The following is a 118061-nucleotide window of genomic DNA, read 5'->3' as shown; positions in this document are numbered from 1 at the left end:
CCAGGCCTCTGGAAGCGGGAGCCATTCCCTGTTTGCTGTCTGTCCAGCAGGAATGTTGGAATGGCATCCCAGGACACAAACAGCAGCGGGAAAAGGGAATCCGGGAGCTTGGGAAGGGAAGGGATGAGCAGGGAAATCCCGACGGATCCAAGGAATGCCTGGGAAATTGAAGGAAGGGCTGCGGAATCATTCCGGATCGGCTTTTCCGGACTTTCATCCCAAAGTTTTCCTGGGATTCTGCGGGATTTCCTCATTCTCCAAGGAGCTTAATCCCCGTTTTTTATGGGAAACCACCTCCCATTCCCAAGTTCTCCTCAAATTCCACAGGATTTGCTCATCCTGAAGAATCCAATCCCTGGTTTTTACAGCAATTTCCCTCCATTCCCAAGTTTTCCTTGGATTCCGTGGGATTTGCTCGCCCTGAGGAATTCCAGCAGCTCTTCCCGCGGCAGGAGCCTCTGGAAAACCCCACGGAAGCAGCTCCTGCTCCAGGAAATCCCATGGGATTTGTCCCTGGAAAAGGGCAGGAATGGGCAAACATTCCCAAAAGGAACAACCTGGAGTGAAAACTCTTGGAAAAACAGGAAACCAACCTCTGGATTCATCACAACACGCTGGGTTTGGAGCAGAATTCCCAAATTTTCTGTTTCCTTGGAATCCTGCCGGTATTTTTGGGAACAGCTCCATCAATCCTGCAAAGTTTCCTCAAGGAAATCCCTTGAACACCTGGAATTCCACCATTCCCATTCCCAGTTTTCCCATTTTCTTTTTGTATCTTTCCATTTCCTGCAAGTTTTTATCCCCAAAAATCCCCCTTTCCCCCCTTTTTTCCCAAAGAATTTTCTCAGGAATTTTCCAAGCATCCCTGAGGGGTTTTTTTCCCACTTTTTTCTCATCCCCCTCATGGATTTCTGACAGCAAAAATCCCCCAAAAATTCAGGATTTCCCAACTTTTCCCACATCAAGAAGCGCTTTGATTTTAACTCCTGAGTCATTCCAGCTTTTCCATGCTTTACACCCATTTTTCCCTAAATTCTAAAGATTTATCCCAGAATTTGTTGGATTTTTCATTATTCCTGAATTTTTTTGGCGGGGGCGGGGAGGGGATTTGACTGAGTTCTCCCATCGCTCCAGGCCAAGGGAAGCAGGAAAATCTTGGAATATTCCACTAGAAAATTGGGAATATCCCAATTGTCCACCAGGAATTTTTACCAGGAAAAAAGAAAATAGAATTTAAAACAAAAAAAAAAAAGGGGAATAACGTTTTCCACTCAATTTTAGGGAATTTTGGGGGGGATTTGGAGCCATCCCGGGATTTTTTCCCCTCATTTTTTAACTTCAAGTCAGCTTTTCCTCGTTCTTTTTATGCGATTTTCCCCATTTTTTCCCTGGAATGCTGCAAAAATTCCATTTTTAAGGAGCTGAACCACAAACTGGGGTGGTCAGGAAATTCCTATGGAATCCCAAGGCTCTTTTCCATAGGAATTCCTGGATGCCAGGGATTGATTTAATCCCAAACTCCCCTCAGGGAGCTCTGCTGGGAATGCTGAGGGTGGGAAAAGTGGGAATCTTTTCCTGTTGGCATTCCCAGCTCTGCAGGCAGAGCAGGGAGCTGCTCCCAGGGAAAAGAAGGAATTCTTTGTGTGGGAAAACAAAGGGACATTCTCTGGGATAAACAAACAACTCCCAGGGATTTTCCAAGGGGAATTCAGCGGGGTGGGAATGTGGGGCAGCAGGAGGATTCCCATGGAAGCTGGAGGGGGCCGAATCCTGGGAAAACAAAGGGAAAAACCTGAAATTCCCATGGAAAACAAACAAGGAAAAATGCCACAAATTCCTGGTGAAAATAAACTGGGAAAATCCCACAAATTCCTGATAAAAACAAACAAGGAAAACTCTCAAATTCCTGTTAAAAATAAACAGGGGGAAAAAAACCCCCAGAAATTAAAAATTCCTGATTAAGAAAAAAAATGGAAAACCCTCAAATTCCTGGCAAAAACTAATCCCACAAATTCCTAATTCCTGTTAAAAAGAAACTGGGAAGATCCCATAAATTTCAAATTCCTGGTGAAAACAAACCAGGAAAACCCCTCAAATTCCTGTAAAAAAAAACATCCCAGAAATTCCAAATTCCTGATAAAAATAAACCAGGAAAAATCCCACAAATTCAATTCAGAATTCCTGTTCAAAACAATCCCCATGAATTCCAAAGTCCTGATAGAAAGAAACCAGGAAAAACCCTCAAATTCCTGGTAAACACCAATCCCACAAATTCCTAATTCCAGAAAAAAATAAACTGGAAAATTCCACAAATTTAATTTAAAATTCCTGTTCAAAACAAACTCCAGAAATTCCAAGTTCCTGATAAAAACAAACACGGAAAACTCTCGAATTCCTGTTAAAAATAAACAAGGAAAAAAAAACCCCAAATTAAAAACTCCTGATAAAAATAAACAAGGGAAAGCCTCAAATTCCTGGTAAAAAGCCAATCCTGCAAATTCCAAATTCCTGGTGAAAACAAACCAGGAAAAACCCTCAAATTCCTGGTAAAAAACCAATCCCCCAAATTAAAAATCCCTGATAAAAATGAACAAGGGAAAGCCTCAAATTCCTGGTAAAAGTAAACAGGGGGAAAAAAACCCCAGAAAGTAAAAAATCCTGATTTAAAAAAAAAAAAAAAAAAGGGAAAACCCCTCCAATTCCTGTAAAAAACCAATCCCACAAATTCCAAATTCCTCTAAAACCAACCAGGAAAAATCCCACAAATTCAATTCAAAATTCCTGTTCAGAACAATCCCCATGAATTCCAAATTTCTGATAAGAAACAAACAAGGAAAAAAAAAAACAAACAGAAATTAAAAATTCCTGACAGAAACAAACCAGGAAAAACCCTTAAATTCCTGGTAAAGAACCTATCCCACAAATTCCTAATTCTGGGTGAAAATAAACCAAGGTAAACCCTCAAATTCCTGGTAAAAAAACAATCCCACAAATTCCTAATTCTGGGTGAAAACAAACCAGGAAAACCCCTCAAATTCCTGTAAAAAACCAATCCCACAAATTCCAAATTCCTCTGAAACAAACCAGGAAAAACCAATCCCACGAATGGAAAATCGCAGAAGGAAAAGCAAAAAAAAAATTCTTTAAAATTTATTCCCAATTTATCATTCCTTTTCCTTTTTCATTCCCAAACTCCTGGAATACGAACCATGGAAGGAGCAGCTTTAAACATGGAATTTGGGCTTTGAACTCGGAAGAAATTGCCTCAGTCATTAAAAAAAACAGGAATTTTCTGCACCTTTCAATACTCGAAACACAGATTTTCCTCAGGAGAAAACAAAGGAAAAAGCAGCTCTGGATTCCCAGAAATTCCTTTTCAATCCCATCTTATCCCAGCAAATTCTCTTCCAGGAGAAAAGTCCTTTTCCAAAGGTCTCCTCCCAGGCCAGAAGCACAAATTCCATCAAAAATTCCTGAAGGTTCAGCCCAGGAGCCACCTCTGGTCGCACCTGGGAAGGAGAAGTTCAAAGAGAGCTGAAAGAAAATTCCACTTCGTTCCCAAATCCCAAGCGATTATAAAAGTTTGGAATATTAATCACTAATCAAGGATTTATCAGCCAACCCCAAAATTCCATCATAAACTCCTAAAACATCCCAAAAAGATGAACTTTTTGCAGAATATCACTTTTATTTTGCTTTAATCAGAATTTTTACCTGGAGCTGGATGCAGCTTTTCCTGTCCCATTCCCAACACAATTCCTGCTGTCATCATCCACATTCCTGGGATTTATCCATGCTCACAGGTGAGACTTCACCTCCATCCCGCGCTGCAAAATATTTGGATAGAATAAAAGTTTCCCAAGGGTTTTCAGCATTCTCTCGATACTTTCCAACAGCTCTTAGGGATTTTCTAGCCCTGTGTTTTCCAGGGAAAGCTGGACAAGCCCAGCCACATTCCAGGAACAGCAGGAAGGGACAAAGTGGAATTTTGGAAGGCAAAAAAAAGCACTTCTTACCTGTGTTCTGCTCCAGCTGATAGAAATGGTGCCCGGGGTTCAGAAACCTCAAATCCCTGGAGAGGAGCAGCTGTGGGCTTGGATCCTGCATCCAATAGCTGCCACCTCAGCCAACAGCGCCTGGAAAAGGAGCCAGCAGCAGGGAATGCTTTGGGATGGAAAGGAGCTTAAAGCCTATCCCATTCCATGGGCAGGGATAACTTCCACTGTCCCAGCGTGCTCCAAGCTGGCCTTGGACATTCCAGGGGCAGCCACAGCTTCTCCGGGAATTCCAGCCCCTCCCCACCCTCCCAGGAAGAAAATCCTTCCCAAAATCCCACCTAACCGTGCTCTCTTCTAGCCTGAATCCATCCCCCTTACCCTGGCATTCCAAGGAAAAAAAAAATCCCTCCCAGTCTTTCCTGGCGGCTCCCACCGGGAACCGAAGGACTCCCGTCCTTGGCCCTGCTCAGGACCTTTCCCGGGGGGATCCTCCCGAACCTCCCGCCCCGCCCTTCCCTTCTCGAGGGGATCCTCCCGAGCCTCCCACCCTGCCCTTCCCTTCTCGGGGGCATCCTCCCGCCCTGCCCTGCCCTGCCCTTCCCAGGGATCCCGGACCCCGCCGTTCCGCCCCGGAGCCGCTCCCAGCCCGGTGAGGCGGCCCCAGCCGCGGGGACCCCGCTGAGGGCGGCCCGCCCGCTCCCCTCCCCTCAGCACCGCCCCCGCCCCGCCGGGGCCTTTCACGGGGGGACCCTCCCGGCACTCCCGGGCACGGGCAGCGCCTCCCGCCCTTCCCTTCGCCTCGGGAACGGCTCCCCAGCCCCGTGAGGCGGCCCCGGCCGCGGGGACCCCGCTGAGGGCGGCCCGGGCGCTCCCCCTCCCCTCAGCGCCGCCGCCCCTCCCTCCTTCCCTCCCCGGCCGCGCTCCGCCCGCCGCTCACGCTCCGCCCGCCCCCCGCCGCCGGGGCCCGCGCCATTACCCGCGCCATTCCCGTACCCCGTTCCGCACCTTTCCCTCCCTCCTGGCTGCGCGCCCCGGGCCGGCCGGCTCCGACTCGGCCACCGCTCCCCGCCCCGGCGCCTCCCCCAGGCTCGGGCGGGCGGAGAGGGCAGCGAGCGCCGTGCCCGGCGCGGCAAAGCCGCGGCCGCTCCGTCCCCATCAGGCGGCAGCGCGGAATGAGCCTGGGCTCGGCGCCGGGCTGTCCCCCTGCCCGGCCGAGCCGCTCCCCCATTGGCTTCCGCCGCGCCTCGCGCTGCCGGTTGGCTGAGGCGCGGCGGCGGCGCGCTCTGATTGGCCGGCGGCGCTGTCAATCTCGGCGGAGCCCCCGGAGCGCCCGCCCCCGCGGTTATCAGGTTAGTGCGCGCCGCGGTGCTGCGCTCGGGCTTCCGAGCGGCGCTGGGCGAGCCCGAGTCCCTCCGCGCCCCGCGATCGGGGGGCTCTGCACAGGGGTCACTGCGCCAGCCGAGCCGGGCACCCTCCGCGCCTCCCGCCAGCCACGGACATGGACATGAAGAAAAGGATCCACTTAGAGCTGCGGAACAGGACGCCCTCAGATGTAAGCAATGCAATGCCAAAAAAAAAAAAAAAAAAAAAAAATTAATGATAATAATGCTAATGATGAGAATAATAAAAAGGCATCCCACGGTTATTTTTTTTTTTTTTTTGGCGGGGTGGAGCGTGCCAGGTGTTGGCGGGGCCGCTGCTGCCCTTGAGGTGCCTACCTGTGTGTGGGGGGAGCCGTGCCCCCCGCTTTGGGGGGCGCGGGGCGCTCGCGGTGAGGTTTGGGGGGGTCCCCGGGGCTGCTCCTGCCCGTGCCGGGCTGCGATGCCTCGGAGAGGGCTCGCCGTGCATTAAATAAAAATAAGTTGCTCGCTCCTCTCTCTCTCGGCGTGTTTAGTTCGCAAATATTTGTGCAGGGTGCTGGGCAGGGAGAGGCAGACAGGGACTGCGAGTGAGTTGCGAATGGTTTAGTTTAAAGTGCGTCTTCATTTCTTTGCAGTGATCAGGCAAGAGAGACTGGGGAGCCATATTTGTAACTTTGTAGTCCTCATGAACGCGCCCTTTCTCTCTCTCTCTCTCTCCCTCTCTCCAGATGCTGAGAAGATAAAAGGAAAGAATTTTGAAACCAATGCTTAGCGTTGGTTGGGTTTGCTTTGGGCTTTTTTTTTTTTTTTTTTTTTTTCCTTTTTTTTTTTTTAATTTTGCGGGCGATGGGGCATCGCCGCCGGTAGCGCGAGCGTTGAATAATAAGAATAATAATCATAAGAATAATAAAAAAAAAAAAAATGGAAAGAAATCAACGCACTCTCCACCCCCTCCATCCCCACACACGCACAAAAAGGCTGGATGTGTGTGCGTGTTTTTCCTTCTTCCCCCTTTCCCCCCCTTCCTTCCCCCGGGGCCGGACTTCAGGTTGTTGTTCCGCGTCTCGCGGAATAAACGGGGGACGGCGAAAAACTTTGGCAGGACAAAAAAAAAAAAAAAAAAAAAAAAAAAAAAGCCAAACAAAAAAAAAACCAAACCAAAAAAACCAACAAAACCCCAAAACAAGAAAGAAAATAGCGAGGGTAAAAGGAAGCGAAAAAATAGCAAAACCACCCCAAAAGAGTGGGCGGGAGGTGGCCGGGGGCAGGCGGGGCGCGAACCCGCGGCGGGGAAGCCCCTTCCCCTCATCCCCCCCCGCCCCGCCGGGCCCTCGGCGGTGACCGGGCAGGGCTCGCCGGGCCCCGGCCCCGCCGCGTCCCCCGGGCCGCCGGAGGCTGCGGGAAGGGGAGAGCGGGGGGCGAACGTACCTCAGCGGGGAGCGCCCGGGGCAGCGCGGCGGGACGCGGCCGGGCCGAGCGCGGTGTTGTCCGGGGGACAAAGGCGGGCGCGGGGCGGCGGAAGCTGCGCTTTAAAGTTTAAAAACTCCTGGGCGAGCAGGAGGAGGAGGAAGAGGAGGAGGACGGCACGGAGGGGGCACGGAGCGCAGAGCCCCGCGCCACAGCCGCCATGGCCGGCGCTGCGCTGCCCGGTGCGGGGAGCGCGGGGGCTCCGTGAGGCGAGCGGGGCAGCGCCGCACCGCAAGTAGGACGCGGCGCCATGTTCTGTGCTGCCCCCCCGCCTTCCCTCAGCGCCGCCGCCTCCTTCTCCTCCTCCTCCTCCTGCCGCTGCCTCGGCCGCGGGCGGCCCCGCGGGGCCGTGAGGGAGCCCCGCTGCCGCCGGGGCTGAGGCGGTGCGGAGGCTGCGGCGGGGCCGCCCGGCGCCCTCCCGACATGACGGGCAGCGCCGCCGCTGCCATTTTGTCGCCGGCCGCGGGGCGGGAGGAGGCTCGTGACGGCCGCGCCGGGGTAAAAAAGGATAAAAAGCTTTCGAAAAATCGGGTTTTATTGAATATTCGGGGCACGGCGAGGCAGCGGCCGCCAGAGCGGGGCCGGGGCCGCCGGAGCGGGGGGAGCCCCGCGGCCCCCCCCGGGCAGCGAGCGCGGAGCCGGGAATCCGCCTCCTTCCTGGGCAGGGCCCTGCGGGGAGGCAGCGCTGGGCTTTGGGAAGTGTTTCTCTCCTTTTCAGCCTGTTTTTTAAATTAATTTTCCGTGATTTTGTTCTTTTTTTTTTTTCCCCACAGTTTTCTATCTTTTGGTCATTGTTTGCCCCCATTTCGCTTCGCTGCCTTTCTAACCGGAGGCTTCTTGCCCGGTTTAAACTCAGATTTAAGGCTTTAAATGCAGCTTCCAAAGGTTTAAACCGGGCTTTCCCTCCCCCCGCTTTCCACGCTTGGATTTTGTGCTGTTTCTGCTCCGTTTTGCCTCACGCCAAAGAAAGTTGGGAAAGCTCGGAGCAGGAGGGGCTTCCCTGCTCCTCAGGGCTGGGAATGGGCAGCAGGGAGCTGGAAAATCAGGATCATTTCACCTGGAAACGCTTGTTTTTCCCTGGCACCCTTGGAATCTGTCCGGGAATTTGGTGTCTCGGTGTTCCCAAGGTGTCCTAAACCCCAGTTTTCCAGGTTTTTAGGCAGAGGGCTGGAGATTCCAGTTGGGAATGTTGTTGTGTTCTGAGTTGCTTCCAGCTGTGTGCACGTGTTTTTTAGGGGTTGGAGTGTGTGGGGTGAATTCTGTTCCTCAGCAATATTATTTAAGGAAAATTCCTTCCAAATCCACCCTCTGGAAGTGGGATTGGGAAGGAATAGCTGTGCCAAAGTGATTTATTTCTGGATTTCAGGAAGTTCTGGGGTATGAGGAGGATGCGTTTGAGAATTGTTTTCCTTCGTTTTGGGCGGTCAGTGTTTGTCCTTGTCGTTATTCCCCAGTTTTGATGTGGAATGGAAAGAAATCCTGGGGAAATCCCTCAGAATTTTGGAGCTCCCTCAAGTTCCGTGCTGCTTTTTTAGAGAGTTTATCCTGAAATCAGGCAGGACCAGCCCTTTTATAAGTCAGGCTTAAATAATAGGACGTGGATGGGGTTTGATGCTTCTTCCTGAGCCTGCTTGGGAGATTTTATTGCTGCGCCGCCTGTTTTTCCATGGAATTCTGTGCTTTCCCATCAAATCATCCCATCGAGCGCCATCCTGATTAAGAAAACATCCTCCAAATGTCCTCAGGTGGATTCTGTGGGAGGTATTCCTTCCTTAATCTCATTTTTTGTTGTTTAATCCTGTCATTTTCCCATTATTTTCCATATCCACCTGGATTTTACTGCTGGAAATTTGGGATTTCTGACTGTTGTTCAGGCAGGTGTTTTCCCAGATATTCCCACTTTTTCTCCTGTTCCATTCATGAGGCGCAGCAGAATTATCCCTTGGTTTCTTTTATCAATACAACTTTTCATTCTAATTCAGCACCTCCTGATAATTGTCATGAATTCCCAGGAATTCCTCTGATCATTCCCATGGGAAAATCGGGAGTAAAATCCAAATACTGGGAAGCAGGTGCGGGTGGGGGGTCAAAATGAGGCCCAAAATTTGGTTTATCGGGAGAAAGAATTCCTTTATCGGCTCCAAACTGCATCAGGGATAAAACTTGGAATTTATTCCTCCCAGTTCTGGCTCATTCCTGGTTTCCCCCCCCCCCCCCCCCCCCCAAAGTTTTCATTCCAGAGGGAAACAGTGGAAAAACGTGTGGGAAATTCCCTCTGAAAGTGGAACCGGATTTGAAAAAGGCTTTTTTCCCTCTTTGTTGCTCTTCCCGTTTTCCTGTTTCTCTGGGATGCCGCTGGATTTAGTTTTGGCCTCCTGAGAATTCCCTTTTTTTTTTGGGAAGCTCCAAATGTTCTCTGGGATTCGGGTGTCCAAATTCCAGCTGGAAGGATGGGAGTAAGAGGAAAAGCTGGGGTGGAACTGATGGAATTGTGTGGAATTCCAGCTCTGGGAATTCCCAAAGGAACCAAGTTTCTCATCCTGCCCTTGAATTGGTGGGAAAATCTCAGTCCAGACTTCTCCTGGATTAAACCTTGCCCTAACTCGGCCCGGGAGCAGGAATTGCTGGAATTCCATGTTATTTGTCATGGAATAAATCCACATTCCTGCTGCTCTGCTCCAAGTGTGGCCCAAAACCTGGGAATTCCGTGGGCATTTTCAGGGATTTGGGAATTTTAAATTCTTGTCCGTTTCCCCGAGTTTCAAAAATCCGTTTGTTTCCATTGGTGAGCCATCCGAAATATCCATGGAATGCTGGGAAAAGCAGCCCTGGCTGCTTCCTTAAATATTTCCATCCTGAATATCCATTGGCACCAGAATCCCTGGCTCTTTCCCTAAATATTTACATCCCATCAAACTGATTCTCCTTAAATCCTTCCATCCCATGGGGCTGTGGTCATTCCCATTCCATTCCTTCCCTGGATTGCTCCCTCCTCCTGCTGCTCCGGGTGCTGGACAATCCTGGAAATTCAGGATTGGGATGTCTGGAATACAGCTGGCTGTTGTCCAGGAATGGATGGAGAGTCTGGGAATGCTGCTGGATTGCACTTCTGGGATCTTGGGAAGGAGCAGGATTTTCCTGGGATAACAGGAAGGGAGAAGGGTCTGGATTGAGGTGGATCAAATCCTCTGTATCCACAAATGCCAGCTGGGAATAGAGGGCGGGAATGTTGTCCTTGGGAATGCTGGAATTCCTTGGGAATGTTGGACAACATTCCCAGCTTTTTCCACGACACTGTTGCCCTTTTCCTGCAGGAGTTTTTTCCCCGTCTCCCCTGTCCTGCAGACAGAACAACCGGGAAATCGGGATTTCCCTGGATTGCTGCAGTCAATCCTGAAATTTAGGGAAGCACAATCCCTGAAAAACCTCCAAAACCAGGGAAAAAAATCCACTGTTTTCCTTTCCACTGAAAGTTATCCATGGATTCCCTTGGACCCTTCAAAGCCATGAAAAAAGCCGGAAAAGCTCCTCTTTCCCAAATATTTCTCCTCATTAGTCCTTAATTAATCTTAATTTAAAGGCAGGGATTTTTTCTGCGTCTCCGCCTCATCCCGGGAATTCCCAGCTCCACATCCAAAGGCTCTCAATCCCAACCTGCAGAGTTTTCCAGGGAAAGCTGCACTGCGGCCCTGGGTTTTCCTTCCATTTTATTGGATTTGGTGGTGGAGGAAAAACATTTGGAATGTGGCAGCGCTGCTCCTCCAGGAAAAATCCCTAGAGCTGGAGCGATCCAGGGCAATTCCAGGCAGGAGGAAAGTGATCCCAGCCGCTGGAAAATAACGGGAATATTCAAAGGGAATGGAATTTCGGGGAAAGATGGAGCTGTTTATTCCCGAGTTTGGAAGAACACCGTGTCTGGAATATTGGGAATTTTTATGGAGTTGAAGGAACAACCCCAAGAATTCCCAGTGAAAGTTTTCCATGGAAAACTCCGTGTGTTCCTGGTCCTTTAATGGATGTGGCTATGGATCTTGAAAATGTGGGAAAGGGGATTTAGGGAATTTCCTGGAGCATCAGTCATGGATTTCCCTCCTGGAATTTCTTCAGGATTGGAGATGCCCCATAATTAGACGCAAGAATTCCCAGGATTCTTCACCTTTCTGCCACTTAGGGATTTCCCATGGATCTTTGGATTCTCCCAGAATGGAGCAAAGGGGTGCGAAATTACTGGAGCCATCCGTGAGAGGTTTTTTTGTCGGAATTAGAGCTGGAAAATCCAAACTATTGCTGAAAAATTCCGGATATTGAGCCAGGTTTTTTTCCGGAGCTGTCTCCAAACACAGAACGGCTTTGAGGTAAAAGAACTCAAGGAAAAATCCCTCAAAACCATCCCCAAGTTATCCAAACTCCAGGACTTTCCTGTCCCTTTTCCCAGCCCGTGATGTGGGATTTTCCGGAGTGCCGGCGGGAAGAGGCGGATCCTTGTGGGATGAGCCTGAATAAGCCCGGCTTGAGTGAGCCGAGTTTAAAAGGTGCCTTTAAGCTCCTGTTTAGGGATTTAGGAATCCTGGGCTGGGGATCCACAGGGATATCCGGGTGTCAGTGCATTCCCAAAATTCCGGGTGTTTGTGCGGCTGCTCCGTGTCCTTCTGTCATCTTTAAGGACACGCCGGGATTTGGGAATTTGGGCCCAAATTCCTGCCTCTCCCTGCCCATGGAGTGGAAATTTCCTGAAGGAGAGACTTTGGCTTTTTTCCTGGTTTATCCTGGAAAAAAAGGAGGATGAGGAAGGAATCCTGTGGCTCTGCACAGCTCCCGGACAGGAGGGGGCAGGCAGTAGGATCGGGATCTGCTCCCAGGGAACAGGGATGGGATGAGCAGGAACGGCTTCTGGCTGTGCCAGGGGAGGCCCAGCTGGGACATCAGCGGGAATTTTTTCATGGAAAAGCTGGTTAAATATTGGAAAAGGCTGCACTTGTGGAATTCCCATCCCTGGAAGCGTCCGAGGAATTCCTGGATGCGGCACTCAGAGCTCTGGGGGGGATCGGGCACAGCCTGGACTCAATCTTGGAGGTCTTTTCCAAGCTCAGGGATCCCGGGATGCTGGGAGTTTAAATCATCTCTGGGATTGTTCCAAGAAAGTTGCAGCAGAGGAGGAATTCCAATCTGGATTTTGAGGTGGGATTTTGGACAACCTGGGATGAGCTCTGAGGTCCGGCTGGAGTTTCACGGGATGGGAACTCGGTGTTCCCAGGACAGGCTGAATCCTGGAAAGGTGCTGGCCTTGGGTTGAGGGCTGCACTCCGTGGCTTCGTGGTGTTTTCCGAGGATTCTCTGATTCTGGTTCGGAATTCCGGCTGGGCTAAGGCAGGAATGGAGCGTGTTCCCGAGGAACCCGGCTTTGCTCGGCAGTCATGGATTGCTCAGCCCCAGTAGGGAATTCCTGAAGGGAACAGGGTTTTTTGGAGAGGGAGAGTGTCCCTGGGGGAATTCCCATGAACTGGAGCTCGGAGAAATCCTATGAAATTCTGGGAATTCCTGGCAGGCGCTGGCGTTGAGCCGCGGTGTTGCTTCCATCCGTAGAGGTGCTGATGGAATTCTGCTCCCAATCCCAGGTATCCGTGGGATCCACGTTAATCCCATCCAGTCCCTTCCCTGTGGGATTCTCAATCCTCCGGCTGACGGATTTCCAGGGAATTGGGCTGTGTTCCGTGGTCGTTTTCCTGCAGTGTCTCTCCTTGCCCTGGGATTTTCTTGGGATTCTCTTCCCAGTACATTCCCGGCTGGGAGATGGTCATGGATAACTGGTTGGAAATCAATTGATTCCATCTCAGCTATTCCCAAGAAAGCCTTGGAGGGCTGTATCCAAATCCTGAATCCTGTGCGGCTTTGGGGAAGGAAATCCATCTGCTGTCCCCCGATGTCACCCAGGGAAAGGATAGAACACCTTGGGAATTTCCCCTTCCCTGGGGAATCTAATCCTGCCCCAGGTCACATCCTCATTCCTGAGCAGCAGGCACAGCTGAGGCTCCCCCCATGGAATGGGAATCCCATGGAACGGGAATCCCCGGTGGCCACGGGCCATGGCACCTGCTGCCCTCCCTGCTGTGGGCAGAATTCCAGCTCTGGAAAACCGGGAAGAGCTTGGCAGCTCCAGAGCTGTGGCCGAGCGGACACGGAGCGGCCCAGCAGCCCCTCTGATCCGGGCTGGAGATATTCCATGCTCTCCTTGCCGGTTTTCCATGGGAGCCATACGCAGGCTGGGATCATGCCGGGTTGGGTCACGGAGGGCTTGGAATTGCAGCTGGAAAAGGAGGCTGGATGTCATTAATGAATGAATGAGTTAATGATTTTAATTGGGTTCTCCGGCTTGGGGACGTTTGGGGGTCAAGGAACGATCTTGGAGCAGGGATTGGCTCGTGGGAGCCTTGGGAGCAGCTCCGTCAATCCAGGGATCGAGTTGGATGCTCATCCAAGCTTTTGTTGGCCTGGTCACATTCCAGGTGGGATCGGAATGGGAAATTCAGGCAGTTCGTCAGCTCCAGTTGGAATTTTGGGAAAGCTTCCAACATCAGTGTGGGGAATCGTTGTCCGCACTCGGAGCTGGCCATGGACATGGGCTCCTGCAGGAGCTGGGATTGTGGAATCCCATGGAATTCCACGGAATAATTTGGGTGGGAAGGCCCTTAAAGCTCATCCTTGAGCTGGGCAGGGAACCTCCCACTATCCCAGGCTGCTCCAAGCCTTGCCTGACTCGCTCCAGAGGGATGGAGCAGCCACAGCTTCTCTGGGAGTTCCATCCCAGCCCTGCCCCAGCTCTTCCCAACTTCTGAGCCTTGCCACGCCCATGCCCTGCCCAAAAAACCGGGAATGTTGTGCCTGTGGAGGGCGGGCGGGCTTCCCTCCAACGCTGCAGCACAAATCCCATGGAGTGGGAACCTATGGAGATCCATTTCTGCTCAGGATTCCTGCATCCATGTGAGGATAGATGGGGAATACGGGGCAGGATGCAGCAGGACACAGGAGCCAGCAAGGTCATTCCTTACTGGAGAGAGAGCTGAGGCTTTTCCTGGACTCCACAGGCTTGGGAGAGCAAGAAATTCCCCAAATTCCGAGTGTTTGTGTGGCTGCTCTCTGTCCTTCTGTCGCCTTTAAGGACATGCCGGGATTTGGGAATTTGGGCCCAAATTCCTGCCTCTCCCTGCCCGTGGAGTGGAGATTTCCTGAAGGAGAGACTTCGGCTTTTTTCCTGGTTTATCCTGGAAAAAAAGGAGGAAGAGGAAGGAATCCTGTGGCTCTGCACAGCTCCCGGACAGGAGAGGACAGGCGGCAGGATCGGGATCTGCTCCCAGGGAACAGGGACGGGATGAGCAGGAACGGCTTCTGGCTGTGCCAGGGGAGGCCCAGGATGGGAAACTGGGAGAATTCCCTCCTGGAGAGGGCTGTAAACACTGGAACTGCCCTGGGAGGTTTGGAGTCCCCATCGCTCAGAATTCCCGAGGAATTCCTGGATGCGGCACTCAGAGCTCTGGGGGGGCTGGGCTCAGTCCCTGCTTGGACTCGGTGAGCTCGGAGGGCTTTTCCAAGCTCAGCAATTCCATGACTTGGGATGTGTTGATAAGGCCCCGTCTGGAGAAGCTCCAGGTCTTGGATGTCACTTGGGAGGAATTCCATGAAATCCAGTGGCTGCTTCCAAAGAGTTCCCTGTTCCTGCCCTTGGAGTAGGTTGGATGCTCCCTGTGGATCCCGTGGCTGTGCCTTTGGGAACCGGGAATTCCGGGAAGAGACAAGAGCCCTGCTTATCAAACAGCGTGGAGCGATGGTAGGAAAGCCCTCAGGAGCTCCAGGGAATGTTCAATCCAGAGGGAGCATCCCCAGCCGGGATGTCACGAGCTGGAAGCAGCTGGGAATGTCAGGAATAGAATCTGGGACGAAGGCTGGGTGAGGAACACTGGGAAGCTGCAGCTGCTCCAGGTGGGATATCCCAATCCAATGGATTCTGGATTCGCCCTGGGAACCAACCAACCTGGCACCTGCAGCCTGGCTCTTATCCCAAACATTCCCTTGGGAGTGCATTCCAGGGAGTGTTCCCATGGAGTTTGGGCCTGTGGGTGTGGCTTTTCCAGCGGGTAGCAGTTTTTTGGGATAAGTACAGGTCCTGTGGTTGATATTCCGTGAGTGCTTATCCCTGCTCTGTGGTGTAGGGACGGAGTTAAGGATACGTGACTTGGATTTCCGGATCTTTGGTGCTGCTTTTGGACACAAATTCCCGGAGGATTCTTAATCCCAGATGTGTCCACCTGGAGCGGTGCAGGGATTTCCGTGGGATCCACCTGCACCCCTCCCCTCATCCAGGTGTGCTCCAGGATTCCTGCATCCAGAAAGGTTTATCCCATATTTTGGTGACAAAAAGCGAGGAAAAAGGCGGCAAAATTGTCGCATTTACACATTTCCAGGGAAGTTCAGATCTTTGGGAGGGATTCAGGAGGTGGAATTTTCCTCAATATTCCTAGAACTCCTGAAACACAAACGAGGAGGAGATTCCAGTGCTGCTGGACTCCGGGGAGCTGGTTTAGCTGGAATGTGGTCGCATTCCCGCTTCCCTGTGCACACACTGCCAGCTCTGTGCTCCTGTCAGGATGCAGCGAGCCTGGATGAGATCCAGCGTCCCTCCAGAGGGCTCAGGACGGAGAAGGGATCTCTGTGTGGCAGCCAAATCCTTGGAAAAGTTCCCTGTTGGAGGGGCTGCAGAAAGCTACGGCCTCTCCTGAGGGCCGTGGCTGCTCCTCCTTGAAACTCCCAGGTTTTTATGGAGAGGGAATGTGCCGTGGAAAAGCGGGAGTGGGATGTGCAGGGCTGGAAGCAGAGAGCTGTAGGGTGTTGGGAAAAATCCCACAAACCCAGTTCCTCCTCCTTTGGCACACCTGGATTTCCTTGAGGATTCTTAGGATATAGAGCCCTCCTGGAATTTTTTTGGGAATGCTGTTGTTTCCAGGGATTCAGGGAGTTAACACCGTAAGCACCGACACCGTGTTGCTTTTGGGAAGGGTTGGGAATGTGCTCTGCTCTTCCCAAACAGCCTTGGAACTCATCCAAGCTTTCCAAACATGGATTGCAGGATTCCAGGAGGTTTCTCCATGGGTTTGTTGGCTGTGCCAACAGGGAACGTGGGAACGTGGCACTTGTGCATCAGAGCTTCCTGAAAAGTGGGGAGGAAACAGCCTTCCCTAAAAAATTCCATGGTGGGGTTGGAATGGGATGATCCTAAAAGTCCCTTCCAACCTAAAATGTTCCAAGATTCTAAAAAAATGCAAACTAAAAGGAAAAAAAAGGCACTTGGATCATTTGCCTTTGTGCTAAAGGCTTTTTCCTTTGCATCCAAGGCTGTTTCCAGCTCTTCCTTAAATCTCCGCTCTGCTCCTGAGGGAATTTTTGTCCAGTTCCCTGGGTTTTTTTGTCCAGTTCCCTGTTTTCCGTGCTCAGAGAGGATGGAGGGATGGGTATCCCCCCTCCTGGATCAGGGCAGGAACTCTTTGTCCCTCAGCATGTGAGCTTTGGGCGCATTCCCTCCCCTCCCCTTCCCTCCCTTCCCGCTCCCCTCAGCCCCCAAAATTCCTCGTGAGCAATTCCCAAACTCCTCTGAGGCAAAACCCACACCTTGAGCTTCTTCCCGGTGTGGATCCCGAGGCCTCCTGGCTCTGTGTCCGTGGCTGTTGGGCTGAGGTAACGGAACAGGGACACCCGGATCAGGAGGAGTCACCTCCATTGCCCTTTTCCCGCCCTTTTTGTTTTGGCGGGAACTCTGGGGGCGCGTGTGGGGAAGATGAGGGGAAAAACTCTTTGTTTACCCCCGAAAGGATCCTCTGGAGAATCCTGATGATTAAACAGTGCCCAGGGAAGAGATCCACGGTTTTTCCTACACTTTTTGGATTGGTTTTTTTTCCATGTAAATTTGAAGGCGGTGAGTGAGTGGTTTGGGAGTTTTATGTGGGGAATTTTGGGGTTCGTTTTTGCCTCGTCTCTGTGGGATCAGGAGCACTGCCTTGGTCTTGGGTTTCCTCTCCCCACCCTGGGATTCTTCGGGAAGAAGAACTCTTCACCCTGGAAAACTTTGGAAGTCATTCCTTATCCTAATTCCAGGAAAACCATGGATTTTTCCTGTCTGACACTGCCTCTCCTCCTCTCCACGATTCCCTTGTGCTCCTCTATTGCTCTGGGCTCTTTTCCCTTTTCACTCCAGGGATTTAATTAGAAATCCAAGGATGTTTGGAGCTGGAAAACTCTGTCAGATTCTTCCCTGTGCAGCAGGATTGCAGGAAGAAAAATTAAGGAAATGAAATATTTGCATATTAATTGTCCTTGCTGGGAGCTGAGCTGTTATTCCATGTATCTGCTCACATTCCTGCGGGTTCTTTATCCCAATCCCAGCGTTATTTTTCCCACATGGAAACAACCCCCGTGCACCGTGCAGTGCAGGGGAAGGGCTTTTCCTGGGATTTAGGGGAAAAGTTTATAGGGGAAAAATGAGCTGTTCCTGGGATGGGTGGGCCCTTCCCGTGGAATTCCACAGAGCCCAGGAAAACTCACTCTGGCTGCAGAGGGACGGGAATCCCAGGAAGTTTGGGATAAAACTGAGCAATTTAGGTAAAAAAGGAGCACTTCTAGCCAGGCTGGAGTGCATTTTGGGAACCTGGGATTGGTGATGGTGTGTCCAATGAAAAAAACGCCGGGAAAGGACCCCCAAAACAACACCCAGGCCCTTGGGGCCATTTTCTCCACACCTGAGGATGTTTCCCCTCTCCCCCTGTTTTGGGGCCATTCTCTCCCCCCATTTTGGGGCATTCTCTCTTCTTTTGGGGACATTTTCTCTCCCCGTTTTTGGGCCATTTTCTCCACCCTGGGATCATTCTCTTCCCCTGTTTTGAGGCCATTTTCTACCCTTTCAGGGCCATTTTCTCCACCCTGGGATCATTCTCTCCCCTTTTGGGGCCATTCTCTCCCCTTTTGGGGCCATTTTCTCCACCCTGGGATCATTCCCTCCCTTTTGGGGCCATTCCCTCCCCTTTTGGGGCCATTTTCTCCACCCTGGGATCATTTCCTCCCCTTTTGGGGCCTTTATCTCCCCTGTCCCTCCACCTGGCACAGGAGATAAGGGGCCAGTGCTGTGACACTGGGAGCCTCCCCTTCCCTCATCACCCACCACATCCCTCCAACTCCCCAGGAAAACCCTTGGAGCTCTTCCCTAAAATCCCACATCCACTCTCCCTGCTGATGAGGGCTAGGGGTGCTCCTGTTTTCCAGGGGTTGGAAAGATCCAGCAGCTTTTCCATGCGTTTTACCAAAACACTGTCAATCCCAAGAGTTGTGTGGAATTTAATACTTCTTCATCGAAAAATTCATCATTTGGGAGTGGATTTTTGGGATACTTTTACTCGGGTTTCCATATTTTTTTAGGAATTCTCGGTCACCTTTACCACAGACTTCTCCCCAGCCAAAGGATTCGTTTGTAACAGAACGGAATAACAATGATTTCCATGATTAATTAATTCTAGATCAGTTTATGGACAGGATTAACTGTTTAAATGGTTTCGTATTCGTTTCAATGTTATTATCTCAATTAAATAATTCATTTAACTAACATTATTTAATTCAAAAAAGGTATTTTGAGCCGGAATAGTTTTTGGCGAGAACTCCGGGGGCGTGTGGAGAATGTGAGGAGGAAAAAAACTCTGTTTACCCCACGTGGATCCTCTGGAGAATCCTGATAATGAAACACAGTTGAGGGACAAGATCCACGTATTTTCCACCTGAATTTCAGCCCAATGAGTAATTGGGGAATTTATTTGGGGAATTTGGGGGTTTTCTTCCCACGCTGTGTGGGAGCACTGCCTTGATCTGGGCTTTCTTCTCAACACATCCCCCAAATTCCTGCGCTTTGCTGTTGAAAACCTCCCGATTCTTACCAATTCCTTGGAATTCCTTCTATTTCTCTTCGATTTCTTCCCTTTCCAGGTGAAAGAGCTCGTTCTGGACAACTGCAGGTCGTACGAAGGGAAAATCGAGGGCCTCACGGATGAGTTTGAGGAGCTGGAATTCCTCAGCACAATCAACGTCGGCTTAACCTCAGTCGCAAACTTACCAAAGTTAAACAAACTCAAGAAGGTAAATTCCACCTCCCCGGGCCAAATCCGTCCCTTTTCCCTTCCCCGCCTGTGGAAAAGGGGCTGGAATGGGCTGAAATGGGATTTTTGAGGGTGTTTTCGGGCCCTTTGCAGCTCGAGCTGAGCGACAACAGAATCTCAGGAGGCCTGGAAGTGTTGGCAGAGAAGTGTCCGAACCTCACGCACCTAAACCTAAGCGGCAACAAAATTAAAGATCTCGGGACAATAGAACCTCTGGTGAGTTGGGATTGCTCCAAGCAGTGGGATTCATCCTGCTCCAAAGCCCTTGGAATACCTTCCTCTATCCCGGTTTGCTCCAAGCCCGGCCTTGGGCACTTCCAGGGAATGTGGCTCCTTGAACCTGTGCCAGGGCCTTTCCCCCTCATTCCCTCCCAAAATCCCAGTTATCCCTGGATCTAGGCACAGATCCCAAGTCCTGGTGAGTTGGTTTTGCTCCAAGGAATGGGATTAATCCCATTCCAACCCTTTGGAATAGCTCGAGCTCTCCCAGGTTGCTCCAAGCCTGTCCTTGGGCACTTCCAGGGAATGTGGCTCCTTGAACCTGTGCCAGGGCCTTTCCCTCATTCCTTCCCAATATCCCGGCTAATCCAGGGATCAGCGCCCGCATCCCAAGTCCCTCTCCCTGTTCCCGGTGAGCTGCTGCTTCCCTCTAGTGGCTGCCGGGCCGGGCTCCCCCATTCCCGGCGGGAATCACCGCAGCTTCCCAGGATTCTGTGGGCTCTGGATCCATCTCCAGGCTCAACAATTCCCATTAAAATCCCTCCAGGAGCCGTTCCCTTCATGGATCTCCTTTCCTGCAGCACTGTTAAGCTCACAGGGAGGCCTGGAGCTGCTTCCAGTGCTCCCAGTTTTCCCAGTTCCAGCCCTTTTTCCCCAGTGCTTTCCACATTAAAGGGAAGGGAGAGATTCCCTAAGAGTTGATATTCCTTATCCATGGTTAATACAGATCCTCAATTCCCTGGGATTTTATTATTAGTATTCCCAAGTGCTGTGGGCACTGCAGACCTCTTCCCAAAAAGAAATCCCACAAAACCCCAGGAGCTGACTTCCTGTTCTGTTTCCGTGTGTTTTTTCATTTTCCATAGGCTAAGGAAAAATGATTCCATTTTTTAAAGCTCTCTTGGCAAAATTCTTATGTCCAAATGCTCCATTCCTGCTTCCATCTGCAAGAATTCCTTTGGGATAACTCCCTGCACATCAGTTATTCCCAGAGTGGTTCAGAGCTCTTCCCAAATTTGACTTTTGGGAAGTTCTGGACTCCAGGGAGAGCCTTTCCCATCCCAGATCCCAACTGGGAGAGCCCAAAACACCCCCGGGAATCCCTTGAGCACATTCCCTGTGGCATCCTTGCCTTCGGAGGGAATTCCTGCACCAGCAAACCTCTGGAATTCCTTTGTTTTCCCAGAAAAAGTTGGAAAACCTGAAGAGCTTAGACCTGTTCAACTGTGAGGTGACCAACTTGAACGACTACAGAGAAAACGTCTTCAAGCTGCTGCCGCAGCTGACGTACCTCGATGGATACGACCGGGATGACAAGGAAGCGCCGGATTCCGACGCCGAGGGATACGTGGAGGGCCTGGATGACGAGGAGGAGGATGAGGATGGTACGTGGGATGGAGGAGGTGGGATCACAACCCGCTCCTGGAGCTGCTGGGGGAGGAGAAGGGTGGGAGCTGCGAGCTCGGGGTCCTGAGGGAGGGAGGGAGGGGAGGGGAAGGACCTGAGAGAGGGAGGGGAGGGAATGAGGGAATGAGGGGATGGAATGAGGGAGGGAGGGAGGGGATGGAATGAGGGAATGAGGGGAAGGACCTGAGAGAGTGAGGGAAGGGAATGAGGGAATGAGGGGATGGAATGAGGGGAAGTGCCTGAGAGAGTGAGGGAAGGGAATGAGGGGAGGGAATGAGGGGAAGGACCTGAGGAAGCGAGGTGGGGGAATGAGGGGAAAGAATGAGGGCAAGGACCTGAGGGAATGAGGGAAAGAAATGAGGGGAAGGAATGAGGGGAGGGACCTGAGGGAATGAAGGGAATAAATGATGGAATGAGAGGGGAAGGGAATGAGGGGAAGGAATGAGGGCAAGGACCTGGGTGTCCTGAAAAAATGAGGGAATGGAATGAGGGAAAGAACTTCATTTTCCCAAAGGAGTGAGGGGAAGGACCTGAGGGAATGGACCTGAGTGTCCCAAAGGAATGATGGGAGAAGGATCTGAGTGTCCTGAGGAAATGAGGGAAGAGACCTCCATTTCCCAAAGGAATGAGGGGAAGGATCTCAATGTCCTGAGGGAATGAGCGACAGGAATCAGGGAGAGGAACTGAGCGTCCCAAAGGAATGAGGGGAAGGAATGAGGGAATGGTGGGAAGGAGCCAGGAAAGGAATGAGGGAATGGCAGGAAGGAGCCTGGCAGGGCCTGAAGGAGCAACTTCCTCAGTTTTATCCCTAGTGAAAGACCGGGATGACAAGGAAGCGCCGGATTCCGACGCCGAGGGATACGTGGAGGGCCTGGATGACGAGGAGGAGGATGAGGATGGTACGTGGAATGTGCTCCGTGGGATTCCCTGCAGCTCCCGCATCCCAAAGGAATGCGGGGAGGGGGTGGCAGGGCCTGGAAAATCCCATTCCTCAATCTGGGAATGGAGGGGTGGGATAAGGAAGGAACCAAGGGAAGGGACTGAAGGAGTGGCAGGAACGGGGATGTCCTGGAATTGTGGAAATCCTCATGGAAAAGGGTGAGGGGAGAAGCAGCTTGGGCATGGAAAAAAGCAGAAATTAGGGAAGTGCATGGAAAACACAGGGGCGCTCCAGTGAATTCCCAGCTCCGAGCCAGGCCCTGAGGAAGGAACATGCCAGAATTCCAGGGAATTCTGGGGGATCCCAGTGCTGTAGGTGTCGCCTTTCCCCGGCTGCCCCTGGAGCCATCCCTGGCTGCGGATCCGGCTGATCCCAGGGAATTTGCTGGATTCTCCCATCCCAGCGGTGCAGCAAAGCAGAAAAGCTGGATGTGCACTTTTCCCGGGAATGCTGAGTGGGAGCTCTGGGAAGGGCCGCTTCCCAAAAGCTCCCAAACACACGGAAAACACTCCAGGGGCTCCACACTTCCCGTTTTTCTGCTGGGAATGGTTGGATTTGGGGGCTTTCCTTTCGGGAATTCCCGAATAGGCCGGAATTTTGTGTCCCTGGGAGGGCTCCCGCTGGATAATGGGAAAGTTTTGCTCCGGATTCCTGGCCAGGATATCCTCCAGCTCCCAAATCCTTGGGAACAGTGGGAACTGGAGCAGCCAGAGGCTCCATGAGCGACTCTGACCCTGCATTCCCAGAGCTGCCACCAATCCCGTGCTATCCCTAAGGAATTCTCCACTTGGATTGCCAGGGTTTTGGGTGGAATGAGGAAAACCTCCAAGTTTTCCATGGATTTTGTTTTTCCAGAGGAGGAATACGACGATGACGCTCAGGTAGTGGAGGACGAGGAGGATGAGGAGGAGGAGGAGGAAGGGGAAGAGGAGGATGTGAGCGGAGACGAGGAGGTGAGGCTTGGAATTCCACAGCGGAAATCACTGGGATCTGACTGGGAAGGGCTGGGCAGGAAAGGGCTCAAATCTGGGATTTGAGGAGTTTTAGGATGGGGATGGGGGAAAAATGGGATTGGGGGGGGTGGGGGATGGGATTGAGGGAGGGGAAAAGGGATGGAAGGAGGGGAAGTGGAACTGGAGGGGGAAAATGGGATTGGGAAGGGGGGAAATGGGATGGGAGGGAGAGAAATGGGATTGAGGGGGGAAAATAGGATCGGAGGAGGGAAAATAGGATTGAATGGAGAATGGGATTGAGGAGGGAAATGGGATTGGGAGGGGGGAAAATGGGATTGCAGGAATGAAAATGGGATTGAGGAGGGAAAATGGGATGGGAGAAGGGAAAAACTGGGATTGGGAGGGTGGGAATGGGATTGAAGGGAGAATGGAATTGAGGGGGGAAAATGGGATTGGGAAGGGAGAAAATGGGATTGGAAGGGTGGGAATGGGATTGAGGAAGGAAAAGGGGATTGTGGGAAGCTGTTTTCCCTCTCCTGCAGCCCCGCCCTCTCTCCCACCCCTCTGGAATGTTCCTCAGCCTCCCCAGTCCACCCCTGAGGCTCCGGAGAAATCCGCTCCAATAAATCCCAGTTTTCCCGGAGTCGGGAAGGGCAGCCCCATTCCCAGGCACGGCTCAGGAATTCCCGGCCATTCCAGTGCCGGATTCCTGCTGTTCCATCCCTAACCGGCCCCCCTGGGAAGCGGCTGCTGCCTGAGGACATTCCAAGGCCTCGGGAAAAGGGCTGTCAGGAAGGATCCCGGGCTGATGCCGAGCTTCTCATCCCGCTTTTCCTTGCCCTTCCAGGAGGATGAGGAAGGCTACAACGACGGCGAGGTGGACGACGAGGAGGACGAGGAGGAGCCCGGTACGGAGCCCATCCCGATCCCGCTTTTCCTGCAGCTGCAGCGCCTCTCTCCTAGCGGGAATGCCACCGCGGCCGGGAATAACGGGAATTGTTTGTGTTTTCCAGAGGAAGAGCGGGGCCAGAAGAGGAAACGAGAGCCGGAGGACGAGGGCGACGAGGACGACTGAGGCGCCCCTTCCTTCCCGGGAGATTCCCTCTTGTGATTTGACTGTTTTTATCCCGGAATTCCCTCTTTTCCCACCTCCCGACCCTTTGGAATTCCTTTTCTTTTCCCGATTTTTTTTTTTTTTCCGTTGGTTTTTTTTTTCCGGATTGTAACGTTGCTGTGGGAACCGAGCGAGGGTGGGCACGGGAATAAAATCCTATTTTTACTGCCACTCCTCCTGGAATTCTTTGGGAATTTCTTCCTTTGGATCCCTTCCCGGAGTCCCTGGAGCTGCGAGAGTTGAGTAGGAACCTGTGTTTGGGAATTCTTGGAAGCGGAGCTCGGACATCCCGGAAGCGGAAACGAGGAGAGAACCGAGTTGAGATCCATGGATGAGCCGGGATTTTCCCACCTCTGATCCCCAAATCCCCACGTTTTTCTGGGAGACGCTGCTGGAATGGGAGCCAGGCCTCTTCCCTGGGCTGGGAGCGGTGCCTCGCTCCTTGGTTTTTTGGGAATGGCCGCCATTTCCAGCCCCTTTTCCCCAACGTTGGGAATTCCCCAGGCTTTTCCTCGTTGTAAATAGCGACCAAATGTCGGTTTTTTGGGAATGTTGGATTGTTCGGGATGGGGTCGGAGCTGCTCATGGGCAATCCCGGTGTGTTGTGAGTTTTCCTGGAATTCTGGGAGGGAATTTTCGGCTTTTTTGGGAATTGTTTTTATTATTTTCAGGGGATTTTTGGAGGGGGGGGCGGGGTTTGGAGGGAATTTTTTGGGGGGAATTTTCACGGCTGGAGCGCAGCCAAATCCCTGGAAATGGCAGGCATGGAAAACAAATGGGAATCTTTCTAAAAAGCCATCCCAAATTCCCGAATTTCCTGACCTCAATTCACCACTTGGAATAAACCCAACTCCTCCCGCCCTTCCCAAGCAGCTTTCTCTGGAATATCTGCCCCTAATCCCGGAGAAACCGCTTGGAAAATCCCAAATTCTCCACCCAAAAAGCCAGGAATTCCAGGAGACGCCGGGAATTCCATGGAAATTCCAGAAAATTTGTATTTTCTTACCTCGTGGGAGGCAAAAACCCGGAAAATCCTTGGGGAATGTACAGATCCCGTGGGAAAAATCCCTCTGGAAGTGACTTGTATTGCCCAGGAAAGCTGCTGGGTGTGGGAATCCAGCGGCTCCCGGGGTTTTTTGGGAATTTGGGGGCCCGGCAGAGTCACCTTTGGAGTTTTTTGTCTGTTTGGCTTTGAGGAATTTCAATAAAAGCTTTTGATACAAATTCTGCCTCTGGAATTCCTTCCAGGAAAACACCCGGAATGGCAAAGCGGGAATGGCCGGATCGCTGCGAAACGTGTGGCTGCTGGAAAACAAGGAATGGTGGGATGAGCGGGCTGGGAAAGTGGGAATGTGGGGCTGGGAAAGGGGGAATCGGGAGGTGGAAAAAGTGGGAATGCGGGGAGGGAAGAGTGGGAATGTGGAGGTGGAACAGTGGGATTTGAGGGTGGAAAAGTGGGAATATGGGAAGGGAAAAAGTGGGATTTAGAGGATGGAAAAGTGGGAATGTGGAGGTGGAAAAAGCAGGATTCTAGGGATGGAAAAGTGGGAATGTGGGGAGAGAAAAGTGGGATTTTGGAGGTGGAAAAAGTGGGAATGTGGGGCTGGGAAAGTGGGATTTTTGGAAGGGAAAAGTGGGAATTTAGGGGTGGAAAAAGTGGGAGTTAGAGGATGGAGAAGTGGGAATGTGGGAATCCCCCCTCGGGTCCAAAGAGGCTGCAGTGCAAAATTCCTAAAAACCAGACTAAATCCATCAAAATTCCTCCGGGTCTGCCCCAAGGGAATTGTGCTTCCAGCGGAGCCCCAGAACGCGGGGCTGGAGCTGCGGAATCCGGGGGGGCTGCACCTCAAGGAAAAGCTTCCCTGGATTTTAAGGATATCGGGAAAAGGAGGGATCAGCTCCAGGAAATCCATGGAAAATTCCCAATTAAAATCCACCCGGAGTGGGTCCTCCGCGTCCTGTTTATTCCCATTCCCAATCCCAGATCTTCCTGGGAATTTTAATCTCAATTCTGGTTTTAACTTTAAGCAGGGCCCCGCAAAATCCTGGAGAACGGAGCATCCCGAGAAACCCGCAGCTGGGAAGCCTTGAACAAAGGGAAAACTCCGGGAAGCAAAAGTAGGTCAGGATCCTTGGGATGAGCAGGGAGGGCTGGGAAGGGGAAACCGGGAAAGGGAAAAACCGGGAAAAGGGAAAAACCGGGAAAGGAATCATCCCACAGGACCTGGAGAGGGAAGGGGCGGATTCCGCCGGACACCGGAGCGCTCGGAGCCTTTTCCCTGAAATCCTGGAATCCCCGGAAGTGTGAGGGTGGGAAAGGTGCGATTCCAGCCTGGATTTAGGCCTGGGGAAAGCTTGGGAAAGGCTGTGGATCGATGGGAATTTGGGCATTCCTGAGGGTCCTGGAGGGGACTGGAAATCCAGGGAATGGGCAGGAGGCTTTGGAATGAAATCTGGGAGAAGGACAGCAGGGAGAAAACTGGGAATTAGGGATTTACTGCTTGGATTAAACCCTGGAAAATCCAGGGAGCCACCCAGAAATACCCAGAAAATCCTCACCTATCCCCATGTCCCGATATCCCGGTCCTCCGGCACTGGGAAGCCATTCCCTGTGTCCTGTCCCTCCATGCCTTGTCCCCAGTCCCTCTCCAGCTCTCCTGGAGCCCCTTTAGGCCCTGGAAGGGGCTCTGAGCTCTCCCTGGATCCTTCCCTTCTCCAGGTGAACATTCCCAGCTCTCCCAGCCTGGCTCCAGAGGGGTTCCAGCCCTCGGAGCAGCTCCGGGGCCTCCTCTGGAATTGCTCTGGCAGCTCCAGGTCCTCAGGAATTTGGGATTCGGAGCTGGAGCAGCTCCGCGGGTGGGGAGAGCGGGAGATTGGGATAATCCCGCCGTTCCTGCTGGGAATGATCCCAGCACGCGGCGCCACCGCTCTGTCCCAGCCTCTGGATCCCATCCTGTCCCTAAAACGGGAATTCCTGCTTGGAACAGCAGCCGGATGGACCCGGGGAAACGCTGGGAAGAGCTGGAGCTGGGGCAAGGCTTTTCCTGGGAATTCTGGCAAATCCCAAACCTTCAGGGAGCCCTTGGAGGAAATCCACGTTCCAAAGGCATCCCTGGAGCCACGTCCTGCTCCGGCCTCCCGAGACCAGTGCGGATCGTGCCGGAATTGGCAGGAATGTTCCTGGAGCTCATTAACCAGCCCCACTCCCAACCGGAATCGGCCTCGTTTCCATGGATCCAAGGAAAAACGTTGGATCTCCCCTTCCAGGGGATCAGTTAGCACGGGAGATCCCAGTGGATCCCTCGGAGGCCGTGGGGTATCAGGAATCTCACCTGGATCCGCACGAGAATTCCAAGATCTCCCTAAGCATCCCTAAAAAATCCTGACCTGGATTTTCCTTCCAGGCCAGAGGCAGGATAAAGCCGGGAACTCATTCCCAATACCAGCAAAAAAATGGGAATAAAGCTTTGAATCAACCCCCATTTCCATGCCAGCTGCCCTCTGGATCACGGGGAATTTTGACCTGGGAATTTGGGGCCGGGAGAAAGCAGGGATGGAATTTTGGGAGGATCTGTGGGAATGGGATGGCAGGGGAACGGAAAGAGAAGGAGTTTCCATGGATATCGGGAAGGAATTCCTGCCTGCGAGCGTGGGAAAGCCCTGGCACAGATTCCCAGAGAAGTTCTGGATTCCCAATCCCTGGAATTTTCCAAGGCCAGGTTGGAGCGTCCTGGGATAGCGGGAGCCGTCCCTGCCTGTGGAATGGGATTTAAATTCCTTTCCATCCCAAATTATTCCAGGATCCATCTGTGGGCTCCCCCCTCCGGCCACCGGCAGCTCCCTTTTCCAGAGGAGCTCATCCCAGAATTTCCCTTGGGATCCCCCCAACCCTGAGATGGGAGCAGATCCCCCGGAGCCCCTGGATGGAGAAGGAAAGGCAGGAACGCGCTGCTGGTATCCTGAAAAGACTTTATTCCATCACTATCCCGTGGGAGCATAAATAATCGGGAATGACAGCACATGGAACGCAGCAGGGAACGCCGGGAACACCGGGAACGCGGGACACGGACGGGACGGAGCCGCACCGGGAGCGCCGGGAATTTCAGCAACTTGGATTGAGTGGAAATAGGGATCTCCAGGAAAAACCAGCAGGATCCGGTGTCGTTCCCTGTGCTCCAGGCAAATTCCATCAATCCTGGGATTGTCCAACGTGCCGAGCCCAGCGAGCGTTCCGGGGGCGTCCCTCGGGATCCATCCCTGGGGCAGCACCCCCAGGAATATCCTTCCCCCTGCTCCGTGGCCCCTTCCCGGCGGGCAGGAGGAGGGAAAATCCCGCTTTTCACAGGCGGAGGGAGCAAAAATCCCTCTCTGGGTGGGAATTCCAGGCAGGTTTTGTTATTTTAAAGGATCTTGGAGCAGATCCCTTCCCATGGGCTGCTCCTGCCACATCCCAGCTGTGCCGCAGCCCCGGCACCGTGGGAAGGATCCCGGGATCCCAGCGTGGGAAGAGTCCTGGGATCCCAACATGGGAAAGGGCCCTGGGATGGATCCCGGGATCCCACTGTGGGAAGGATCCCAGTTTTCCACCATGGGAAGAGCTCCAGGTTTCCACCATGGGAAGAATCCCAGTTTCCCACCGTGGGAAGGATCCCGGTTTTCCACCATGGGAAGAGCTCCAGGTTTCCACCATGGGAAGGATCCCAGATTCCCACTATGGGAAGAGCTCCAGGTTTCCCACCATGGGAAGGATCCTGGTTTCCCACCACAGGAAGGATCCAGGTTTCCCACCATGGGAAGGATCCCGGTTTCCCACCACAGGAAGGATCCAGGTTTCCACCATGGGAAGGATCCCAGATTCCCACCATGGGAAGAGCTCCAGGTTCCCACCATGGGAAGGATCCCGGTTTCCCACCACAGGAAGGATCCAGGTTTCCACCATGGGAAGGATCCCAGATTCCCACCATGGGAAGAGCTCCAGGTTTCCCACCATGGGAAGGATCCCGGTTTCCCACCAGGGGAAGGATCCCGGTTTCCCACAACGGGAAGGATCCCGGATTCCCACCACCCGGTTTCCCACCATGGGACGAATCCCAAGCTCCCACCATGGGAAGGATCCCAGATTCCCACACAGACACCCCCTCTGACGATCAAGCCCTTCCCACTTCCCGCCCTTTTCCCAGTTCCGCTCCCGCTGTCACATCTTTGCATAGGAAAAGAAATTAATAGCAAGGAAGCATCGCGCTTTCCCGGGAATCCGCCCGGGCTGGCTCATCCCGACAGAACGGACACGGCTCCAACTTACTGGGAGCCTCCGGGCTTTCCCAGGGATCGGGTTAGAGCGGGATTAGTGCCGGACAAGACGCGCACGACGTGATTCCAGGCTCTCAGCAGCCGCAGGTTCCAGAATTGTGTTGTGGGTGAGTGGATCCAAGGAATTCAGGGGCGGAGTAGAAACAAAGGAATTGATTTAGAAAACGTCCCTGGAGTCAATTGTTCTTCGGGATATTCCGGAAGTTCTTTAATTCCAGCTGCAGCTGCCGGATCTGAACGTCCTTCTGCGAGAGCTCGTCCTTCAGCCGCCGGATCTCATCCTGCTGCCGGAAGAACATCCGGAGGAGCTGGAAAAGGAGGATGGAGATAGGGGATGGAGCTGGTGGGATCACACCAGCTGCTCATCCCAGGATTTTTGGGAATGAGCCATAGCTCGGCTGATTCTGGGGACAAGGGGGTGAATTTGAACTGAAGGACAGGAGATTTTGATGGGATTTTGGGAAGGAATTCCTCCTTGGGAGGATAGGGAGAGGCTGGGATGGAATTCCCATAGAAGCTGTGGCTGCCCCTGGATCCCAGGATCCCAGTGTGGGAAGAGGGTCATGGGATGGATCCCAGGCTCCCACTCTGGAAAAGGGTCGCAGGATGGATCCCGGTTTGTCACCCTGGGAAAGGGTCTTGGGATGGATGCCGGTCTCCCACTGTGGGAAAGGTCCCAGGCTCCCACCTTGGGAAGAATCCTGGGATTCTACCATGGAAAAGGATCCTGGGATGGATCCCGGGCTCCCATCCCTAGAAGGATCCCACACTCCTGCCTCCATTGGGATAGAGATCAGCAGAGCAGTGCCTTTCCAGGTTCATCCCCCCATCCCATCCCATCCCATCCCATCCCATCCCATCCCATCCCATCCCATCCCATCCCATCCCATCCCATCCCATTCCCATTCCCATTCCCATTCCCATCCCATTCCCATTCCTGGGCTTCCCCACCTCGTTCTCCGTGCGGGGTGGGACGTTCTCCAGGAGGTCGATCCCATTGACCACCACGCTTTTCTTCTCCCTCACCGGCGCCTTGAAGACAATCTTGGAATTCCTCTTGTATCCCTCCTTCAGTGACATCAGGATGGGATCTGAGGGAGAGCTGGCGGATCAGCGGGATGCAGCCCCATCCTACATCCCAGATATTTTTGGGATACCCCCGCCGGTGGCTTTACCTCTGTTGACCCCACTGAGCCACTCGTCCGGGGTCAGGGCCGGCTCCGTGCCCGGAGTCATGGGATAAATGTCCTCCTGGTACGTCTCCGACTGGGAACACGGCAAGAGAAGAGAAATGGCATCCAGGAATGCGCTCCCTGGGCACGTGGGAATAATTCCCTCCCCCATGGAGGGGATGAACACCCAGATTGTTGGGAAACGTGGGGCACAGAGAGGAAATTTGGGAAGTGCTGGCTGGAGCAGAGAACCTGGGATTGCGTCCTCCACCCAACCCTGGCTGGCACAGCTGGATTTGCTTCCTGGAAAACCCCGATCCAAGCAATATTTGCCTGGAAACAACTCCCAAACCCCAGGTGAGACCGATCCCTCAGGGAAACATTCACTAAAATCATTCCCGCTAAACCATGGCTGAAAGCTCCCTGGGACATGTAAGGACGGAGAGGTCCCAGGATGGTGGGAACAGAGCCATCCGTGGGATTGCTCCAAGTGGGGCATCTCCACGGCTCCGGAGCCGCCCCGGACCCTCCGGATGCAGCTTGTTCCCGCATTCCAGGACTCACCCGCCTCGGGACGATCATGGAGATGGGCTCGATGAGGCCCTTGAGGGTGATGAGTTTGTAGAAACGGAAAACTTCGCAGGCAGAAACGTCCAGGCCGTGCTTCGGCATCACCCCTGCGGAGAGGGACAGGGATCGGCCATCCGCAGGAAATTCCCACCATGGAAAAGCCCAACCCATCCCTGCTCTCCACTGGGACACACGGGGCTCCACTGGATCCATCCTCGTCGTGGCTCTGAGGTGCAGAGTGGGGACGGTGGGAAAAGGATGAGCAGCTTTTATTTGGGATAATCCCGGGAATCCCGGACTGACGGCAAGGTGGGACAGCAGGATTTGTGTCCCTGGATATGGACCTGGCCAGGATCCAGCAGCACCACGTGGGGATCTCCACAGGGATGGGAATGGTGCCCTGCGGGAGCTGAAGTCGATGCTCCGGAGCCAGAATAGTGCCCACCAAATCCAACCCAATCCTAATCCAACCCAATCCAAACCCAACCTGATCCCATCCAAACCCAACCCAATCCCAATCCAAACCCAAACCCAACCCAATCCTAATCCAATTCCAACCCAAACCCAACCTGATCCCATCCAAACCCAACCCAATCCCAATCCAACCCAACCCAACCCCAACCTAATCCCATCCAAATCCAACCTAATCCCAATCCTAACCCAATCCTAACCCAATCCTAACCCAACTCAAATCCAACCCAAATCCAACCCAATCCCAACCCAAATCCAACCCAAATCCAACCCAACCCAATCCCAACCCAATCCCAACCCAAATCCAACCCAATCCAACCCAATCCAATCCCAACCCAAACCCAACTCAAACCCAATCCAAACACATCCCAATCTCAAACCCAATCCCAACCCAATCCTAACCCAATCCCAACCCAGTCCCAGTCCAATCCCAGTCCAATCCCAATCCAATCCCAATCCAAATCCAAACCCTCTTCCTGGTGCCATGTAATCCAGCGCCTTCCCCATGCACCTTTTCCCCACTCCGGGAAGCGGAGCAGCAGCATGTCCATCCTTACCCAGTCCTTTCTGTGGAGCCGGGGAGCGGAATTCCATGAGATAACTCAGGTAGGGCTTTTCCGAGCCAATCTCGTAGTAGCGGATGTTGCCATCGCCCTGGAGCAGCAGGGAAGAGGGATGGGAATGGATTTGGAAATGAGAAGGTGGATAAAAACCAGGATGAAGAGCATTTAGAGGGCAGGGACCGATGGGATACAGGGAAGGAATTCCTGCCTGGGCTGGAATTCCCAGAGAAGCCGTGGCTGCCCCAGGATCCCTGGAAGTGTCCAAGGCCAGGCTGGCCGGGGCCTGGAGCAGCCTGGGATAGGGAAAGGTGTCCTGTGGCAGGGACATCCATGGAACTGGATGAGTTTTAAGCTCCCTTCCAATCCAAACCTTTCCATGATATAAATTCCAGCCCCAATCCCTGGGCAATGCCGGGGGATTTTCTGGGAATGCTGCATCCCGCTGCTCCGCGCATCCCTACCTTCCCAGCCAGGTACAGCATGTGGGTGTCGGCATCGTAGAACGGGAAGAGGAGCCCTGAGAGCCCATCGATTTCCTCCTCGATCAGGGGCATGGATAAATCCTCCTGGAAAACAGGAAAATCCCGGTGTTAGCCGTGGCCCGATGGCGGTGCTGAGCGGCAATTCCAGCAGGGATGGAGCAGGGATCTGGCAGGGATGGAGCAGGAATTCCATTGAGGATGGAGCAGGATCCTGGCAGGGATGGAGCAGGAATTCCATTGGGGATGGAGCAGGGATCAGGCAGGGATGGAGTGGGATCCTGGTGGGGATGGAGCAGGAATTCCAGCAGGGATGGAGCAGGATCCTGGCAGGGATGGAGCGGGAATTCCATTCGGGATGGAGCGGGATCCTGGCACCCACCTGGTCCCAGAGGGCAATCTGCCGGGTGTTCCAGCGGGACACTCCCGTGGTCAGGAGCCGTTTCGTGCTTCCCAGGAAAACCACGCGGTTGACGCGGTGGTTCTTGCAGCTGGCCTCCTGCAAGATGGGAATGAGCTCTGGAATTCCCTTTGGATCCAGCTCTCATCCCAGGAAAGCCCCTTCCTTCCCCCCTCGCCTCTCCCATCTCATCCCATTTTCCAGCTCTCTCCTTCGGCCAAAAATTCCCATTTTTCTGAATATCAGGGTGAGCCCACCATCCTCCTCCTGCACCTCCCCCTTTCATTCCCACCGTTTTCCACAAATCCTTAATTAACAACGGAATCAAAGCCTCCAACTCCTCTCCTTGGGATGAGGCCAAGCCCTTCCCATCCTCTCCACACCCAGCCCGGGAACTGGATCCCACCGCATGGAAAACATCCCACCAGGAGCCCTGCCAGCACCTTACGGACATTTTCAGCCATTCCATAGGATTCTTCCCTAAAACCTCATTCCAACCCCTCCTTCCACGGCACCTGCAGGACCCTCCCGGAGCGCGGCTCCACCACGCGCAGCTTCTTGTCCTTGCAGGTGGTGGCCAGCAGGCTGCCGTCGGCGTTGAAGGACATGCACAGGATCACGTCCGTGTGGCAGTCGATCATCTTCACCGGCTCGCCCACGTCCAGGTTCCAGATCAGCACCTGCGGGAAGAGCCTTTGGAGCCACCCGGGACGGGGGGGAAGCTGTTCCTGCTCTGTGGAAGCTGTCCCTGCCTTATGGAATGTCCCCCCCCTCTGTGGAAGCTGTTCCTGCCCTATGGAAGCTCTCCCACCCTATGGAAGCTCTCCCTGCCCTATGGAAGCTCTCTCACCCTATGGAAGCTCTCCCATGCTATGGAAGCTCTCCCTGCCCTATGGAAGCTGTTCCTGCCCTATGGAAGTTCTCCCACCCTATGGAAGCTCTCCCTGCCCTATGGAAGCTCTCCCATCCTATGGAAGCTCTCCCTGCCCTATGGAAGCTCTCCCTGCCCTATGGAAGCTGTTCCTGCCCTATGGAAGTTCTCCCACCCTATGGAAGCTCTCCCTGCCCTATGGAAGCTCTCCCACCCTATGGAAGCTCTCCCATGCTATGGAAGCTGTTCCTGCCCTATGGAAGCTGTTCCTGCCCTATGGAAGCTCTCCCATCCTATGGAAGCTGTTCCTGCCCTATGGAAGCTGTTCCTGCCCTATGGAAGTTCTCCCACCCTATGGAAGCTCTGCCTGCCCTATGGAAGCTCTCCCACCCTATGGAAGCTCTCCCACCCTATGGAAGCTCTCCCTGCCCTATGGAAGCTCTCCCATCCTACGGAAGCTCTCCCATGCTATGGAAGCTCTCCCTGCCCTATGGAAGCTGTTCCTGCCCTATGGAAGGTCTCCCACCCTATGGAAGCTCTCCCTGCCCTATGGAAGCTCTCCCATGCTATGGAAGCTGTTCCTGCCCTATGGAAGCTGTTCCTGCCCTATGGAAGCTCTCCCATCCTATGGAAGCTCTCCCATCCTATGGAAGCTGTTCCTGCCCTATGGAAGTTCTCCCACCCTATGGAAGCTCTCCCTGCCCTATGGAAGCTGTTCCTGCCCTATGGAAGCTCTCCCACCCTATGGAAGCTCTCCCACCCTATGGAAGCTCTCCCACCCTATGGAAGCTCTCCCATGCTATGGAAGCTGTTCCTGCCCTATGGAAGCTGTTCCTGCCCTATGGAAGCTCTCCCATCCTATGGAAGCTGTTCCTGCCCTATGGAAGCTGTTCCTGCCCTATGGAAGTTCTCCCACCTTATGGAAGCTCTCCCATGCTATGGAAGCTGTTCCTGCCCTATGGAAGCTCTCCCTGCCCTATGGAAGCTCTCCCATCCTATGGAAGCTGTTCCTGCCCTATGGAAGCTGTTCCTGCCCTATGGAAGTTCTCCCACCCTATGGAAGCTCTCCCACCCTATGGAAGCTCTCCCATCCTATGGAAGCTCTCCCTGCCCTATGGAAGCTCTCCCATCCTATGGAAGCTCTCCCATCCTATGGAAGCTCTCCCACCCTATGGAAGCTCTCCCATGCTATGGAAGCTCTCCCTGCCCTATGGAAGCTCTCCCTGCCCTATGGAAGCTCTCCCATCCTATGGAAGCTCTCCCATCCTATGGAAGCTCTCCCACCCTATGGAAGCTCTCCCATCCTATGGAAGCTGTTCCTGCCCTATGGAAATTCTCCCACCCTATGGAAGCTCTCCCTGCCCTATGGAAGCTCTCTCACCCTATGGAAGCTCTCCCATGCTATGGAAGCTCTCCCTGCCCTATGGAAGCTGTTCCTGCCCTATGGAAGCTCTCCCACCCTATGGAAGCTCTCCCTGCCCTATGGAAGCTGTTCCTGCCCTATGGAAGCTGTTCCTGCCCTATGGAAGCTCTCCCACCCTATGGAAGCTCTCCCTGCCCTATGGAAGCTCTCCCACCCTATGGAAGCTCTCCCTGCCCTATGGAAGCTCTCCCACTCTCTGGAAGGCATGGAATGAGATGAGCTTTAAGCTCCCTCCAACCAAACCATTCCAGAATTCCACGACGCCGCTCTGCCCATCCATAGGTGACTCCCAGCAGCGCCAAAAGTCTGGGAAAACCCTTTGAATCGGCATTCCCGGCAGGCCTGACCTTGTAGTCGTATCCGGCACTGAGTAGGATGTTGTTGGTGGTCGGGTGCCATTCCACGATCCCGACCCTGCGGCTGTGTCCGTACAGCTCCAGCACCGCCTCTGTCATGTTCCGCTTCAGGCCGCCCTCCGGAATCTCCCAGATCCGCACCTGGAACGTGGTTTGGAACATCCCAACTCCTGCTCTTGAAAGCTCCTTCCCCCCAAAAAAAAGCTTTCCCAGCATTTCAGGAATTTAGGGATCAGCCCTGGTGTGAATTGTACCTCAAGGATAAATAACGGATTAATGGCTCCGGCATCCCTTGGGAAAAATCCAGCCCAGATAGACAGCCGTATCCAGGCAGGGATTTGAAATCCTCATCCTGAATTCCCAGCTTTGCTCGTGGAGTCTTCCCAGTATCCCAGATCCCACCCAGCCCTCTATTCCGTGGTGAATAAAAGCTTTTCTGGGAAGTGGGAGACGGCTCCCTGTGACTCACGGCTGTGACGGGAATTCTTCCCACTCCGTGTGCTCCCTGCCAGGCTCCCAGCTAATAAAAAATGCCGGATTTATCCGGATGAGGATGAAAAGAGGAGGATCAGGAGGGGCAGGATCGTAACAGGATAAAAACTGGATCATCCCAAACCCCAGCTCTTGTCCTGCAAAACCAGGGATGGATCCCAGTTTTCCCCTTTGCACAGGAGATTTTCCTTTAGGATGCAGCCTTTGGGATGGATCACGGGATCACTGAGGTTGGAAAAGCTCTCCAGGATCGTGGAGTCCAAGCTGTGATCGTTTGAACCAGACCAGAGCACCGAGCACCACATCCAGGAATTCCTTGGATACCTCCTGGGATGGGGACTCCAAACCTCCCTGGGCAGCCCATTCCAATGTTTGAGCCTTTTCCATGGAGAAATTCCAAGCTGAACCTTCCCTGGACACATTCCAGCCCTTCCTTGTCCCGAGACCCCAAACCTGACCCTACAAACTCCACATTTTGGGATCCTTTGGGATCAAAACTCCTGGATTTTCCAGGTGAACTGCTCTAAAAACCACCAGCAATTTTTCCCAGGATTTAGCTCCTCTTTTCCATCTCCGTGGAGAAATTCCAACCTGAACCTTCTCTGGGATCCACCCCTGGCTGCTCCCTCCTGCCAGGGACTTGTGGAGAGCCAGGAATTCCTCCCGGATCCCGTTTTTCTCCAGGCTGAGCTTTCCCAGCTCCCTCAGCTGCTCCTCGTGGGAATTACCCTCTGGACCTTTCTTCAGCTTCGTTCCCATCCGGATTTGTATCCGGAAAATAAAGAATGGGAGGGAATTCTGGCCCAGGAGCCAGGTTGGGCACAGGTTGGGAATTGATTGGCTTTGATCTCCTGGCCCTCAGCATTCCCAAAAGAAATGCCATGGAAATACGGGAATAGAGAATCAAACGCATCGGGAGGGTGGATGGATGCGGGAAGCGCATCCCAAGATCCCGGCTCACCGAGGTGTCCTCGGAGCAGGAGGCGATGATGTTCTCAATGAAGGGGTTCCACTTGATGTCCAGCACGTTTCCCTGGTGACCACAAACTTTGGGATAGTTCGGCTCGATCCGGCCGGTCTGGAAGGGAAAATCAAGGAAAACGATGGGAAAACCATCCAAGTCAGGGAGAAGTTGGTGTTTTCAGGGATGGGAAACCGTTGGAGGAGGGAGAGCCAGCTCAGCCTGGGATGGGCCAAGGCAAGGATTGGGTTTATCCCGTCGGTATTCCCAGCTATCCAGGGGTCGGGGGTTTCTCCAAACACAGCTCCGTGGAGCTCAGTGGGAATTCATAGAATCATGGAATTGTTGGGGTCGGAAAAGCGCTCCAAGATCCCGGAATCCAACCGTTCCCAGCACTAATCCGTGTCCCCAAGGGCCGCATCCGCAGGGATTTGCAATCCCTCTGGGAATGGGGCCTCCACCCCTGGCCATGGACAACCCTTTCTTTCCATGAGGGAGTTTTTCCAATATCCAAAGCTCTCCTTCCACAATGGTTCAAATCCATGGGGAAAGAATGGGAAGAGATTCCAGAGGCTCCAAAGCCCCTGAGGTCAGCTCAGCCATGGGATCACGCGTGAATCCCAGAATTCTGGAACGGTTTGGGTGGGAAGGGACCTTCCAGGAGATCCGTTCCCGATTCCTGCCATGGCCAGGGATCCCTTCCCTAATCCCAGTTTGCTCCAAGCTCATCCAACCTCGCCCCGCCTTGGAGCCTTCGGCATTTCCCTCCCAAATTTCGGAAGTGCCCTTTCCCAAGGTGCTCCTTCCCCAGGACAAGCCCAGATTCTGGGATCACCAACTCCTGCTAATTCTAAATCCGTGACCCCACTGGATGGGATCCCTCCGTGTGGATGGAAATCTTTCCCAAGCTTTGATGGGGCCTCCTGGGAAGATTCCCACCGGGATGGGCCGTAGGAATCCCTTCCCTTCCCAGGAATGCTCCGGGTCCGGAGTCCTTCCCTGCTCCGTGCTGGCTCCGTGCCGGATCCGCGCTTGGAGCACGCGGAATAACTGGGTCAGCTCGGCACAGCCACTGAATATTTCATGGATTTTCCCTGCCGACCTTTCCCGGCTCCGTTTAATGGGAACAAAGGAATGTGCCGACGGAACGCGCTGGGAATTGTGCCCTCGGCAGCTCGGGGAAAGCGGGAGAACTCTGGGCACTGGGATCAGGGCCAGGGAGAGCCCCGGAGCTGCTGCTCCCAAGGTTTCTCGGGATTCATTTGCTTGTTTGGAAGCAGCATCCTGAGCTGCAGGCAGGAATTTGGGAAGGAAAACTTCCTTCCGAAGCAGGAAAGCCGGGAATATCAGTGATGCCTTAGTTCTGCATCCCAGAACCACCAGTGAATTCCTGGGATGCAATTCCCAGTTTTATCCAAGGGCTCGGTTCATCCCGCTTTTCCAGAATTTCTGATTTGCTTTGCCATGACTTTATTCACCCCCTGGCTACCGCAGGAATTCCTGTGGAATTCCAGGTGGATGGAATTTTTAACGGCACAAATTAAAATCCCACCGCTTCTATTTGGAGGTATGGGCCGAGCAAATTCCTTCGAAAAGAAGATTCAATGGATTTTCCCCAAAATCAATCAGGATTTTAAGAGGAAAACACCAAGTCTGATTTTTAGGGATCGTTTCTTCCCAAGAAATCCGGAATTTTGATTCATATGGGTTGAGCACAGTGGGAAAAGGACAAGGAATGTGCCATTCCTGGGGCACCTGGAAAAGGGAAAGGAAAACCAAAGGCAATAAGAGGGAAAAAAGCCAGAAATATTCCTGGATTCTGGCTGCGTTTTCCCATTTTTCAGTGGGACCTTGCCGGCAGCCAGGAGTTAATCCAAGGTGAATCCTAATCCCTGGATCCCTGATCCCCGTCTGAGGGAAGCGCAGTGACCCAGATTCCAGCCCCGCAGGGACTCTCTCGGCTCCGGCAGCTCCGAGGTTTTCCACGGAAAAGGCTGCAAGGAGGAAATCTTGGGAAAGGGAGAAGAATTGGGGTTCCTTTGGGAAAAGGGAGAATTCCTTGGATAAATTGTTCATTTTGGGATTGGGGGGGGAGAGGGAATTCTTTCCCTGGGAATGGCCGGAATGGCAGCAGGCAGAGGGATGGAAACCGCCTGCATTCCGGAATCTGGGATGGGGAGGGATGGAATTTTCCTCCGTGATGGGAATCCAGGAGGAATTTTCCCGTCAGATCCATCAGCACCAAATCCAAGTGTTGGGAAGAATCCCTTGGAGCAGCACAACCGCTCCAGCCATGGCTGAGTCTCACTTTTCCCGGAAATCCATCCCACAGGAGCCTTGGAGAAATCATTCCAATATCCTCAATTCCCAAAATCTGCTTTTCCCTTGGAAAACACAACCTGGCAGCGCTTCCGGAGCCTCCCATTCCCTGGAGAGCTCCACAAAGGCGGAAAAAATCCCTGTATTCCGCTCCATCCTTCAATCCCACATGGAAAACCTCAGCCATGGAAGCAGCATCCAGCCGGCAGCTCCTCCGCATCCCATTCCCGCATGGAAAATCCCATTAAGGGAGGAGCAGCCCCCACCCCTCCAGGGCCGCTTTTCCCATTCCAGCGGCTTCTCCAGCTGCTCCCTGATCAGCTCCAGGAGCTGGATCGAGGAAGCGCTGCTGGAGCCAGGGGGGATTTCCCAGGAAATCCTGGAGTCTCCAGGAGCTGGGATTCGGGATAAATCCATTCCCTGGCTTTTCCAAGGATCTCCCTCCCCCTTGGGAGCCAAAGAGGAGGAAATCCCATGGAACTGAGCTCATTCCTGCTTTTCCTGTTGTTCCCTGGGAGTAAATCCCAATCCCAGCTGGCTGCTCCCTCCTGTCAAGGAATTCCAGAGGGGGAAATTCCTCATCCCCCTTTTCTCCAGCCCCTTTCCCAGCTCCCCGGATCCCGGTTTTCCTGCCCCTTTCCCAACTCCGTTCCCTTTCCTGGACAAATTCCAGCCCTTCCTTGTCCCGAGGCCCCAAACCCCACCCTACGAATTCCACATTCCGGGATCCTTTGGGATCAGAATTCCTGGACTTTCCAGCTTAGTTGCTCTAAAATGCACCAACACTTTTCCTGGGATTTAGCTCCTCTTTCCCATTATCCCCAGGCCAAAAAGCAGAAGAAATCCGCCCTTTTTCCCGGGATGAAGGTTGAAACCCATGGAATAGAATCCCTCCTAAATTAAGGATAAATCCCATCACATCCCATCAGCTCCTCGGATCCCACCGGGAGCAACCCCGAGGAGCTGCCAGAGCACAAAAGCTGCATCCCAGATTTTTGGGATCAAAGCCATGCCAGGAGCAGGAAAAGACACTTTTCCCTCTTTTCCCTGTTTCCCTTTTTCACCTTTTCCCTCGTCTTTTCCAGCCAGGTGCATCCAGAGGGAGAAACCTGGGAATTCTCCTCCCTCCCGTGGCATTTGGGGCTCCAAATCGGCTTTTCCCTGCTCCGAGGGCCATGTCCATGTGGGAATGCTGGGAACAGGCATCGAGCCCTGGGATGGGAGCTCCAGCTCCATATCCATGGAAAATGGAGCTGCTGGGATGAGCTGGGAGTGGGAGGAGCCTCTCCCAGCATGGCTGAGCCATGGGCCACATTCCCGAGGGATCGGGGGCTGCTGGAATCTCATCCTGGCCCGGGAACCCGGCATGGGATGAGCTCCAGGGCTCCACAACAAAGCCAAAAGGATGGGATTTAGGGATGGAATTTAGGGATGGAATCTAGGGATGGAAATTAGGGATGGGATATATGGATGGGATTCCTCTCCAGCTCCCAGATTTTAGGGATCAAAGCTGTGCCAGGAGCAGGAACAAAAGCTTTTCCCTCTTTTCCCTGGGTCCATCCCCATCCCGGGAGCCTCCGGAGGCAGCAGGAGATGGATGAGAGTTGGGAGATGGATGAGGCTGGAATCAGAATTCCAGAGGCATCCCGGCCCCCCTCCTGGGGCCCTTTATCCTTTCGGATCCATGGGGGTATTCCAATGGGATGGGTGATTTTTCCTGGCTCATCCCTGCTTTTCGTGGTCTGTGGATAATCCTGATCCGACCTCTCAGGAATTCCTTGTTCTCCCGGGCCCTGGAATGTTCTCAGGCCGTTGGGATTATTTTGGGAATCTGCTCCTTGGCACTGCAGTGGGAGCTCCCAGTAACATTCCCAAATGCCGGAGCTGCTTCTGGGAATCCCTGGATGAGCCATGTCCAGCTTTTTGCAGAAATTCTATTCCCAAATTCTGGGATAGAAACCTTGGGAAAGGCTCTGAAGGCTTCATGGGAGGCGTTTTCCCCATTTCCCTAAAAATTCCCAAACACCCCCAGGATTTCTGGATAAAATTTCGGGATTAATTTCCCCCCCCTTCCTTCCCAGGATTTGTTTATCCCAGAAAAGGAAAAGCTGGGCTTAAGCTGTTGATTAAAAAGCCAAAAGGCCCCATAAATTCCCATTCCATGGGATTAGGGACATCCCAAAGAAATCTCGGGAATGAGCAGCCCTGTTTTCCTGGGATTCCTGTGGATTCCAGCCAGCAGAGGGGGCAGGAAAGGCCGGGACAGTGCCGCAATTCCCGGCCTCGCTTCCTTAGGCTCGACCTCCGGCTTAGCCGCAGACTGAATTCCCGATTTCCCATCCCGCATCCCTCATTTCCAACCCTTTCCTGCTCTGCTCCGCTCCCAGCATTCAAATCTCATCCCGATTTTTTCCTTGGGAGTGATCCAGGTGTTTAAGGCCAGGCAGATCACAGGGCTGGGATTCCCGGAGAATTTTCAGGATATCAGCTGGAACAGCAACGCTGAAGGATCAGGGATTTTTTGGGAGCCTCAGGAATTCTTTTGCCGATGTTTAAAGGAATTTTCTCCCACAGACTAAAACAGGAAGAGGAAAATCCCAGGAAATTCCTTCAGGGAATCTCCCGTATCCCGAGTTTAAGAGGGAAAATCTCCAAGGATGTGGGAATTGGAGCAGAAGCCAGAGAGAATCCCGGATTTTGTTCCTGCAGGAAAAATTCCCGCTGCTTTGGAAGGCGGGAACTTTGGGAAGAGAACATAGTAGGGAATCCAGGGAAGTTTGGGAATTCCGTGTGCTGTCCTATCCCAAATCCAGCCTTTTTCCCATCCCAAATCCATCCCTGTCCTATCCCAAATCCATCCCTGCCCCATCCCAAATCCATCCCTGTCCCATCCCAAATCCAGCCCTGCCCCATCCCAAATCCATCCCCATCCCATCCCAAATCCAGCCCTCTCCCATCCCAAATCCCGCCCTGTCCATGGATGCAATGGGATGAGCTTTCAGGTCCTTTCCCTCCCAAAGCATTCCAGGATTCTGGGATTCTCCCATCGCTATGGAGCGAATCCCGCAGATCCCGATCCCGGTGCTCTCCTTCGCCCGCTCCCTTGGGATATTTTCACCCCGGAGCTGGCAAGAGCCTCATTCCCAACGGCCGAGGCTCCGGAATGTGGGAAGAAGGAGGAGCCAAGCTCCCTCTTCCCAAGGCACCCATCCCCTTGGATCGCTCCGTGAAAACGCTGGGAGCCGGATTTGGGATTCGGGATGTGCGGGAGGAGCAGCTGGCCCGGCCCAGATCCCGGGAGCTTTGCTGAGGGCAAAATCCAGGGAAAGGATCCAAAAATACGGCGGCAAATCCACAGAGCGGCGCCCAGTATCCGGGTTACCTCCATTAGCTGCTAATTATGGATCCCAATTAATTCAGGAGCTGCTGAATTCCAAGGAAAATGAGTTTCTCCTTAATGAGCTAATCAGGCTCCGGATAAAAAACCCCCTGGAATTTATTAACTCCTCTCGCTGCGGAGCATCCAGGGCCGCTCCAGCCGGGATTGATGGGCTGGATATCCCAGGATTTCCGAGGATCCCTTTGGAACAGGTGGCAAAGGGCATCCTGGCTTTTATCCCGCCAGGATTTTGCCAGGGAAAATGGGGATTTGCTGGGAATTTGGGGTCGTTCCGCAGGATTCGGGATGCAGAGGGTGCAGAAGGAGCAGGGATGGGGATGGAGCCGGAGCGCTCCGGGTGCTCAGACAAAGCTGCCGGGGGGTTTTTTCTGGGAATATTAATGAGGCTCAAGCTGTGCTCAGCAATTAAATCCTGATTGGAATTCCTTCGAATTCCTTCCATCTGGAGCGGCTCCTGGAATGAAAGAGGAATTCGGGAGAGGTGGGAATGCTGCACAGGGAAAGGAATGATGGGATGGGGAGAAACAGGGAGAGCTCTTCCATTCTCCCAGCTTCCCTTCCCAGCTGGAATTTGGGGATTTGGGGATTTGGGAATTTGGGAATTGGGTTTGGCCCTGGATTTGGTGTCTGGGAGAACGGGAGATGCTCCATGTGTGGAGTGTCTTCGTGGAATGTGGGATCGGTGTATCCGTAGGGAAGGGAATGCCGCTCTTCCGTGGGAATGCAGCTCTTCCAGGGCAAAATTCCTCCTGGGAATGAGCCTGGGAGTTCCTTCAGGTGCCCAGGGTGAGATGTGCATTCCAGCTGGGAATGCAGGAGAATCCCAGGGCAGTGCCCGAATTTTGGGAGCAAAGCAAAGAATCCAAGAATCCCAGAATCCTGGGATTCGGGTGGGAAGGGATTTTATCCCATTCCAATAGCCCAGCTTGCTCCAAGCTGGCATTGAACTTTCCAAGGATGGGGGAGGCACGGATTCTCTGGGAATCTGTGCCAGGGCCTCACCTCCCTCCTTGGAAAAATTCCTTTGATCCGATTTTAACAGATTCTCTTCCTGCCAAAACCCTCCCCCTTCCTTATCCAAGGTAAATTCCAGGCTCAAGGTTGCCTCCGCCGCTGCTTTTCCCTCCCGGAGCCGCTGATCCCATGGGAAGCTGCCAGAGCAGTGGCCGGACTGACAGGAATTTCAACTTGAGATGGAGCAGATCCTGGGGGAATTCCCGAGAAAGGCCAAAGGGAATCTTGGATGGACATGGAAAAGGAAAAGCACAACGGGAGAAGGAGGAAGATCCTGGCAGGATCAGGGATGAGTGGGATCAATCCCGCTTTTCCCATGGAAAGGAGCTGTTCCAGTGCCCGAGTACCCTCTGGATGAGGAATTTTTCCCAAATATCCAACCTGAGATCCCGAAGGGATCCAGCTGTTCCCTCAGCTTGTGGAAAGCCCAACTAAAGGGAAGGAGCGGCGGGATGAGAGGCTCCAACAAGGAGCCATGTCCTCAGAATCCCGGGATCCGAGCAGCACCGGGATGGGACCAGGCGGAGACATTGCCAGTGTCCGAAATGCCGGAGAAACTCCCCGAGAGATTCCAAAAATGCTTTAATGGGATGCTTAAATTCTTCCTAAAAAACCCCAATTGACCCCAATCCCTCCCTGTCCCATCCCAAATCGAGCCCCGTCCCATCCCAAATCCAGCCCTGCCCCATCCTAAATCCATCCCTGTCCCATCCCAAATCCCGCCCTGTCCTATCCCAAATCCATCCCTGTCCCATCCCAGATCCATCCCTGTCCTATCCCAAATCCTGCCCCGTCCTATCCCAAATCCATCCCTGCCCTATCCCAAATCCAGAATTCCTAAAAAACTCCAATTCACCCCACAGAAAATCCCGGGAAAAGCAGCAGGGATTGGGACACTTTGGGATGGCTCCAGCCAGGAATTCCCTTCCCAAATCTCTCATGGGATGATGAGGAAACCCCAGGAATACCAGCAGGGACTGGGACACCATGGGATGGCTCCGGGTGGGAGCTCCCATCCGGAATCTCACCTGCTCCAGCGGGATGACGAGGAAGGAGCCGCCGCCGGCGCTCTCGGTGACGATGGCGAGGAAGCGCGCGTTGACGGCGCAGAAATGGTTGTCGTGGACGTTCTTGGTGATGGGAACGCCGTCGAAGCAGTGCTCCCGGCTCGCCGCCTTCCCGTAAACATTCCGGAACTTGGAGCTGCGGTACTGCGGCCGCCATGACATCTGCGGGGAAGTGCAGGGATCAGCGTTCCCACGGAAACGCCGCGCACCCGGCTGCACTCCCGTCTTTAGCTGGTGGAAGGGTTGGGATGGCCCCATTCCAACAGGAACATTCCTGATGGATTTAAGCAGCCCCCCGGTGCTGGAATGGCTCCCAAAAGGCTCGGAAAGATGACTCAGCATTCCTAAAAAACCCATTCCCGCTTGCTCTCCCATTCCTATTTCAACCTGGCGGGATACGGAAATGTTGGGATGGCTCCGACCCACCCTGAACATTCCTGGAAAATCTAAGGGATCCCCCTGGAGCGAGGAGCGGCTCCCAAAATCTCCAAAAGCCTCGGTGCTGCTGCAGAATTCCAGCTGCTCCCCTTTGGAGCGGGAATGCTCAGCTGGGCCACGCCGGCTGCACACGACAATGGAATTAGGGCTTGGAATGTGCCGGCTTGGAAATGGATTGGCCTGGATGGCAGGAGAGTGGGAATTGGAGCGGGATGGGAGCGCTTAGGGAGCGTCAGGAAGCAGGAATATTCCACGTTCATTTTCCACACGGAGCAGCACAGGAGCCAGTGGGGATCCCAAGGATCCACCAGCAGATCCTGGAAGCTCTGGTATCCTAAGGATCCACCAGCTGATCGTGGTGGATGAGGGATCCCGAGGATCCATGAGATGATCCTGAAGAATCAGGGATCCCAAGGATCCATTGCCTGATCCTGGTGGATGAGGGATCCCAAGGATCCACAAGATGATCCTGAAGAATCAGGGATCCCACGGATCCATCGCCTGATCCTGGAAGCTCAGGCTTCCTAAGGATCCATCAGCTGATCCTGGTGGAAAAGGCATCCCAAGGATCCTCCGGGTGATTCCGGCAAACCAAAAATCCCAAGGAAAGGGATCCCAGGGCTCTCACATGGAAAGATTTTCCCGCCCTGCAGCCGCTTCCCAAGGATGTGGCCAAAGCCCCCCCAGGGACGCCAGGGAGCAAAGCCAATGGAATTCCAGCATCCCGAGGGGGACGCTGCAAACTCAGGAATTTTTCCCAGGAAAATCCCCGCATTCCCAAGCACCACTTTCCATCAGCACAGAGAAGCTGTGGCTGCCAAATCCTTGGAATGTGTGAGCTCGGATGGGACTTGGAGCAGCCCGGAATGGCTGGAAGTGCCCACGGAAATCCCGGGATGGGCTTTACGGTCTCTCCCAATCCAAAGCATTCCAGGATTCTGGGATTTACGGTGGAAAATTGTGGGAAAAGAATCCAATTTGCCAGGTGAGAGGATGGAAATCCCAAAGTTTTTACAATCCAGGCAAGAATTCCAAGCGGGAAAAAGGTTTGGAATTTCTTTCCTTCTTTCTTTCTTTCTTTCTTTCTTTTTGTCTTTCCCCTCTGCGCATCTGGGCTCTTGAATCCCTGGAATTCAGGGCTGGAAAAACAATGGATTTCCTGGACGGAGACAATGGATTTGAGATTCTCCAGCGGGATGGATCCCACTCTGGCACCGGCAGCATTCCAGGCGGGGCTGACATTCCCAGCAGGAAGGAACGGAGCCCCTTTCCCGACGGAATGAGACAAAGCGTGAGAGGAAAAGGCGGAAACGGGAGCAGCTCTGGCCCTACACTGGGATTGGCCAGGAGCTTCCTCCCGCGGGAATGCTTTGGGAATGGGAACTTCCCATGGAAGCTTTGGATGTGACCTGGCCAAGGGGAAAAAACTCTTCCCAAAACCTCAGGAAAACATGGAATTCCCTGCTTTCTGCTGGAATTTAAACTCTCTTTCCACTGCCTTCCAGCAACTCGGCAGCATTCCAAACCCCTGGGATATTTTTCCCACTTTTCTTGGTCTTTCCCAATGATTTGACCCAATTTTTCCCAAATTTCGTTGCCTCAGAACTTCTAGGTTTTTATCCCAATTTTTTTCCCCTCTCTGAGCATCCATTACTCCGGAACAAAGACACAGATAACAGGAATGGAGGGGGGAATCCGGGACCCCGGAGCAAACTGCCAGCTCTGCCCTCATTCCCTGGGAACAGCAATGCCTGGAAAACTGGGAAAAGCAAAATTCCAGCAGCTCTGCCCTCATTCCCTGGGAACAGCAATGCCTGGAGAACCGGGAAAAGGACCCCCAGCAGCTCTGCCCTCATTCCATGGGAATATCCCTGCCTAGAGAACCAGGAAGAGATCCCAGGAGCAAAATTCCACCAGCTCTGCCCTCATTCCTTGGGAATGTCCCTGCCCAGAAAACCAGGAAAAGGACCCCCAGGAGCTCTGCCCTCATTCCCTGGGAATGTCCCTGCCTGGAAAACCGGGAGAAGGACCCCCAGGAGCTCTGCCCTCATTCCTTGGGAACAGCAATGCTGGAAAACCGGGAAGAGATCCCAGGAGCAGCCCCCGGCCGTGCTTGGATGCTTTCCCGCTTTCCTGGCGGCCGCGGCCTTTCCCGGGAGCGGCTCTCGGCTCTGTGTGTTTGGCTTTTCAAAGGATCCTTTCATCCCTCGGGAGTCTTGGAAACAGCGGGAGCGAGGGAAAGCTCGGGAAAGGAGCTCCGGACATGGCAGAGCCCCGGCCCTAATCCCGAAAAAACCTGGATATCCTAAATATAGCTCCCGTTAATCCGCCCCGAGCATCGGAGCTCGCAGAGAACAAAAAAAACCCCTGAATTTCTGGGAGGAAGAATTCCCCTCAACCTTTTTGGTTTTTTTTTTTCCTTGGAATTGGGCCCTTCCAGCTTTTTGGAAAAATCCCATCTGCCATGGATTTTTCATGGGGAAAAAAGGGCTCCTTCCTCGGGATTGGCTGTTCCGTGAATTCGCTTGAGCAGCGGGAAACAAAAAAAGAGGGATTTGCCTGGACAACCACATTGGGAAAAGGAAATCCAACACTGAAAATTCCAGGCTTTTCAGGAGAGGGCTTTGAGGCTTTCCAATATCCAGTTATTCACAATTTTCCTGCCTCCCTCAGAGCTTGTGACAAGGATTCCCTGCCTGGGATTTTCCGGATCAAATCAACGCTGAGTTTTGGAGGGAGAAATCCCAAATCCAAGCCAGTTGCAGCCCCGTGGGGATCCTGCACATCCCTGGGAGCCTCTGGAAGTTCTTTTCCATGGGAAAGGTCAGGAACGCCGGAGTTTGACATTCCCAGCATCGATCGCTCGTGAACTGGGCACAAACGGGAGCCGCTTTTCCAGAGGAAAATCAAGGATCTGGAATAGCTGGGAAGCAGCTGGAGCTGCCCAATCCCAGCCCACGGAGATCCCGCGGTTCCCTGGTGCGGAAAACAGGGAACAAATATGAAATTTGGGATTTTTTGGAGGGAAAAATCCCTCCCAGCCTCACTGCCGGGCCACATTCCTGGGGGGATTCCCAGGATGGAGCCGTGATCCCAAATTCCCGGCGGATTCCGCAGGGAATCTGCACCTTGGGAGCATCAGGACCGGGTATTTGGGAGCCTCGAGGAACAAAACCCAGAGAATTTGGTCCATTTGGGAATGGATTTGGGCTGATCCCAGATCCCGCCCAGCTGGAGGCAGGAGATGGTTTGGGATCGAGATCCAGAGCCAAATCCAGCTGGGAAAGCTCAGAACGCGACAGCAAAGCTGCAGCCGCATCCCAATCCAGGGATCCTTCCCATTGGGAGGGGAAAACTCAGGAGTGGGAGCTGGCTGGAATTCCTGATCCAGCCTGGCAGCGGGGCCAGAATTCCTGATCCAACCTCACCACAGGCTGGAATTCCTAATCCAACCTCACTGCGGAGGCGGAATTCCCAATCCATCCTCATTGTGGGCTGGAATTCCCAATCCATCCTGGCCGCAGGGCTGGAATTCCCAATCCAACCTCACCACATCAATTCCTGATCACCACAGGGCTGGAATTCCCAATCCAGCCTCACCACAGGCTGGAATTCCCAATCCAGCCTGGCCACGGGGTTGGAATTCCCAATCCAGCCTCACCATGGGGCTGGAATTCCCAATCCAACCTCACCACAGACTGGAATTCCTGATCCATCCTCACCATAGGCTGGAATTCCCAATGAAGCCTACCACAGGGCTGGAATTCTGGATCCAACCTCACCACAGATCAGAATTCCCAATCCAACCTCACTGTGGGGCCGGAATTCCCAATCCATCCTCACCACAGGCTGGAATTCCCAATCCAACCTCACTGTGGGGCCGGAATTCCCAATCCAACCTCACTGCGGGGCTGGAATTCCCAATCCAGCCTCACCACAGGCTGGAATTCCCAATCCAACCTCACCATGGGGCTGGAATTCCCAATCCATCCTCACCACAGGCTGGAATTCCTAATCCAACCTCACCACGGGGCCAGAATTCCCAATCCAACCTCACTGTGGGGCTGGAATTCCTAATCCAGCCTGGCAGTGGGGCCAGAATTCCCAATCCAACCTCACTGCGGGGCTGGAATTCTCAATCCATCCTCACCACAGGCTGGAATTCCCAATCCAACCTCACCACAGACCAGAATTCCTGATCCATCCTCACCACAGGCTGGAATTCCCAATCCAACCTCACTGCGGGGCTGGAATTCCCAATCCATCCTGGCCGCAGGGCTGGAATTCCCAATCCAACCTCACCATGGGGCCGGAATTCCCAATCCATCCTCACCACAGGCTGGAATTCCCAATCCAACCTCACCACGGGTCCAGAATTCCCAATCCAACCTCACTGTGGGGCTGGAATTCCTAATCCAGCCTGGCCACAGGGCTGGAATTCCGGATCCAACCTCACCACAGACCGGAATTCTCAATCCATCCTCACCACAGGCTGGAATTCCCAATCCAACCTCACTGTGGGGCTGGAATTCCTAATCCAGCCTGGCCATGGGGTTGGAATTCCCAATCCATCCTCACTGCAGGGCTGGAATTCCCAATCCAACCTCACCACAGACCAGAATTCCCGATCCATCCTCACCACAGGCCGGAATTCCCAATCCAACCTCACTGTGGGGCTGGAATTCCTAATCCAGCCTGGCCATGGGGTTGGAATTCCCAATCCATCCTCACCACAGGCTGGAATTCCCAATCCAACCTCACCACAGACCAGAATTCCCGATCCATCCTCACCACAGGCCGGAATTCCCAATCCAACCTCACTGCGGGGCTGGAATTCCCAATCCAACCTCACCATGGGGCTGGAATTCCCAATCCATCCTCACCACAGGCTGGAATTCCTAATCCAACCTCACCACGGGGCCAGAATTCCCAATCCAACCTCACTGTGGGGCTGGAATTCCTAATCCAGCCTGGCCATGGGGTTGGAATTCCCAATCCATCCTCACCACAGGCTGGAATTCCCAATCCAGCCTGGCAGTGGGGCCGGAATTCCCAATCCAACCTCACTGCGGGGCTGGAATTCTCAATCCATCCTCACCACAGGCTGGAATTCCCAATCCAACCTCACTGCAGGGCTGGAATTCCCAATCCAGCCTCACCACAGGCTGGAATTCCCAATCCAACCTCACCATGGGGCCGGAATTCCCAATCCATCCTCACCACAGGCTGGAATTCCCAATCCAACCTCACCACGGGGCCAGAATTCCCAATCCAACCTCACTGTGGGGCTGGAATTCCCAATCCAACCTCACTGTGGGGCTGGAATTCCCGATCCATCCCCACCACAGGGCCGGAATTCCCGATCCAACCTCGCCGCGGGATGGACGCCTCGCCCCCCCGATGGCCAACCCAAAGCAGCGCAGGATGAGCGGTGGGAATGACGCGAATTCCCTTCGTTCCGAGGGCTCTCCAGAGCGGAGCCGGCCCCTGCCGGGGGCTCCGGGCTGGCTCGGGATGTGTTTTCCATGGATTTAGTCCCGGCCATGTGGGAATTCCCGGCTCGGGACACTCACCAGGCCGCGCTTGCTCCCGAGCACCTCAGACTTGTGCAGGTCCCTCATGGACTCGCCCAGAGCTCTGTGCAGAGAGGGAAAGGAAAACATTCCATTCACAATCCCGGGAATCCCAGGGAAAACCCCCGATCCCTTCCTGCTGCTCCCGAGGGCCACGGTCCGACCCCCAGCAGGGAATTTTTGGTGGCTCTGAGCCTGTCTGCTCCTCCCAGGGTTGGGATAATTCCACACGGCCGCTCAAGCTCTTCGAGAGGACGAGGTAATTCCATAAAAATCATGGATTTGTGGTAAGAAAAGGTGGGATTACGGGATATTGGGAAGGAATTGCTCCCTAGGAAAGCGGGGGAGGGGCTGGGCTGGAATTCCCAGAGCAGCTCTGGCTGCCCCTGGATCCCTGGAACGTTCCAGGTGAGGTTGGATGGGGCTCAGAGCAGCCTGGGATAGCGATGGAATCCATGGAATCCATGGAATCCATGGAATGTGGGACGTGGGACATCTCCGGCCTCGTTATTCCTTCAAATCCATCTGGGTTCGGTTGGGATTCAGGGAGGGGGCAGCTGGAAGAGTTTCCCTCACTTGGATTCGGAGCGGCCTGGGACAGCGGGAATGTCCCTGCCCATGGAATGGGATCGGCTTGGAGATGCCAACCCAAAGCATTCCAGGATTTTCTGGTTATCCCAGCAATCCCGGTTCCTGCTGAGCTGCTCCCTTAGCAGGGAAGGGATTCCTGGCTGGGAGAGTGGGGAGGCGCTGGGCTGGAATTCCTGGAGCAGCTGTGGCTGCCCCTGGATCCCTGGAATGTCCAAGGGCGGCTTGGAGCAGCCTGGGACAGCAGGAATGGATGGATGGGGTTTGGGAATGGATGGATGGGGTTTGGGAAAAGCCACTTTTCCGTATGGACAAGAAGAGGGAGGAGATAGCCGTGTTTTTCCAGCTTGGAAAGAGTGGGAGATTGGCCGCCCAAATATTCGGGATTCATTCCATGAACACAAAGCCGGATGAACATTCCCAGAGGTTCTCCCAGCCTGGAATTGCCTGGGATTTCCCTGAAGTTGGACTTTCCAAGGATTTCCACTTCCTAGAAATCCTGGGAATGGCCTCTCTTCTTCCCAAACCTTGAGAAAAAGCTCCAAGTGAGGGTGGACAGAGCTGAGCTCTTCCCAGGAATCCTCATCCCTCCCGACCCATGGAGCTACTTCCCGAATTCCCACAGATATCATGGAATGCTTGGAAAGGGGCGGAAATCATCCCTGGCACCCTCAGGAAGCCGAGTTTGGATCCTTTTCCCTCCAGGAAAACTCCTGGAGGAGGAAACCCAAACTTTCCCAGGCCCCACGTGCCGGGAACAATCCCAAAATTCCCCCTCTGGAAGAAATTCTGGAAAGTAGCCCAGTTTTCCTCCCACTTTGTTTGCTGAGTCCTTCCCACCCCGGGAAGCTCCGGATGGAGCACAAAGAATTCCTGGCCCCCGGAGCTGCCCCGGGGCACCACCCCCAGGATTTTCCCTCCTCCAGCTCCTTGGAATTGTGTTTCCTTGAGGAAAAAGAACATTCCAGGCTCTTTCCCGACTCAAGGGGGTTTTAGGGAATTCAGAGAGGCAGAAAAGTTGCTTTTCCCATTGGAATGAGCACAACCGAGTCAGGGACTCATCCGTAGGAATGATTTCACATCCCATGACAAATCCTTGGATCCAACGGGATTTTCCAGCCGGGATTTTCCAGCAGTTCGGAGCAGGATAAGCAGGGTGGGTCCATCCCAAGGAAGAGCCTCCGGTGGGAAGATCCCATCAATCTGACCTTTCCCAAAGTCAGCTTTTCGATCGGAAAAAGCGGGAAAAGCAACGTTAAAGCGGGAATTCAAGGGATGGAATTGTCAGGGAAAATGGATCCCACGGGGAACAAAGTCCTTCGGGAGATGCTGGGTGGGAGAGGATCAAAAAATTGCGGGAAAACACCGGGAGCAGAAACACTGGGATAACCTGGGAAAAATCTCTTCCCAAGCCCCAGCTTTGCACAGGACACGAACCAGGGGAATTTATTTATCCCGGGATTTTTCCAGAGCAGGGCCCAGCGCTCCAGGGAGCAGCTCTCCCTTTCCACCTCTGAAATTCCAACTCTTCCTGGCAACGAGCACCCCACGGTGCCGCATCCACGGGAAGCTCCGGCGGCTCCGTTCCCATCCCGCCTCCTTCCAAACCGCAAGGATTTTTCTCGGGAACTTTCTCCCGGCTGGGGGTGAAACTTTTCCAGCAGAAGCGGCGGAACGAGAAAGGCCAAATCCAGAAATAAAAGAGCAAGGAAAACAAACAGGATCCGGTCAATATTCCAGGCTGCACATTCCCGTTTCCCGGGAAGCGCCAGAGGAGCCTGAAGGTCACGGGATGGCCGGCTCGGGATGCGGGAGGCACCGACCCCCCCCTTCCCAACCCTCAGGAATCCGAGCCTGGACAAGCCTTTCCTTGTGCTCCAGCTCCCGGGATGAGCAGAACCCTCCGGAGAAAGGCAAGGGAGCCTTGTTTTCCTTGTTTTCCTTGTTTTCCTTGTTTTCCTTGTTTTCCTTGTTTTCCTTGCTGTTATCCTTGTTTTCCTTGCTATTCCAGCGCAAAGCCGGGAGCTGCCGGAGCAGCGGCGGCGATGTCCCTCCCCTGCCCCGGGATGTGCCTCCAATGCCGCTTTTTTCCCAGGTTTTCCTTGGATGTCTCTGGAATCGGGGCTCTCCGCTCTTCACACCAGAGTGGCCCAAGCGATTCCCTTTTCCAGAGGTCAGGGTGATCCCACCGGCAGCTGGGATCCCTCTGGATGAGCCACCATGGAATGCTCATCCCTGATCAATTTTTCCAGGCCTTTTGGATCATTTCCGTAATTCATTCCTTTCCCCCTCATTCCCGAGTGTTCCCTGGATTTGATCTGCAGGGGTTCTTTGGGATAACAGGTCAAATTCAGGGAGGAAAGGCACGGATCAAAAATGCTCCTCCAGCCACAGGAGCGCATTCCCAGCTCCCAGCAGAGACATTTGGGATGAGAACGGCTGCGGATGGGAGATTCCCACCCTGGGCACGGCAGCACATCCCGGGAATGTTCCCATCCCTCTCCGGGTCCCTCGGAATCCTCACCTGCCCTGCTCTGCTCCGGCGCCTCCGGATCCCCCGGGATGGACACGGAGTTCAGGGAATCGGGGCTGCTCCAGGAGCCTGGAAAAGAGGGAAACCCTTTGGATACGGGAGCTGCCGCCTGTCACGATTTCCAACCGAGATCGATCCCGAACTGCGGAGTCACCAAAACCAGGGAACAGGGATCATGACCCGGAGGATGTTGGGATTCACTCCAGCCCCCAGCAGAATTCCAGGGGCTGGGCTCCACAAGGATCCAAATCTGGCATCCCAATGGTTCAGGTTTACCAACCGGCATCCGTGGAAACCATGGAATTCTGGAATCCTGGAATACTTTGGGTGGGAAGGGACCTTAAATCCCTTCCCATTCCATGGGCAGGGACACTTCCCACTATCCCAGGCTGCTCCGAGCCCCATCCAAGCTTTCCTTGGACATTCCAGGGATGCGGCTCAGCCTTTGAGGCCATTCCCATTCCCAAATCCAACCGGAATTAATTCCGTGACAATCCCTGTCCCTGTCCCCACCCCAGTCCCCCAGCAGCTTCCCGGGAATTTTGCTGGAGTGCGGCTCTTCCCAACATTTTGGGACAGGAGGATTTTTCCAGAAGGCCCAGTTTGCTAGGATTTGCACGGCAGGTACTGCTGGGAGAAACCAGAGGGGAAATTCCAGGTGGGAATCCCGTTGGGATGGGGCTGAGCTGCGCGGAATTACGTTTCCTTGAGGGGAACGAATATTCCAGGCTTTCTCCCAACTTGAGGAGGATTTCGGGAAGTCAGAGAGGGAGAAAAGCCGCTTTTCCCATTGGAATGAGCACGACTGAGCCAGGGGCTCATCCATGGGAATGATTCCATATCCGTAGGGAGGGCAGGCACAGCTCCTGAAATTCCTGATCCTGAAATTCCTTGACTTTTAGGTGAGCTTGGAGCAACCAGCTGGAAAACCTCATGGATGAAGTGATGGGGCTGGTACCATTCCCAGAATTCCCACATTTCCCATCAAACCGCATTTCCTGTGGCCACGCCCCAATCTGGGCTCAGATCCTGAGGGTTGATCCCTATTTATCCCAATTTATCCCGATTTTTCCGCTCCGACAACACCTTGCCCGCTTCCAGCTGTTCCCTGGCACGGCCTCTCCCAGGAATTCCACTCCCGGAGCTTTTCCCGGCGCTGCCGGAGGCTCCCGGCCCCATTCCAGCCGGAGATCCGCAGCCTTTGCCAGCGGCTCTGCCATGAACAAAGGAGCGCGGGATTTCTGGGAGCGGTGCTTGGCACGGCTCCGGGAACGCTGGGATCCGTGGATTTGGGGGGCAGCGGAGCAGCTGCCTCCATCCGGAGATTTTCCCCCCTCCCCTCCGCTGCCAGATTTAGGGAATGACTCGGGAGATAGGAATCCGGGATTGGGCTCCTCGGAGCTGCGGGATGAATGGGACTATTCATCATTGGATAAAATTCCATGGAAAGGAGCGGGAAGGGGGGGTGGGAATGAATGGGCCTGCCCGGCCGGGTGTGAGTTACAGATCCCTCCAGGCCCCGTTAACGACCCCAATTAATTCCATTGAATCCCAATTAATTCCACGGAATCCCAATTAAAACTCATTAAAAAGCCGAGGGCCGGAGTTGCCTTGGATGAGGGGAATATTCCTTGGAACAGGGATCTTCCCTTTCCAGGCTCCAACGGCTCCGCAGCCCCGTTGCCAACCCTCAGCGATCCCAAAGATTGGTGACCCCACCTGGGCTTTTCCCAGGCTTTATGGACAATTTGGGAATGAGGGAAGGGAAGGGAAGGGAAGGGAAGGGAAGGGAAGGGAAGGGAAGGGAAGGGAAGGGAAGGGAAGGGAAGGGAAGGGAAGGGAAGGGAAGGGAAGGGAAGGGAAGGGAAGGGAAGGGAAGGGAAGGGAAGGGAAGGGAAGGGAAGGGAAGGGAAGGGAAGGGAAGGGAAGGGAAGGGAAGGGAAGGGAAGGGAAGGGAAGGGAAGGGAAGGGAAGGGAAGGGAAGGGAAGGGATAATGAGGCAGGAAATTCCCACTTCCCACTTTCCATGGATTCTCTCCATCACTATCCCAGGTTGCTCCAGCCTGGCCTTGGACGCTGCCAGGGATCCAGGGGCAGCCACAGCTTCTCTGGGAATTCCAGCCCAGCCAGGAATTCCTTCCCAATATCCATCTAAAACTCCCCTTTCTGGAGAATCTGGAATTCTCAAGGCCAGCCTGCTCCATCAAATCCATTTTTAGCACTCCCCCCAGAGAAGCCTTCCCCCTTCATTCCCAGGAAATCAATCCATGTTCTCCAATTCCCAATTCCCTGCTACCACTGCGATTCCATCGAGCTTCCCATGGATTGATCTGGTATCAGCTTTTCCATGGATCAGCATTTGCTGCGGCCACTAAATCTGCCCTTCCAAAGCGGCAGAGGACACTGGGACTTCCCACTGGGAATATCCTGGAGTTCCGACCTCCCAGCCGTGGAGAACTTCCGTAGGGCAGCACTGGTTTGATCCCGACAGGGAATAGTCGGAATTTCCTCTCTGGAATTTGGGGTTGGCTCCATCTCCTTGCTGCTCCCAGGATGAGCCGGTCCCATTCCTTCGGCTCCATGATTTTGCCAGTTAAAGCCAGAGGAGCTGTGGGATCATTCCCACATGGAATCCTCCTTTCAACAGCGTTTTTTGGGAAAAAATTCCACTCATTTCAAAGCCCCCTTCCCAAAATCCCCATGGCCCCAGATCCCACTGATTTATTCTGGGATTTGGGAGCAGCCTCTGGAATGGGAGTTGGGAGAACCAACAGCTCCTGCCCCTATCCAAGGTTGAATTCTCCGGCCCCTCTCTGACTGCAGAATTCCCACTTGGACATTCCCAACGATCCCAGTACCATTTTCATGGCAAAAGGAATCTCTTTCCCCCTCTTTCTGTTCCCCATCCTGACTCATCCCTTCTCTCTGAAATCCTGCTTCCATCGGCTTCCCGCTCCTGCTGCTTCCTGGGGCACGGCAGAGTTATCCGGGATAATTCCATGGAGGAATTCTCAACATTTGGGATGGTTTCCCTTCCCAAAGCACAGAGACCAAACTGGACTCCACAGCAGGGATGAATTATCCCAGATTCCTACAGATCTTCCCAGCTGGAAGCTGGAAAAGAAGCTGGAAAAGAAGCTGGAAAAGAAGCTGGAGTGGCCATGCCATGGTATCCATGCCATGATTCCAGGGAATTTGGGCAGCTCCCAGAGCTCACTGCAGCATTTTTGGGGGTTGATCCATCCCAGAATTTGGGGGGCAGATCCCAGGATCCACCCCAGAATTTGGGAGCAGATCCCAGGATCCATCCCAGAATTCTGGGCGAGGCGTGGGCTCTCCCAGCATTCCCATGGATCCAGCTCCATCCTATTTTTAATTCCCTGCTCCCAAACTCCCCCAGGAGTGGGATCTGGGCCGAGCTGCGGCTCCGGCTGCTCCTTTCCGTGGGAAGGGAGGGGGTGGATTGGGACAGGGATGGATCCAGCAGATATTCCAGCCCCCCCTCCAAGGCTTTTCCCAGCCCCCACATCCCGGGAAAAGCTTTCTGTGCTCCCTCTCCGATGCCTTGGGATGCCTCTGCCTGGCTTTCGTTCCCTGCTCCCGATTTTCAGCTGGATTTTCCTCCAAGGATGAATTGCTTGGGAATATTTACAATGTTTGGAAAAGCCTATCCATGATTTGCAGCTCTGCCTGGGAAGCAGCCCCGGCGTGGGAGGAGAATCCCAAATGCCTGTCCCAGATAAGGCCGGGAGCTGGGGCAGGATGTGGATCCCGGAATTCCCTGGGGCTCCCTCTTTTCCTGCCTCGCTGTGGGAACAATTCCCTTCCCCAAATCCCACCATTCCAACAGCTTTGGAGCAGCTTTTCCTGAGAAACTCCCGAGAGGCAAACACTTCCCGGAAAAGCCTCTCCTCTCCCCCAGCTCCTTGTGCCACTTCCCTTTGCCCTCTCCACATCCAGGGAATGTCGGGGCACTGGGATCCGTGTCCCAGTTTTGCCTGGAAAAGCCCTGGAATCGATGCTGTGCTGGGTCAGGAATCTGCACTTGGAATTTCTTTGGATTTCATCAATCCAGGTTGCAGGAGATCACATCCAGAGGGAGAGCTTGGATCTAACCAAGGGAATTTTGAGACAGAGGATGGAAAACTTTTCCATTTGATTTCCCTGAAAATCAACCGGGAATTCCCATCCTGCTGCAGGGGCTTTCCCTGGGGCCTTTTTCCTGGATAAATCCATTCCTGCTCCAAAAAAACCCCTGGGAATGAGAGCTACAAATTCCCAGCCTGGCTTCCAACCACGCCCCTGGATATCTGGGAATTTGGGAATATTTCATCCCAACTGCAGTTTTTTATAACCCAAATCCCGGCCTGCTCATCCATCCCTCTCCGGAATTGCTGGGAACACACTTTTCCCAGGATGCTGGCACAGATTGGGAATTCTGGGAATACCCAACCCCCAAGGCAGCGCTGGTCACATCCACAAGTGTTTTCTTAAGGAAAAAGATGGGAAAAAGAGGGATTCTCTCTGATTTCCCTGGGAGCCACCAGCATGGGGTTATCTGGACATTCCCACATCCCATTCCAGGATCTGGAGATGGATCAGCTCCAGTCCCGTTGGCTCCCACTCCGAGTGCCTCAAGCCAGTCTTATTCCCAATATCCCAGCCTGTCCCAATCCCTGTCACATCCCAGGGCTTCCCGGGATCATCATTCCCAGATCCCACTGAGGCCATTCCAGACCCTTCCCTGCTCCATGAGCTTTCCCGAGGCTGCTTCCCTGGAATGTCTGGTGACCCCCAGAGCCGTGGCTGTGCCACACCCTCGGGATGGGACAGGCTTGGAGCTCTCTGCTCCCAAATCCCATGGATTCCCAGTCTGGAATTGGCCCAGGCTTGGAGCTCTCTGCTCCCAAATCCCACAGCTCCAGGGTCTGGAATCACCCCCTTTGCTCCATATCACCAAATCCAGCAGGATCCGGAGCCTCTGGATGACTCCAGGGGCACAACCTCGGCCACGGGATGGGAGAGCGGGATCAGCCCCGAGGGATCGCGGGATGGGAAGAGCACTGGAACAGGGATCTTCCCTTTCCAGATTCCACCGGCTCCTTATCCCTGTTCCCAACCCCCAGCAATCCCAAAGGTTGATGACTCCACCCAGGCTTTTCCCAGGTTTCCTTTTCTCAACCTTCCCTGCTCCACAGGAATCCGGGAGAGCCACACCGGGAATGCTCCAGGATGGATTTGGGGGCTCCGCACCCCCCGCGCCCCCTCCCACCGAGCTCCTCCCGTTCGGCTCCTTAATACCAAATCTCCCCAGCGCCATTCCCGAGGTTTTCCAAGCCATTCCAGCCACCTGTGGAGGTCCGGGAAGCTGGAAAGCGACTCGGGGAGGGGTCCCGGGGGATGCGCGGTCCAGGGGATGAGGGATTCGTGGGATGCGCGGTTCGGGGGATGCGCGGTTCGGGAGATGAGGAATTCGGGGGATGAGCGGTTCGGGAGATGCGCGGTTCGGGAGATGCGCGGTTCGGGAGATGCGCGGTCCGGGCGATGCTCGGTTCGGGGGATGCGCGGTCCGGGGGATGAGGGATTCGGGGGATGCGCGGTTCGGGGGATGAGGGATTCGGGGGATGCGCGGTTCGGGATCAGGGGGTCTCCAGCTCCCCCCCCCCCGGGTGCTCCCCCCGCGCCGCCGCCCCCTCCAAGGGTTAAAACTGCAGCAGAGCTGCGGGGCCGGAGCGGCCGCGGCCGCGGGAGGGGCTCGGCCACGAGCAAATCCCAGGAATCGGGGAGAGGAAAAGCGGGAGAGGCTCGGCCGGGAGCGGGGAAGGGCTGGGGCGGGCAGGGCTGCGCGGCACCTGCGGCCGGCGGGGGGGCGGCGGCGGCGGAGGGCAGGTCCTTACCTTGGGGACAGTCATGCGGCTGGCGCGGCGGCGGGCGGGCTAGAACCGGAGCAGACGGAAAAGAAGGAGAAGGAGGAGAAGGAGGAAAAGGAGGAAAAGGAGGAAAAGGAGGAGAAGGAGAAGCAGAAGAGGAGGAGGAGGAGGAGGAGGAGGAGGCGGAGGAGAGGGAGGAGGAGGCCGGGCTGTGCCCGCTGCCGAGCGGGGAGCGCTGCCCGCAGCTCGGCCGGTGCTCGGCGCGGCGGGGCCGTGATGTCAGCCCCGCACCGCCCCCGGGGAGCGGCCCCGCGCGGGGGGGCCCGGCCCGGCCCGGCCCGCGGCCTTAACCCTTTGCGAGCCCCGGGGCCGCTCCCCGGGGCCGCCTTAACCCTTTGCGAGCCCCGCTTCGGTGCCGCCTTAACCCTTTGCGAGCCCGGTTCGGTTCCAGCCCCGGTGCCGCTTTAACCCTTTGGGAACCCCGGTTCGGTGCCGCCTCCGCGGTCCCGCTTTAACCCTTTGCAGCCCCGGTTCGGTTCCAGCCCCGGTGCCGCTTTAACCCTTTAGAGGCCCGGTTCGGTCCCGGTGCCGCTTTAACCCTTTGCAGCCCGCGGCCCTCAGCGCGGCCGGACTGGGAGGGCTCGGCTCTGCCGCCGGCAACGCCAGAAAGGAACGCGCGGTGCCGGCGATGATTCGCCGCTGTCGTGACATGTCCCGATAGCTCCCAGAAAATCCTGGAATGCGGAGCTGGGAAGGACCTTAAAGCCCATCCCACCCCACCCCTGCCACGGCAGCGCCGCTTCCACCGCCCCAGCGCCGGCCTCGGCCGCTTCCAGCGATCCAGGGGGACGGATATTCCATAGAAATCGATCTAATCCGCCGATATTCAGATATTCCTGTATATCCCAGCATCCAGAAGGATCCATCCGCATGGAAAAGGTGTTTTCCCCGTCTTTATTATTGACGATAACGCCGGCAGGGCTGGCAGCTCCGTTCTCCAGGCCCAGCTGGAAGGGACACTCGGAGTCATTTAGGACGCCGATGTCCCCTCGTGTTCCCAAACAACCCCAAAACCCAGGCCCCAAAGAGCTGCCAGCAAGGGAATAAATCCTGGGGAATTGCATCCCGATTCCCATCTCCCCACCAAGGAAATCCCGCTCCTGGTGGCACCGATTCCAAATCAATTCCAGGTAATTTAGGGAATTCTAATAGGATTGAAATCAATTGAGGCGCACACCTGGCACCCATCCCTGCATCACCTCCATGCCCCAAATCTGGGAATTTTCTCCCGTATTGAAATATTCCCAGGATTGCAGATGAGGGAATAAATAGGGGGGGGGGGGGGGGGGGGGGAAGAACTTTTGAGCTCCTTGTTTCCAGGGAATGAAACCAAGATACGGCCCAGGCCTGGAATTCTCCAGGATTAGGTGTTGTCCCAGTTAATTTTATTTCTTTCAAAGCCACTTCCAAAGGCATTCCCAGTTTTCCTGGAAGAAAAGCACTGCCCAGAAACCAAGGATTTCCTTTTCCTGAGGAGATTATTCAGCCAAGAACCCGGTGGAAGATGAGTTTTATTCCAGGGTCGAGCTTCCCTGTAAAAAATCAATGGATCTGAGAATGAGGGGAATAAAAATCCCAGATATTCCATGAAAATAGACTGTTTTTAAGGATAAACCACGTGGGCTGGGCTGGAAAATGTGGGAAAGGTTAATGCAATTAACGGGAATTAATGACATCAGCCAAGCTCTAAATCCCGGCCCACCCAGCTGTGACCTTCTCCCGAAAAAAACCCCTTTTCCCGGGATCTGGGCTGGATCAGAAGGATCCATGTGGAATGAGAGGATGCCTGGAATGAAGCAGAGCTCAAGACAGGGAATATCCAGGCTTGGATAAGCTGGAGGAGGAGAATCCCAGTTTTTCCAAAGCCTTGGAGGAGCTCTGTGTGCCGGCTGCCTCATTCCAGAGGTGGAAGTGGCAGCACCCGGAGCCTCCTGGAGCTGCTGGAATCAATTAGCCCCAATTAACTTGGAAAAACTCACTGGGAGCTGAACTGGGAGAGCTGGAAAAGGTAGGGATGGGATGGGATGGGATGGGATGGGATGGGATGGGATGGGATGGGATGGGATGGGATGGGATGGGATGGGATGGGATGGGATGGGATGGGATGGGAAAGCTGTGGGAAGGTGCCTGGAGCTGGGAGGATCCCGAGAATCTGGTGCTACTGATGGCTGGATCTGGATTTTCCGTGCTGTGGTAAATCCCAGCATCTCCCAAATCCCAAGTGCAGCTCGGGAGGAGCCCGGAAATGCTGGGAAAGGGGCTGGGTGTGGGGAAAGCTGGGGGAGCCCCTCATCCAAGCTGGGAAAAGCAGGAATGCTGGGGGCTCAGCTCTGGATGGGGTGGGAATTTTGGGGAATTTTTGGGAATTTGCAGCACTGCTGGTCCTGCCAAACATGGGATAATTCCCTTCCCTGAGGGAATTCCTAAAAAAATTCTGGCTCCACCAGTACAGCCCAGCAATTCCAAAGCCTGGCTTTGGGAAGACTGGAGAGGATTTGATTCCATTTGGGATCCAAACGAAGGCAGTGACAGATCCCAGGGATTTTGTGCCTTGGGTTCAGCTTGGAACCTTTGCTGGGATCCCAACTGGATTTGCTTTCCTGGAGAGAGCTTTGTTGGAGACCTGCATGGAGAACATCCATGATCCCGCTGCAGATCCCGGCAAATGGGATGCTCCACACCTGGAAAGAGTTCCCAGAGTTCTGATCTCCTGCTGGCACCAGGATCCGGGAGCTGTGTCCTGGCCTCCTCCAGCTGGAGCTGCTTCTCCATCGGCACCCGAGATCCCTGAATTCCCAGCAGCACCAGAGATCCCTGAATTCCCAGCAGCACCCCTGCATCCCTCTCAGCATCAGAGATCCCGGAATTCCCAGCAGCATCTCTGAATTCCCAGCAGCATCCCTGCATCCCTCACAGCATCAGAGATCCCGGAATTCCCAGCAGCACCAGCGGTCTGGATTGGTCCCCGTGCCCTCTGGAATGTGTCTCCCACAGCCCAGGACGATCCTCACGGGAAGGCTGGTGGGAATGCTCCAGCGGGACTGGATCCAGGCTGCCCCATTCCCGGGCAATCCCATTCCCAGGCTGCCCCATTCCCAGAGCTGTGGAGCAGAGTCCCGGCTGCCAGGAGTGGGAATTCCCCACCCGCGGCGTGTCCCGGGATATGGGAAGAGCGGATCCCGCTGGATGCGGCCTCGTGGAGCGGAGAATCCTTGGAGCGGAGAATTCCTGGAGGCGGGAGCAGCTCGGGCTCCCTCTCCTGGCGCTGCCGGGAGGGAATCGCTGCGGAAATCCTTAGGAATGGGAATGTCACCGGGAGCGCGCGCGTGGCACGAGGAGAGCGCGCATCCCTTGGGGTGAGTGGAATTCCATGGAAATTCAGGATCAGGGATCTGAGCCGGGATAAGGAACAAAACCATTCCCAAAATCCGCTTTGGGGGTTCCCGTTCTCCCCCCCATCGCCGCATCTGGAGCCCAGCGTGGACAATTTTCCATCCTTCCTCATCCCATCCCTGTGCTTATCCCGGAATTTCCTTTCCTGGTGCTACCGGGCTGGATGCGAGCAATTAAATCATAGGGGAAATTGGAGCCTGGGAATGCGGGAAGAGCGGAGCGGCCGCGTCCAGGGATTGGGATCAGCACCAGACATCACCCGGCTCAGGGAAATCTCCTGGGAAAAATCTCATCCAGCCCATCCCAAATCCAAGGATGGAGAGGCTTCCTCAGCTCCCTCCTCATTCCTGGGCTTCCCGAGCTCCAAGAATGAGCTTAACGCTTCCTTGGATGAAAATCTTGGGAAGACCCAACCCACAGCACCGGGATGGGCTCAGGGACATGGAAGAAGCTGCTGGGACACGGAATTCCTGGAAAATCCTGGAGCTGGGATGCAGGGCCGGGATGGATCCGCTCCAGGGATGCAGCTCCAGCCCCAAATCTCCGGCTCCAGGGGTGTCCAGATGGATGGGAGATGGAAACTGGCTGGGAGATGGGAACACTCCAGGTTTGGGAATGGCTGGGGAATGGGAGTGCTCCAGGTTTGGGAATGGCTGGGGAATGGGAACGCTCCAGGTTTGGGAATGGCTGGGATCCGTCAGCACTGGAGTGCTGCAGGGACTGACCGTGACCCCCCCAGCCATCGGATGTGGTGATCCCAATCTTTCCATTGGACATGGTGATCCTGATCTTTCCATGACACAGAGTTTTCCCAATCTTTCCATGGGACACGGTTGTCCCAATCTTTCTCTCGGACACAATCCCAATTTTTCCGTCGGACGTGGTGATCCCAATCTTTCCATTGGACATGGTGATCCCAATCTTTCGTGGAGTTCCCGTAGCCCCCACAATCCCAACCCCCAGGGACAGGTGGGACCATTCCAGGTGCTCCAGGTTTTCCTCAGTGTCAGCATTCCCTCTGAAATTACGGATAGTTGATCCTCCTTGGCAAAACCTGATCCTTAGGGAAAACCCCCGGAGCTGCCGCCGTGGCCCATCCAGGGATTCCAGTTCCGGGACATTCCCGTCGCTGCCGGAGCCGCGTGGCCAAATCCGGCACATCCCTGGCTCTGCCCACAATTGCAGAGGAAGGGGAATGCCATGGATACAGCACCCAGAGTGTCCTGGAATATCCCAGAGCCGCCGCAGCCGCCAATTACCGGGAGCGGCGTGTTTGGATTCCAGAGCGGATAATTTATGGAGAAGTCAGGGCCGGGCGTTCATCCCTTTGGATGAAAGCTCCTCTGGAATAACAATACCTGGCGCCGGGAGCACACGGACAACCCGAATCCCGGCACTGAAAGGGAGAAGATTCCATTTCCAACTGCCGGCAGCGGGAACAAACAGCTCCGTCTGCTGCCACTTCCCTCTGCCGCCGGCATCTGCTTCCCATTATCCCTGGAAAAGATCCCACTCTTTGCAGGGAGGGGAATTCGGAGCCACTTTTACTCATTCCGAGTATGAAGTGAATGTGGAGCACATTCCAGCGGGAGAAGGGATCGGGATGAGGCAGCTCCTCCCAGTGGGAAAGCGCTTCCAAAGGCTCGGGAGAGGGAGCTGGGGGCTGAAATTCCCATCTCCAAGTGCTGCTGCCCTCAGCTTCCAATCCCCAGGTTACCACCAGGATTGGGAATCCCTGGGAATGGAATCTGTAGATCGGGGGGAGAAGCTTTTCCCAGTGGAAAATCACTTCCAAAGGCCCAGGAAATGGAAGGGGGAGCTGAAATTCCCACCTCCAAGTGGGAATCCCCAGGTGAGCACCCCAGGTGAGCACCAGGATTTGGGATGCCTGGGAAGTGGGGATTTGGGGGAAAAGCTCTTCCCAGTGGGAAAACGGTTCCAAAGGCTTGGGAGAGAGAGAGATGGGAACTGAAACTCCCATCTCCGAGGCTTCCAATCCCCAGGTGAGCACCAGGATTGGGGATGCCTGGGAATGGAACGTGGATGAAGCGTGGATTCCATAGGCTGGGAAAAGCTTGGGAGAGGATGAGGGGGAAGGGAGCAAGGCAAGAGATCCAGGGAAGAGATTTTGGAGGGAAAGAGAGGAATATTTGGGATTTGAGTGTCCAAGACCAGGCTGGATGAGGCTTGGAACAGCCTGGAAGAGTGGGAATTGTCCCTGCCCATGGAATGGGATGGGTTTGAGGTCCCTTCCCACCAAAGCATTCCAGGATTCCATAAGTTTTGGTGCCTATCCCAGCTTCCTTCTTTTCTGCCCATCTGGATTTATTGTGAAGTGGGAAAGCCGAGGGATGGCGGAGGAGGAACCTGTGGGATCCCGGGAAAGCCAGGCAGGAGAGCTTTAAATGAGGGATAAATGGGAAAATCCAAGGTAGTTACAGCATTCCCATGGGATGCAGGTGGGCCGAGGTGGGAATCTCCCCATGGGGGTGGCTCTGCTCCGTCGCCACTCCCCAAATCCAGCATTTTCCCAGAATTCTCCCAACATCCTCCACAGACTCGGAGTTATGGCGATGCCTGGATTTCTCCTGCCGAATTCCTCTCTCTTTCCAATGCCGATGGATAAAGCTCAAAGAATCGAGGGAAAAGTGGGACGGATTTTTGGGATAAAACCCTGCGGCAACATCCAGGGTTACGGGGGATGTTCCCAATCCAAGCGTTTGGATCCCATGGGCTCCCTGAGCTGTGGGAGCTTCCAGGAAATTCCCAGAGTTTTCCCATCCCATCATTAATCTCCAATAGGGAGCAGCGGCTGGTGGAACAGGAATGAGGGCAGGAATCCAGCAGGAATCCCACCTGAGCCTCTGGAATTGCACTGGGAGCTCGTTCGCCATCCCTCCTTGGCCTGGCTCCGGGATGGATCCGGAATTCCATGGAAACAGAGCCTGGATTTACGGCTGCCCCATTCCCGTCTGCTGGGGGAAAGCTGAGTTTGGAAACTGCGGGATCCGGTGGCAGCTCGGAAAACAGCGGGAGTCGGGCACGGAAAAGGGCTCCTGGCAGGAATCCCAGGCTGCAGGAAGCCAGCCCAGGGAATTGAAGGAGCGTTTTCCATGCCTGGACTCCGATGTTTGATGGATGAGCTCGGGCTTGGCTCCAACGGGAATTTTAAAGGGGAATCTGACACCTCTGGCCTGGCTGCTCCTTCTCCCCTCACTCCAGGAGCATTCCCAAGTTTCCGTGGGGTGACGGAGCAGGGACGGAGGCACCAGGTGGCCTCCGTGTCTCCCTGTGAGCCAAGGATTCCCACGATTCCCAGGAGTGGGAGCAGGGATTGGAAAGGGCCCTGGAGGAGCAGCTGGTGGGAGACCCCCAGAGCTCCTCAGCCCTGCCAGTATTCCCAAAATTTGGACCCCCCATCTGCCGGGAGCCATCCCAGAATTCTGGGGGCAGATCCCAAGATCCATCCCAGAATTTCAAGAGCAGATCCCAAGATCCATCCCAACATTTTGGGAAGCAGAACCCAGGATCCATCGCAGAATTCCGGGAGCAAAACCCAGGATCCATCTCAGGGGTTCCCCATGGCCCCTCCTCCCCTCCCACTCCCCCCTATCCCTTTCCCAGGAATCTTTTGGGATCATCCCCGTTTTTGGGGCCCCTTTGGAGCTGCAGCTGTGGCTGCATATGCAAATGAGCTCATTAAGCTGCCAGTGATAATTAGGAGCTGTTAATTAAAGGGGTCGGAGGTGGGCCCAGGTGCTCCAAGGATTTGGGGCATCCCACAGATCCTCCAGAGCAGGAATTTAGCCTGGAAAAGCTCCGAACTTCTCTGCATCTGGGGAAAGTCAATCCAGACTGATCCATGGAGAATTCCAGGTGGGATTCTGGGGAGGTTTGTCCCGCTGGTGGCACCTGTGGTGTCACGTGAGGGAGTGAATTCCATGGAAAACTCATCCCGAAATTCCTTGTGTTCAATGAGTTTTCCTTTAAGAGCTGCCAGTGTGGGAGAGGCTGGAATTCTGCTTCCAACTTTTTTTTGGACCAATTCTCCAGAGCTCTGAGCTCAGCAGAGCCGCTGGATCGGGAATGAGGGATCCACATGCTCCGGCTTGGAGCTGCTCCCTGGTATCCAGAGGAACAAATCCCGATCCCAAATCCAGTTCTGGGGTGGGTTTTGGTGTTCCTGGGCATCCACCCTTCCCTGGAAAGTGGGAAAAGCCCCCTGGGAGCAGCATCTGGATCGGGATAAAATCCCTGCACTCCCCCCAGCTCTTCCTGCACTGAAGTCTGGGAATTTGGGAATTGTTGTCATTCCTGCCCTGTGTTTACATTCCTGGTTTCCAGCCTCGCTCTTCCCAAACTCCCGAGGCAGCTGCATCCAAGGCCGGACGCCTCCCAAAGGTCAGGATCAAGGAGCTGCCGTGGGAGCAGCTGGAGCCTGGAAAAACTGAGCCTGGATGTGGGAAAACCTCCTGGGAATGGATCCCAAAAAGTCGGGAAGGAAGGCTGGGAAGGGGTGAGGTGGAAGCACAAAATCCTGTGGGATTTGGAGGAGCTGGCCTTGGGATCCAGGGATTTGTGGGTGCCATTCCTGCCCATGGAGAGGGATTGGAATGGGATGAGCTCCCAGCCCAAAGCATTCCATGATTCCATGACTAATTCCCATTATCCGTAGGTTTTTCCAGGCAATCAGGGGCTTTTCCTGGATCCAGGGCTCAGCCACACTCCAGCTGGGAGGGCACAGCCGGAGCAGCCTCCTCCTTATCCAGGGTTTTTCAGGAGTCATCCAAGGATTTTCATTTGGGGAAGACACGGGATCTTCCCTTTGGGAATGGCTTATGTAATTCCCAGATCCGCATCCAGCTGAACTCGCTCCCTGGGATGAAACATTCCCAGTTTTCCCTCCCACTCTGCCAGATTTTCAGCCCCCTCTTTCTGAGATTTTTTCCCCCCTTTTTTCCCCAATCTTTCCCCCCTTCTTTTCCCAGTTTTCCCCCTTTTTTTCCCACTTTCCCCCCCAAATTCCCCCCCCCTCAGTTTTTCCCCTCTCTCCCCCAGGTTTTCCCCCTCGTTTCCCAGTGGAGGTGGCACCTGGGCAGGGGTGACATCGAGCTGGGGGTGACACCCAAGCAGAGGTGGCACCCAGAGGAGGTGGCATCCGAGTGGAGATGGCACTGCAGGGAGGTGGCACCTGGGAAGTGGTGGCACTCACGTGGAGGTGACACCAAGCTGGGGGTGGCAGCCACGTGGAGGTGACACCTGGGCAGGGGTGACACCCAGTGGAGGTGGCACCCAAAGAGAGGTGACACCCAAGTGGAGGTGGCACTGCAGGGAGGTGACACCCAGCAGAGGTGGCACTGCAGGGAGGTGACACCCAAAGAGAGGTGACACCCAAGTGGAGGTGACACCCAGCAGAGGTGGCACTGCAGGGAGGTGACACCCAGTGGAGGTGACACCCAAAGAGAGGTGACACCTGGGCAGGGGTGACACCCAGTGGAGGTGACACCCAGCAGAGGTGGCACTGCAGGGAGGTGACACCCAAAGAGAGGTGACACCCAGCAGAGGTGACACCCAGCGGAGGTGACACCCAGCAGAGGTGACACCCAGCAGAGGTGGCACTGCATGGGGGTGACACCCAGCGGAGGTGACACCCAGCAGAGGTGGCACTGCAGGGAGGTGACACCCAAAGAGAGGTGACACCCAAAGAGAGGTGACACCCAGTGGAGGTGACACCCAGCAGAGGTGACACCCAGCAGAGGTGGCACTGCAGGGAGGTGACACCCAGTGGAGGTGACACCCAAAGAGAGGTGACACCCAGCAGAGGTGGCACTGCAGGGAGGTGACACCCAGCGGAGGTGACACCCAGCAGAGGTGGCACTGCAGGGAGGTGACACCCAGTGGAGGTGACACCCAGTGGAGGTGGCACTGCAGGGAGGTGACACCCAGCAGAGGTGGCACTGCAGGGAGGTGACACCCAAAGAGAGGTGACACCCAAGTGGAGGTGACACCCAGCAGAGGTGGCACTGCAGGGAGGTGACACCCAGTGGAGGTGACACCCAAAGAGAGGTGACACCTGGGCAGGGGTGACACCCAGTGGAGGTGACACCCAGCAGAGGTGGCACTGCAGGGAGGTGACACCCAAAGAGAGGTGACACCCAGCAGAGGTGACACCCAGCGGAGGTGACACCCAGCAGAGGTGACACCCAGCAGAGGTGGCACTGCATGGGGGTGACACCCAGCGGAGGTGACACCCAGCAGAGGTGGCACTGCAGGGAGGTGACACCCAAAGAGAGGTGACACCCAAAGAGAGGTGACACCCAGTGGAGGTGACACCCAGCAGAGGTGACACCCAGCAGAGGTGGCACTGCAGGGAGGTGACACCCAGTGGAGGTGACACCCAAAGAGAGGTGACACCCAGCAGAGGTGGCACTGCAGGGAGGTGACACCCAGCGGAGGTGACACCCAGCAGAGGTGGCACTGCAGGGAGGTGACACCCAGTGGAGGTGACACCCAGTGGAGGTGGCACTGCAGGGAGGTGACACCCAGTGGAGGTGACACCCAGCGGAGGTGGCACTGCAGGGAGGTGACACCCAGTGGAGGTGACACCCAGTGGAGGTGGCACCCAGTGGAGGTGGCACTGGAGGTGACACCCAGCAGAGGTGACACCCAGCAGAGGTGGCCCCGAGCTGAGGGCGGCACCATCCCGGTGGAGGTGCCAGCCCCGGCGGTGCCACCCGCGGCCCCCAGTGTCCCCTTGAAGCCAACCCCACCAAGGTGTGATCCCACCGGGAGAAGCCCAGCATTCCAGGCCGCAATTCCCAGCTGGAAGCCGCTCCCTGAAGGGTGGCGCGGCCTGGAAAAGGCGTCCCCATTCCCAACCTTTCCTGCGGGACCTCATGCCAGCATTCCCGGTCGCAATTCCCGGCTGGAAGCCGCTCCCTAAAGGGTGCCGCGGCCGGAGGAGGCTGTTCCCATTCCCAACCTTTCCCGCTGTCCCTCCTCCCAGTTTCCCTCGTCCCTCCCACTCCCTCCCAATGCTCGCCCGCTGTCAGGGAGCCGGGAAAAGCTTGGGATAAGGGAAGGGATTTGGGATAGGAGCTGCCAGTCCTGCCTCCCGCCGATGCTCGGGAGCGGGGACTGGGGCAGCCGGCGATTCCATGGCCTTTCCCAGCGGGATTCTCCTGGCCTGTTCCCTCTGCCTCCTGCCCGGTGAGTGCCCAGCCCGATCCCCAAAAAGCGGGAATCGCTTGGAAAAGCCCATGGAGAAACCTTAACGCGGCTCTTTGGAAAAGTTTTGCCGGGAGCGGGAGGGAGCTGGGAAAGGATGGAGATCTTGGATGGGATTCCCGGCATCGGGATTTTCCCGAAGGATCTGATGTTGGGGGGGGGAAGAACCCCCCCTCCCCCCAAAATGAAATCCCTTTTTCCCTAAATCCACCTTTTCGGAGGTTTGTCCCGTTGGAAAAATGGGAATGCTCGGGGTTAAAGGAGTTCGGAGCGGCTTTAGGCGGAGTTTAATTCCAGGAGCTGAGCCTGCGGCTTTTCCCCTTCTGCTCCGGGGGGGGCTGGGATGGATTTTTAGGATTTTTCCCGGCTCGCTCGGGCTTTTCCTTGGAAAACTAGCCTCCCCAGCAGCGCTCATTCCCGTTTCAATCCCAGCTGGAATCCAGCCGCGCTGGGAGCCGCCAAAGTCGGAAGGGGGGGGGGGGGGGGGAACCGGGGAAAAAAAGGGGAAAAAAAAGCTTTTCCCCAGTCGCGGCAGCGCGGCCGCCGGCTCGCGCCTGCTCCAGCTGCAAACATTCCCAAACTTCCTGCTGGAAAACGCGCCAGGACGGTTGGGGTTTTTCTGGCCGCTTTTAGGGAATTTTTTCCCTTTCTGCCGGGGGATCCTTTCAAGGGAGCCGCGGCCGAGCTGCTTTTCCTGGGATAATTGGGAACATGTGTGCCGGGATGGAGGGATTGGGGCTGCCGGCGTGGCTGCGGCTCTGGAATGGGATGCTGGAAAAATCCTGGGAGCTGGAGGAGCCCCGGGGAATTCCCCCATGGACACGCTGCTGGTCCATAAAGGGGGATTGTGGCAGGGGGATTTGGGAATGTGGCGGGATTTGGGAATGTGGCACAGCGGGAATTGGGATGGGTGGGATGATCCCTGCGAGGGGTCTGTCCGTGGATGGTTCTGTCCATGGGGATTCTCATTCCCAAGATTTTCTGACCCTGGATATTTCTGTATCCAGGGATTTCCAGCCTCGGGGGCTTCCATCCATGGATGTTTCTGTCCACGGATGTTTTTATCCCCAGGGATTTCCATTCCTATTCCCAAACGGTTCTGCCCCTGGAAGTTTCTGTATCCCTGGATTTGTGTCCCCAGGGATTTCCATCCATGGATATTTCTATCTATGGGAATTTCCATTCCCATTCCCGACTGTTTCTGCCTCTGGAAGTTTCTGTCCCTGGGTATTTCTGCCCACGGTGCTTCCTGTAGCCAAGATTTTCTGCCCCTGGAAGTTTCTGTATCCCGGGATTTATGCCCACAGGGATTCCCATCCATGGGGGTTTCTATCCCTGGATATTTCTGTCCATGGATGTTCCCACAGGGATTTCCATCCTCGAGAGTTTCTATCCATGGATGTTTCCGCCCCTGGATTTTTTTATCCACAAGGATCCCCATTCCCATTCCCAAACACTTTTGCCCCTGGAAGTTTCTGTATCCCAGGATTTATGCCCACAGGGATTCCCATCCTCGGGGTTTCTATCCGTGGATGTTTCCATCCCTGGATATTTCTCCCCATTTCTATTTGGAATTTCCATTCCCACCCTGAAGCGTTTCTGCCCCTGGAATTTTCTGTATCCAGAGGTTTCTGCCCACGGGATTTGGTGCCCACAGGCATTTCCATCCCCGGCAGTTTCTGCCCCTGGATCTTTCTCCCCATGGGAATTTTCATTCCCATCCCGGAGCATTTCTGCCCCTGGATCTTCCTGCCCAGGCTGCTTCCCAGGGTACCCAGGTTTCCCGGGGTATCCAGGTTTCCAGGTATCCAGGGATTTCTGCCCCCAGGGCTTTGTGCCCGTGGGGTGTCCAGAATGAGCCGTATCCCAGTGGGAAGGGTTCCCATTCCCGGCACTGGGATCACAGACGTTTCCCAGGAAATCTGGGAATTCCGGGAGGATGTGCTGAGATTCCATAAATTCCTGGGTTGGTTTTCCAGGGAAGGAATTGGCTCCTTCCCTCTCCGAAGGGTGGAATCATTGTGGGGAACATCTGGAATTGGGAATTCCCAAGGATCCTTGGGAATCCTTGGGAATGCTGGGGACTTCATTTTGGGCGGCTGCACAGTGGGTGGGGCTTTGTCCATCCAGGATTTTGCCAGGAAAGATCCCATAAAACCCCTCCAAGGTCTTTGGAATTCAGAGCAACCACTTCCCCCCAGCCTCTGGATTTCCTGGAATTTTCCCGGGAAGTGCTGCCGTTATTAATTCCCACTTGGCGTTATCCCAGAATGCCTGACCCTCCATTCATCCCCAGCATTCCCAGGCTCCAAATCCCAGGATTTTCCCTAATAACTGATGCCAAACTCTGGCTTGGAGATGAGAGAGCAACCAGGAGCTACCAGCATTCCCTTGGCAAAGCGGGATTCCCGGGAATTCGAGCCCACCCTGCTCATTCCCGGAGTTTTTTCCCAAATATTCTTATCCTTTATAAAGTTTTCCTTGTTCAGCTGAATATTCCCTCTCCAGGAATTCCATCCCGAGCTCTGGCAGTGCCGAAGCCCAGGGAAAAAAGCTGGATTTTCCTGCCAATCCAATAAGAACTGGGATATTCTTCCAGCAGCTCCTGGAATCAGAAAACTTTGGAGTAAAGGCAGAAAAATCCAGCCCCAAATTTTCCTGGAAGTAGAGTGAGGCTTGGGAATCACGGGAAAGCTGCCAGGAACATTCCCAGAGTTCCTTTTTCCAGCTGGGAATCCCAAAGGGTTCAGGCAGGGAAGTTTTTCCCCCCTTTTTTCCCAGATTTTCCCCCTTACCCCCCCAGTTTTCCCCCCTTTTTTCCGCCAGTTTTCCTTTCTTTTTTCCCAGATTTCCCCCCTTTTTTTCCCAGATTTCCCCCCTTTTTTTTCCCAGATTTCCCCCCTTTTTTCCCCAGATTTTCCCACTTTTTTCCCCAGTTTTCCCCCTTTTTCCCCCAGTTTCCCCCCGTGCTGCCAGAGCCTTTGGAATCCCCCCCATCCTGGAGATTTCCCTTCCAAGGAGTTCTTTTTATCCTGGTTTTTCTCCTGGCACGATTTCATTCCCATTCTTCTTTCCCAAAGTTTTTCTCATTTTCCCGAGATTTTTCCTGACAAGAATCAAAAGTTTGGATGCTCCAGAAGCTCCAAAGGAAAGGAGGAATCTGACGCTTGGAATTCCAAGGAAATTACAAGGAAGTTGCCCTTGGAATTCCAAGGAAAACCTGGATCTTGTAGTCCCTTCTTTAGGACAGTGACATCATTCCCGGCAGGAAAATCTTTCAGGCTCCTAAATCTCCTGGATAACCTCTCCTGAGGTTCCCATGGAAGCTGGAGCCAGTTGGAAAATTCCCAATACTTTGGAAAATTCCCAATATTTTGGAAAATTCCCAATATTTCTTTTATTCCGTTCTTTCCATCGGAATTTTGAGGTTCCATCCATTGCTCGGAATCTTCTCTCCCAGATTTTTTCACTTCCCTGGGTCCATTCCCTGGGATTGGGATGCTCCAGCAGGAGCCACTCCCAGCTCTTCTCCCTGTTTTCCCAGAGATTTCCCATTCCATGGAATATTTCCCATCATTGGAGGGTTTCCGCTCCTTTTCCGGAGTTTTCATCCGGAAGCTGCAGCTCCTAAACCAAGGAGCCATGGACTGGGATTCTCCAGTTGATCTGGCATTCCCATTCCCAAAATCCAAGCAAATTAAGAGGAAAACTCATCCCATCCTCTCCGACACTTCCGGATCCTGGAATTCATTATTGGGAATACCAAATCCCTTTCCCGAAATTCCCGCCAAGTCCAGGCTGCTCTCCATGCCCTTCCTGCTTTCCCTTTCCCATCATTCCAAGCCCAATCCCAGCTCCCCTCTCTGCAGCTGGGAACAGGGAGAAGATTTTCATTCCTTTGGGAATGTGAAACAAGGTCAACGCTCTGCAAAAAGTCTCGGCTCTCCTCCCTGCTCCCTGTATTTTTATCCCTGCTTCCCTGAGTTGCTTCTTGGAGCACTCAGAAGTTCCTTCACCTCAGAATCCGTAGCCGGATTCCGCCATTCCCTGCTCCTGGCATTGCGAATGTTCCCGTTAGCTCAGACATTCCCGTCTATCCAAACATTCCCAGCCTGGATTTTTCCACGGTGCCGACCTTTCCTACTGACGGATCCCTATAAATTCCTCCTTTCTCTCCCTAGAAATTCCAACCCAAGCCTCCTGTCCCTGTCCTGGAGGAGGATTCCAAGGTTTTTCTTGGAATGACTCATCCAGCAGGATGCAGGGAATCGAATCCGGGATATCCTGGTTATCCTGCTGCTCTCTCCTGGGATTTGGATCTTCCCATGGATAACAAAGGGGCATCTCCAGCATTCCCAAATCCAATCCTTGAGGAATTCCTGATCTACCAATTTCCCACCTGGATCTACTTCCGGGCAGAGGGAGGAGCTGCCAGAAAATTCCCCAAAATTTGCTCCAGGGCCAGGAAATTTCTCGGGAATTTGTCCCACGTGAGCACCAGGATCCCCGGATTGGGATGCCATGGACAGGGAATTCTGTGGGAATGGGAATTTTCCAGAGGATCCTTATGGTCCTAAGCCCAAAAATGGCCCTGTCCCAGCTGGAATTCCATCCTTAGGGAGATCCCCCTCTGGAGCTGCCTCTCCTCAGCTCCTGCTCCAACAGGGAATGGGAATCCCAGCTTTGGATCCTTGGGAAAACCCTCAGGAATGGCCAGGCTGGGAGGCTTTGGATCCATGGGAAAAGCCTCGGGAATGGCCAGGCTGGGGAGTTTTGGATCCGTGGGAAAAGCCTCGGGAATGGCTGGGCTGGGGGGCTTTGGATCCTTGGGAAAAGCTCCTTGGGAAAAGCCTCGGGAATTCCGGGATGGAGAGCGGAATTTTGGGAGGTGAGGTGGGGCTGGAATACTTTGGAATTTCCATCCTGGCTGGGGTGGGAATGGGCTCAAACCATCCCCGCTCCATGTTGGATGCACCTGGAGCAATTCTGGGAGCAGCTTTCCCGGGATGGGCGAGCTTGGAAGCGCCTCTGGAATCACCAAATCTGACCCCAAGCGGGAGCAGCGGGAGTGGGGCTGCGATTGGAATCATTCCATGGCTGGAGCCTTCCCAAGTCCTTGGATTCCCAGTTTATCCTCTGGCCACGTGGAATTTGGGTTTTCCAGCCAAATCCTTGCCTTTTTTCCCAGGATTTGGGCATTCCTTCAACGTCGACACCAAGAGGCCTCAGATTATCCCGGGATCCAGGGAAGCTTTCTTTGGATACACGGTGCAGCAGCACGACATCGCTGGGAAGAAATGGTGAGTGGGCTCCGGAAAACCGGGAATTTTGGTGGGAATTTCAGCGGGAATTGCACTGATCCACCCCAAACCTGACAATCTCCAAGAGAATTCCCAGTTTGGGGTGGGAATTGCTGTGCCAGGATGAGGCTGATCTTGGACGTGCTGAACGGAAAGCTTTTCCTTCCAAAAAGAGGAATTGCCGGTAGGAGAATGGAATATTGGGAATTTGGGAAGGGTGGGTATGGACGGGGTGTCCTGGCGGCTGCTCCAGGCTGGATCAGGATTCCTTGGAGGCTCTCAGGCTCTGCAAGAGCTGGAATTCCATCTGGAATTTGGGTGGGGCCATCCCGCTTTTTAGAGTTTCCGTGGAGGAGCCGGGACCTGGGGAAGTGCTCCATGGGGAATATCCATGGGGAATATCCATCGGGAATGTGGGATGAGCCTGGGATTGGCTCCGGTCTGGGATTTGATGCGTTTGGCTGATCCCAGGGGATCCCAGAGCTGATCCCAGGGCTGATCCCAGAGCTGATCCCTGGGGGATCCCAGGGGGATCCCAGAGCTGATCCCAGGGGGATCCCAGGGCTGATCCCAGGGAATCCTGCCCAGATGTTGGCAAAGACTTTTGGTGCATTCCAGGAGCACATCCGGATGCTCCAAAGCCCCTGGAATTCCCTGGAATTCCGGATCTTCCCCCCAGGGGGACGAAGCCAGGCTTAATCCCATAATTTACGCAATGGATACTCCTGGAATTCCAGAATCCAACCTTTTCTGCCCTGCTGGGGGATCCCATGCCGTATCCCAAACCTGACATTCCCGTTCCATGGAAGTTTGGGAGTTCTCTCTTTCCATAGCTCCCAGCCCTGTTTTCCACCAGGATCGGGGCTTTTTCCCAACGGGAATTGTGCATCCTATGCAAGGGGTGATGCCTTGGGATCAACGGCTCTGGATAAAAGTTGGGAATTCAATGTTTCCTGGGATTTCTGAGCTCTCTGAGGGAAACTGCTGGAAAAGCCCAATGCTGGGAATATTCCCATCCTGGTTTTATCCCTAGGAGCTGTTCCCAGCTCCATCCCAGCGGAGGGGCTGCAATTCCTGGGATATTTGGGATCTCTTATCCCATTTTTCCATGCCCCACCACTGATGGGGTGGCCAAGGGCTGGATTCCCTGGAAAATGGGAATTTTTTCCCACTTTCCCGAGCATGACACTGGAGCAAAGACCAGCTCTGGCTAATTTTCCCAACTTTTCCCGCCAACTTTTCCCACCAACATCTGCAGGATCCACCTTTAGTTTGTCCTTCTATTGGTTCCCTCTGCTTGGAAAAATGGAATTTTTCCAGCGGGATCCTATGGATGGACACGGACATAAAAACTCCGGACAGTGCCATTGGAATCTGCGATTAAGCGGGAAAAAAATTCCAAGGAAAAATGTGGACGCAGCTAAAAAATGGAGGCAGTGACTCAAAGGAGAAATGTGGGAGCAACTAAAACCTCTGGAATAAAAACCATGGATGTGCAGAGGGATCTGGATAACAATTCCAGGAGCTGTATAACAATTCCGGGAGCTGGATAACAATTCCAGGAGCTGGATAACAATCCCAGGAGCTGGCAGGACATGGAAGGAATGGGAAGGTTGTGAGACCCCAATTCCTGGTGAGCATCTTCCAATTGCATCCCAAAGAATTCCCCCAAATCCACTGGAATTTGGCAGAGACTCCATGGTTCTCTGAGAATCCCAGCGATGGGATCCAGCTGCCAAATTCCAAGCGTGGAATCCCAGGATTTTGGCACCTCTCCTTCAGTCTGAGCCTTTCCGTGCTGCTTTTGCCTTCTGGGAATTGTTTGGGAATGGATTCCAAGGATGTGGTGTTGGTATTTTTTTCCATAGAATTATAAAGGAATATTGGAGTGGATCCAAACAGTTCGGATTCTCCAGGTGTTTCTTTAAAGCTGGGAATTGTTCCCCCTTTTCCAAACCTTTCAAGGAACCAGCCAGACTCACAGGTGGGGGCTGGAATTGCATCCCAGAGAGTGGAAAATCCGGGAGCAAATCCATGAGGGAAGAATTCAGGTTATTAAAATCCGGGGGGGTGGGGGGGAAATTCCACGTGAATTTTTAAGGCTGGAAAAGCTCCTCCATGTGGGATTTGACTTGTGAGGGGTTTCCAGGCCTCTTTCTCCATACTTTTTTCCCTCTTTTCCATGGAGCTGTAGGTGTCTCCTCCAGGTGGGAATGGAAAAGATGACGACAGGTGCCTGGAATTCATCCCAAAAAACACCAGAGCTCTGTGGAATTCCAGCTTCCCAGGCCAGGAGCACTCCTGGAGCAGGCAGGGAAAGGGAGACCTGGAATTGTGGGATCAGAGCATTCCCAGTGTCCAAGCTGGGGATTTTGGGGAAAAATGGGAATTCCCTGCGTTGCTGTGTTTGGGATAAAATGACCTGGAAGGAATTTTGGGATAAGGAGAGGGAATTCCTGGGAGGACGGAGCGGATTTGGGGGGATTTAAAGTTGAATCCCAAATCCAGGCAGGTTGGATGCTGTGGATGGATTTATTTGGGAAAAAGGAGCAAAGAATTCCCACAAATGTGGGATTCATATCCCTAAAAACCTGGAAGCTCCCATGGGAACAGGAGCTCTTCCCATGGAACTCCTGGATGTTTGCAGCCAACACAACCTGGAATCTCATGGAATTTGGGGAAAAACATTCCTAGAGGTCCAAGAGCAGGGGAAAAAGGGAAAAAATTCCCTTCGTCTTTCACCTCCCCCTTCCAAGTGTTTGTCCCGGTTGCTTCCCGTCATTCCAGGAGCTGTGGAATCCTGGCGAGGGGCACCCAGAGCCCCATTCCTGGAGTTTTTGGGATGCTGGATGCTCGTGGGGAGTTCTTTCCCTATCCCAAGCTTATATCCCAAAACTCCTCCCTGGGAGCACCCCAGAGCTCCTTTTCCAAGGAATCCTGGCGAGAAGCACCCAGAGCTCCATTCCCAGATTTTTTGGGATGCTGGATGCTCCTGGGGAGTTCTTTCCCTATCCCAAGCTTGTATCCCAAAGGGAAGTTCTGATCCCAAAACTCCTTTTCCAAGGAATCCTGGTGAGGGGCATCCAGAACCTCATTCGCACAGCTGCTCCAGGCACAGACGTGACATTCCCAGTTGGAGCCCGGCTGGAGAGGGAATAAAAAGAGGGAAAATAAAGAGGGAGAAATCCTGTGGCTGGATTGAAAGCCAGAGTTGTGCTGATCTGGAAAAACACTTCCAGGGATCGCTGCTCCTGACTCCCGCCAGAGGTGTCTTGGCTGGAATTCTCTGTGGCTTGGCCGCCACCCGAGCACTCGGAATATTTGGGTGGAAGGGTAGGAAGTGCAGAGAATTCCATAATGTCTGCTCCCGGCTCTCCCTCCCAGCCCTGGATGCAGGATCCCACCCTATCCCTGTTTTTTGGGGGGATTTTCCCTCTTTTTGGCCTTGAAAATCCTGGCTTGGTTTAGGTCATTCCAACCCCGCTTCCAGAGGTTGCTCCGAGCTGGATTTGAACATTCCAGGGATGGGGTGGCAACAAATCTGGGAATCAATGGTGCTTCCGAAGGGGAAGGGTTTGTTTGGGATGGAAATGGAAAACTGGGAAGAGTCACCTGGAGAAAACTGGGATCACAGTTTTCTTGGGAATCTCCAGAGGGAAGCTGGAGATCCCACAAGAGCCTATGGATACGTGTGGATCCCGAACGGCTCCATAGAAAATTTCGGCTGATCCAAGAACCATGGGCAGGCGTCGCCTGTAAACACCTCCTTAACATCCCGAAAAACAGGGAAAAACGACGCTGTGAAAAACGGGAATGTGGCATTCCTGCTGCCTACGGTATTCCAGGGTTCCTCAGGCTGCCTTTGCTCCCAGAATCCACTGTTTTTATGGATTTGGGGTCCGGTCATGGATTTGTCACCGCTGGAGCTGCAGCGGCCCCGCCTGGCCCCATAGACCGGGAAATTGGGAATAACCATTCCTGGCTGGATGCAGAGCGGCTGGAAAAGGCTGGGAGCGTTTAGGTTTGGTTTTTCAACGGAAGCGGGGAAAACCCTGGGAAGCCTTGGAAAAACAACAGCTGGGGTGATCCGGGGGCTTGGGGCACGGGAATGGCAGGAAGGGACAGGGATCGGGATAGGGATCGGGACAGGAATTGGGACAGAGATTGGGACAGAGATTGGGATAGGGACAGGGATTGGGATCGGGACAGGGATCGGGAAAGAGACAGGGACAGGGATTGGGGCAGGGATCAGGCAGGGATCGGGACAGGGACAGAAACTGGGATTGGGAAAGAGACAGGGACAGGGATCGGGAAAGGGATGGGGCAGGGATCGGGACAAGGACAGGGACAGGGATCGGGATTGGGATTGGGACAAGGACAGGGATTGGGACTGGGACAAGGACAGGGACAGGGATCAGGACAAGGACAGGGATTGGGATTGGGATCGGGAAAGAGACAGGGACAGGTATTGGGACAGGGACAGGGATCGGGACAAGGACAGGGATTGGGATCGGGACAGGGATCAAGACAGGGATCGGGACAAGGCTCAAGTCCGGGATCTGGGCCTGGAATGGGATGAGCTTTAAGGTCTTTCCCACCCAAACCATTCCATAATTCCCTGATTTTGTAGGATTTGAGCCTTTCCCAGCCTGCAGACGTGGACACAACCATCCCATTTCCAGCCTGGAGAGAAAACTGGGAATCAGGACCCAGCACTGGGCTTTGCTGGAGCTCCTGGGATATTCCTGCTTTTCCTCTCCTGATTTTTTTTTTGGGATGCAGGTTAAGGATCCATCCTCAGACTGCTCGGAGCAGCCCGAGCTTTTCCCACTTCATCCCTGTTTTATTCCCCTTTTGCTTTGACAGGAGCAGGGAAAGGAGAGGAAGGTGAAGCAGGAATGGTTTGGTTCCGATTTTCTTCCAAAGCCTCATTTTTTCCCTCTTGGGAATCCAGGGAAAAATATGGAGATTTGGGATCATCCCAAGGTGTGAGGAGGGGGAAAGCTTGGAAAAAGCTGGGAATGTCTCCCTTCTATGGCGGGATGCTCCAGTTGGCTTGGGATGATTGGGATTATTTGGATATTCTGGGTGATTTGGGATAACCCATCCCAAATCCCTGATATTTTTTTAAGGAGAAATCCAGGGTTTCAAGCTGCAGTTTCCAAGGAAAGGAAGAGTGGAGCAGCATCCCTAAAAACACCTTCCAAACAGCTGGAAAAGCCTTTTCCCGAGCTGCCAAGTTTCCATGAGGATTTGCCAGCTCCGGCTGATGAATCATTCCCAGTTAACTGAAAAGGGAAAACAATTCCATTGTTTTTTGGGAGACAAGAATTGCAGCTCCGGGAGCTCCACAGCCCCTTCGGATTCGTGGCAAAAGCTGGGAATGTTTGGGTTTCCTTTGAGCTCCCGGAACTGGGGAATGGGTGGGTTTGCCTCGTCATCCTGAAGGAATGATCCGACCCCCAATCTGCTGGTTTTTTGGGGATATTTAGAAGTGGGTGGTGTGATCGTGTTAATACAGGAATATCAATTAATGGAAAAGTCTCCAAGAGGATTTCTGCAGGATGGGGGGCGCATCCAGGTGGAGCTGCTCCGAGAAGTTAATTACGTTCCATTTATCCGAAATTCTTTGGGAATTGGGAATTACGCCAGGAGAGCCTTGTTTTCCCAGGTGCCTCTGCCTTTATTCCTCCTCATCCTCAAGGTTTTTCCATCCCCCTTCCCCATCTTCCAGCTTTTCCCTCCTCTTCACATCCACACGGACAGTGTGGGAGAGCCTCAGGAAAACCAGCAAATTCCCAGAAAATCCCAGATTTCCCTGAGCTCCTGGATGCTGTCGAGGACAGCTCCAGCTGGGGACAATTTTCCCATCCCAAATCCCACATTAACACTTGAGCCGTAAGACAGGAAGCGTTTCCATGAGAATCCTTGGATTCGGGAGCTTTTCCTTGGGTGAGCGGTTCCGCTTGGGAGCGCTGGGATCAAAGAATGGGATGTTTGTCCTTGGAGGAGCAGCATTTTTAAGGGATGACCATTCCCGGTCTAACCGGGAACATCTGTGCCGGTGGCTTTTCCAGCTGCTGGGAAGGGCCCTGTGGAACAAAAGAGCTCCTGTTTATCCAGAGATCCAGACTCGGATGGTTGCATCCATAGGATTTTTGGGAAGCTACCAAAAAAAGAATCCCATTTCTTTTGGGAGCGGGAGTTGCCAACAACTCGTGGTGCCGAGGATTTTTAGGATAGCCTGGAAGGAAGAGCCGGATTCCTCCGGTCCTGCGCTCTTCCTGCTTTGGGTTGCTGGGTCGCAGCGTTGTGGTCATGGAAAAGTGGGAAAAATGCTTGGATGTCCCAGAAATATCCCAGCAGGAAGCTGGAATCCTTGCTGGGGGAATGGGATTTCGCAGCTCCCTTCTTTTGGAGAGCAGGGGAATTCCCAATGTCCACCAGAGATCCCAAGGTTCGGCTCCCGGTGTTTGGAACAACCCTGGCTTGGAGAGAATTCCCTTTTCCAGGGTTTTCCCAGGGAAAATTCCTTCCCAACGTCCTCACCCACCACTGGAGATCCCGATGTTCAGCTCAGAGCTGTTCACAACAACTCCGGGTTGGAGCAAATTCCCCTTTCCAGGCTTTTGGTGGGGAAAATTCCTTGTGGATCCCAGGCGGATTTGCTGGAAGTGCTCTACCAGCTCTTTGCTTTTCCTTCTGGTTCTGCTGGATCCCTGCATCCACATCCATGTCCTGGAGATGCTCTCGGAATGAAGTGGGAGGTGCCCATGGAAAAGGGTTGGGATGAGATGATCCTTAAGGCCCCTTCCATCCCAAACCATTCCAAGATCCTATGGAAAGGCTCCTCCACAGGCAGCTGGAAGAAGGGCCAATCCATGGGCACAGCAGCTGATTCCGAGGGATTTGGTGCCATCCTGGAGCTGGTGCCCTGCTCCTCCCTGTGCTTCCGGACGGGCTCGGAGCCCTCGCTCCCTGTCAGGAATCCGTTCCTTGCAGCTGATGGGCACCAATTCCATAATTCCCGGTGGCAGGGAGTCACATTCCCAGCTTTTTGCTGCTCCAGTGGGAAGGGAAGGAGAAGTTGTCTTTGGGACCATGACTGAGGTTGGGACACTCTCCTGCCACTCCCAACCACAAGCTGGGAATTGGGGCCAAGGAATCCTTTTCCCAGGGGGATTCCCGTTCTCCAGGCGCTGACGGATCCGTGTTTTCCGCAGGCTGGTGGTGGGAGCTCCGTACGAATCCAACGGGCAGCAGAAGACGGGAGACGTCTACAAGTGTCCGGTGCCAAGTGACGGCCACAGCAACTGCACCAAGCTCAACCTGGGTACGGCCCCTTCCCAAATCCCAAATGATCCCTGGAAGTGCTGGATGGGATATCGGGAAGGAATTCCTCCCTGCGAGGGCGGGGAAGGACAAATGGATTCCCAGAGAAGCTGTGGCCGCCCCTGGATCCCTGGAAGTGTCCAAGGCTGGTGGAAGGGGTGCCTGCCCATGGAATGGGGTGGGATGGGCTTTAGGGTTCCTTCCATCCCACATCATTCCATGATTCCCAGTTTGCTTCCCAGGCAGACAGCAAAGGGGGAGCTCTGGCTCACGGGGAGCTGTTTCCCAGAGAAATGGTGGGATCAGGGATTTGGGACGCGGCTCAGTGACATTTAGGATTGACAGGGCTGCCCTGGGGGCTGTTCCTGCTTTCTGGGCTGTGCCATGGAAAAACCAGGGATGCACAGGGATGGACCAGCCACCGGCCCAGGAATATGGGATGAGGCGCTGAGCCCTCCGAGGGATTTCCTCCTCTCCCAGCCTCATTCCCCAAACAATTTTCCTTCCTTAGTTGTTCATCTAGGAAAAAACCCAATCCTCACCTCGCCAACCGCTTCCAAAAATGCCCCAAACCCGGAGTTCCGCCGGCAGAGGCTCCTCCGGCACAACTCCTGGTTGCTCCGGAGATGCCAGGGAGCGTTCCCGATCTGCCGGGAGCTGTGCCCGATGCCACCCTCTCTCCCAAGGGCGGGTGACGCTGTCCAACGTCTCAGAGCGCAAGGACAACATGCGCCTGGGCCTGAGCCTGGCCACCAACCCCCGGGACAGCAGCTTCCTGGTGAGCAGCGGGAATGCGGGGCGGGAATGTGGGAATGCGCAGCGGGAATGTGGGAATGTGGGGCAGGAACGTGGGAATGTGGGAATGTGGGGCGGGAATGTGGAAATGCGCAGCGGGAATGTGGGAATGTGGGAATGTGGAGCGGGAATGTGGGAATGTGGGAATGTGGGAATGTGGAGCGGGAATGTGGGAAAGTGGGGTGGGAATGTGGGAATGTGGGAATTCAGGGTGGGAATGTGGGAATGCGGGGCGGGAATGTGGGAATGTGGAGCAGGAATGTGGGAATGTGGGAATGTGGGGCGGGAATGTGGAAATGCACAGCGGGAATGTGGGAATGTGGAGCGGGAATGTGGGAATGTGGGGCAGGAATGTGGGAAAGTGGGGTGGGAATGTGGGGCAGGAATGTGGGAATGTGGGAAAGTGGGGCGGGAATGTGAGAATGTGCAGCGGGAATGTGGGAATGTGGAGTGGGAATGTGGGAAAGTGGGAATGTGGGGCAGGAATGTGGGAAAGTGGGGTGGGAATGTGGGAATGTGGGAATGTGGGATGGGAATGTGGGAATGCGCAGCGGGAATGGGCAGCAGGACATCAAGGGGTGAGAGGCTCCTCTCTGGGGGGTTTTGTTTGTGTGATGGAGGGAGATCGATGTGGATTTAAGGGTGAGGCACGATAAAATCAAGGAAGTTAGGGTAAAATGAAATGAAGTAAAAATAAAATAAAGTAAAAGAATGTAAAAGAACCAAAATAAATTTGAAATGAAATGAAATGAAATGAAATGAAATGAAATGAAATGAAATGAAATGAAATGAAATGAAATGGAATAAAATAAAGGAAATAAAATTACATAAAATACATAAAATGAACTAAAGTAAAATGAAATAAAATTACATAAAATGAAATAAAATGGAATAAAATGAAATTAAGTAAAATGAAATGAAATGAAATAAAGTAAAATGAAATAAAATAAAATTTAATTTAATTAAATAAATAAAAACGAAATAAAATAAAAGAAATAAAAAATAAAGTAATATAAAAGAAAATAAATAAAAAATTAAATTAAATTAAACAAAATAAAATAAAATAAATAAATAAGAAAGTAGAATAAAAGAAAGTATAAAATAAAATAAAAATAAAATAAAAAATAAATTAAAAACAATTAATTAAAATAAAACAAAAAATAAAATAAAATAAATAAAAAAATAAAAATAAATAATTTTTAAAAAGTAAAATAAAATAAAGATAAAATAAAAAGAAAATTTAAAAAATTAAATTAAATTAAATTAATTAAAATAAAACATAAACAAAATAAAATAAATAGAAAATAAAAATAAATAAAAATAAAAGCATAAAATAAATAGAAAATAATAAATAAAAATAAAAACATTAAATAAAATAAATAGAAAATAAAAATACAATAAAATAAAAATTAGGGGAAAAATTGAAAATAAAATAAATAAAATAAATTAAATTAAATTAAATTAAATTAAATTAAAGAAAAGTTGGGCTTTGATGATCCTGTAGGTCCTTTCCAGCTCAGGATAATTGGTGATTCTCTCGTCATATTTCCATTACATGGATTTAATTGATTCCAAGGGCACAGGATGTGTGCTGCCCGTGCCAGCACCGAGCCGCCCTGCGCTCATCGATCGCAGCCCTTACGGGAGCACGTAGCGACGGGCGGTACCTCCTGGATGGATCCGGCTCTGCTGTAATGCTGGGAATTACGGACACCCGCTCTGCAGCGCTTCCTTTGTGCCTTCCTTCGTTTATTTGCACAGCATTACTTGTTTATTCCCTCAGTCACTCATTTGTTGGGGAGTCTCCATCCCTGGAAGTGTCTGACACCAGCTCGGGCGACTCTCAGAACACCCTGACCTCTGCAATGTTTGCCTGTCCTTGGCCAGGGCTGGAACGGCTTCTTCCAGCTCCATTCCAACCCAACCCGTTCCATAATTCCATGATTCCCTGTTTCACGCACCGCCTCACGCGTTCCGTGGGGAAAAGCTGCCAACACATCCATGGAAAAGGGGTCGTTTTATCCCATTCCTGCTTTTTCCCGTCCCCGCCAGGCCTGCAGCCCCCTGTGGTCCCACGAGTGCGGCAGCTCCTACTACACCACGGGAATGTGCTCCCGAGTCAACTCCAACTTCCGCTTCTCCAGGACCGTGGCTCCAGCTCTGCAGAGTGAGGACCAATGATCCCGGTTCCAATCCCTGCTCCGATCCCTGCTCCAATCCCGGCTCCAATCCCGGCTCCGATCCCTGCTCCATTTCCAGCTCTGATCGATGCTCCAATCCCTGCTCCAATCCCGGCTCCGATCCCAGCTCCAATCCCAGCTCCAATCCCTGACTCCAATCCCTGACTCCAATCCCAGCTCCAATCCCAGATCCAATCCTGGCTCCAATCCCAGCTCCATTTCCAGCTCTGATCGATGCTCCGATCCCAGCTCCAATCCCAGATCCAATCCCGGCTCCAATCCCAGCTCCATTTCCAGCTCTGATTGATGCTCCGATCCCTGCTCCAATCCCGGCTCCGATCCCAGCTCCATGTCCAGCTCTGATTGATGCTCCAATCCCAGCTCCGATCCCAGCTCCAATCCCAGCTCCAATCCCAGCTCCAATCCCGGCTCCAATCCCAGCTCCATTTCCAGCTCTGATCGATGCTCCGATCCCTGCTCCAATCCTGGCTCCTATCCCAGCTCCATTTCCAGCTCTGATCGATGCTCCGATCCCTGCTCCAATCCCGGCTCCTATCCCAGCTCCATGTCCAGCTCTGATTGATGCTCCAATCCCAGCTCCGATCCCAGCTCCAATCCCAGCTCCAATCCCATCTCCAATCCCGGCTCCAATCCCAGCTCCATTTCCAGCTCTGATCGATGCTCCGATCCCTGCTCCAATCCCAGCTCCAGTCCCTGCTCCGCTCCCAGCTCCAATCCTGGCTCCCATCCCACCTCTGGAATCAGAGGGAATCTCTGTTCCCAACCCCAGGGAGAACACAAAGTGCTGTTAGTGCTCAGAGGAAGCGATTCCAAAGGGTTCCACACATCTGGGAATGATTTTCCTTGTGATTGACACCTCGGGAAGACAAAAACACCTTCTTCTTCCCGAGCCCAGAATCCAACGTCCCAAATATTTTATCAGCAGAGCTCAGGAGGGAAAATAGGGAAAGAATTCCGAGCTTGGCTGCACAAAACAGAGCCCTCATTGACTGCGAGTTAAATACCTTGGAATTTGGAAATTCGGAGCCGGGATTTTATTCTGGAGGGTTTAAATGAAGTTTCCTGGATTTCCTGGAGCTGGGAAGGATTGCTAGAATCCTGTCCTGCTCCTGGAAGCTCCTCATCCCATGGCATGTGATTCCCCAGCTCCAGCACCCCTCTGGTGTTGGTTAATGCCCAGGGCAGAGAGATGGGCTTGGGAAAATGGGATTTTGGGGGGATTGAGGCAGGAAAGGCAGGGCCCATCACCAAATTGCCAGGGCATAAAGAGGGTCTTGGGAAAATGGGATTTTCAGGATCAAGGCAGGAAAGGCATCACCAAATTCCCAGTGTCACTTCCCTCATTATGTTCCAGCCCTTCCTGCAAAGGACATTTGGGATTTTAGGGAGTTTTAGGAAGTGTTCGTTTAGTGGGATGCAGGGTCAGCTGCTCTCCCTGATTCCCAGGATGGGATGGAGATGGAGGCACACAGAGCATCCCAGAGATCCAGGAGTGACTCCAGTCCATGGATTCTTTAATCCATGAAAACCTAGAAGATGGAAGAGCAGCTGGTAAATCCCTGAAATCCACGATCATCCCTGATTTTTCCAAGGAATGTTATAAAACATCAGCAGACTGAGATGATCCTGAGCAATTTTCCGCACTGGAAAAAGGCAGCTCCTGAAATCCCTCCTGCTCCGGCTGCAGAGCCGAGCCCTGGGGTCCCCTCTGGGGTTTTTGGCTGCCTCGGAGCCGAGGATTTCATGGGAAGGGAGGAAATGCCCGCCTTGTGTTCCATGGCAGGGCTGGGAATGACTCAGGGATCAGGAACGGCTCTGCGGGAGGAACGGAGCCGGATCCTGCTCCTCTTTGAAGTGTGGAATGGTATTAGATGGGATCAAATTCCAAAGCTGAATCCCAAATGATGCCACGGAGTGTTATTCCTAGGAAGCGATCCCATCTTCTCTCAGCAGAGCGGATTCCTGTGGCTTCTCCCCACCTTGCTGGAGCCCCAAGTTCTTCCCCAAGTGATTGAAATCCCATTGTTTTCCCGATAAATCCTAAGAGGAAGGAGCTGGCTGGGAGTGAAGCCACAAACCTGCCCCTTTGCAAGACGACTTTGAGTAAATCCCTGGATTTTCCACAGGATGCCAGACCTACATGGACATCATCATTGTCCTGGATGGATCCAACAGCATTTATCCGTGGGTTGAAGTCCAGCACTTCCTGATAAATATCCTGAAAAAGTTTTACATCGGTCCCGGACAGATCCAGGTAAGACCCTGAACTGTTTGTGTCATCCCGGGGCCATTCCCAACGTCCCTTTTCTCTCAATCTGCTGGAATTTGTCCAGATATTGGGATTTTTAACTCATTCCATGGAAAAAACGCTGCCATTAATGTCCCTAAGTGAGCCATGGAGGGAGCACATCCCACATCCCAGTGGGAACAGGGAGGATGAAACCCTATGGAAAGACAGGCAGCTGTGAGGAGCTCTCCATCCTCTCGCTCCGAGAGATCATGGCTGGATTTAGGCAGGAATTTGGGCAGGGATTTGGGCAGGAATATCCCAAATTTTCCCAAATAATCCAGTTTGGTCCCACCTGGAGATGCTGTGGGTCCAAACTGGGACACATCTGGATCACTCCAAAACTTGGGAGCAGGGCAGGGGGGAGAGCTTTAAAATTGGGAATTATTAATGATCTGGTGGAGGGAAAACTAGAGAAAATTCCATGAGAGATGGAATTTTCCTGGTGGCTGGTGCTTCCCATGGTTGACAAAGCTCCTTGCGGACAGGACCTCATTTCGTTGGCATTTTTGGTGACATTCCTGTCATTCCCAGGTGGGAGTTGTCCAGTACGGAGAGGACGTGGTCCATGAGTTCCATCTGAACGACTACAGGTCCGTGCAGGATGTGGTGGCGGCCGCCAGCCACATCGAGCAGCGAGGGGGCACCGAGACCAGGACTGCCTACGGCATTGAGTTTGCTCGGTAAAACCCTTCCCATTCCTGGTCCTATTCCCAGGAAAACCTTCAAATCCCCGGGTTTTGCCCTTCCTTCCCTCTCCGTTTGTTTTCATGGCTGCTTAAAAATGGGGGAACCACCAAGGTTTGAGAAAACTTCCGTTTGTGGGAAGCTTTGCAAGTGGTGCTTCCCAAAGTTCTCCGTCCTCGGTTGCGTCTGGAGCAGACTCTGGAATTGTGTCCTTTTCCCGGAAGCCCTCAGGGATGAGCTCCCAGTTCCCGAATTCCACCCCAGGCACTGGAGCTCTCCTGGAAATCCCTGGAGGGTCCCCAGGAACTCAGGACAGATCCAGCTCCATCTCCTCCCTTTCCAAGGACAAATCCCTGCTCCCGCACTATTCCTTCATCCCAACCAATATTCCTGCTGCAGATCATGGAATCATTTAGGTTGGAAAAGAGGTCTAAGATCGACTCCAGCACCGCCAAGGCCACCACTGACCATGTCCCCAAGGGCCACATCCATATGGTTTTGAAATCCCTCCAGGAATGGGGATTCCAGCCCTGCCCTGGGCAGCTTGGAAAAGTTTTAGATGGGTCCTGGCCGGATCCGAGCAAGGTCCTGGATGATTTGTGTCAGACAGAGTCCCCCGACCCTGTTCAATGTCCCTTTTCCATAAATATGCTGGAATTTGGCTCCGTGTTTTGTCAAAATAGTGGGATTTTGGACGATTGGGTGAAGAAGTTTTCCCTCACGGGGGAAGAGCCCACAGGCCATGGCCAAAACTTCACTGGCCAACTCCAGATCCATTCCCTTGTCCAGTTTTGCAGAATTAGGGCCTCTTTCCCGCAAAAAGTGGGAACATCCACGTCCACAAGAATTTCCCGAGGGTTCCTGCACCTCCCCAAGGGGCGGGCTCGGTGGGGCAGCGGAGCCCCCACGGAGCAGCCCAGGGCATCTCTTCACTTGCAGCTCGGAAGCGTTTCGGAAAGGTGGCCGGAAAGGGGCAAAGAGAGTAATGATTGTCATCACAGATGGAGAATCCCATGACAGCCCAGACCTGGAGAAGGTGATCGAGGACAGCGAGAGGGACAACGTCACCAGATACGCCGTGGCGGTGAGTGAGGGGACCTCTGGGTGGTGGAAGAAGTCCTGCAGAGCTTGGTGGTGCTCCAGGAATCCCAAAACACCAGGACAGCCCATCCCCACTGCTCCTGGAGAATTCCAAGAGCTCCTTGTGCCTGGTGCTGCTTTTGGGATGCTCAGCTCGGGATTTGGCTGCTGGAGCAGGTGCCGGGACCAGGAACAGGCAGGACCCCAAATTCCACAAGGAATGTCCAGCCTGGAGGAATCACAGCAGTTCCTCTGTTTGTTCCCACAAAGTGGGGTCAGATCCAAGGATGGGGCTTCTCCCATATGGACACCCCAAGAGGCTTTGGGATGGTTTTATCCATCACGGAAGAACTTCCCAGAGAAGTTGTTGACCCCTCATCCCTGGAAGTGTCCAAGGCCAGGTTGTACGGGGCTTGGAGCACCCTGGGAGAGAGGAAGGTGTCCCTGCCCATGGAATGGGATGAGCTTTAAGCTCCTTTCCCACCCAAGCCATCTGGGAATTCTAATTCCATGAAAACCCCTGAGCCTTGCGTTTTATTCCCAACCAGGTCTTGGGTTATTACAACAGGAGAGGAATCAACCCCGAGGCCTTTCTGAACGAGATCAAGTTCATCGCCAGCGACCCCGACGACAAACACTTCTTCAACGTCACCGACGAGGCGGCGCTCAAGGACATCGTGGATGCTCTGGGAGAAAGGATTTTCAGCCTGGAAGGTGAGGGATGCTCCTCCCCAGCACATCCCAGGCTGGGAATGCGCTGCCGATCCTTTGTTTGCCTGATTTGGACGTGGCTTCCGTCCTGAGCCTAAAATCCCACTTGGAAGATCTTCAGGTTTGAGGAAATGTCTTTATTTGGAGTGGTTGCATCCTTCGGATATCGGGAGCAGAGATGCCTTTTCCAAAGGACACACCTCATTCCGGCCACTGGAATTCTGGTGGCTTTGATTTTCCTTTTTATAGAAAACCTTGGAAATTTGGTATGGGGGGAATTTGGGTGCCAGTGTCTTCCTCATCCATCAAAATTCCAGGGTTACAAACAGGAAAACCCACACACAGGAGTGCCAGACATCAGGAGATTATGGGAATAATGTTGGAATTTCAGCTTTATTGGCTGAAGTGAAATATCAGGAAATATTTCTGTCTTAAATGTCAGCTCTTGTGACAACTTTGTCCGTCTCCCAAACTAAATTTATCCAAATTTCAGAGGAAAAATGCAGCCTGGAATGAACAATTGGAACAGAAGATGGAGGGCTCGCGCTGGGAATTAAACATCTTGGATTTGGGGCATTTTTGCTCAAAGCAGCTCGCAAACTCCTCACAAGTTACCCAGTTTTCTCCATCCAGCCTGGCTCTTCCATGTGGAAGTTGCCCTGGATGAGGAGATTCCCACAGTTGGAATTATGAAGGAGCAATTTCCGAAGCCCCGTTTTTGGTGATCCCGCAGCTCTGAAAGGGGAGGAGCTGCACCCCAGCACAGCTCCCAGACCTGTTAACAGCACGAGGTTGTGGAACAGGCGGGATTTAGGGAGAAATGGGATCATCAGGAGAACCTGAAGCTGCCAGAGCAATTCCAGAGGAGGCCCTGGAGCTGCTCCGAGGGCTGGAGCCCCTCTGGAGCCAGGCTGGGAGAGCTGGGAATGTTCACCTGGAGAAGGGAAGGCTCCAGGGAGAGCTCAGAGCCCCTTGCAGGGCCTAAAGGGGCTCCAGGAGAGCTGGAGAGGGACTGGGGACAAGGCATGGAGGGACAGGACACAGGGAATGGCTTCCCACTGGGAAAGGGGATATTTAGATGGATATTGGGAAGGAATTGTTCCCTGAGAGGGTGGGGAGGGGCTGGGCTGGAATTCCTGGAGAAGCTGTGGCAGCCCCTGGATCCCTGAAAGTGTCCAAGGCCAGGCTGGCAGGGCTTGGAGCACCCTGGGATAGGGAAAGGTGTCTCTGCCCTTGGAAGGGCTGGAATGGGATGGGAACCCACCAAGGCACTGCTCAGCCCCTCCAGGAAAACAAAACTCCGTTAAACACAAATTCCCTCTTTTTTTTTTCTTTTAAGGAACCAACAAGAACGAGATCTCCTTTGGACTGGAAATGTCCCAGACTGGATTTTCATCCCACGTTGTGGAAGTAAGAGAGGAAATGTGGGATTTTATTGCTCCTTGCCTTGTCCTGTTTATCACACCCCACTCCAGGCGGGAGATCGGGATTTGGGATACGTTATTAGTTATGGAGTTAAATCACTGATGTGAGGACAAGGAAATGCTGCTGGATTATCCCATGGGAAGGGGAGGTGCTGGGAGACCCGAGGATTCCTTAGGATCTGCAGCAGCTCCTCCCAATGCCACAGCCCCTTGGGAAGGATGAGCTGGAATGTCCATGGAAAAAGCATTTGGGAATTTCTTGGAGAGGAAAAGCACACTGAAAAGACAAGAATAGGGTGCAAGTGTCATTCCAGCATTTTTAGAACCCTCCAGCATTCTGGGTGTGCTTGGAAGAATGGTTTCCTAGTCTGTATGGGATCGGAGGGATGGAATCACCTCCACTTGGGAAGAAATCCCATCAAACCCCTCCTGTTTTCCCACAGGACGGGATTCTGCTGGGAGCAGTGGGAGCCTACGACTGGAATGGAGCCGTCCTGAAGGAAACCAGCAGCGGGAAGGTCATTCCTTTGCGGGAATCTTACCTGCAGGAATTCCCGGAGGAGCTGAAAAATCACGGAGCGTATTTAGGTGGGAAAGCTGAACGAGACCACGGGGGAGTTTGGGATTTTATCCGTAATAATAGGAAGCACGGGATATTCCTCAGTGGGAGTGGGATCATGGGAGACCTGTGGGATGCAGCACAGGAGCATCCTCACCTGGGAAGAGCCTGGCTCTGACCCTGGAGCGCAGCACAAACGGGATTTAAATTCAGGAGCGGCTGAGCCAGCGGGTCATCCGCAGCTTTCCTTGGAATGGTTTCAAAGCGCTGATGGAATTTCATGCCTAGGCAGGAAATACCTGCTGGGTTAATCCATTCCATGTGCAGCCACTGAAGTTCTGGAATAAAAATAGCAGCCTGGATCGTGAAATGGAGCCTCTCCTTGGAGATGTGGCAGGGAGAGAGGTGGGATTCTGTGGGATCAGCGCATCCAGGCTCTTTCCCGGGAATGTGGAGAGCCTCTGGATACGTGGTTCATCCTTGGGGTGACAGCAGAGTGTCCCCCAGGCTGGGAGTCCCCGGAGCAGAGATGGCTGTGGCTCTCCCACGGGAATCCGTATGGGAGCTCAGACGGGCTCTCTTTCCCACTGCCTGGAGTGAGATATCCAGGAATATTGAGGAATGCTGGTGTATCCTGCTGAGCAGCGGCCGGGGGGCTCAGGGATAGCGCTTGGTTTAGGAATATCCCTCCAGGGGGCATTTTTAGGGAAAGAGGGACCCCAGGTAAGTCTGGTGAGCAGGGAAAGGGGTCTGAAAATCCCTGGAGAAACTCAACATTTAACTGGATGCGCTTCCAGGGAATGAGATTCAGTTTCATGGTTGGCCAAACTTTGAGTTTCACAGAATCCCAGAATCCTGGAATGGTTTGGGTTGGAAGGGACCTTAAAGCTCATCCCATTCCACCTTCCCCTATCCCAGGTTTCTCCAAGCCCCATCCAACCTGGCCTGGAACATTCCAGGGATGGAGCAGCCACAGCTTCTCTGGGCACCCTGTTCCACTTCTAAGAATTTAAGTGGAATTTAAACCTGAGCCTGAAGGTTCAGGATCCTGGACCTGGTGTTGAAAACCGGGATTTGGGAGCCCCAGCTTTATACTCCTACAAAATCCCGTCTGCAGCCATGGAAGTGCTGCAGCCCCGGGAGTGATCCCAGTAGGATTGCTCAGGGTCACTGGCTTAGGCAGCGTTATTTCCAGAAGGGGGAATGGTTTTGACGGATTCATGGCTCCTATTGGACTGGGAATGTTGACATCAAGCACCGGCAAAGCTTTTCCTGCCCGGTGTTCCCAGAGGAGCGGAGCAGCGGGAGCTGCAACTTCCCAGCACTCAGCACCTCATGAGTGTTTGTCCGACTTGATGTGAGGCATGAAATAAAACGCTCGGAAGCCCGGGAATTGCAGGAATTGGATTCACCCTCGATTAAAAAAGGATTTGCACGGGAAGTGCAAATCCGGCAGTGCCAAAACTCCTGGCACAGCTCTGGCTGTGGCAGCAGCAGAGCAGCGGCTCAGGGGCACTGGGGTCCATCTGGGTGACTCTACCTTTGGAAAAATCTGGGATTTTTAGCTTCCTTCTCTGGGAAGTGGCCAGAGCTGTGTCAGCAGCCAGGGGCTAATGGAAAGCAGATCCTGGGAGCAGGCAGGGAATTCTCACTCCGCGTCCATCCCTTTCCAGGTTACACCGTCTCCTCCGTCATCTCCACCAAGCACGAGCGCATTTATGTGGCGGGAGCACCACGGTTCAACCACACCGGCAAAGTCATCCTGTTCAACATGCACAGCAACAGGAACCTCACCATCCACCAGGCCCTCAAGGGAGAGCAGGTAATTCCAGCTGGGAATGCTGCACTGATTTTCCCCCACGGAAAAATCAACCCTCTCCCTCAATTTTCCAAAGTTGGAATGGCTCGGCAGCGTCACGCGGCCGTGGATGTCCTGGTCGCTGCATCCACAGCGTGGCTGTAGCAGGGAGAGGGCTTGGAATATCCCGATGGATCCCAGGGAATGGTGGCATCATTCCCATCCCGTCCGGTCTCCTGCAGATCGGCTCCTACTACGGCAGCGAGATCAACTCCCTGGACGTGAATGGCGACGGCGTCACCGACGTCCTGCTGGTGGGAGCGCCCATGTTCTTCAGCGAGGGCAGGGAGCGGGGCAAGGTCTACGTGTACGCCCTGCAGGGGGTGAGTGGCGCCTGGGGACATGGCGGGGACGTTCGGGCGCTGCCGTGGCAGCTGCGTCCCCTTGCGGGGTCTGGCACGCCCAGCTCCCGGGGAGGTGCACAATGGGATCTTTGCCGCATGGGAGCATGGATGTCCCTCTGGAGAAACCATCTCCAGGCGCGTGGCCTCCTCCAAACTCGCTCCCTCCAGGGAGAGCTCAGAGTCTCTTCCAGGGTCTAAAGGGGCTCCAGGAGAGCTGGAGAGGGACCTGGGACAAGGGATGGAGGGACAGGACACAGGGAATGGCTTCCCACTGCCAGAGGGCAGGGATGGATGGGATATTGGGAAGGAATTGTTCCCTGGGAGGGCTGGTCACTCACGGGGCTCTGGGGACAGCAAGTGCCCTCCCTCCACCATGGGAATGGGGCATGTGCCACCCCTGTCCCCTGTCCTGTCCCAGCTTTCCTGATGGGCCACCCCCAAATCTGGCTCAAAATGCAGCTCCTGAGCCAAATCTATCGGGATCCAGGGGCACGTGGGAAGGTCATGCTCTACATCCAAGGATGGAGAGCCCGCCTGGAGTGTGGAATCCTGTACCTAAAGCAGGATTGTTTATTAGTCATGGAATCTCTTCCGTAGGGTGCAAAGCAGATGTGGGGCTGGCTGGGGGCTCACCAGGGATATGCTCCAAAATCCCACATCCTTGGGAGCACTCCCACTCCCTTCCTTGGAGAATCCCTCCCACATCACTGCACGTTTGCGTGAGGGTTTCTCCTCTTTCCAGTCTTGCTGCTGATGCTTTGGGAATTGTTTTCCTTCCTTTTCCCTTTCCCCTGGCAGAACCTCTTCGTTCCCAGCGGAGCCCTCACGGATCTCCAGAGTTACCAGAATTCCCGTTTCGGCTCCTGCATCGCCGCCGTTCCTGACCTCAACCAGGACTCCTACAACGACCTGGTGGTCGGGGCCCCTCTGGAGGACGAGCACCAAGGAGCCATTTACATCTTCCTTGGATTCCAGGAGACCATCCTGAAGAAGTACAAGCAGGTGGGGCTGCCATGTGTTCGGTTTTCCTCATCCTTCGTGGGAATAAATGTAATTTGTCCCCATTTTAAGGAGGGATGGAGCAGGACAAATCCACACCCAGGATGGAATTGTTAATTATTATGGCCAGATATTCCCTCTTTTGAGACATCCAAGACAGAATGTTGGAATTCAAGCACTGGAACAGCAGTGGTGGAGCCCCCATCCCTGCTGGGATTTAAGATGTGTGGATGTGGCACTTGGGGACATTTGTGGTGTCCTTGGCAGTGCCAGGGGATGGTTGGACTCAACAACCTTGGATGGCTTTTCCAACTTAAATTATTCCATGGAATAGCAGGAAAAAGGCTTGGAATTTGGGATCGCTACAGATTAATTAATTAACTAATTAAAAATAAATAAATAATTTGTTTATTTATTACACTTTTGATAAATATTAAATACGCAGGGTAAATCCAATAGAAATCTTGGATGGTGTCTCCAAAGGGAAACTGCTCTCATTCCCTGGAAGATCATGTTTAGTACAACCACTTGGAATGGGGAATTTTCAGCGGCGAGGTGGAGTCAGCCTGGCAAACCCTCGGCAGGCACGGATGCTCCTGCTGGAATCCAGCCTGGATTGTTCCCATTCCTTTCCAGCGCATCGCGGCTGCCGACCTCGCTCCGGGCCTGATGTATTTTGGATGCAGCATCCACGGGCAGCTGGATCTGAACGAGGATGGACTCGTGGACTTGGCCGTGGGCTCCCTGGGGAACGCAGTGGTGCTGTGGTGAGCCAGGGATCCTTTGTGCCCTCTCCCGATTTCCTCTGCCCAAATCCAGAGAAAATCCACGGAAAACTGGTCTCCCAGCAGTCCAATCCATCTTTCCAGAAATACTGATCTCCCAACAATCTGATCCATCTTTCCTGAATAACCACCCCCTGTCCAGCGGGGCTGTGGGATCTCAATGCCCTCGGGCCCTAAAAAGATACCAGAGCTGGTTTTCCGTTGAGTTTCATCCATAGTTCTCCAGAAGTTCCAAACTGATTTGTGGGGATTTGCCCGGGATCCCTCTGATCTGATTTAATTAGAGCAATATTTTCCAATATTAATTAACGTTTGGAGAGTCCCTTGAAGCTGTTGGGATGGAGGTTGGCTGTGCCCAGCTGAGATGGGTTACCCTGGGCTCTGCTTGGAGAGGGCCTTTGGGCTTCTTCAACCTCCTGGGAAAAGGAGGGAAAAGAAGGGAAAAGGAGGGAAAAGAAGGGAAAAAGAGGGAAAAAGAGGGAAAAGGGCAAACCTGGAGCTGTGGGAGACTCCAGGATGTCCCATCCCATGCTGGATCCCATCCCATGCCCTCTCCGCACCCCGCAGGTCCCGCAGCGTGGTCCAGATCAACGCCAGCCTCCGCTTCGAGCCCTCCAAGATCAACATCTTCACCAAGGACTGCAAACGCAACGGGAAGGAAGCCACCTGCATGAGGGCCTTCATCTGCTTCACCGCCCTCTTCCTCTCCGCCCACTTCCAGACTGCCACCGTGGGTAAGGACAAAATCCCAACTCCTGCCTTGCTCAGGTCTCCAGCCCCATGGGAACACCGAGCTTTCGGGATGGAAACCATCCCGGAGCTTGGTGGAGCGCACGTGTCCCTCTGCCACATCCCTCTGGTGTCACCCACGTTTGTCCCTATCCCGGCTGAGTCTCCGGGTTCTGGTGACTGTTGTGCCAAAACAAACACCCCCGGGATAAATCCCACCTCATCCCTCACCTATTCCCTGCGCTGAGCTCTCCCAGGATTTCCCTTCCTGTGCTCCATGTGACGGGAATGTCACCCCAGCAGGACAGGAGAGGACGTGGCCAGCCCACGTTCCGCAGGGCTCATCTGTCCCTCCCACCGCAGCAGCAGGACACATCTGCTGGCCAGATGTGCACGTTACCCTAATATCCCAGGGAATCTGTGGAGCTGGCCGGCTCTCCTATTAAACCCTTGGATGGTGCTGTGACCTCAAGTCCACCCAGCAGATTCCTAGGACTAAGCGGAGCGAAGGGAAGCAATAGTGGCTCAGCTCCTGCGGTCCGGCAGGAAACGCTGGCAAAGGAAAATTGGGATCCAAAGCCAAAGGGAAAATTCCCATCCCCCAGCACAAGAGTTTTGTTTTGTGCTGTCAAATCCAGTGTTTTTCTCCCTCCTGCTGTCCCTGTGGGATAAAAACTGAATGGGATTTCCTTATTTATTTGATTTTACCTTTCTTTCCACTTGGAAGAGTCACCCCCTGGATGAGCCCCTCGGCTCTGGAGCCAGCCTGGGAGAGCTGAGGGTGTCCAGGCAGGAAAAGAGAAGGCTCCAGGGAGAGCTCAAAGCCCCTTCCATGGCCTAAAGGGGCTCCAGGAGAGCTGGAGAGGGACTGGGGACAAGGGCTGGAGGGACAGGACACAGGGAATGGCTTCCCACTGCCAGAGGGCAGGGATGGATGGGATATTGGGAAAGAATTCCTGGCTGGGAGGGTGGGGAGGGTCTGGGCTGGAATTCCCAGAGGAGCTGTGGCTGCCCCTGGATCCCTGGAATGTCCTGGGCCAGGCTGGCGGGGCTTGGAGCAGGCTGGGATAGGGGAAGGTGTCCCTGCCCATGGCAGGGGCTGGAATGAGATGGGAATTTAAGGTGTGTCCAACACAAACCACTCTGGGATTCTGTGGTTCTCTGAATCCCTGCTTGGTGCTGGGCTGGGAATCTCCAGCTTCTTTCCAACAGCAGTGCAGGAAGCAAAGGATCTCTATAAATCATCCAGGTGTGCTCCGACACCTCCAGAGAAGCACATGAACGTATGAGAGGCAAAAAATTCCATCTCTGCACAGATTTTCCACAGGGTCTTGAAATAACTCCTTTCTTAAGGTCCTCGTTTGGAGAGGGGAAGCTCTTCCCAGAACGGGCTGTCAGCAGCAGGCTATAACCTGATTTCCCTGGATTCCCCTCAGCAGGGAACGGGCATTGGGGCCACTCTTTGCCCTGGGACTGGCCTGTGCGGCCCCAAGGCCTGAGCTGGGCCTGTCCTCACAGGGCTCAGGTACAACACGACCATCGACGAGCGCCGCTACTCGCCCCGGGCACACCTGGACGACAGCGGGGACAGGACGGCACAGAGCGCACTGGAGCTGCCGGCCGGGCAGGAGCTCTGCCACATCCTCCCCTTCCATGTCCTGGTGAGTGTGGAGCAGGACGAGGCTGCCATGTCCTCCTCGGCCAGCCCCGAGACGCATCCCTTGGTGGCTTCCTGGGCTGGGGATGAGTCTCATCCCGCTGGATTCCTTCCCGCTGGATTCCTTCCCGCCGCTTTGGTGTGGTCAGGGACAGAACTGCCAGCACAGGCGGCTGCTGGGTCCCCAAGCAGTGACATCATCGCAGGCCCAGCTTCCACATGCTCCGTTCCACGGGCCGTGTCCTTGGGCAGGGCGTGCGCTCCCGATCCTGGGCTCAGGCGGCTTTTCCTGCTCCAAAATCAGGAATGCCCATTTTTTCCATGGGGAATCAAGTGTCCCCGTGCCAGTCCCTGGTGGTGTCCCCCTGTGTCCCTCTCTAAGGGACCTTAGAGAGGTCTCTAAGCCAGCAGGACCCCACCCCTGGGTGCAGTGCTGGTGAATCCCTTGCTCGCAGGGAACAGCTGATGCACAAAGCTGGCCAAACCCAAACATTCCCAGGGAATGAGGAGAGCCTTGAGCAGGCCAGGCAGGCCCGAGCTGCCAGACTGGCCCAGCCCCAAGCCCCAGCCTGAACTGCCATGAACTTTTGGGAAATTTGAGGCTGGAGCTGGAGCTCGTGATTTAGCCTAAAAAACATCTCCCTTCAGAGCATCCCTCTGCAAAGCAAAGGAAGAGCTCCTAGGGGCTTCCGGAGGGCAGGGATGGATGGGATATTGGGAAGGAATTTCTGGCTGGGAGTATGCTGAGGCCCGGCACAGGAATTCCCAGAGAAGCTGTGGATCCCTGGAAGTGTCCAAAGCCAGGCTGGACGGGGCTCGGAGCAACCTTGGAGCACAGGGTCTGTTTTGTCCTTACATGCCAGCCCAGGGTGGGGCTGCAGGACAGATCTGTGACCTTTGGGGGACACCCCGAGGTGCTGCCCACCCCAGGCAGCGGCCCTGGGCTCCTCTCCGACGTTTTCCGTGTGCCACAGGACACAGCCGACTACGTGAAGCCGGTGACGTTCTCCATCGACTACGAGCTGGAGCATCCCGAGCACGGCCCGATGCTGGATGATGGGTGGCCCACCTCGCTCAGGGTCTCTGTAGGTAGCAGCTGCCACCTCCCAAAGTGTCACCTTGCAGGTGCCATCTCCCACAGTGTCACCTCCCAGGTGCCACCTCCCAGAGCACCAGGGCAGATTTATCTCCGGGGGAATCGTCACCGAGCTGCTCTCGCTGTCCCCTCAGGTCCCTTTCTGGAACGGCTGCAATGAGGACGAGCACTGTGTCCCTGATCTGGTGCTGGATGCCAGGATTGACGTTCCCAGTGCCATGTGAGTGGGTGACCCAGAGGATCCTCCAAGAGTGTCACCAGCTGGGGGAGGCTCCAAAATCCAGCCCCAATCCATGCTCCGTAAATTCTGTCATCACCGGTCATTCATCCAGCATCACCACAAGGTTCATCCAAGCCCTCCATGAGGTGCTCCTTGGCATTCTGAGCCTCTTCCTCTCCATGTCTGGAATGAATCTGTGTTTTTTCAGGGAATCCACAAACCAACTAATATTTGGTGCCATGGTGATGAGATCCAGGGATACAAATCAGGAAATAACAGGGAATAACTGCAAGGCTGGCATTACCCACCTGGCAATTACGGCCTTGACTCATGGAAATAATTCCACACTGCAGCTCCGTGGTTAAGGAACTATTAAAGGTTATCCCTGAATCCAGAGGAGGCCCTGCAGCTGCTCCGAGGGCTGGAGCCCCTCTGGAGCCAGGCTGGCAGAGCTGGGAATGTTCACCTGGAGAAGAGAAGGCTCCAGGGAGAGCTCAGAGCCCCTTCCAGGGCCTAAAGGCTCCAGGAGAGCTGGAGAGGGACTGGGGACAAGGGCTGGAGGGACAGGACACAGGGAATGGCTTTAAGCCGAAAGAGGGATGGATGGGATATTGGGAAGGAATTGTTCCCTGAGAGGGTGGGGAGGGGCTGGGACAGAATTCCCAGAGCAGCTGTGGCTGCCCCTGGATCCCTGGAAGTGTCCCAGGCCAGGTTGGATGAGGCTTGCAGCCACCTTTGCTAATGGCATGGGATCTGTTTTTTCCCTACATCCCAGCTGTCCCAAGCATTCCCAATAATGTTTGAGAAAGCTTCACACCATTGGCCAAAAATCCCAAAATTATAGACAATGGGAGGAATTCATAATTCCTCTTTCAGCACGGCAGGACAGAGGGAGAGCAGGGATTTCCATGCACTACCCAGGGACGTAAAATCCTGGGAACGCCCCTTCTTGCAGGGAATTCTGCCGGAGGGCGCTGCGGAGGGGGGACTGCTCAGCCTTCAGCCTCTCCTTTGACGCCTCCGTCTTCATCATCGAGAGCAGCAGGAGAAGGGTGGCCGTGGAAGCGACGCTGGAAAACCGCGGCGAGAACGCCTACAGCACCGTCCTCAACATCTCCTTCTCCAGGAACCTCCAGTTCGCCAGCCTGATCCCCAAGGTGAGGCTCCCGGGGGAGATCCAGGCCTTTCCAGAGGAGCTGCTAATCCCAGCCCGATGAGAAAGCTGCAGCCTAAAGCAGAGCCCAAATCTGGCTCCATCCCTCATAAATCAGAGCTGTTTATGGGCTCCGTTTCTAAGCACTTCCAGCTCTTTATTTTGGAAATACAAAAACGTTTAAGAGCCTGAGCGAAGGTCAAACCCAGAGGAAATTATTTCCCTCTATTTTTCTCCTCCAGTCGTTTAAAAATGCTCCCTGCACATGGCCAAGTTCCTGTCAGGAATGAGTTTTTGCAGCTGAGAAATAACTCCTGGAAGTAGGGGCTAATGATGGGAATGTGGCCACAGCTCAGCACTGAGCCGGGCGATGCCACCTCTCCATGGCTTTCTCTGGATGATCCCAGAGTGTCCCATCTGCTCCTGAAAATTTCACCCCCCACACTCACTTGATCTTGGAGCAACTCCTCCCTATTCCCAGTGAGGTTTGGGAATGTGCTGATACTGCTGAGCATTCCCTCACCCTGCCATGACTTCATCCCCGCCCGCAGACCCCATCTCCTTTGTTTTTCTCCGAGCCGTGCCAAGGGAAAACTGTGGGGCTCGTTGCCCACAAAATAAGAAAAATGCGTTTTTTGGAGATTATTCCAAATGAAGTGAGGGGAGCAGGGAAAATCCCCCGGGTGGTGGGGAACAGAAAGCACTGGGCAGCAGTGGCTGCAGGGAATATTTGCATCTGGTCGTGGAAGAGTCACGGATAACGGGCTCCTGGCTGCTGCTCCTTATAAAGGAACGTCCAGAGGGGATGGATATTGGTGTCATACAAATTAAAAGTTGCTGGGGCCCCAAAAAGTCCATAATTTCAGCAGATGAGTGGGAGAAGCTCCAGGCTGTTGCTGCTGGCTGGTGCTGGGATATTCCAGCTCCTGGGTAGGACTTTTCCGGTGGCAGTGGTGCAAACTGAGACTCTTGTGGGGTCTGCCACTGGGATAAAAGCTGGAATAGCTCATGGTGAGGTGGACACCCGCTTACAACCAGGCTATAACCTCTGGTAGGGTTGTGGAGGAGGCAGAGTAGGGTTGGTGTCTCTTCCCATCCCATCCCATCCCATCCCATCCCATCCCATCCCATCCCATCCCATCCCATCCCATCCCATCCCATCCCATCCCATCCCATCCCACCAGGGCTTTGCAATGGGCAGGAGTTTCTCCAGCCTGGCTAGAGAGATGGAAAGTTTTCCAGCAGCCGGAATGTCAGTGTTGAGGTGAAGGAATTCCAGCTTAGCTGGTGGCCATGCAGGATAACGGCCTTCAGTGCTTCCCAAAGACTTCTCATAGCAGAAAAATCAGGAATGCCAGGAATAATCAGGTTAATTCTTTCACTGCAGTTAAATCCATTCACTGCTGTAGATTCAGAAAGAGGATTTAAACCAGGAAGCTGGAAATGGCTTGGTAGAGATGCCCCTTTCCAGGAACATCGGTGAATGCATGGGAAGGGTTCCCAGCTGCAGCGAGCAGGCTGATTGGTTGGATGGTCCATTGGTTGGGTTTTGGTTGTTCGTTGGTCATTGGTTGGTTGGTCATTGGTTGTTGGTTGGTTGGTCATTGGTTGGTTGGTCATTGGTTGGTCATTGGTTGGCCATCGGTTGGTTGGTCGTTGGTTGGTTGGTCATTGGTTGTTGGTTGGTTGGTCACTGGTTGGTCATTGGTTGGTTGGTCATTGGTTGGTCATTGGTTGGTCATTGGCTGGTCATTGGTTGGTTGGTCATTGGTTGGTCATTGGTTGGTCATTGGTTGGTTGGTCATTGGTTGGTCATTGGTTGGTCACTGGTTGGTCATTGGTTGGTTGGTCATTGGCTGGTCATTGGTTGGTTGTCTCCCCAAAGCCAAGGCCCATGTTGAGCCCCTTGGGTGTTTCCTGTTTCCCGAAGAGCCGGCTCCCGGGGCTCATTCCCAGTGTCCTGGACATTCCGTGTCCCGTTTCAGGATGACACAGACATCAACATCGACTGCGCCAGTGACGACAGACACCCCACGCGGAGGGTGTGCAACGTCAGCTACCCCTTCTTCCGCGCCAAGGCCAAGGTAGGACATTCCCAGCTTCCGACTGCTCCTTCACCCGCGGGACATGGACCCTCTGCCCCGGGGGTCACATCTGCCACAGCTGGGTGACGCCGAACAGGATTTTAAATATAAACGTTTGGTTTCTTCCCTTTCGGAGTTTGAAAGGCATCTTAGGGAAGCTGGGATGCTTGTGATCCTGCCCTGGTGCTTGGGAGAGCCCCAAAATCCAACCCAGCTCCTCCAGGTGACAGAATTTGCCTCCAGCCCTTTGGAAAAATTTAGTGTCGGCTTCAAACCACTGATGGGAACTTCCCTGAGCTCGCTCCCTGCAGGATGAGGCTCCTTCCCTGCCTGAGAGGTTTTCCTTTCTCTGAGGTGCCTCTGGATCCTGCTGGAAGCCTGTCCAAACCCCCCTGGGTGGTGGCATCCTCCAAACCGGTGTTCCCAGTATTTGGGATGAGCCCAGATCCAGTTTATCATTTTTATAAGCCATAAACCCTTGGAACACATCAAATTCAGGGATAAGGTGGGGAAGGAAAAATGGGGAGATGCAGCCATTGAGGATCCCCGTGGAATTCCCCCTCCCCACCCCATACTCCCGTGGGAAAAGGGACCAACACCAGCGGGATCCGCAGATAAAATCTCCCCAGCTCCCGTATCCATCTGAAACCTTTCCTGGATAATGATGGATGAGCCTCAGGCAGCAGGCTCGGCTTTAAAGCTCCCAAAAATCCCGGCGGGATGCCTGTGGCTGCACGCGGAGCATGGCTCCCCATGACCTACGGGGGCCGGGAATGCATCCTGGGCCATCAGGTACTGCCGGGCCTGCCAAAACAAAGACCGGCTGGAAATGGAATTTTGGCCCCGGAGCAGCGGGAGCTTTGATATTCCAGTCAGCTGTGGCGGCCCAGACGGTTTGAGGTCACCGCAGATGTGACATTTATCACATTGATCCCATTTTATTGCTGTTGGCTCTCTCCAGCTGCCTCCCCTTCCCACCGATCTGGGGCCTCTGCAGGGATCTGCTTCCAAAGGGAGCCGCCGCTGCTCCGATCGCAGGGAAAAACAATTCCTGCAAATCTCCTCTCTGCCTGGAAAGGCTCTGGTGGGATCGGGAACGGTGTCACCCGCAGGGTCCCGCACGGTCCCTGCTCAGCACTTGGGGTTTTATTCCCACTGATGTTTTTCCCGATGTTTTTCCCTTCTTCTCAGGTCGCTTTCCGCCTTGATTTTGAATTCAGCAAGTCCGTCTTCCTGCAGAGCATGGAGATCTACATGGCTGCCAGCAGGTCTGGGGATGCTTTCTCCCTCTGGAATCACAGAATCATGGAATGGTCCAGGCTGGAAAGGACCTTATGGGCCATCCAGTCCCAGCCCTTTCCCACACCTTCCCCTATCCCAAGCTGTCCAACCTCAGGCACTTCCAGGGATCCAGGGGCAGCCACAGCTTCTCTGGGCACCCTGGGATGCTGCCAGCTTCCCTTGGGATTCCCTCCTCCAGAGCCAGAGGCTTTCCATGGAATAACCCCACGGGGAGCCGGTTGCTGTGGGTTATCCCAGCCCTGCGCTGCCAAACCTGGCTGCTTTTATTTATCTGGGGATTTAGATCCATGATTTTTCCATGCCTGTGGAAGCTGGATCTCCAGCCACTGGTGCTTTCCTATCCATATTCCCACTGCAAAAAATTCCCAGGAAAAATATCTCCTGATAATTTTGCAAAACTCTTCTTACTCCCAATTCCTGCACAGTAGAGATTTCCCACAGGGAAGCGAAGTTTCTTTAATTGATTACTATTTTTAAGGTTTTTTTAATTTTAATTTTTCTAATTTTAATTTTTTTAATTTTAATTTTTTCATTTTTAATCTAAAAAAAAAAAAAAAATTCTAATAATTTCATTCAGGGAGGATTCCCCTGCACCACTTTTAGCTGATGATGCCTCCCTCCGAATCATTTCAGGGAGATTCATAAAAATCCCCGAATAAAACCCTGCTTTGACCAAAAAGCAAAACCAGTCCAGTCTTCCCCCAAAACATTCCCGAGGGGATTTGGCTCCTGCCTGATCCCCCGGGCCCTGCTGCTGTTGCAGTGACAGCGAGGAGAAGGAGAGCACCAAGGAGGACAACTTTGCCCACCTCAACTTCCAGCTGAAGTACGAGGCCGACCTGCTCTTCACCAGGTGAGGTTTGGAATGGGATGCGGCTCCGGGGAGGTCACGGATTAGGGAATATCCCTTGGGAAAAGCAGCCGGGAGCAGCCTTCAAACAGAGCTTTCATTTCATTTCATTCTTGAGAAAGCAGGAGCTGGAGGAACCATAAAATCAGGGAGAGCTTTTGCTAAAATTCCCGAGCTGTGGGGAGCTGGATTCTCCCGATGTTTAAAGGCACAGAGTTATTAAGGAGGTGTGAGGGCAAGTTTTTATGGGAAAAAAAGGGATTTCTTGGAGGTAGTAATGGCCCTAACAGGTGCTCCCAGTGTCTGGGCCGCTGGCCATCCCACAAAAGCATCGGAGCGAAGCTCAGCTGTGGGCTGAGCGTGGAAGCAGCGGGAATTCAAGTCTGGGAGAGCCAGGGATGAAGGCAGAGATGATTCAGGAACGTGCTGATGGGAAAATCAGGGATCCCAAAGCACATTCCCTGGCAGTGCTTGCTGGAATTTTTCGGAGGTTTTTCAGCCCTTGGGTCATTTTCTATTTTTCACTCCGACACTGCGAATAAAACACCTTTAATGTTCGGGATTTACGGGGAGCCAGGGGATTCTCGGGTCAGAACGAAGGGAAAACTCGGAGGGAAAGAAGAGCACAGAAGATATCAAATTTGGGAACTTTGGGGTGCAAAAGGAGGGAGATAATTTTAAAGAATGTGGGGATTTGGGGCCATCGCAGGTGCTCCCGAATGGATTCCCACAGGATATTCCTGGCTCTTTTCCCGCCTTTCCAGCTGCAAAGAAAGGGATTGATTTACCTCCTGTGACATCCAAACCTCAGCTCTGCTTTATTAAAGAGGCGAGAAAAGCCTGCAAAGAAAGGGAAAATTCCACAAAGAAAGGGGAAAATCCTATAAAGAAAGGGGGAAATCCTGCAAGGAAAGGGGGAAATCCTAGAAAGAAAGGGAAAATCCTGCAAAGAAAGGGGAAAATTCTGCAAAGAAAGGGACAATCCTGCAAAGAAAGGGGGAAATCCTGCAAAGAAAGGGAAAATCCTGGAAAGAAAGGGGAAATCCTGGAAAGAAAGGGGAAATCCTATAAAGAAAGGGAAAATCCTGGAAAGAAAGGGAAAATCCTGGAAAGAGAGGGGAAAACCCTACAAACCCTTTTGTCACCCCTTGTCCCACAGGACGTCGAGCCTGGACTATTTCGAGATCCGATCCAACAATTCCCTGGATGGATCCAACCCCATCGGGCCCCCCTTCCACGGCACCTTCACGGTGAGCAGGACTTGGATCCCTGAGGGATTTGCCGGGATTTGGGATCTGCCCTGGGAGCCAGGATCCCCATGCCGTGATCCCGGCACATCCCAGTGCTCTTCCCTGGCAGCTGCAGAACCTGGGATTCTTCCCGGTGCGAGGGGTGACCCTAAAGCTCACCGTGCCCGTGGCCACCCGCGCGGGCAACCGGCTCCTGCTGCCCACGGAATTCCGGGTGGACCAGGTAGGACGGGATTCCGGCCTGGTTTGGGATGGGATTGCAGCCTGGTTCAAGATGGGATTCCAGCATGGTTTGGGATGGGATTCCAGCATGGTTTAGGATGGGATTCTGGCCCAGTTTAGGATGGGATTCCAGCATGGTTTTGTTTAGGATGGGATTCCAGCATGGTTTTGTTTAGGATGGGATTCCAGCATGGTTTGGGATGGGATTCCAGCATGGTTTAGGACAGGATTCCAGCCCAGTTTTGGGTATGGGATGGGATTCTGGCCTGGTTTGGGACGGGTTTCCAGCATGGTTTAGGATGGGATTCCAGCATGGTTTGGATGGATAGATCCCTCCTGCACAGGGATGGGAATGGAGGAATTCCATGGAATGTCCCTCTATCTTTTGGGAACGCTGCTGTGCTCACACCTGGCTCGTGCCTAGAGATCCTTCAGCATTCCCTTGGCTGGGAACATGGAAAACCCCGAGGCCAAAGGGTTTAGTCCAAGGAATTCCCCAGTCCCAACCTCTCTCCAGTGTGCAGTGAATTCCGGAGGGTCTGGGAGGCAGCGGCTGGGCCTGGGACGAACTCCAGGCTCGGGCCTGCACTGTGAGGGCTGGGAGCAGATCCCGGGGCTTCCCAAGCCCATGGAAGGAGCCTGGAATTTTTATGGATGGGATTTTTATGGACAAAGTTTTTATGGATGGGTTTGCCCTCAGTTGGGAATGTTTCTGCTGCAGCTCTGGCAGAGTCCCCGTGTCACCGGTGCCACCCTGGCACACCTGGCTGGAATCTGGGATTGGGCTCCCTGCCAGGCTGAGTTTTGCTGGGAAGAGGCACAAAATTCAGGAATTATTTCAAGTAGGATTCCAGGACTTCCTCCAGCCACATCCCACAGCGAGCCCAGCTCAATCCCAGCCCCAGCAAAGCCTGGGGGATGCTGGGGATCCCCAATTCCATTGGGATGGGAGCACAGGGAAGCGGTCACCACGATCCCTGTGTCCATGCTGGAATTCCATCGGCTTCTCCCACAGGAAAACACAACCTGCAGCATCTGGGGGAACACCACTGACTACCGGAGAACCCCGGCGGAGGAGGACCTGTCCCGCACCCCACACCTGGTACTCACCCCCACGGGGCTGGTCCTGGCTCCAGGATATCCCAAACCAAGGAAAAACCTGGAACAGGGATGGCCCATGGACATGGGAGGGGCAGGTGGATGCTGGAATTTTTAGGGGATTTTGAAGCCCTTCCATCATTTGATTTTTATTTCTCCTCTCAGCCACTGCAAATAAAACCCCATTAATACTCGGGGCTGATGGGGAGCGAGGGGAGCCTCCAGCTCCCAAAGATTGGGATCGTTCTTTTCCAGGGGAAAGCTTGGAGGAAAAGAACAGCACAAAACCCAGCAAGTCTGGGAAGCTTGGGCTGAAAAAGGTTTTAAAAAGTTTTAAAGAACATGGGGATTTGGCCACACAGAAGGACGGGAATGTGGGATTCTCCCCCACTCGGTGTGTGCCAGGGATGGATCCCGGCAGGATTCTCCCTCCTTTTCCACTGATGATCCCACATTTCCCTCTGCAGAACCACAGCAACTCCGACGTGGTTTCCATTGACTGTGACGTGGAATTGGCACCCAACGAGGAGCTGAACTTGCACTTGCGTGGAAATCTGTGGATGAAGTCTCTGAAAGCAGTGAGTGCTCCCACAAAAAACAGGGATTTGGGGGAGAAATCCCCTCCACACCCCGGAAGTGTGGGGATTTTCCCTCCCCCAGGAATGTGGGGGGTGATTTTGTTCCCAAAGCCACTTATCCCACTTGTGGGATTGTGCATCCAGCATCCCACACAGCACCTCAACGTGGATTATCGCATTCCGTAACTAATTAATCCATGCCAATTTAATTAATTTAAAACCTCCTTTCTGCTGTCATTGGGATGGATCCCATTGGGAATGGGGGCTTCTTTTCCATGTGGGATGCTCATCCTGGTCCTCTCCGTGCAGCTGAAGTTCAAGGCACTGAAGCTCACCATGAACGCCGCTCTCCAGCGGCGCTTCCGGAGCCCCTTCATTTTCCGGGAGGAGGATCCCAGCCGCCAGGTGACTGTGGGATTTGGAGCTTTGGGATGCTGCCACACCCTGCCCTGATCCCACTGGGAAAACCCCTGTGGATAGCAGAAGGGCTGGAGTGACTCAGGCTGAGCACCGAGGTCTGGAGAAACGCGGGGCAGCCGTGGCTGGAGCCGAGCTCCAATCCTGGAATCACCGGATTCCGCAGGGAAAACTGAGCCAAATCTTTGGTGCAGCATTCCCAAAGGAAGGGGTGCTCAGCATTCCCGCTGTCCCCTTTTCCCCTCCATCCCTGCCTGGAATCTGCAGTGCTTTTTTCTTTCCTTCAGATCACTTTTGAGATCTCCAAGGCCGAGGAGTCGCAGATTCCCATCTGGATCATCCTGGGAAGCACCTTCGGAGGTCTCCTGCTCCTGGCCCTGCTCGTCCTGGCGCTCTGGAAGGTGAGCAGCCCTTAGGCCACACCTTTTGGGGGAGTTTTGGAGATTCCATGCATGGAGGGACCCTTCGGCTCCATGTCCAGCACCTCACGAGCCCCTCAAAGCCCCCAAAAACTCCTCCAAAATCTCCTTTTCCATATAAATTATATCCAGGGTCAACTCCCAGCTACTCTCCCACTGAAGGCAAGCTCCTGGGATAACAGTAGGGTTTTGTTTCTCTTCCCTCCCCACAGCTCGGGTTTTTCAAGAGCGGGAGCCGCCGGCGAGAGGCGGAGCGGGAGCAGAATTCCCAAGGCATGGAGTGACACTGCTGGGGCCAGGAGCCCCTTCCCAGCTCCGGAGCCCGGGATTCCCGGGATCCCGAGGGATTTGGGGGCTGAGCTTGGCTTTGCAGCGGGATGAGCAAACACCCCTTGTGGGACAGCACCTAAAAGCCATCAAAACCCCCTCAAACCAACGGGAAATTCCCCAAAATCTCCTCCTCGGAGCTTCCAAGTGGGATTCCACGGAGGTGGCAGCAGCGGGGACGAGGGGACACCGATGTGAGGCGTCCCTGATGCGGGGCTGGAAAACTCCTGACAATAATAATAATATCCCAAAAAAACCCCCATGGATTGCTCCCTCCCGTGGTGCAGCCACAGCAAATCCCGGGCTCTGCTGGCCACGGCTCTCAAACTGCCTTCGTTAAGCGGAGTAATTAAGAGGAGGCTTTAATTAGTCTGAATGCACTGAATGAAATTGTTGGGATTTCAAGCACCTTAATGCAAATCTCGGGTGTCCAGCTGTACATAATTATTCCAAAAATAGGAAGGAAAGGAGGGGGGGGAAAAAAAAAAAAAGAAAAATCCTGGGGGGAAAAAAAAAATAAAAATAGTTTTTTAAAAAAATTAATTGATTAATTAAAAGCAGTTTGATGAGTTTCATCCCGGCAGAGCAGTTTGGGGAGCTGGTGGCCAGCGAGGGCCCCCACCTGTATCATACCTGTACATAGCTGGAGCCATGGAAATCATGGGAATCTAAGGGCAGGAATGTGTCCCTGGCATAGCAGAATTATTTATGCTAATATTAATTTTATGGAGGAAAGGGAAGTGGATGTTTCTGGATGCGGGATGAGGTTCGGGAAATACTGTCCTGGTATTTTTTAAGGATTAAAAATATGGTATTTTAAAAATTCCTGGTGTCTGTTCCCTTCTTCCACGGGTACGAGGCGGGGCTGCTCCCATCCCTCTGGGATCAGGGGAGGAGGATGGATCCCAGACTTTTCCCATCCTTTATTTCTGTGGCATGGGCAGCTTTTCCAGGCTGTTTTGAAGGGATGCTCTCAGGTGGGATGAGCAGTCGGATGAAGCCTTTGGGAGCCCCAAACTTGGTATAAAATGTGGGGAAAAACCTCCCAAAAGCAGTTTTCCATCCTCAGCCGGAGTGGGAATTCTGCATGTCCGAGTTTCTGATGGATTGGGAGCTCAGGGGTCCCGCTGGGGTGCAGGGATACCCCGGAGAGCTCAAATCCTGGGATTCCTGTCCTGGCGGATCCCACAGCGTCCCTCCTTCCTTCCCGCATTCCCAGGCTTTGGATCCCTGCACACGGAGGGAAAGAGCTGGAGAGCAGCCAGGAATGGGCAGGATCCTCCGGGAAATCCTAAATATATATGTACATAAAAATATATATTTTTTAATAGATGTGTATTTATATGTAAAAATTATATTTTTAATATATATTATATACATATTATATCTTAAAATATATAAACATATGTATTTATATATATATATAGTTATGTATCTATATATTTTAAATATATAAATGTATATAAATATATCTTATACATAATATATATAAGATATATAGGATATATATTATATACTATATATAATATACTATATATAATAAAATATACATATAATACACATGCATATTATCTACATATTATATATAAATATAAACATATATTCTTATATATTTATATATTATATAATATATAACATGATATAATTATATTCTATATTCTATATTCTATATTCTATATTATATTTTTATATTATATATTATATATTGTATATTGTATATTATATATTATATATTATATATTATATATTATATATTATATATTATATTCTTTATATATTTATATTATTTTATATTTATTTTTAACATATTTTATATATGATATATATAAACATACATTTTTACCAAAATATATATTCATATTTATATACATGATTATATATATATGAATATATATTTTAAGAGATACATTATCTTTATATTTTATATATATTTCTTCATATTTTATGCATATTTACACACATATATATTTATTTTTATATGTACATGCACACATGACTATCTATAATATATAATAAATATATATATGACCGTTTATGTATCTATTATCTGTAATATATTTATTTATTTATATTTTTTTAAATATCTATAAATATATTTATTTAAATTATACACCTATTTCTTTATATTATCTATAGGAAATATTTAATATATATAATATTTAATATAGATACTACTACGGTGTGCAACATAGAGAACAAAATACCCCATACTGTATGTATATATATAGAATATCTATAAAAACACATAAATAGACAAATATGAGTATATGTACACATATATAGGTGAGAAATAGACTACTAATTATATCTTTATATATATTAGATATAAAACTATATGTATGTACATCCATATATATCAACATATATACACACAGAGGTATATTTATGTGCTCTATAGAATATATTCTATATATATTACACAGAGTATATTACAGATACAGTATATTGAGAGATATGTATAGATATATAGATATAGAGATATAGATATAGATATAGATATAGAGATACAGGGATATAGAGATACAGGGATATAGAGATATAGAGATATGGAGATATAGAGATATATAGAGAGATAGATATAGATATAGATATATAGATATAGATATAGATATATAGATATAGATATAGATATATAGAGATAGAGATATAGAGATATAGAGATATAGAGATATAGAGATAGATATAGATATAGATATAGATATATAGAGATATAGATATAGAGATATAGAGATATAGAGATATAGAGAGAGATAGATATAGATATAGATATATAGATATAGATATAGATATATAGAGATATAGATATAGAGATATAGAGATATAGAGATATAGAGAGAGATAGATATAGATATAGATATATAGATATAGATATAGATATATAGAGATATAGATATAGAGATATAGAGATATAGAGATATAGAGAGAGATAGATATAGATATAGATATATAGATATAGATATAGATATATAGAGATATAGATATAGAGATATAGAGATATAGAGATATAGAGAGAGATATAGATATAGATATAGATATAGAGATATAGAGATACAGATATAGAGATATAGAGATATAGAGATATAGAGATATAGAGATATAGAGATATAGAGAGAGATAGATATAGATATAGAGATATAGAGATAGAGATAGAGAGATAGAGAGATAGATATAGATATAGATACAGAGATATAGAGATATATAGAGATATAGAGATATAGAGATAGATATCGATATATAGACCTATACATAGAGCATACAGTTCTATATGTGCTATCTTGTGTGCATATATATAGACATATAGAGTATATAGAGCACAGAGTTCTGTATGTGCTATCTCATGTGCATATATATAGATATATAGATATACAGAGTATACTGTTCAATATATGCTATCTCGTGCATATATATAGATATTTAGAGTATATAGTCCTATATATACCATCTCGTGTGCATATATATAAATATATAGAGTATATAGAGTTCTATATATAACTTGTGTATATATATGTTTATGTACCATATAAACGTACATATATATTTTTTGTACTATATATTGTATATAAAAATATATGCATATACATCCATATATATAAACATATACACACAGAGGTATATTTATGTGCTGTATATAACATATTCTATATATTATACCGAGTACGTTATATAGTATATAGAGAGATAAAGATGTATAGATATAGATAGCTATAGCTATAGCTATAGATATATAGATACAGATATATAGCGATATAGACATAGTGTATATAGGACTATATACTCTATATACTCTGTATATATATCTATATCTCTATCTCGTGTACATATATAGAGATATACAGGTATATAGAGCATATAGTTCTATATATAACTGGTGTATATATATGTTTATGTACGCTACAAATGTATATTTTGTACTATATATGTATATAAACAATATATACTTATATATGCCTTATATACATGTATTGTGTGTTCATGTGTTCTCTCTCTATATACGTATACACTACATACATATATATATACACCTGTGTATATATGTATATTATGTATATGTGTATATATACATTTATCAGATGACGCATTAGGTTGTGAGTACATGCATGTGTCTACATATATATATACATAAAATTCTCACATACCTATAAAATTATAATATATATCTATATATACATAAATGACAGTTTGTGGAGTGTCTATATGCTTGTGTGTGAAGGTGCATCTACACGGGCGCACACACGTTTATATATATTTTTAGATATTTATATGCATTTATAGATATTATGTGTATATGTATATGTATATGTATATGTATATGTATATGTATATGTATATGTATATGTATATGAGTCAAAGCCAGCATTTCAAGCCTTCCAGTGACCACAGCGGATGCTGTGCTGGGAGCACTCTGGGTATTTTTATATATGTGTGTGTGTGTATATATATATATATTTTATATATACATGAGATATATATAACTCCCTGTAATAAATATAATTGTAGCTGTTTTATATATATGTGCACACGCATAGATGTATTTTATATGTATATATTTATAGACATATGTCTACACCCACACTCATATATGCATATACATTTTATATAGATTTTATATTTTTTAATTTATATATTTATAGAAAATATAAAATATTACATATATATTAAGATATATTATATATTTAATGTAAATTTTTATCTAAAATATCTATAAATATAAAATATTTATATATTTTATTTCTATATTTTTATATATGTATATATATTTATATATGTCTCATATATATGCATATATATAATATATATGTGTATATATATAAAATATATGTGTGTGCATATATATACATATATATCTTTTATGGATTTGTAATATATATCTAGATATAATTTTAATATGTGAATATTAAATATAAATATAAATTTATATGCTATATTATATATAGCATATATATATATATGCTATATATAGCATATGCTATGTATATCCTATATATAATAGAATATAAATGGATTTATATTTAATTCCCACCCTCCTTGCCCACTCCCAGTGCCCGGCGCCCATCCCGCGCCGTGCCGAGGCCGCACCTCTCCCTACGGATCCCTGGGAACAGTGCAGGACACAATTCCCACATTTCTGTGGAGCTCAGGATGCACCTGCCCCACCTCCCGTTCGCCTGCTCAGATATTCCCGAGGAAGCAGTGGGAATGCTGGATTTCCAGGCACGTCAGGACCTTGGGAGCCCTGGCAGCAGCGAGGGCGGGGTTTGAACACGGCTGTCCCCAGCCCCCGGGTGGCTCTGTCCCTCTGGATCCCTCGGGACAGCGGGATCGGGATTCCAAGGCCTGGCTCAGCTCCCAGCCCGGCCTGGGCTCAGCTGGGCCGGGTTTATTTCTGCCTCTCCCGGAGCTCTCCCAGCACTGATCCCACTCCATCAACAACATCCCAACCCCGGGCACCACCCGGCTCCTCCCGGCACGGGGACCTCGCTCCGTGCTTTTCCCAGGGAAAACAGCACCTGGAGGCTCCAAGGAATTTCATCAGGAGCTTTAAGTAACAGTGAGCAAGGGCAACCTCACAATGCTTGGAAAGAAAATTCCAGATCATGGAGAAGGTCCCGGGATTCCAAAGGCTGGGATGGACTTTGCTGCATCCACAGGTATTCCCTCTCCTTTGCCAAGAGCTTTTGGTGGCACAGGGAAGGTGGCAGGACAGCATTCCATGACATCAGGCAGCAGGAATTCATTGGGAAGCAGGTAACAACGAGGGACACACCTTTCCCATCAGCTGCTCTGCCCACAGCACTTCCTCTTGGAAGTGCTTGGGAATCAACTGCCAGGAATTTCACTGCTGCTTTGGAATCCTCTCCTCAGGAAAATGACACCTTCCACTCTCCCAGACTGCTCCGACCTGGCCTTGGACAACTCCAGGGATGCGGCAGCCACAGCTTCTCAGGAGAACCTGATCCTAAACCTGATCCTAAAGCTTCTCCCTTGAAGGAGACAGCACCCAGCGCTCAGCCCTGCAAAAGAATCAGGAATTCCAAGCAAATTCCACATTCAATGTTTATTTCTTTGTCATACAAATAGAAACGTGTGCCCAAATCTCGCCTGAAAGTTCTACCCAGATTGTTTTTAAAAAACCCCTACGGAACATTCGTTCATCCTGACGGTTAAAAAGCTGCGTGGGAAAGGAACAGAGGTTTCAGGAGCCTGTCCCAACAAGTGACATTTTCCTCTCGGAGCATCTGCCACTTCTCCCAAAGTTCTCAAGCAACAACGTTCCCGTACAATCACTCGCTCATCAGCAAAGAGGTTGATGAGAGGAGAATTTCATAAAAATCAGTTTTAAGAAGAGATTTTCCTACTGGAAGGAGTAAAAACCATGAAAAATCCTCGAGTCCAATTCAGGGAGGCACAGACTCCAATGCTTCTTGGAAAAGCCAGGTTCAAGGAAGACTCTCTTTGGCGACAGACTGCTCCGTTAGGAAGATCCAGCATCTGGAATCCAAGAGTGCAGTTGGACAGACTTTGAGTCAAAGAAAGGTGCGTGTTGAGCGTTGAAACAACAGAAAAAAACCCAAGTTAAAAGCAGTTTGAAATGTTGGGACACACACAAACACCAACTCCCTACCCAGTTTCTAGGGATCCATGCATGATGTGTGGATAGGAGCGACGGAGCTACAGAAAAACAAATGATGATTCTGGTTATTTTCGGTCAGCGTGGAAGTTTTTTGTCCATAGGCTATTCAATACTTACTGGAGCAGTGTCAGTGAAGAGCTTGGTAAGAACTGAATTCAGCCCCTCAGAGCTGCATCTCCACCTGCACTTCCTAACGGAGCGTCCCTCGCGTCCGTAGCTGCTGATAACTGCTGCTCAAAAACGGAATTCCGAATCCAAACACAACTTTTAAAACGTTACCAACATCTTCAGCATGAACTGAAAGGCATAAAAGCACGGTGAGGTATGAGAGCAACGCACTGTTCTGGGTGTGGACAACTCCACTTTTAACCAACTCCCACAGAATTCCCAATTTTTTTTTTTTTTCCCCACCTCACCGCGAGGAGTTTCAATCCAATCTGCGACTCGTGAGTATCGGACACGAAACATTCGACAGGAGTTACCTGGGGGATTCTTTTTGTGTTGTTTAGAAAACCAAGAGCTAAAAAGCGATTCTTTTAATCGGAAAAAGAAAGGACCAAAATCTCACACATCAGATTCAACGACAGGACAACGACGTGGTTTTTGCCGCCCCCGCCCTCCACCATCTCCACCCGAGAACCGCGGCCGCAGACGGAATCCAGAGGAACCCAAAACCAAAGGAATGGAGAAAAACAACTTCATGGACACGGGTGTATTCTGCTGTCGTCCCGGGATAGCACCACCACAAAAGGTTGGACACGGCCTAGTGGAACTGGACAAACTCTTCCAGAGTCCTGGGGATCTGGTTTTGGTAGCTAATGTTGTAGATCCGCACGGCGCGGGCAGCCAGGCACTTGAGACTCAGCTTCATTTGAGTTTTAAGGAGGATTTCGGACACCCCGGTGGTACTTTTATCCAGGGGGGTCTTCTTCTGCTTGTTGGTCATGTCCGTGTGGGCGCCGGCCTCCACCAGGCTGATGATGATGGAGTGCAATGTCAAGAAGTCGCTGATGGGCCGGTGGTACTGCACGATGATGTGCAGGGGGCTGTTGCCCTCGTTGTCCACGGCGTTGACGTTGGCGCCGCAATCCAGCAGGAGCTTGGTGACCAGGGCGTTGGGGAAGCTGCACACGTCGTTGGTGTGGAAGTCGTCCACGGGCGTGCCGGAGTTGACGGCGTGGTGCAGCAGACTGGAGCCGTCGCGCGTGCGCGGGTCCAGGTGGATCAGGTTGTAGATCTGCTTGTTGATGCGGGACTGGTCCTCCTCGCTGCACTGCGTCTTGGTGGAGATGCACACCAGGTAGAGGAAGGTGAAGATGTTGCACTCATAGTTGTCCGTGGCCGTGTGGATGTCGGCGTCCGGGGTGGTTTTGATGCGGGCCATGCCCTGCTCGATCTCCAGCACGCTGCAGCGCAGGACGCTCTCGATGTCCTTGGCTTTCACAGGCTCGTTCAGGTGGATCATCTGGGAGAAG

The 118061-nt window shown here is 52.7% G+C and overlaps 4 protein-coding genes and 1 long non-coding RNA gene across 13 annotated transcripts in view; 2 read left to right on the top strand and 3 right to left on the bottom strand.

Moving 5' to 3' along the window:
* Positions 1 to 3134: 3134 nt before the first annotated feature.
* Positions 3135 to 7061, bottom strand: LOC138116689 (uncharacterized). 5 transcript variants are annotated; one of them, XR_011154298.1, is made up of 5 exons: positions 6788 to 7061; positions 5717 to 6090; positions 4017 to 4136; positions 3715 to 3827; positions 3135 to 3509 (listed from the first exon to the last, which is right to left on the bottom strand). It is a non-coding gene; the product is annotated as an uncharacterized lncRNA (long non-coding RNA). The 5 variants fall into 5 exon arrangements; XR_011154300.1 differs by lacking the exons at positions 5717 to 6090; positions 6788 to 7061 and adding an exon at positions 4975 to 5160; XR_011154299.1 differs by lacking the exons at positions 5717 to 6090; positions 6788 to 7061 and adding an exon at positions 4992 to 5160.
* On the top strand, positions 5377 to 23812 carry ANP32A (acidic nuclear phosphoprotein 32 family member A). 4 transcript variants are annotated; one of them, XM_069026238.1, is made up of 8 exons: positions 5377 to 5550; positions 18839 to 18988; positions 19102 to 19224; positions 20414 to 20612; positions 21447 to 21533; positions 22430 to 22527; positions 23375 to 23435; positions 23541 to 23812. In XM_069026238.1, the coding sequence occupies exons 1-8, from the start codon at positions 5497 to 5499 to the stop codon at positions 23600 to 23602; spliced, it is 834 nt and encodes a 277-aa protein (XP_068882339.1). In that variant the 5' UTR covers positions 5377 to 5496; the 3' UTR covers positions 23603 to 23812. The 4 variants fall into 4 exon arrangements, with proteins under 4 accessions (XP_068882339.1, XP_068882338.1, XP_068882337.1 ...); XM_069026237.1 differs by having other exon boundaries at positions 21435 to 21533; XM_069026236.1 differs by lacking the exon at positions 5377 to 5550 and adding an exon at positions 7153 to 7324.
* Positions 23813 to 27593: 3781 nt separating this feature from the next.
* On the bottom strand, positions 27594 to 59783 carry CORO2B (coronin 2B). Of its 2 annotated transcripts, XM_069025747.1 has the most exons (14): positions 59539 to 59783; positions 53633 to 53710; positions 50521 to 50584; positions 44471 to 44671; positions 36710 to 36826; positions 35248 to 35397; positions 33122 to 33286; positions 32589 to 32705; positions 32189 to 32293; positions 31722 to 31818; positions 30688 to 30800; positions 30127 to 30217; positions 29903 to 30042; positions 27594 to 29259 (listed from the first exon to the last, which is right to left on the bottom strand). In XM_069025747.1, the coding sequence occupies exons 3-14, from the start codon at positions 50566 to 50568 to the stop codon at positions 29128 to 29130; spliced, it is 1476 nt and encodes a 491-aa protein (XP_068881848.1). In that variant the 5' UTR covers positions 50569 to 50584; positions 53633 to 53710; positions 59539 to 59783; the 3' UTR covers positions 27594 to 29127. The 2 variants fall into 2 exon arrangements, with proteins under 2 accessions (XP_068881848.1, XP_068881849.1); XM_069025748.1 differs by lacking the exon at positions 50521 to 50584.
* Positions 59784 to 70019: 10236 nt separating this feature from the next.
* Positions 70020 to 110798, top strand: ITGA11 (integrin subunit alpha 11). The gene is made up of 30 exons (XM_069026010.1): positions 70020 to 70173; positions 75380 to 75491; positions 82715 to 82824; positions 83510 to 83601; positions 85671 to 85785; positions 87946 to 88073; positions 88641 to 88789; positions 89733 to 89877; positions 90422 to 90587; positions 91924 to 91994; positions 92452 to 92596; positions 94241 to 94389; positions 94608 to 94748; positions 95568 to 95771; positions 96405 to 96535; positions 97121 to 97287; positions 98801 to 98943; positions 99914 to 100024; positions 100170 to 100255; positions 101211 to 101412; positions 103394 to 103492; positions 104684 to 104760; positions 105558 to 105647; positions 106804 to 106894; positions 107004 to 107117; positions 108132 to 108218; positions 108682 to 108792; positions 109102 to 109197; positions 109497 to 109610; positions 109841 to 110798. The coding sequence occupies exons 1-30, from the start codon at positions 70122 to 70124 to the stop codon at positions 109910 to 109912; spliced, it is 3570 nt and encodes a 1189-aa protein (XP_068882111.1). The 5' UTR covers positions 70020 to 70121; the 3' UTR covers positions 109913 to 110798.
* A 5193-nt stretch (positions 110799 to 115991) lies between these two features.
* Positions 115992 to 118061, bottom strand: part of FEM1B (fem-1 homolog B) — a 5598-nt gene continuing 3528 nt past the window's right edge. Inside the window, exon 2 of the mRNA XM_069025674.1 lies at positions 115992 to 118061. This exon is cut by the window's right edge and continues 924 nt beyond it. Within this exon, the coding sequence (XP_068881775.1) occupies positions 117350 to 118061 (712 nt within the window). The 3' untranslated portion in view covers positions 115992 to 117349.

This window comes from Aphelocoma coerulescens, chromosome 10 (genome assembly GCF_041296385.1).
Source record: "Aphelocoma coerulescens isolate FSJ_1873_10779 chromosome 10, UR_Acoe_1.0, whole genome shotgun sequence".
In the NCBI taxonomy this organism is placed as follows: domain Eukaryota; kingdom Metazoa; phylum Chordata; class Aves; order Passeriformes; family Corvidae; genus Aphelocoma; species Aphelocoma coerulescens.
Note: the sequence above shows the minus strand (reverse complement) of the source record. Positions and strands in the feature narration are given on the sequence as shown.

What these genes read in the sequence shown, in the direction of transcription:
- ITGA11 (XM_069026010.1), top strand. Translation starts at nt 70,122, where the DNA reads ATGGCCTTTCCCAGCGGGATTCTCCTGGCCTGTTCCCTCTGCCTCCTG. An exon ending in TCTTCCGCGCCAAGGCCAAG is followed by an intron (nt 103,493 to 104,683) that starts GTAGGACATTCC and finishes CCTTCTTCTCAG; the next exon opens with GTCGCTTTCCGCCTTGATTT. An exon ending in GGATGAAGTCTCTGAAAGCA is followed by an intron (nt 108,793 to 109,101) that starts GTGAGTGCTCCC and finishes CTCTCCGTGCAG; the next exon opens with CTGAAGTTCAAGGCACTGAA.
- ANP32A (XM_069026235.1), top strand. Translation starts at nt 7,250, where the DNA reads ATGACGGGCAGCGCCGCCGCTGCCATTTTGTCGCCGGCCGCGGGGCGG. An exon ending in CTCGTGACGGCCGCGCCGGG is followed by an intron (nt 7,325 to 18,838) that starts GTAAAAAAGGAT and finishes TTCCCTTTCCAG; the next exon opens with GTGAAAGAGCTCGTTCTGGA. An exon ending in ATGTGAGCGGAGACGAGGAG is followed by an intron (nt 22,528 to 23,374) that starts GTGAGGCTTGGA and finishes TTGCCCTTCCAG; the next exon opens with GAGGATGAGGAAGGCTACAA.
- CORO2B (XM_069025747.1), bottom strand. Translation starts at nt 50,568, where the DNA reads ATGAGGGACCTGCACAAGTCTGAGGTGCTCGGGAGCAAGCGCGGCCTG. An exon ending in TCGTCATCCCGCTGGAGCAG is followed by an intron (nt 36,827 to 44,470) that starts GTGAGATTCCGG and finishes TTTCCCTTCCAG; the next exon opens with ACCGGCCGGATCGAGCCGAA. An exon ending in TGCTGTACCTGGCTGGGAAG is followed by an intron (nt 31,819 to 32,188) that starts GTAGGGATGCGC and finishes CTGCTGCTCCAG; the next exon opens with GGCGATGGCAACATCCGCTA.